Source organism: Cryptomeria japonica, chromosome 9 (assembly GCF_030272615.1).
Source record: "Cryptomeria japonica chromosome 9, Sugi_1.0, whole genome shotgun sequence".
NCBI classification, from domain to species: Eukaryota; Viridiplantae; Streptophyta; class Pinopsida; order Cupressales; family Cupressaceae; genus Cryptomeria; species Cryptomeria japonica.
Genome location: NC_081413.1, coordinates 720,982,222 through 721,126,400, shown reverse-complemented (window position 1 = coordinate 721,126,400; position 144,179 = coordinate 720,982,222). Strand labels below are relative to the sequence as shown.

Sequence of the window (144,179 nt, the reverse complement as noted above, 5' to 3'; positions counted from 1 at the left end):
CCTAAAAACTTAGAATCTTTGTCCGAGATAATGCTCAAGGGTAACCCATGAAGTCTAACAATTTCCTTGAAGAATAAACTTGAAATATTAGAAGCATCACATGTGATCTTGCATGGTAAAAAATGTGCCATCTTTGAAAACTGGTCTACCACAACATAGACACTGTCATAACCTGATTTAGTCCTAGGAAGGCCTAAGACAAAATCCATACTAACTGAATCCCAAGGTTTGGTAGGGATTGGTAAAGAAGTATAAAGGCCTACATTTGAACTTGTACCTTTTTCTTTTTGACACACCACACATTCTGAAACAAATTTCCTCACATTTGATTGCATTCTTGGCCAAAAATAAAACCTTCTAACCAACTTAAGTGTCTTATCAAGTCCAAAATGTCCTGACAAACTCCCACAATGCTTTTCTTTGACAATATTCTCCCTCATTGAGAAATTAGGAATACAGAGTTGACTACCCTTGAAAAGTAAACCTTATTGAAGTATATACTCAGAAAAATCAGTATGATACATTTCATTCATAGCTTGACAAACCTCATAAGCCTCCTTGAAATCTGTATCTTCTTGATACATGTCCTTCATAGCAGTGATTCCTATGCTTTCTAATTGAATCTCTTGGATTACCAAGTTCCTCCTGCTAAGGGTATCTGCAACTTTGTTGGCCACTCCCTTCTTATGCTTGATAGTGAATGTGAAAGCTTGAAGGTACTCCATCCATTTCATGTGTCGCTAATTGAGTTTCTCATGCCGGTTCAAAAAACTTAAAGCATGGTTGTCAGTGTAAACAACAAATTCCATCGGTAATAGATAATGCCTCCATTTCCTAAGAGATTGTACCAAGGCATACATCTCTAGATCATAAGTTGAATATTTCTATTTTTCTTCATTTAATTTCTCACTGAAAAAGGCCACAGGCCTACCCTCTTGACTCAAGACTCCTCCTATAGCTTTCTTACATGCATCACATTCAATAGTGAATACCTTATGAAAATTGGGAAGGAATAAGATGGGTTGCTCTGCAATCTTTGTTTTCAAATACTCAAAAGACTGGTTGGCTTCATCATCCAAGCAAATTGACACTTTCTTCCACCCTTGATGGTATCTATCATAGGATCACTAACCCCATTGAAATTTCTTGTAAACTTCCTATAAAAACTTGCTAAGCCATGATTTTTTTTACCTCACTTGCAGATCTAGGTGTGGGACAATTGAGGATTGCCTCCACCTTCGATGGATCCATTCTCAAATTACCTTTGGAAACCACAAATCCAAGAAACACCAATTCCTCCTGCAAGAAGACACACTTGTCCAAGTTGACCTTCAACTGCTCCTCATGCAACCTTTTCAATACCAAATCCAAGTGCATTAGATGTTCATTTTTATCCTTACTGAAAATCAATATATCATCCAAGTATACTACCACAAAATGATTGATAAAGGCTTTAAGAACCTCATTCATTAACCTCATAAAGGTACTAGGGGCATTAGAAATCCCAAATGACATTACCATCCATTCAAACAAACCTTCATTAGTTTTAAATGTTGTCTTCCATTGGTCTCCATCTCTGATCCTAATTTGGTGATAACCACTTTTCAAGTCTATTTTGGAGTAGTACTTGGCCCCTCCTAGACAATCCAACAAATCCTCTATTCTCGGCATTGGGAACCTATATCTGATTGTTGTTTTGTTGATAGCCCTAGAGTCAGTACACAACCTCCATGTCCCTTCTTTCTTAGGAGCTAACACTGTCAAGACTGCACATGGGCTTATACTCTTTCTAATGAACCCTTTCTCAAGTAACTCTTGGATCTGTCTTGCAACTTCTGCATTTTTTTCAGGGGTCAGTTTATAGGATGCCTTGTTAGGTAGGGTAGCACCTAGTATAAAGTCTATGCAATGACTGATTTCTCTTTGAGGCAGTAGAGTATATGTGGTACTTTTTGCTACAATTCCCTTGTACTTATCTAGTAGGTCTTGAACCTCCTTAGGCCCTACTTTCCATTTTGCCTCAAGCCTCTTAGACTACTTCTTAGGTTCATCCCTAGGCTTGACAATTATGGAAAAACAAGGATTATCGTTCTCCTTCAAATCCCTCATTAATTCTTTCTCATCTACCAACATAACACTAGTCACAATGTGTTTGTCCTTACTGTCATCCGGGAGAGGGGTCATGGTAAAATTCTCTGCACTTTTGGTGATGGTATAGACATTCTTTCTACCCTCATGCCTAACATCTACATCATATTGCCAAGGCCTACCAAGTAACAAATGACAAGCATCCATTTCTACCACATCACACAACACTCTATCCTTATATTCACCAATTGAAAAATCTACCCAAACTTGTTCACTAATCAGCACTTGCTATCCTTTATTCAACCAAGATACCTTATAGGGATAGGGATGAGGTATTCTTTGCAAGTTAATCTTAGTAAGCTATGTTATTTGTGGATCCAAAATATGAAATGACCTTACAAACTTTACCTTGTACCTTGCAACTGGTTCTGAGAAGAGACTTCCTTTGAGGTGGTTCTTTGCTGATTGGTCCCTTCAAGAGAGTCCTTTTTAACATCAAGAGCTCTCCTTGCTCCAGGTCTGCAAATTTTGAAGTTGATGTATGGTAGGAGGCCATACTCTGACTACCTTCCTCTTGAATCAAATGTGCTCTCCTTTCACCCCCTTGACCACCATTTCTTTGCTTCTTTGGACACCTAAAGGATTCATGTCCCACCTAGTTAGAAGAGAAACACCTACCAGTGAAAACACTAGGTACTCTTCCACCAAATCTTCCTCTTCCATTTTCTCTTCTCCCTCTAAAACTACCTCTATTCCCTAATTCTCCCTCATGTTCCTGACTACTTGTTTCTCCTTGGGTTTTAGGGTATGATCCTCTACCATTGAATCTACCTTTACCTCTAAAATTTATACCCCTTCCTATATTATGGTGTTCTCCTCGCCTTTTTTGCTTCTCCTCAATCCTAAGTGCCTTTTGATAACACTTATGCACTGATTCAGGATTAAACAAACTGAGTTCATCTTGAATGTTTCATGTACCTTTCTATCTTTTGTGTCTCACTCTTCGATATCTTTTCTTTGAGTGTCATTCTATGGAACTCCTCGGTGTAGGCACTAACATCCAGATCTTTTTTCCTCAAATTTTGTAGCTTCTTATGTAGGATTATCTCATAATCCTTAGGGAAAAACTATTTCTTAACTTCTTATACCATCCTCTTCCATGAAGTGATGGGGTTCTTACCTTCCACCATTCTTTCCCTTTGTAGGACATTCCACTAACTAAGGGTCAGGCCTTTCAATTTTGACTTCGCCACCTTTACTCTTTGGTTATCCTTCACCTCCTCATATTCAAAATAGTTTTATAAGGCCTCAATCTAGTCCATGCACTCCTCTGGATTCATCTTCCCTTGAAACATAGGTAATTTTGCCTTAGTGTCTCTTCCACCTACTTTCTTAAGGGCTTCAATGAATTGCCTTTGATCTACCAGTACAGCTGGTTCCTCTCCTCGTTCTTCTTCTTCTTCTTTCGAGTCTGAGTTGACTTCCTTCCCAGCCTAATCCTTCTTCAACTTTGCTAGTTCTGCTTCCATCCTTTTGTTATTGGCTACTTCCTCCCTCACTATCCTAGCCAATTCCACATTGGCGACTCTAGAGGGTATCTCTTCTTCACCTTGTCCCTCTGTTCTATCTCCCATGGTTCAAACTCTTCCCAAGTTCTTCTAGAGCTCTGATATCACCTGATGTCGAGGTCGGTAGCAGTAGGGTGATAATCCCACCCACACACCTCTGGTCTTCTTTTCCGGTTTTGTTTCACACCTCAACTGTGAAATCAACTTCTCACCACTAATCTAGCTGACACACTCCTGCCCACTTCCTAAGACCTATCAAGATCTTCCACAATGCTTATTTGAAGCACAAGACAAGTATTGGTTTTTTGAGGACTAGACAAGCCTACCGGTATAGGTGTATCAGTATAGGTTTCATAGTTTTACCGATACAGGTTTCACAGAATTACCAGCATAGGTCTACCGGTTAGTAGCCCTACTTCCCTGTCTTTTGGTACTTTTATCCAAATTTAGGTTTCAAATACCCTTTTGGGACCACTATCAGATTCGAAAGGATTGGATTTCCACCCTATTCCTGCAATCTTCAACACTTACTTGGTTACAGGCTTAATTGATCAGGTTAGACTAGTCTCACAAAAGAGGTATAGAGAATGGGATCATAGGAAGGTTCCAACTTTTCAGCAAGTTTCCCCTATGTTCAAATACCTAGTTTCAACACTTCAACTCATCATCTCATCATTGTTCATTGTCTACTTAAAGAAACTCATATAATCTAATCTAAACCCTCAACCGGTTTAGACTAGGGCTTGGTGGTACTGTACCAACCAACTCCTTTGACCTCGCCCCTCTGGAATCTCAAAATACATGTCCCTAAATAGCATTCTACCCATGGCCATTGGATCCCAATGAGTAGACTACAAGTTAGGGTCTTATTTGCATTGTAACCCTTGAAAATGGAGGGTTTCAACCTGCAGGAAATAAACATTTGTAACTTCTACTAAACTTTACTTCAAGAGGTCATATTAGATGCATTGGAAAGGTGTTTTAGAATTATTCCTAACCAGATCAAAAATTCATCAGTAATTCTCACACTATGTACGAATCGTACAGAAAAATCTATGTATGGTGAAATCAAATTTGTCTTATTTACTTTCTCCACCAAACTTTACAAAACCTTCAACACACCTTCCTACAGTTGTCCACATATATATAAACCTCTTCTGACGTCCATAACCAACTTTTGAATAGTTAGGACTGTTGGAGAAGTAGTTGTCATCCTACCGCCAACTTTGAAAAGTTGCTTGACAACAAATGCAACATTTTTCAATTTAGAACAACATTGGTTATTAACTACCTAGACCTAATGGAAACACATCCAAGGTCATTATTTACTCCAACACCTAAGACAACATCCTAAACATACTAACTTTGACAAAATCCAGATTCCAAGCCTTCATGGCCTAATAGACCTCTAGGTTTATATGCTCACCTAAGAGATTATTGACCATACAAAATAGGCATTCAGTTACATCAAGGTTGATCATTGATCCAACCCACAGTTACAACATAAATGAACCTGTAGACAACACCATGTGCTTGAAAATTAGTTGTGAAATGAAATGTGCTCTGCACCAGAATCCATGAATAAAAACATTTTAGATGTTATTAAGAAGCTAATTGAGAGAAACCCTAGGGATTGGCACAATCAATTGAGGTACTCCCTATGGGCTGATCTCACCAGAGTTAAAGCCTCCCTAGGGAATTCTCCATACTACCTTGTTTATGACCAAAACCCTTTTTTCCTGGTCAATTTACAGATACCTGTCCTCCAACTTATGAAATAACTTCAAATTGAGGACCAGGTAGAAGTTTGCCTCCTAAATCTATTGAAACTTGATGAGAAAAGGATGAATACCTTGCAACACTTCTCTAAGCATCAAGCAGTTGTTAAGTGATGGTTTGAGAAAAGAGCCAAGGTGAAAGCTTTTCAGATCTCTGGCTTTGTTCTGTTATGGGACAAGGCCAAGGAGAAGAAGGGTGATCATCATAATTTTGAGAGATTGTGGTTAGGTCCTTACCAGATTGCCAAAATTTTAGGAGAGAACACTTTTAGGTTGAGCTCTTTGACTCGAGAACTTGTACCATTTCCTGCCAATGGTCAATTCCTCAAGCATTATTTTGACTAAACCTCAAAGGAGCTGGATCTTTCATACTATAGTAGTTTAATTGTTTTATTTTCTTTGTTGTTTGTTTGGGTTTGTCAGTTGATTGTGTTGTTTTTCTTTTGCCGCATGTTTGTTTCCCTTTTGGTTTTGTTTGGTTCATTTGTCTTCTTCTATTCCTTTCATTTTTCTTTGTTGGGATACATGTTTATTCTCAAGGATTCTAAAGGATAGGTGTTCTTTGCATAATAGGTTGGAAAATTTTGGGAGACTTCGACTCTTCGGTCTTCACAACTTCATTATTTTTTGGTTGATTTTGAAATCTTTGTCTACACTTGTCCAAGGTGGTATATAATGGTTTAAAAATAATTTGAGTTCTTGATTCTCAATTGCAAAAGGTTAACTTCAATACTCAACACCACCATCACACTAAGTTACATCAAAATTTTTTGTAAGATATAAGATGAACTTGTTTCCAAGTGAAAAATTAGAAGTCAGGATGTTTTACATTGTCCACTGTGGCTCCCAACCCAATAATCGGAATTTGATGTTTGAAAGTTGCTTAAAGGTTATGAAAGAAATAATCGTTTTGTGCTCTATGATGTGAAAAATGATCTAAAAAAAAAAGAGAAAGAAAGAGAAAAGAAATGATCCACTTGTAGAAACTAAACTTGGTTGTTTCAAGTAATCTCCACCAGGGCTATGGATGCTTGGTTGGTAGTGGAGCACTGCTTTATGGGAGACAGAGGTATCTCTGTTAGGCCTATGGACGCCCGGCTAGCAGCAAAGCTATGCCCAGGATGACCTTGCACAAAACACATTCATTGACTTCACCTACATAGCTTGGGCCCAATTTCATTTGTTTATCTTCCTTGTTGAGAACGATGAAGTAATGAATCATGCGCACACACTTAAGAGTTAATTTTGTTTAGTTCTAGACTCAGTTGTTTGTTCATTAATTCACTCATCTTTTCACTCTTATACATTGGTTTGAATGAAATTGATGATTTTTGGATTGTGGGGTGCTAATTGAGTAGTTTATTAAGTTGTTATTGTATTGGTTTCATTGTTATTTTCTTGTTTCCCTGATCTATCTTTTGTAGTTTATTTTGAAAGATAATCTAAATCATAAAATACAAAAAGAAAGAAGGTTAAGTTATTGGAAGTTATTGTGATTTGCTTCAACCAGCAGGGCCCTTGACAAGTACAACTAAATCAACCATTGAGTTGCCCATCCCCGTCGAGACCCGACTATAGAGACCTTGGAGTAGTTAGTTTCTTGAAACTTATTTCTTTTTAGGAGAGGTGGTGAGTGTTCACATAAACTACCTGACTGTTGGTAAGTGTGTTAAAACACTCGTCAATGGGTATGTATGTTACAAATTGTAGATCCTTGCTATTACTATTGTTGGTGTTGTTGTTGTCGTAGTTTTTGATATGATTGTTTCTCCAAATCATAAGGACATAAGTGTATGGATGTGAGAGGTTTTGGTGTTGGTTGTGGCATTTGGTCTTGTGCTTCGAAAGTTGTTCTTTGGATGTAATGTTTAAGTTGTATGTTCAGCTATGTTGTGGTGAGCAGATTCTTGTGCTCTGGTTTCTTCTGGTTCCTTGATTTATGATAACATTCATTTGGTAGTTTGATTTTCACATGTGATGTTGAATTGGATCATGATTAGTGCGCCCTAGAATTTTTGGTCTTAGCTATGATCTGGTTGTTCCATTTTGTGCTCTCCTAATTGCGGCATTCTAGCAACATGTTTTTGGTGCTTCATGGATGTGTTCATTTCTGGTTTGGCCAATCCTATTGATATTTTTCTTTGGTGATTGTAGAGTGATCATTAAAATGTTCTTTTGTAAAATCTCAAAGGTCGACTTGATGTATATTTCTAAAATTGATATATATAAGATTTCCTTAGGAGATGTGTGTGTGTGAGGGAGAGAGCATGCATGTATGTGTAAGTATGAAAGTGGAATGAGTATGAGTGAAGGATAGAAGTGGAAAGCGACAAAGGTGAAGTATTGGATCAGTATGAGAAGATTGGTGTAGTGAGTTGGTGAAGTGTTTTGCAGAGGTTCTTAGTTGGATCTGCTACAAACAGTCAGTTTATTGTAAAAGTTGGTGAAAGTGTTTTGCAAAGGTTCTTAATTGGATCTACTGCAAGTAGTTAGTTGTTTCTTAGAGCTTTAACTAGAGATGATTTCATGCATGTGTAGATACAAATTTCACAGTTCACTCCTTTTGGTAGTAAGCCTTTCCGGTTGTAAGTCATTTGTATCTAAGTAGTAAGCTCTTTGGGCAGTGAGCCCTCTAGCAATGAGCCTATTTTTGTAATCACATATAACTAGTTATATTATCTTGAGAGTTGACCCTCTTTGTGGTTTATCCCTTATTGGTTTTTCCATGTATAAAATTATTTTGTGTCTCTTATGTAGTTGTGTTATGCAATTCATTTCTATGTTTTCAATGATAATTAAGATTAAGCTAAGATCAACATATTATCTATTTCAATTTTTAAATTGAGTAGAATATTGATTCATCCCCCCACTCAGTATTCTGATCTATTCAACAACACCAACGATGTAACTTAGGTCCTCTAGGAGGGAACAAACATGTAAAGCAAGCATGGGGGAGTACAATTATGCAGACACTCTAATGCTACAACATAAGAAGGGTATTATCCTAGAGGTTATCCCTTAGGAGATCATCGTCCTCCCAATCTAGATCATCTAAGGAAGGAGGGAGAGCCTAGAGAGGAACAACTACAAAGGAAACACTAGGCACCTCACTAACAACTAGAATGAGAGATGAGGCAACTTCAACATCCACATCCACTAGCTCAAAAGAGGCAAGAGTCAACAATTAGGTGAAGATCATAGACAACATTAGGATATATTCCAAAGAGTCAAACAAGCATTCCTCTATTGAGGAATCAGGTGACTCAGTCCGAGGAGACAATGTACAAGAGTCAAACTATTGGCCTTCGCAAGAGGGGCAATGACAAACTTGGGAGAAGGCAGGGCCCTCTGAACAATGAAAATAGAAATAGGTGAAGAAATAGATATTGAAGTAGGCATAGAGATAGGTGAGAAACATACTTGAGCAGATTTGTGCCAACAAAAATCTAAAACAGGGCCTTGCTCGAACTTGCATTTAGGCTATGCAAGAGGCATAGGCCACATGTCAACTGTAGTGGGTTCAAGAACCCCATGAAAGCTCAAATGCAGAAGTGACTATGAAATAGGAGGATCAATCAAAGTAGCACTAGAGACCACCTGTGCATATAACATATCCAATGGTTGAGGCAATAGAGGTGTCTCAGGCAATGATGTGATGAGAGGTGGCTTTGGGGATGGTACAATGAAGACCTACACCCTTTTGGGGGAGGTTCATCAAGATTTCTAGAAGTGGTTGGTAACAATACTGAAGATGATGCAGATGTTGGAATGTTTAAAGGAATAGGAACAAATGCCAAAGTTGCAGCTTCAGTGTGTAAGACAATGCCACGTTCCCCGGCCATTACCCGTGGATGACATTTACACTCACACGCACACTGATTACGATGAACATGGGGGCCAAGGGCTAAAGCCCAGAAAAGGTTAGGAGCATCATGCTCCATAAGAGAGGCCTCTAAGACCATGTCGAGGATAGGTGAAGGCCAAACTAATGGAAAAGGAGGTGCCCCTGAGATAGGCGTGCTATATTCATCACCATGGGTGCCCTTCCTTGCTTTAGTCAACAAGGCATTGGAGAAATAGGGGGTGCCCTCAGAGGCTATGAGGTAGGAGCCAACAATGAGGAATGAGCATAAGGGGAGTGCTTCCCCTTCTCATATTGAATAGGACAGGGGATATCTGCCAAGATCGGGAGCTCAAAGAGAGGGTGGGCCATAGACTTTGACAATGTGGGTGCCTTTCCTTTGTCCGTTGATGAAGAGGGAGTTGAATCTCTCTTATTTGTGGCTACCTTGTTTAAGTATCTCCAATAAGCTACACTAGAACCATCCAATTATTCTACACCTCACACCCTCCAAGGGTCTACAAGACTTACCCTCTCTGACCTTCCCAAGGTCCTTAGGATAGGATAAGCACTTTTTGTTTTGTGAGTTTCATTCTCCTTCTTAGGAGACCTTATTTTCAAACTCCCTTTCACACTCAACTTGAGAGTTCAACACCTCTACCATAGGATCTTCATTCCCCACACTACATACATAAGGATAGATGATTTTGTATGGGTTCCCAACCCTACTCCTTCCTCAATAACTTTGGTATTTACCGATCCCAAGCTTCACAAGCAAACTGCACTTTTAGGCCTAATAGGAGACCTAATTCTAGTAGCCCTACCAGCGGGGTATTATGTGATTATCTACAAATATTCCTTAACAAACCTATGAAATCTTTTACATTATAGACACCCTTTTTGGGTTTACATACAATATCTCAAAACCAGAGGTGGGTTTTGTCTTTAACATATCTAACCCTTATAGGGCTAACTAGGCCTAATTGCCCCTTCCTAGGCCTAGAAAGTAGGGATTTGCTTAAACACCTTCACTGGTCGTAATGCCTGAGTGAATTGATGTTAATTTTAGGTATTTACTTCCATGAGTATTTCTAATCCAACCATTCTTTGCCTCCATCCAACAGATTCACCCAATTAGGGCCTTTTATCCATGTTACCTAATGCTTGCCAACTCAATGTGCCAAGCCTAGGGTATGGCGGCAAATATTTGGTTTAGCTTCCTCTATCTCAAAACCAAAAAGAAAACATAGAATAAATTTCAACCTAAAATTCCACAAGATTTCAAAGTGGGTATCCACCATGGAATGTTAGGTTGGAGCCATTTTGCTCTCAAGACCCTAATTTTTAGGACTTTTGAACCCCCCTACAACAAAATGGAGATTATTTACAAACTAGAACACTTCAAGACTTCAAATAAAAAAAATGAAGGTAAGACATTAGTATAACAATCCATGTCCTTATTTTGGAAGTGTCAATCCATATAGGTCGTACAAACTTGCAAAGAATAGGTGGTAACTCGGAAGAACACACCAAATGGGAAACCAAACTTGCCTATTTGCTTCAGATCTTCAACAACCAATTCTCATCAGCCTTTCCAAGCCTTGTACTGGCCTTGGAGTAGTTACACATGCTCACAACCAATTGTGTCAACCAACTAGCCGTTGGTGTATGAAAATGTTGCAAAGTTGCTATGAGCAACTTTTGCAATTTGTTGCATTGGTGAGAAACTTTGCTCAACCCCAAACTTGGTCACTTTCAAGTGACTCATATGACCTCAAAAACCCCAAAATAACACCAACCAACCTATATTGATCCCAAAACAACTTATCCTAGTAAGTTCTCTTCTTGGCACCCTTAAGAGCACACATGCCAACATTGGTCAAACAGAGACTCTTAGGGCTCTTACAATCATTTGAGCACACACTCAATGGCCTCTTGGCCTTATTACAAAACTAAAGACATGATTCCAACATCCTAGAAACAAACTCAACAAAATATTGCTAAGTGCCCCTGCATCATCTGCACTAAGTGCATTTGCATAAACATAAGACATTGTCGAAGGCTATGTAGTCTTGAGCAGACGATGAGATCTACTTGGAGGAATAGGCTTAACCTCAATTCCTGACAAAGAAGGGGTAGAAGATACTACCCACTCCAACACAAGAATAGATGGAGCAAAAGTTGAAGTAGGAAAAGGCATCAAATTCCTAGGCTGAACTAATTTAGGAGCCAACTGCCCCATTTTATATTGATAATAAGATTTATACATCAAGTCACCACAAGGAAGCATAGGCCTAATCGGAGTAGGTATAAAATGATCTAGCAAAAAATCCCCATAGGCTACTATTGGTTGATATCCAATATTCTAGATGACACGTACTGAACCTTAATGAGAAAATTTTAAGCACTTGTGGATCACTTAAGGGACCGTATCCATAGCTACCAACCAAGGAATACCTAGTTTAGCACAAAAGAGGTCCACTTAAGGAATGATGACAAACTTAGTTGAAATGGCCTTGGGTCCCATGAGGACCATCAAGGTGATACTACCCAAAGGGGAAAGAGACAACCCATTATGTGTTCTCAAGGTAGCACGACACTCATCATATCTCAACCTATGCCATCCATTTACAAAGTTTCCTATGTGATGACATCAACTCTGCATGAATGATCAACCATTACACCTATAATAGTTTGACCATTGAGCTTCATAGGGATGTATAGAGGAGTATGCTCTCCACAATATGGGGCATCCAGAAGGGTGAATAATATATCAAATATTTTCATCTTTTGACTGGGAGGCAAGATTGGAGTGATAGTGACCATATTAAAATAAGGGCCCTCATTTGATGTTGGATCTATAGATGATGCAAAGATGAAGTTAGATGAGTGTGGCAGAAAAGGATCCGTCAAAGAAACAGACACTAAAGAAATCAAAGATATAGTTGAGGAACATACCTAATCTAATTTGCATTGATGAAACTCTGAAATGGGGCCTTTCTCAAAATTGTGCTTAGGCTATGAAGGAGGCATAAGCCTCCTATCAACCATAGTAGGTTGGAGGAGCCCAAGAAAGATTTGATGAATAAGTGACTACAAAAGAGGACCAACCAAAGCAACATTAGAAACCACCTGCATGTTCAACATATCTAATGGTTGAGATAGAGGATGTACCTTAGGCAATGAGGTGATGAGAGGTAACTCCAAGTATGGCATAATGAAGACCTACACCCTCTTGGGGGGAGGTTCATCAAGAGTCCCACAAGCAGCTAGTAACAACACCAAAGATGATACAGATGCTAGAATTGTTGAGGGAGTAGGAATAGTTGTCAAAGGTGCCTCATTAGTTTTAAAGGTAGCACCATGCTCCCAAGCCATCACCCATCGATGGCACTTACACTCATGTGCATGCTAACTATGATGAAGATAGGGACCAGGGGTTGAAGTCTAGGAAGAGTTAGGAACATCATTCTCCATAGGAAATGCTTCCAAGACCATGTTTGACATAGGATAAGGCCCCATTGATGAAGCAGGAGGTTCCCCTAAGATAGGCACTATGCTCATGGCCAAAGGCACCCTTCCTCGCTTTGCTCGAGGACCAATTGAAGGAACATGGGGTGCCCTCAAAGGTTGTGATCTAGGGGCCAATGGTGATGAACAAGCATGAGGGGAGTGCTTCCCCTCTTACTATCAAATAGGATGAGGGATATCTACCAAGATTGAGAGCTCAAAGGGAGGGTAGGTCACAGACTTTGATAACGCAGGTGCCTTTCCTTTGTCTGCACTAAGTGTGGTCATAGGAACGCAAGACACCATTGAAGGTTGTGTAGTTCTAGGTGGATGAGGAGTTCTACTTGGAGGAACATGTTTAACCTCAGTTTCCAATGAAGGAGCATAAGGTATTACCCATTGCAACACAAGAATGGGTGGAGCAAAAGTTCATGTAGGAAGGGGCAACGAATAGCCAGGCTAAATTGATTTAGGAGCTAACTCCCCCATTTTATATTGATAATAAGCTATATACATTAAGTCACCACAAGGAAGCATAGGCCCAATCAAAGTAAGGCGAAAATGATCTAGTGAAAAATTCCCCACGGGCCACAGGCTACCAGTGGTCAATATCCAAAATCCCGAATGACATGCACCCAACCCTCATGAAGAAATTTTAAGAATTTATGAATTACTAAAGGGATTGCATCCATAGCTACCAACTAGGAATTACCCAGTTTAGCATGAAAGAGGTCCAAATCAAGAATGATGACAAATGTAGTTGAAATGGCCTTAGGTCCCATGAGAACCCTCAAGGTGATACTCCCTAAAGGAGAAAGAGATAACCCATTATGCATTCTCAAAGTAGCCTGAAACTGATTGTATCTTAGCCTATGCCATCCATTTACAAACAAGTTTTCCTCTGTGATGACATCAACTCTACATGAAGAGTCAACCATTACACCCTAATAGTTTGACCATTGAGCTTTGCAAGGATGTACAAAGGAGCATGCTCTCCACAATATGGAGCATCTAGAAGGGTGAATGATGTGTCAGAAATTTTTGTCTTTCTAGCTAGGAGGTGAGATTGGAGTGATAGTAACCATGTTAATATAAGGGCCCTCATTTGATGTTGGATCCATAGATGATGCAAAGATGAAGTTAGATGAATGAGGTAGAAAAGGATCTATATAAATATGTAACTCACTATTTGTTTTATCAACATATTTATTAGACTTGTGTTTCTTTCACCGATCTTAATAGCTCCACTATCAATGTGGTCTTGGACTATGTGTCTAAGGTGATAACAATGTTCAGTATCATGTCCAAGAACACGGTGATATTTATAGAATTTTGAACCATTATACCAATGAGGGTACGGTCTATTGTCGGGCAGAGGTCTGATCTTCAGAAGGGTTATAAGGTTATCCTTTAATAGCTTTTGCATTATGCTTAGATAGGAGTCATCCAATTTTTTGAAGACCCTATTACATTGTGGTTCATGTGCAGTATCTATCAGTGGTGTAGCTATGATAGTAGCCACAAATTTTTTCTTTCTAGACCCTTCCATTAACATGCCCTCAAAAGCACTCGTACAAGAGATTGAAGCAGACTCTTCGAATTGAGTCATTGTATACTAGTAATCAGTGAGTGTAGAACACAAGTTAGCAAAGTTCTAGTATTGATTAAGGGAAAACTTCTCCCTTAATGTCAATTGTAGATTTTGATAAACATCTATTGCAAGTCACTATTTGGTAGGGTGGAGGGGATTTTGGTAGAGATAGATTGGTATTGTGAAATAAAATTAGTAACTTTCTCATTCGACTTTTGCTTACAATGAACAAGGTCTGTGAGAGTGACCTTGCTACCTATGTTGGCTTTGAATTTTTTGAGAAACAAGTCCTTAAGCTAGTCAAATGTATGGATGAAATGATTAGGTAATAGGTTGTACGATTCTAATCCAATTCCCTTAAGGGAATGCAAGAAAAGCTTAAGCAAGACAAAATTCAAACTATGGTAATCACTACACATGGTCATAAATGAGTTGATATACACATTAGGATCACTATCTCCATTGAATTGATCAAACTTCAATGCTTCAACCCCTTGGGAAAGGATACTATTAAGGATGGTCAAATCAAGTGGGCTCTTGCGATAATAAATAGGCAAAGAAGATTGCCCAGAGATGGATGCAAGATTTGTAAGTTGTTGTAATTGACCCATATTATGCAATATGGTATTCAAGACAAGATTTGAAGGTGGAGGAGGAGGTAGAGGAGCACCATGTGCACCATCACCTCCACCAGCACTAACATGACGACTATTACCACCACCAGGGATAGTATTAGCACCCATTTCAACATTGATAGAAGTGGTATGAGCCATAATGGAAGTGATAGTGGAGCTGCTAGACATGCCAGTATAACCCAGGGGAATGGTAGAAGCATGGATGCTAGGGATAGTGTGTCCCAAATGAACCATGTGCACTATCATCCCAGGTATGTCAAACCAATTTGAGAACTATAGGTGTCAAATTGATTGTCCTAGGGAGGAGAACCTGCTAGGGGCACATGACTCTTAATAATCAAAGACAATGCCCTCAACATATCCAAGCCCCTTTTGTCCAAATCAACATGTCTCGTAAATTATTCATGACATTTCCAACCCAAGGGAGGACATTTTCCTAGTTTAAGAAGCCTCTGAAATCTCTCAAGTTATCCTCTAACATAGGAATGCAGTCAAACTCAATAATGACAACAAAGTCATGATCAATAGCAAGAGGAGAAGACGGAGGAGAGTTTGTTGGGGTGTTATTCTGAAAATTAGATTATGAACTAGATGGAGAAAGATCCCCTATCAAAATGGTCCTAATAGGGTGAGAATGCATGAAGTCATTTGGATTGGGAAGCAGTCCATTAAACATTGGATGTGGTTGAGGAGGACTATAATGATTGAGAGGAATGCTCTTCCTAAAAGTCCTTACAACAACCCTTATGAAAGTTTGGATCATAAAGCTCATAGACAAGCTCTACTAAACCTCAACCACTTTATGAGGGCAGTATAATGGTCTTACAAAACTTGGTGATAAAAGAAACCTTGCTAAAATTTGTTTATATTATATTTTATTTTTATTTTAAGTTTTAAATTTTATAACTGTATGCACACACACAATGAGAAATTAAAAATTCAACGGGTTCATGACGTCGAGTTCACCAAAATGTAGAGGATGGGATTTGCTACTCTTGAAATGATGAACTTCAAGGAACAAACCAGCCTTTCTCTACCTCACTTTATTGGTGCTCTGGTAAACCAGTGGATACAAACTATAAGACTAAACAAACAAGACACATAGACCTTCGAAATGACCTATGCTAAGTCTCTATTCTCAAGACAAACATGCAAAATTGGGACACCAGCACGATGTGCCAATGTCCTATATGGACAAAGTACAAAAGTAGTACAACAAATGTGGATACAACAAAATTACTAAACTAAGGATGTTGTGTTAAACAAAAGAAATAATAAGAAATGACAAAAACTAAAAAGAGATAGGGAGAGATGAAGAAATCTTACAACCGGTCCATGATTGAAGCCTCTAGTAAAGTAATATCCTTCTCTCAATCACAGACTTGCACACAAACAAGAGGGAAAATATTGGGGATGTGTTAAGAGGTTTGCCTCAGTCAAACCCTCATTTTAGTGTTTCCACCTCCGCAGACAACCAAGATAATAGCCATGGATAAAAAGAAAATAATAAAGATAGAGTAGACAATCAAAATAATGGATATGCTAAATGGAAAACAATGAACATAATATTATGAAATGAAAATGAAGAGAGGTAGAGAACTCCCCTTCAACACCCAAGAAGCTATCACTAAGGGAGTGAAGTCGAGCACCCAAAACTTCCTAAAGTTGTGACAATGGTGAATGTTGAATGCTAGAAAACCTATGAAGGATGAAGAATAGAATGCCCAAAAGCTCTAGAATTTCTCCAAATGATCAAGAAGATCCAAAATAAGCTCCAATGAATGAGATATAGAGCCCAGGGAAGAATCTCGATGTTGGTGGCTGCGGATAGAGGTATTACGAACTCTTCCAAGTGGAGGCATAATGCTCAAACGACTACCCGTAGGCTAACATATTTGTGGGAGGCTTGCACAGCATGCTAGAGTCCATAAGTCAAATGGTTAGTGTGGTCTGAAAAAAGGCCAAATTCTAAGATGACAAGGCGATCCATGTGGACAAAAGGACAAGGAGGTGAAGAATGAGTCCAATTGGCCTAAATAAAAGGCACTTATGTGGTGTGAAATTAAATGGGGTGCAATTTATGATGTTAAAATTAGAGATCAAGTCTTCTCTTTACCAAAATACTTGGATCTCACAATGGAAACAAAAGCCATATGCAAATCTTGGACTTAGCCATATACTAATATTTTCTTAGGTCTAGATCCTCACTAGAGAAAAAAGGATAACAAAATTGGTGAAAACTTCATGAGGCACAAGGGACGTGAGAAGCCAACATGTGTCATAAGCTGACACCAACTTTGAGAACTCCTCAAATTAGAAAAATTTCCTCTTAGATGAATACATCACTTCAAATATCAAATGAAACTTCCTACAAAATTGGATTATTGATGCAGGAGCACAAGAGTAGTTCAAACCGACATTTGAATTTGATCTTGGTGAGACATCGATTCTCGTATTGGTATGTTCTTACCGGTTGGTTTTGCAGTGTATGGAGCGAAGATGAATCGGGTTGCGGGTGGTTCCTGTAACTTGCGGATCACTGCACGATGTTGTTTTGGACCTTGTCCGATGTTTTCGAAGGACCATGTGAAGTTTAATGCATTTGAAGATGTTCTTGGTGATTTGGGCCGACATGTTATCTTTTACACGTTTCATCATGAACCGGTTAGTCTTTGGCCAACTTGATTGAGTTATTATCACTTGTGGATGGTATAAAGGAAAAGTTTAGAGATTCATTTTGCAAGGACATAGATCAGAGAAAGAAGAGATCAAGCGAAGATGTAGTTTCTAGAGACTAGAGAGATTCTGGTGTGGGGGGACTTCAGTCCAAAGGGACAAAGGTCTGGATCAGTGTAGAATAGTGCAAACTATTACCAGAGGTCAATTTGTCGAGCAAAAGATCTCCGGATCTTAGATTTGTGTTGTATGGATTGTTTTCTAATCCTAGGCTGTGGTCCAGCATGTGTAGCTATTGAAGGCTTATGTAATTCTTTAAATGGTTCTAATGATTGATTTATCTGGCTACCAGTTATATCTTGTAATTTGTTACCAATTGCCAGTATCTTGTATGATGTTTTATGTTGTAGGTTGTAAGGCGGGGATGTCCTTCATTAGATATTCCTACCTTGACCATGCTAAGTGGTATTAGAGATGGTTTGTGAACTTGTTGATCGAAGAAGACCCAGTTATGTACCGATAGGTTGGAAAGGAAGTTGAGGCAGCTTGTAGACTTGTTCAAATCGTCGAACGTGAGGCAATACAAGGCTCGCAAGCAAACCGCCGAACCTAGAGCTTGAGCTTGAGGTAGTTAATGGGTGGAGACTTGAATATATCGTCGAACCGAGGCAGCTTGCAGGGTGGACTGGTAGATCACCGAGGAGAGGCAACCAAAATATTTAGTTAGACTGTCGAACCCCTGAGGTAGTTGCAAGTACCTACTAACAGATGGCCAAACAAGATCAAGTGATGGGACTCACTTTTCAATTAACCCTGAGAGTTTGATGCAAGAGAACTGGAGTAGTTCAAACCAACATTTGAATTTGATCTTGGTGAGACATCGATTCTAGTATTGGCCCGGTATTGGTATGTTCTTACCAATTGGTTTTGCAGTGTATGGAGCATAGATGAATCGGGTTGCGGGTGGTTCCCGTAACTTGTGGATGGCTGACTGCTATTGTTTTGGGCCTTTCCCGAAGTTTTCGGAGGACCATGTGAATTTTTATGCATTTGAAGATGTTCTTGGTGATTTGGGTTGACATGTTATCATTTGCACATATCATCATGAACCGGTTAGTCTTTGGGCGACTTGATTGAGTTGTTATCGCTTGTAGATGGTATAAAGGGAAAGTTTCAAGATTCACTTTACAAGGATAGATATCAGAAAAAGAAGAGATCAAGCAAAGATGTAGTTTCTGGAGAGATTCTGGTATGGGGAGATTGAAGTCCAGAGGGACTTAGGTCTAGATCAGTGCAAACTGTTACCAGAGGCCGATTTGTCGAGCAGAAGATCTGTGGTTCTTAGATTTGTGTTGTATGGATTATTTTATAATCTTGGGCTATGGTCCAACGTGTGTAGCTGTTGAAGGCTTATGTAATTCTTTAAATGGTTTTAATGATTGATTTATCTGGCTACAGGTTATATCTTGTGTTACCAATTATATCTTCTGTTGCTTCTACCAGTTAGGGTTTCTTACCGGTTATATCTTGTAATTTGTTACCGGTTGCCAATATCTTGCATGATGTTTTGTGTTATAGGCTACAAGGTAGTGATTTCCTTCATTGGATCTCCCTACCTTAACTGCATTAATTATGTAGACACCTAAAACTTGCACAACTAATTAAATAAATTTTATTCATTTAATTATCATTTATTCACCTATTAATTAGACTAAAGTTTAGTTAATATCCCTATTCTTCCAATCAGCCTATTAATCAAATAAAACATTTGATTAAAATCCTTTTCTTCTAGCCTAACCTATTAATTAAACTAAGGTTTGATTAAGTACCCTTTAGCCATTTAATTAAATAAATCTTATTTATTTAATTAAAACTTCCATTTCCCTATTAATTGAATTTACATTTGATTAAAATCCCTTTGTATTTAAATAAATCATTATTTATTTGTAAATAGTCCCCCCACTTGCAAAATCCTACAAATGCAAGTTGCACCCCTTTTTGACTAAAATAAATCTTTTATTTTATCTAAAAATGTCTATTTCCCTCCACTTGCATTCTCCTACACTTTCCATTAGCATGCTAATATTCTTGTATAACCCCTCTAACCCCTCATTAATTATCCTAAGTCCTCTAATCATGTCACATCCCTAAATTTGGGGGAGTCACTTCTCCAAGTTTGGGGAAAGTCTTCAAAATGTGTTGAAGACTTTACCTTCTTCAACAAGTTAACTTGTTGAGTCTTCCAAACTTGTAAGGTTATCTAACTTTCAACAAGTTAACCTCCTAAGTCTTCAAAGATCATTTAATGCCTCTTACAAGACATCATCTTAGCCCATGATGGTTGCCTCTAAGGCCATCCCTCAACTTTGCACAAGAGCTTACCTCTTGGACAATAACATGCTCCCTTGGATAATGGCATTATCCAATGATGTCATCCCTGAAGGATATCCCTAATGCTTACTTAGCATCTAATTCTTTCTTAGCATCCTCTCAAGCCATCTCAAGGTGACATTTGTCAACTTAGGATTGGATTGAATCCCCCTCATGGATTGATAACTTTCAATCCCAACCCTTTTCAAGATTTCTCAATCTTGGCCATCCATTTCTCTATTTTTTCTATAAATAGAGCCCATTTCTTCAATCTTAGGATCCATCATCTTTTGCATCCATATTATAGTTATTTTGTTGTGCAGGTTATCAAGGAGCTCCAATTGTTCACCCTCAACCATCTAGGCCATCCCAATTGCATCATAGTTTATATTATATCATGTTTTAGATTATCATTTAGCTTAATTTCATATCAATTCCATAGCATTCTCATATCTCATCTTCATATTAGCTTAATTACATCACTTAATCTTTCAATTTGGAAATACACCTCCATCTTGCATATCATCTATCGTAGTTCTTCATCCATATTATATCAATAGTTTTTCATATAATCACTAGGATCTTAGTTGCATCCATTTTGATCCTAGATCATTCTTCATCTCCCAGTCTTTAGGTTGACATCTAAAATATCAAGTGCTCTTCCAAGCTGAGAGCCACCTTGAATCTTGAAGATCCTTGAAGATAGGGGACCATGAGACGGTTTTGAGCAATTTTATTAGATGAACATGTTTTCTTCATTTAGATTTCTTGATATAATGTTCATGGGTGCATTTGATGTTTGCTTGTTGTCTTGCAAGCCTCCAACAAATCAGGTGCACATTTTTGGCACCCACTATGGGGCTTGACCCCTAAATTTATCAAAATTTTAACATTTTTGTGCAGGTCTGAACAAGAAATTTTCCAGAATCTTTTAGTGCATACGTGGTATGCTGCAACGCATTTGTTCTCTATTATAGCATGTTTGATCTCTATTATAGTGCATATGTTCACTGTTATAGCACATTTGTAGTACAACACAATGCATTCACTCTTTGTTTTAGCGCATTTACATCTTTTGTCTTTTTCTGATTCTGGACAATTTAACGCATTTGTAGAGTCTTATAGTGCATTTGCAGTATGTTGTAGCGCATACGTTCTCTGTTTTAGTGCATTTGCACTTTTTTTTAGCGTATTTGTCACAGAGGAAAAAATTTGTAATTTGGTTTAACAAATTACGCTTGTCTATCCCACCAAGTGATTAAGTTTTTCACTAATTTCTTTTTTTGCAGGTTTCTAACAATTTCTTGCAGGTTGGAGGAGTTAAAATTATGAGTTTTAATTTCTTTTTAGCTTTTTCAAATTTTGTTAAAAAGAATTCATGATTCCTTTTTGGTAAAAAGAACATCACAATTTTGTTTTGGTTCTCTAAAATAAATCAAACTTGTTTTTTGGCTTAAAAAGAATATCACTTGCAAAGCTAAAAAGAATTACAAATCAAAATTTGTTTTCTTGTAAGTTAGGAGCAAAAACACTTCAAATTTGGGCTTAAAAAGAACAACAAATCTTTCATTTTCTTGCAAAGGTAAAATTCACAATCAATTTTTATTTACAAGTTAAAAAGAACAATCAACTTGTCCTTTTTTGCAAAATTGATTTACTTTATAGCAACGTGCTTTCATTTTGTTGACCAGGATTTCACTTTCCTAGTTAGAAAACAATTGTTATTTGGGACTAAAATAAACACCATGTTTGATTGGAGCAACATGGGTGTGTGCACAAAGATGGTGGTCAGAAAAGTGGACACCACCCAAAAAAAACTTGGAAAAACAAGCAGCGCGTACACGGTTTTAAAATTTCAAATTCCCACGTACGCACTTAGGTTTGTTCTTCTCAAGCCTAGAAAAGGTAGCGCGTATGCGCTGCATTTAGGAAACTAAGCACGTACACGCTACGCCTAGGAAAATTAGCACGTAGGTGCTGCTTATAGGAAAATGAGCACGTACGTGCTAATAATCCTAGTAAAACCGCGTACGCGGTGCCTAATAAAAAAAGTTTTAAAAAAAAACCGAGTCCTCATTTACCCGAAAAGCGCATTTTTTACTTTGTTTTTTTCCCATTTTCTAACCTAAACCACGAACGGGGTGTTAAATTTGTCCTCCGGGCTATGGATCAAGGTTAGTTTTTGTTTATTTTTGTCTTTCTTTCTAGTTTATGCAATTTTTTTTACATTTTGAATTTAATTTCATTAATTTTGATTAGGTTTTTTCATTTTTTGTTTCAAAAACCAGATTCTTCTAATCCAGAACAAGAACAACCAAATGCACCTCCTGAAAACCCACAAGAACAACCCCCAATTCCTCCTTTTGACCGCACAACCGAAACACAAGAAGAATTAATTAATCAGTTAGGGCAAAATACATCCAAAATCAATAAACTGATTGTAAAATTGAAAACTTCTGAACTTGACCATCATCAATCCCTTGCCACTAGTCTAGAAACATTAGCTAGTGGTGCCATAGTTGTTTCCACATAAATTACCAAATGGGGAAGCTTTAGGGATAGGTGTCGTCAATTCTATTGCAATGGGCTATCATATGATGGAGTTAAAAACAAAAATATTTCTAAACAACAAATATGTGCCCTTTTTGTTGACCCCAAAACTGGTCAGTCATTACCTCCTAATGCAAAGAGGTTTCTCATACATTGGTGTACCAATGTGCAAATGAAGAATCTTTTTTGGTAGAGGTGGTGGATGGTCTTTGACGATCCACCTTGTAATAATTATGAGGTGCCATTATATTTTTTGAGAAAAATATATTGTGAGTTTGGGCTCAATGTGCGCCCAAATTATTTTGACATGAGAGAGTTTCATGGTAGAGGTGGTGGCTCTGCCCAAGATAGACCTGGAGCCCATAGGCGATTAGCCACGGAGAGTCGCCGCCCCCTAGCACCCAAACCCAAGGTACAACAGGCTGTCCCATTAGAGCTGAAAGAGTCGATGGAGCTACAGCCTCTTCAGGCAGCCACAACATTGACTAGTGCCATCATCCAGCATGGGACATCATTAGCACACCCTATTGTATTGGATGATGAGCTGTTAGAGGGCGACAGAGAGCCCGTCGAGCATATGTGTGTCAGTTGCTCGGGGATATGCTCGGGGATAGATGATGCAGCCGATGCAGATGGATACTCATATCATCTATGCATGATTTGTGGTTGTAGATGTTAGGCTCACACGGTTGAGGATGTCGCGCTGACAAATGAGTTGATGGACATGGTGTTTGCCCATGAGCCACAGACACAGGTGTGTTGATTTGAATTCATAACATTTTATTTATCAGTCACTTTAATTTTGTAATTACATAAATGAATTTTCATTTATACATCGATTTAAATTGAGACAAATAATATGCATTTCAGGATGCAGCGGCAGTATCCCATACACCTCCCCCAGTTAACACAGGTGCAACTTCGACACTTGAGGTATACATTTTGTAACATGTTAAAATAGAATAGTACACTTTGAATTCAAAAAAATACAAGATATACTAACTATCTTTAATGCTTGGTCCAATTTCTGGTTTGTAGGTGTTGACAGGGGATGAAATGTCCCAGATTGATGACATCACGCTCTCAGCGATCGATTTTGGCCTACAAGGCTATACGGTATGATATTTTGTACAACTCTTTTTATGTATTGTTTTGATGGAATATGCAACTCATTTCATTTTAGATTTTTAAAATTATGTTTAATTTATTATCTATACTAATATCTCATGTTAATTTTGTGTTTTTAGGGTACCCCCTCTGCGTCTAGGGCTCATCCTAAGAAAAAGAATTCCTTGAAGACGCCAAAACATGTGAAGAAGGTAATTGAACACATTTTTAGTTGTACAATTATTTGAAAATGTTGAAATCAAATATTACTTGGGGTTTGTAGATTGATTAGTGTTTTTTGTCTATTTTACATGTACAATGACCATTGAGCTTTGTGGATATGTTGAATGCACCTGATTCGCTTGCGGATCAAGAGAGGGCGGAGGTATGTATCTCTACTTTATTTTCTTGATTTCATGATTATATGCACACGTACATGTGAACTTGTGATATATTATAATCTTATAATTTTTTCATATAGGAAATATCCATACCTATTTCATCAATGGCGAACCCTCCTCCTTGCACTGGAGAAGCATCTCAGGACCCGGTACACTTTTGTTTGATATGTAAAATTAATTGTTTTCAACCTTCAATACTTATCATTATATTAATTGTATTTAATCTTTGTACATTTTTTGTATAGGTAATAGCGTCAGTTTCTACATCGATGGTGAGCCATCCTCAGTCCATTGGAGAAGCATCTCAGGCATAGGTACGTCATTGTTCTCTATATTATAGCTTTTAAGTGTTTTTGATATATTTATGTTAGTACATTGTATTAATTGTACATTTAATCTACAATAGGTTCCTTCGCGGTACGGCCATAATGTGGATCAATTTAAGTATGTCTTCAAGAAAACTCCTAAGAGTGACAAGGAGAGGAGAGCGAAGACATTAGCTCCTGGATCAGCCGATGAGGTAATCTACATTTCAATTGCAATGGAATTAAAGTTAAATGCATAGTTATGATGTTAATTGTGAACTATTTTCTACAAAAGAATTCTAACTTGGCTTTTGAGTTGTGGTTTTGCAGCCATCTACAGAGCCGCGTACTGCACCGAAGAGGCTTGATTTTGATGATCCACCAGAAGTTTAGGATAATATAGTGTTATTTTTGGTCATAGAATGACCAATACATGTAGATATATTCTACATTTTTATTGTATATCGATTTGGACATAGCATATGCCACATTTTTGTAATACTTGTATTGACTTGGCAGACATGCCTTTATATATATATATATAAATATCGATATTCGATCCAATAAATGTGTAATGAGTTCATTATTTTGTATTCATTGTATTTTGTGGTTGTCCTTTTATAAATTTAAATGAATATTTGCATATGTAATCAAATATGAATATAAACAACAAAAATATATGATATAAAGCATTGCAATCATGGAATATGATTTGATAAAATTTCTAAAATGTTGAATTAACCCTACAAAACTCCTTGTATTCAGTTCATTATTGTGTATTCGTTGTATTTGGTGGCTACCCTTTTATAAATTTAAATGAATATTTGCATATGTAATTAACAATATGAATATAAACAACAAAAATCGACAATCAATTTATCTGTAATACTATTCTTCAATTAGTACCATTAAATGGGTAACTAGTTGATTATTTATAACTGATAAAGAGAAATTACAATGACAAATTACAATGAACAGTAATTTGTCATATTCCATGAAAAAAATCTATATGACAAATTGCTATTCATTGTAATATATGCAATTTTATATTAAACTATATTAGATCTACTAATTTAATATAAATTATACCATAACCATAATTATGTGAGATAACAAATGTAGGTTTCTTCTTTCCACATTAATTTGGTTCAACACTCACCACCTAATTAATTTTACATCAATAATTAGGTTATGATAGAAATTAATATAGATTATCATAACACTCACCACCTAAAAAATGTTGGTTAATAATCCTATAAAAGAGATTTGACACTTTACCTAGTATTATTATAGAAGAACAGTAATATAAGGTAAAGGTGGCCAACCTCAACTATTAGTCTTTAATCTTATCTTAGTATAGTATTATTAACGCATTTGCATCCATATTTTATTCTTGACCTTTAAACATATTTGGTTATAGTTGAGGTTGGTAACTTATTCCTTGACCTTTATTTGAGCATCCATTCTAGAAATACTTGAATTATCCAGAAATAGCATCTTACTATTTGCAGGGTTGATACTTCTTAGGGAAATAGAATGATTAACTGAGGGCTATATATTAACTTTATTTACTTTGACATTCATTATAGAGTATTATAATGTTGAGTAATATATCATAGGAGAATATTAATGGTAATTATCGACAATCAATTCATCTGTAATAGGATATACTATATGAACATAATAGAGTTATTTAGTTCATGAATAATGAATGGCGGCCCATTAATTGATTAAGGATATTAATATTTTACATGTATATTAATGGTAATTTAATACATATCATGAGGTATTTTAAAACATATCACTAATGAGTTATGGATATATAATTAATAGTGTTTGGGGCAATTATTTAGACTATTATGACTAGCTAATATTATAAGAGATGAAAGTTAGACCTTTAATAACTATTGTATAAACATAATATCAATAAATTGGCGATATAATTACATAATATTCACTAATAATGAATGTATCGCTAATAATGTAGAACATGGTTTTTTACTATTAATTAAACATGGATTAGGACTGAATTCATAGTAAGGTAAGGTACTATAATGTTAAAATATAACAAATTAAATGCATCCTTAATAGTATGGTGAAGCCCATATCTTATCATAGCCATGTGATGAAAGCCCATTATTTTGGATAATATTGCCAATAATATTCAATTATTAAGAATATTATTAACTCGCTATCAAGTACTTAATGAAGATATATGAACATTAAGTACTTGATAGCGAGTTACTAGACATAATATGCCCATGAATAACTATAGGGTATAATGATCTTCTGGTTAATTTATTATATCTAGCAAGTATTTAACTATCAAGTGTTGATATAGTAATATTCATTAATAATTAGCTAGATCTTTAACACATGTTTAATTTGATAATATTCACTTCAGGTTTATATTATTAGTGTTAGGTATAAATGAAGTTATAGATATTTATATAACTTAGTGTATTATGTAATTAGATAAGTATTAATCACATGTCATTAAGCTTGTAGTTATTTTTAGTATTTTATCATTGTAATAAATATAATTAACTATTAAGCATAAATGTTAAGCCTAACCATAATTAAAACTTAACTCTAATTTTATTATTAGGAAAAAGGCTCATTAAAATAGGTAATAACAACTAAATATATGGTCCATTAATACTTAAGAACCAAAGTTAATACTCTTATGATATACAATTAGTTATTAATAACTAGACCATATATTAATAAGTTATCTTTTGCTTATTCGTTCACCTTAGCGATAAAGGATGTTATATTCTCATCTTCTCCCAACTCCAATCTCATATTTCCCTTTCAAACTCTACAACTTAGCAACTTTAACTTGTGCATCTCCTTCATAAAAGGTCTCTAACTTTTTCTAGATCTCATATGCAGTCTTCAAACTCATTACATTAGTCATTTTTGAATCAGTCAAGACACTTATCAATGGGTAAATAATAACTGTGATAAATATTTTGAATATATTTTAGTACCATGAAGTTATCTTTTGCTTATCCTTTTAAGCATACAATAATAACCTAATAATATAGATTATAAGTGTATTAAGTTATTATTCAAAATATCTTAATACACTTATAATACTTTAAATTTAGAGATTTGACACTTTACCTAGTGCTTAGAGACGCCTCAAATAACATCATTAATAAATATGTATTACCTATTAACATTATGTTCATTACTAAAAAAATAATGAGTTCCTCTAGGGGCTTACTCTACGAATTACCCTATAGTATTGTTTACCTAACATTTAATATTTTTAATTGGACAGGGAAATTCATTCTATGTTAAATGGTAGGCATAATTTTAAATACTAGTGTAAACAATACTATAGGGTAATTCGTAGAGTAAGCCCCTAAAGGAACTCAAAACAACAATGTGTTTGGTACGAGAGCACCCTCACGCTCGCAATGGTCAAATTTTGTTCCTTGTGTGCACAAACCGACATCACGAGCGCGTCCGAGTGGGCAGGTTTACACTAGGCATGCCCCTGTCATGCATCCCAAAGCACCAGAACATCAAGAGTCATACCCTACCGGTGCGATCTCTCAAGTGCCTTGAGTCCAAAAAATTGTCAAAATTTGGCGGACTGTTTCTTCCAATCCACGACACATACGGTAAATCTATTTGATCCCGTGGGGTTGTGTGAGGCTCCTCTACAATGGCCTATCTCGGTTTTCGATGACTCGAAGCTATTTTCAATTAGTAGCATTTTTTCGCCTACTCAAAAAACCGTTAGTTGTTTGCAAGGAAAAGTTGCAAGATTGGCTAGAATTGATTTTGTTCCTCGTGTGCACAAACCGATATTGCGAACGCATCCAAGTGGGCATGTTTATGCTAGGCATTGCCCTGTCATGCATCCCAAAGCACCAGAACGTTGAGAGTCATACCCTACCGATGAGATCTCTCAAGTGCCCTGAGTCCAAAAAATTGTCAAAATTTGACGAATTGTTTCTTCCAATCCACGACACATACGGTCAATCTATTTGATCCCATGGGGTCGAGTGAGGCTCCTCTACAATGGCCTATCTTGATTTTTGACGACTCGAAGCCATTTTCAATTAGTAACATTTTTTCGCCTGCTCAAAAAATCATCAGTTGCTTGCAAGGAAAAGTTGCAAGATTGGCTAGAATTGATTATGTTCCTCGTGTGCACAAACCAAAGTCGCGAGCGCGTCCGAGCAGGCATGTTTAGGCTAGGCATGCCCCTTTCGTGCATCCCAAAGCACCAGAACGTCGAGAGTCATACCCTACCGGTGAGATCTCTCAAGTGCCCTGAGTCCAAAAAATTGTCAAAATTTGATGAACTATTTCTTCCAATGCACGACACATACGGTTGATCTGTTTGATCCCGTGGGGTCGCGTGAGGCTCCTCTACAATGGCCTATCTCGATTTTCGATGACTCGGAGCCATTTTCAATTAGAAGCATTTTTTCACCTGCTCAAAAAACTGTTAGTTGCTTGCAAGGAAAAGTTGCAAGATTGGCTAGAATTGATTTTGTTCCTTGTGTGCATAAACTGACATTGCGAGCGCATCTAGGAATGAATGTTTACGCTAGGCATGCCCCTATCATGCATCCCAAAGCACCAGAACGTTGAGATTCATACCCTACCAGTGCGATCTCTCAAGTGCCCTAAAACCAAAAAATTGTCAAAATTTGACGAACTATTTCTTCCAATCTATGACACATACGGTCGATCTGTTTGATCCCGCGGGGTCATGTGAGGCTCCTCTACAATGGCCTATCTCGGTTTTCGACGAATCCAAGCCATTTTCAATTAGTAGCATTTTTTAGCCTACTCAAAAAACCGTCAGTTGCTTGCAAGGAAAAGTTGCAAGATTGGCTAGAATTGATTTTGTTTCTCGTGTGCACAAATCGATGTCGCGAGCATGTCCAGGTGGGCATGTTTATGCTAGGCATGCCCTTGTCATGCATCCCAAAGCACCAGAACATCGAGATTCATACCCTACTGATGCAATGTAGAAGTTGCTTGACAACTTTTTTGACAATTTTTGCTCAAATTGTATCTAGTCTCAATCTATCACCCCTATGACTCGATAATGACTCAAATAATTATCCATGATTATACAAGAATCAAGAATGCTCATGATTGACCAGGAACACATCACATATACTCAAAACATAGTCACAAAACATTGACACACAATATAGTCACAAAACATTGTCACATATTATTCAAAAATTTGCCTCTAAATATGGTCAAATCAGCTCTTGGCTATTTGATTATACAAAAAATTGTCTTACAAATAATCTCATGGGCTTTTATACAAAATTTGGCATTACAATATATGCGATTCAGCTCATCGCCATTTTAATATACAAATAATCTCATGGGCTTTTATACAAAATTTGGCATTACAATATGTGCGATTCAGCTCATCACCATTTTAATATACAAAATTTGGCATGTACATATGTACAAATTAGCTCATTGCCACTTAAATATACAAAATTATGCCCCTAAACATGTAAAAATCAGCTCATGGGCATTTATATATACAAAAAATGAATATAGAACAATTCATCGATGATTTATACAAAATTCTCAAAATCATTCTACTCTGAACTATAGAATCAATCAAGTGAGCCTTCAGGATCGACTCTAACTCGTATTGTGTCAAGTATTGCCTCATGGTCAGATTCATGAACTTTCCATAAAATCTTGTTATGAGGTCTACCATGATACTTCATCAAATGAATATTTGTTGCAACAACAAGGTTAGAGAAATGAAGAATATGTTTGTGTGTTTCGAAGTCCTCGAACAACCAAACATCAGAATTCTTGATAGGGTATCTCTGAAGCCATGTTCCTTTCATGACAACAGACCCTATTGGGTACTCAATACCCTCTCCGTCAATGATTTTGGTTGTCAATTTTCTTTTAGGCTCAACACAATGACACAAATAGTAATTTGTTCCTTCTTCATTGTTATCTTCTGCAACAACTGCATACACATGACCTGCATTTTATAAAGTGTTAATTAATACCAAAAATAAAGTATGATGTACAACAAAATGAACCAAAAAGAATACTTGCAAAAAATTTAACTCAAAAAATCACCTGAATCCACTAGGTCGGATACATGGTCAAAATCCACTGATGTCTCCATCTGGCTCAATTGTAGTGCTTTGGGAATTTGATATGAATCAATGGGAACCAACGGTCTACAAGACCATTTGTCAACCCACTCTTCTGATTCACATTCTTCCCACAAACAATACATGCATGAAGAGCAAAAACATACCATATGTCTCATATAAATTACTAGTGAACTTGAATTTGAACTCATAAATGAGTGCATGTCACTCGATCCTGCAACTGTACAACAATCTAGATAGTTTTCAATGTTAGATTCAGTAATCAACCAAAAATATCTACAAACCAATGACATACCTGGATTACCTGGACCCATCGTAGACTTACACCATCGCACAATTGTTTCTGCATCTACCAACTCAGCACCACCTTCATACTTCAATTCTTCTCTGGCTAGGGCTCTTTTCACACATGCTCCTGCACCATCGTGCTCTCCCTTACCATGTCCAGCCTCAGTGAAATTCCAAAAATGTTGTACACCGCTTGTCACATGCATCCTTGTCAGCCAATAAAACATCCTTGCATTCTTGAATTGTGCGGTGCAATTATCTGACCATATTAAGTGTCGGTTGTATCGTATGTTCCTTTCCCTTAAACTATCATAGAAAACTTTAAAGCATCCTTGTACAAACTTCGATGAATGAGTACGATCATCACTTATGTAGAAGTTATACTCTCTTACAACCTTTCTATCCTCTTATGTGCTATCATCTGCATGCATGAATGCTATGTGTACAAAAATAGAAACTTGTGTAGAGTGATAATACATGGATTGCACTTCATTTTGAGGTTGTAGTGTATAATTTTCAGCGAAATCAACTATAGAGACAATGGTGCCAAGAGGAAATGTGTTCTTACACAACTTGAATTGCTCATCTAACCATTGAGCTTTATAACTAGTTTCGTACCAATTTCATGTGTGATCTCCAAATGTATGCATCTTGGTAAACGTTGCAAACCACCACATATATCAGAAGAACCTTCCAAACAAGGCATCTTATAATAAATGCAACCATCATGTCTATTACATAACACACTTGAAATAAATTCTCTTGCCGACTTAGGAGGTGCTTGTATATTACATTCCTGCAAAACATCGTTAGTGTGCAAAGTAGAACAAATATGATGAAAAATATCATAATGCATGGAAAATTCAATATGTATCCTACAACAACACGTGGTGCGTACATGATTATTCTTAATATAAAAAGGTTTTGCCATTTCAAAAAATCTTTGAGAAATTTTTATTTGAGGAAACTTTTGAAAGAATCTTTCATAAAATTTAGTTTGAGTCATATCCAAATAGTCTTTCGCATGTGGCTCATGATTTTTAGACCCAATTCGCCTTCTAACAACATCTATTTGGTTGGGTGATACTCTTGTGTTGTCATGCCAAAAAATTTCAATTAATGTTTTTAGTGCATCTACAACAACCTTGTCTTTGCGTGGTAGTCTACCCAAGAATGCCCAAAGAGAATTATTGTTAGGTTCCTCTATTTGTTCTTGCCTCTTTAATGCTTTACTTAATGTTGTTCTACTAACGTTCAATGACTTACTTGTTTTGCTTATCAAACGATTTTTTTTAATTTTCTTGCTCATTATGGTTGATGTAATGACACATCGAGTAGCATTAGAATCTTTACTACGTGATTTTGAACCAATAGATTGATATGCATCAAATAGATTTCTGACAATAGTTCTTTCACTGTTACTTTCAGATGATCTTAGGCCTAGCTAGAATTTTCATTGTCTCTCTAAAATTCAAATTTTTAATCATTTGAACAATTAATTGACATCTTGCGGTTTGATTTAAGTTTTTAAAATAGTTTTGCCATATTCTTTTAACCATTCTCCTACAAGTTCGTTCATTCATTTTATTGGGCATTGACTTCAATATATTCTCATCAATGTCAATTAGATATTTTGGTTTCCTACGAATGATTCTAGGAGGTGTTAACATCGGTGCATTACGTACATTCAATTCATCAAGTAGAGAAGGTGTAATATGTTCATCATTTAATTGATTATTCAATGCGGTATCTTCTTCAATTGCATTAGGTTCAAATGGTAAATTATCAAATGTTTCTTCGTCAATTGCATTAGGTGCATTATATTTGTTTGGTAAATCGAATTGAGATGTTGAGGTTGACATACCTTCTTCTCCCATTGTTCTTATGTCACACAATTTCTTCATACACTGCCTTTGTCTTTCCTTTTGAGCCTCTCGTTGTTCCATCATTCCTCGCTTGTTCTTTCCCATGGTTGAGATCGGTTGACCTAAATAGAATCATATTACATATATATGTAAAGAAAAGTTCAAAAATAAATAAATAACCATAAGTATGCATCTTATCACTATTTTTTGGAATCAAACTATTAAACAATCACAATTTAATCATTTGAAACAATGCAAAAACAAAAAAACTAATAAAAACACCAATTCAATCATTTGAAATCATGCAAAAAATAAAAAATTCACTTACTTTTATGTATACAATAGTGATAGAAGTGCAGACACAGTTCCAGTGGGGCCTTCAACAACCTCAAAAACTTCTTTTGAGGTCGTTGAGGCTCTTGGGCAACTAAAACTATGTCTATAAACTGCGTACGTGCTGCTAGGCCATAAAATGTTGGCAAACCCAATGGTATTCTCGGCTTATGAGTAATAAGTACTACGTATGCGCTTATGAGTAAAAAGTACCGTGTACGCGCTAATAAGCCTTAAAAAAGTTATGGAAGGGGTATGGAGGAAGGGAGAGGGAGAGAGGGAGAGAAGAGGGGGGGAAGGGAGAGAGAAGGAGAGGAGAGGGGAGAGGGAGAGAGAGGGAGAGAGGGAGAGGAGAGGGGAGAGGGAGAGAGGGAGAGGGAGAGGGAGAGAGAGAGAGAGAGAGAGAGAGAGAGAGGGAAGGAGAGAGAGAGAGAGAGAGAGAGGAGAGGGGAGAGGGAGAGAGAGAGAGGGAAGGAGGGAGAGGGAGGGAGAGAGAGGGAGAGAGGGAGAAGAGAGGGGAGAGGGGGAGAGAGAGAGAGAGGGGGAAGGAGGGGGAGAGAGAGAGAGGGAGAGAGAGAGGGAAGGAGGGAGGGAGAGAGAGAGAGAGGGAGGGAGAGAGAGAGGAGGGGGGAGGGGAGGGAGAGAGGGAAGGAGGGAGAGGGAGAGGGAGAGGGAGAGAGAGAGGGAGGGAGAGAGAGAGAGAGGAGGGGGGAGGGAAGGTAGAGAGAGAGAGAGAGGGAGAGGGAGAGAGAGGAGAGGGGAGGGGGGAGAGAGAGGAGAGAGAGAGAGAGAGAGAGAGAGAGAGAGAGAGAGAGAGAGAGAGAGAGAGGAGGGAATGTAGAGAGAGGGAGAGAGGGAAGGAGGGAGAGAGAGAGAGGGAGAAGAGGGGGGTGGGAGAGGGAGAAAGAGGGAGGGGAGAGGGGAGAGGGGAGGGGAGAGAGAGGGAGAGAGGGAGAGAACATGGGGGGAATGGAGAGGTAGAGGGAGGGAGAGAATACATGATAAAAGTCAAAGAGGAAGTTGCAGATAAGAAATAAATTCACTTACTTCTATAGAAGTGCAGACACAGTTGCAGTGGGGTATGGAGGGAGAGAAGAAGAGAAAGAGGGATGGGGTATGGAGAGAGAGAGAGAGAGAGAGAGAGAGAGAGAGAGAGAGAGAGAGAGCGCTTGTATACGTTTGAGAGGGAGAGACGATACACTTACATGTGTATATATATGTTTAATATATTATATGTATATAAACATATTATATATACAATGTCATATTATACATAGAATATCATATTGTACAGAATGAAACAACACGTACATAGAATATCATATTTATAGTAAAGATAGCGCGTACACGCTATTTAAAGGGAAACAAGCATGTACGTGCTTCTTACAATATAAATACCCTGTACGCACTTTTTAAACCATAAGTACCCCGTACACACTTTTGACTTTTTAGGCTTGGAAATAGGCCTGGATGACAAAGCTACGGATTGGAAGTTTGATTTCCCTCCATTTCTCTCATTTTTGACGTGTTTTATTTTATCAACTTGGTTTATCGACTTTGTCATCGTCAGGTTTCCACTTCATAAAGTGGGTATTTCTAAAATTGCCACCATATTTTCACCCATCTTCTGAGCTTTCTAACCATATAATTTTTTTTCAATTTGAACAACAATAACATATTATTGTTGAATTTCTTTTACTAGTGTCTCCATAGTTCTCACAGACATAGGTGCACCATTTTTTGAATAACTTTTGATATGTGTATCCAAATTTAAAAAACTATATATATTATTGTAGTGCACTTGATTCTTTACAATTTAAAAAAAAATAATTGTATTTTCGATTTGTTTAGTGCAACTTATGCTTCACACACAAACAAGTATCGAATTTTTAGGATGTACTCGATTGGAAAAATCATAAAATAAAAATACTCAACAAAAAATTACAAAAAATACACATCTTCTAGTGCTCACTCTTAACTATCTTTTTGCCAAAGGATTTGTCAAAATAGTAAATCTAACTATGACTTTTTTGATGTGCACGTCAGACACTATGTTATGTTTTTAAAAAAAAAACAGGGTCAGTTTTTCGTGCGCGAAGGATTTGACCCCCTTAATCTTATCCAATTTTGAAAAAGTTTAGTAGTTTGGAAACTAGATTCAAAGTACTACAATATTTGTTCTTTGATTATCTTCATATATTGAGTGGATGACTTTCAAATTTTGCCTCTAAGTTCAGGTTCACCTGATTTCAGAAAAAAAGTGTCCACTTATACCCCCTTTTTGACCACCATTTTTGTGCACTTACCCACATCTCCAGTTAGGACTTAGAAAATAATTGCTTTGAAAAGATAAAAAGAACATTGTATGCTTTGTCTTGAGTGGTAAGTATATGATCTCCCCTTAATTGGATGACCAAAAAGCCAAACCCATTCTTTTTCATTCTTTATTTACTTTCAAGCATTTAAAACCTTTAGAGGGCTTGCCTTCCTGAAGCCTTGAGGGGGCTAGTGAGAGGGGTATGACCCAAGTGGGCAACAACTAAAGCCAAGTTTACCAACACACTATAATCAAATGTGGAGGCTAATGAAAATCCCCTCCAACAACAGTGTGTATTTGATAGCCTTCCCCTATAATCTGTGTGATGTGAAAAGTCTTTGTTCTAAAGGTTGGGAAGCCTCTTAATTGAGTTTATCATTTGTCGCGGCGAACGAAACCTTTATTACGAACCATAGAAGTAGAAACCTTGAGCCGAGTCAGTTGCCATACATTGGCAATATCATAGTGTAGGGGTGGGGAAGAATGCGCCCCCAAGATCACTCACCATACATCTCCCAAGATAAGTACTCAATCGAGGAGTAATCCTCTTTGGGTTAATTTCTAGAAAAAGGCAAAAAAATGAGCGCCCTCTAGGGGGTGACATGATTGTTTGAGCTGAAGGAGTATCGAGTTGTGGGCTATGATATTGTCAGTGACCCTTGAATAAAGAGTCTACTTGGTGTGTCTTATTTGTATCCAAACTAGTGAAAACATCGGGGATTTGAACACATCCTCAAAAGAACATACACTAAATGTTTAGCATTAGGATGACCATTGTCTTCATGTGTGCTATGTATTCTTGTCACAAATGTTAATACATCTTGCAAAATGTAAATCAATCAACTAAAAAATCAGTTCAAACAAAGAGAAATCATAAGTGGAAGAGATTTTCAAATCCAACAAAGCACCTTTGGAGGTGGTTATCAACTTTTCAAACTATCTTTAGGCAAGACTTTCCAACAAGATTAGAGGAGTATCAAACCAAGTGATCACAAGTTATCATCCAAACTATCTCAACAACAATACCTAGTTAGGTATTCAAGTTTGTCAAATTTGGTTTCCGTATCGAGAAACTTGATCAATATCATTTGACGTACTTTGTCATAGGGGCCTATCGAACAAACCCTCTATTTAGACTAGTAAGATTGAGTATCAAAACGAAGTATCCATATTAACCAACATCAACATTTTGATCATTTGTGTAGACACCTAAAAATGTCTCATTAATTCTACACTAATTATTCGTCTATTTAATTAAGTAATTCTTTAATTATTTGATTAAAGTAATTATTTCTTCTAATCACCACCTTTGACTATTACTAATCATTCAACATTTCTAATTATTCACATTTCTATCATTTCATCATTTTATTCAATTAACCATATCTCAATTATTAATTAAATATCAATTATTTAATTAATTATGATTTATTCCTTAATCAAATAATCTCTATTATTTAATTAATTCTATTTCCTAAGTTTAAATAATTTCATTTAAATTAATTAATTAAATTCCTCCAAATCCCCAAATTATAATTCCACTTAATTCCATCTATTTTCATTTCATATTTCCCCAAATTTGAATTTCACTTCATTTCATCTAATTTCACATTTTCAAATTCACATTTCACCAAATCTGAATTTCAGTTAATTTCATGTGTATTTCAGCATTTGAATGACCAAATTCAAATCTAAATTGAAAATGAAAATCAAATTCAATTTCAAATTCCTACAACACATGCTAAATCAGAACTGATTGATCAAATCAGAACTGATTGATCAAATCAGTTAACTCATCAATCAACTTTTTATGACTAATCGATCAATTCAGTCATCTCCCTAGTCTATTCAATGATCAATCAAATGAGTTTACTAGCCAATCTATTGAGTTCACTATCCAATCAATCCTGTTAACAGATCAATCTATTTAGTTAACAAATCAATCATGACTAGTTCACTGATCAATCAATTTTAGTTATCTATCAATCAACACTTGAGTTCTATTTCTCACCCCCTTTGTGTTGAAAATCTATAAATTCAACATCATTTTCTCAATTCAAGCGAGAATCACAAAATCACAGTCTTCAAAGTAATTGTATGTAGGAAATTGGTGCAATACCTGAGAGCTACCAACCACTCGAATTGGAAAAGCACAATGGAAGCAAAGATGCAGAATGACGAAGTTCTTATTTGAATTCATTTCTTATTTCGTATTGATTTTCATTGATTATGTTTGCTTGTTTGTTAATTAGTTGAGAATTGGTGATTCATTCTTATTTGCTAATTAGCTTAATAATAACAAAATGACATTCAGGTGTAGAAACAATGGTGAACCTGACGTGAATCATGCTAACCTAAATTTTCTGTTTTAAATGACTTTGTAGATCCGTGCATGGTGAACATGATCCAGATTTTGCAATTGATCAATCAAAAATTCACAATTGCTATTACAATACACTGCAATTGACCAGACACTGCAATTGCTAGAGTGTCTCGCAATTGCCATAAAGGGTTGCAAAATCAAATTGTCTTGTGTTGTTTCTTCATTATCTAGTCTTGCACGTCTAACCAGAAATTTCATCAAATTATGCAAATTTCAATTTCTGCACATAAGATGTATTTAATACAATGGCAGGAAAGGTGACTTTCAGAATTTCAGGTGCAAAGAAGGCAAAACAACATAGGAGACAACAAAGGACATATCAAAGACTCTTAAAGGCAGAAAGGGAGCTTCGTGAAATCGAGGAAAAAGAGTAGATTGCCCAATATCATAGAAACATCCATCGTTTCTTAACTGAGTACAAATTTTACAATGAGATTGATGTGATGGCTTGCATGGTGTGGGACAATATCATTGCAGAATAACCCTTCTATCTTCTGTCTTTTTCTATTGTTTTAAAAAATTCAAAAATTCAAAAATTCAATTTTTTTTTTTTTACTGTGAGCAATTGATATTATATCAATTCACAATTGAGAAGTCATCACATTGCAATTACTTAAACAATGATTCACAATTGATGATATATCAATTCGCAATTGACTTGACATCAACTCACATTCGCTCTATAGGTAATTCATAATTGTTAGATTAAGTTTTTCTGTTTCTGTCCTGTTTCAAGTCTAGTTTTTATCAAAATATCTTTTTGTATGTAAAAAGACAGAACTCTGTAATTGGAAAATTAGGCTAGATAGCCCACCGTGTGCTTACTAACATAATTTTCTGCAGGGGTAGCTTAGAAACACTTCAATTTGGTGCAAGTTAAATAAACCACAAACAAACTTGTCTTCTATTTCACAATTGTGATGAAGGTTAAAATTGAACCCCATACTTTTTTGGAGCAACATCTCCAAATAGATTAGAAAATCATTGCGATGAAAAGTTAAAAAGAACCCTTGTTTTTTCGTGCCTTTGAAGGGATAGGTATTATGCTCTCCCCTTCAATGGGTGATCAAAAAACCATACTCTCTTTTTTCATGCTTTCATTTATTTCTTGCAATTAAATCCTTTAGAAGGCCTACCCTCTTGAGTTGCCCTTAGGGTGCCATTAAGGTCGGTGAGAGGGGAATGACCTAAGTGGCAACAACTAAAGCCAAGTAATCCAAGCCACTATAAATAAATGCGTATGTGATGAAAATCATATGCGACGAGTGTTACATGTTGTCACAATGACGTTATACCTCCCTCAGTGCCTATACGATGCGTTAAAATCTGTAGAGCGGAACCTCTACAGACTAAGAGACCTCCCTCAACCAAAATGCTGCTGATTGTGACCACTCGAACATAACCCTTTCTAAACACCTTAGGAATTAGAAGCTCAATTGAGTCAGTAACCAAAAAACTTATTTTATCACGGTGCAAGGGTGGGGAAGAATCCGCCCCCAAGACACTCACCATATATCTCTCAAGATAACGGACCAATTGAGGAGCAATCTTCTTTAGTCTAGTTTCTGGAAAAAGGCAAAAAAACGGACGCATCCTAGGGTGTGACAGGGCTATTTGAGCTGATGGAGTATCAAGATGTGGATTGTGGTCATACTTGTGACCTTTTGACCTTAGAAGAGTTTCTCTGATGTGATATCAAATTGCCCCCATATATCGAGAACAAAATGAGATTTTGAGAAAGATCTCAACATTCATGGAAATTTGAAAAAAATTCTTTAGACAAATATTATTTTCATGGTTTTATTCTTTTGATGTGATTGTTGTGTCCTTTGCTACACTTCGACAAATTCAAAACATTATAGGAAGCAAATCACAACCTCAACAAAGTCAAAGTTTCAGTTTTCGACAAGATCAAACAAACCCTCAACAAAGTTAAGTGTCAACATTGACACCAACGTCAGATCCAAGCCTTTTGCACAAATTCAAAGATGATATACTTGTTACTTTCAAGTGATCTTAGGTCCTAGGCATTCAATTCATGCATAAGTACCATTAGATTCATCACACAAAGTCCCAACACAAGTCACTTCACCAAATTGTCATTCACTCACTTAAGATTTAGTGTTGCATTAGAGTATAGGAATCATACCTAAGTCCATGGGTATTAGAGGAGATAGAGAATTTCCATTCAAACAACCCAATCTTGAGCCAAACAATGACCAATTACAAATAATTGATGGTTTAGATAACCTCGCTTAGGAAGTAAGAGTCAATCATGTCCAATATGACATAGTTGAGGCCGTCATAGATGATGAAATTTGGAAGTCCATTCGTCTTGATGAGAAACTAAGGAAAAAGATACAAAGAGTAGCTTAGAAAGAAGCCATTAGACAATTGGTAGAAAAGACTATAGCAACATTTCTCAAACCATGTTAAAAAAGCAAAGTGTCAATCATTTTTAGGGTTTGCATTGTCTGCATAGTAGTCTTCAACGTATGGGTCTAAAAGGAAACGATAAATTCCCATTCAAACAACCCAATCTTGGGCCAAACAATGTTCAATTAGAAATAAATGACGGTTTGAATATCCTTATTGAGGAATTAATAGTTGATCAAGACCAATATGACATAGTCTAAGCTGTCATAGATGATGAAGTTCGGAAGTCAGTACAAATAGACATAGACCTCGAAAATCGAATCAAAGAAGAGGCAAAATTTGAAGCGTTTCGGCAATACGCTGAAAATATTGTGTTCGAATTTTGGAATCCTCGATAGCAAGTCATCATTCATAGATTGCATTATATGCACTTTAATCTTTAGGAAGTCATAGAAACATATTTAGCTACATTTAATCGAGTCTTGCATACACATCTTAGAGAGTCAAGATCACTTTGGAACAATATTCATGCTTTTCTTAATCTTGGGAACCTCCTTGTGTAGAATGACAGTGAAGGCTATTGATGTGGTTGGATTAAAGACTATAAAATTGTATGAAGGTTTTGTATAAGAGAAAACATGGGGGATTTATGCAAGTTGAAGGACAATTGAGAGTATCCAATACACAAACCACAACATCAAACACATGACACTGAAAATGAGAGTGACAATGAACATGCGACTGTCACAAATAAGCTTAATGAAGAGGAGCAGTTTCATTGATAGACCATTATAGAGGGATTGTCACAAACAAGACAAACCGGTGATAGTACTTGCAAAAAGTGCCTTATGCAAGAGTTAAGTGATAGACATAAGACATGAAGAAGGTTTTATTTGGTTCCATTTATTCCTCTATCTCTTTATGTACAGGTTTTGCAACTAAAGGCAAAATGAAAACAACAGGGCAAAAGTTGGTATAGCAAGGATGAAGACAATCAATACACAAGTCTTCATAGAGCGGACCACAAAAAAGTATAACAAATTGAACATGGATATATATTTGTTACGAAGAAAAGAGGTGTTGAGAAGGTGTAATATTGTCGACAAAGAATGGAGTGGGAAAACCAAAGTCAAAAGCAAAGAAGTTTTTTGTCAAGATCTATCATGACGGTGTGATCACAGTGACATAAAGAAGACTATAATGTAATGAAGGGGACAGTGAGCAAGGTTATTGCAGAACGGAGGAACAATCAAGAGCTCGCTTGCTTGAAGGAGGTCTAAAGGAAAAATAATAATTCTAACACCAAACAAACCTCAGGGCAGTCTATATCATAGTGGAAGCCAATGCAAAGGAACAGTGATAAAGAGAAAGTGATAGTTCTGAAGGAAAACAGAGCATACTCCATTGAGGATAGTCATATCATACAAGTAGTGAGTCTTTGCATGATAAAGAAGAAAATATGATCGAGAAAAGAAGACACCATTGATATGAAGTAGAAATCCAAGCACAAGAAAAAGGTAGTCCATGCACAAAGGCAAAACACAGTCCGATGAATAATGCCAGTGTACAGTGGGTTAAGGGTAAAATCTTATGACAGTCATGAGTTTAGTTTAGCTAGAATGGCAAATACTCGAGGACCTGAGTTTTATTCCAAGACATACTCAAAATACACATGACAAAAGGAACATGATAGGGAAAAGAGCCAAGCAAAATGAATAGTACATAATCCAAGAGCCATGTGTGAGGAGAATAGTGCTATGGCAGCTCCATCTTGATAAATCAAAAAGAATAATGGGGCATACTTGATAAATGAAGGGCATTTCATAAAAAACTGCCACATAATAACAAAGATTGACATGAAGAAAAGCCACATAAATCAAAATAGCATGACAGTCCATAGTAGAATGGTGTATGATAGGCAATCCTGTCATGATAATGCAGAAAGAAGACATATCAAGCATGAGACACAGTCATAGGGACAAAGTACATAGCTATGAAAAATTTGGAACTATGATGACAATAGTGACTAGAATGCATTGAGAAAAGACAGTATTAAGAGGAAAAGACAGTCCAAGTTCAAGAGCAAGAAAGATGACAATCATCCCAAGCAATGTAAGTCAAAGCTTGGTTGACTAAAAAGTGAAGGATGCCTCCAAATGATGCAATATAACTGCAGAGATTTCATAATGTTTTCTAAGTGAATATCGATGTGAGAGTATGTTTATGTTTTCACTCAGAATTTTCAGGCTTCTATCAGCATTATTGCAAAGCAACAACTATGGTCATGTAGGGCAATCGATAAACATCAAATGCTCTCAGAGTGATTAAAGATGATCACTAAATGAACTCAAATATACTCAGAAAAAGAGCAGTTTATGACTCTTAAAATACCTTTTTAGCTACATAAAGACATCCCAAGGATAGGGGCACATGTGGGCAGCAGTTTGCAGCCTTTATGACTCAGTTTGGGGCAATTAGGGCCTTTATATTGCTTTTCTGTTTCGCTGCTTTACAAGGCAGGTGCAACAACTTGATGAAATGCCAAAAGATAATATGAAACAAGATTCAGTTACTTTCCAAGAGATTGAGGAGTGTTGATGATGATCAACTATGGATTCTTCAAGAAGTTCACATTATGCCCTTGTCTACAATAAAAATATCCATGCCTGTTAATCATATTTTCTTTGCTAAAAATTATTAATTTTTACATAGCAATTATATTAATATTTTTGAGGTTCTGCCCAAAGAGGTTGGTACAAATAGTAGGGAAGAAGGAATTTTACGGTAACAATCTTGAGGTTTCTAGAGATAGGGATCAGACTTTTGATAATCTGTGCACGTCCATGTGTCACCATGGGGGCACTTCAAGATAAAACGTGAACATAACTTACAGACCCAAACCCAAAATATTGCCAGCTGATGTCTCGATCTCTATGCCACCTCTGCTCATACCTGAGCCTCTTCGATAAATAAGCAATCACACAAATATAGAGCAAATAACACTGCATTACATTTTAAGCAGCTAAGATTGATGTATCAGCATGGCATCTTTGACAGGGCTTCCAGTGGTAAGTACTGGAAACTGGGTTCATGTCAGGAATTCTGTTTCACATCTTTCAGAAATGGGTGCTGAACCTTCTTTCTTGTCAACAATCTCCTTCTCATCTATAAATTTAGCAAACAATTGCAGTCTATGTAAAATTCGTGACATTAAGGAACTTGAGGTAAGAAGAGGACCATCTCTGGCATTTGTATGCCTGAAGTGCTGAATGAATTGAAAGATCTTGCAACCCAAAAAGACAACAAAGGCAGTAAATGATACCACTCCAGTGATCAAGAAAAGGCCCCAAAAGCTTTTCAGTTGAAGCTGAGAAGCATCAATTTGTGTTTCTTGTGAACCGCACCGATTTCTACTTAACCATTTATCATGAATTCTCTGAAGCTCACCGCTTTCTGAAAGTGTCAGGATAGCTGTTGACATGTCAATTGCTAATGGAGACTCCTTTGGGAAAGCCTGTTCAAAACCAAGAAACAAAAAATGATGTTTGGTGAATTTAAGCAGTAGCTAATAAGCTGAAAGATCCATGAACTTATCGAGAGAAAAAATATTATTTATAAGATCCACTAAGATAGAAAATTAAAACTAATTGCTTACAAATCCCCATCCTCCTTTGGTGAATTCCAGGCCAACAGTTCTAAAACTGCATTCAGTTGAGAGAAAGAGTTGGATAACTGGTAATTCATCGATGATTGCTCCTACGCCTCCATTTTTCGGTCCTTGGGACAATGCTTTGGCATAACTTGCTGCAGAATCAAGAGGAACAAGTCTGGATTTATCTATATTGAGCACCTCTGATAAATAGTTTCCAACATAGGCCCCTGCTTGATATCCAATTGGTTCATTACTTTGAGTCAAACTTTCAATTCCACTAATTGTTGGTGAAAGCTGTCGTACTGTGAGAGTTGAAGTCAGGCTTGCAGTATAACTGGAATTGATTATTAAAACAACAAATAGCCATATTAGAAGCACTGCTCGTCCAAGGGCACTCACAATATTTTCTCCTGCATCAGCCAAAATTGACTTGCATTAACTTTCTCTTCACTAGGTATTAAGATAGAAATGCAATGATTGAAACTCCTTTATAATGATCATAATTGTGAGCTCCTTCTCAGTCATCACTGTAGTTGTTTCTGCAAAATCGGAAAGACATTAAAGCAGTACAGTATAATGATATGAAACCCCAGAAACACAAATTGAATTTAGAAAGAATGGTTCTGGAAAACTTGTGATTGAATATTTTGAATCAACATTCTGGTCATACTGTGGGATCCATCATCAATATTCATCTGATGATAGATCATATAATATACTCTTGGACGTTGAAGTAAACTTTTCTATCACAGGTCTTCGAGAAACATTTTTTCTATTTGTAATGGACTGTGGAAGCTTAAAACAATGAAAAACTCTTACAAATTATATAAAATTGCTTTTAGTATTTGTCTCCTCTGACAAATAATAATAGTAAGCTTGGGGAAAAAAATAAATATAAACATTTAGATTACTCACTATGGACAAAAAACATTGTTGAGAAGCTGAACCTGCACAAAAACATAAAGCAAAGAGTAATTTGTTTCATCTTTTGTTGTAAAAATGGCACCACTCTATACTACTGAATCATCCTACCAATTATTGGGGTGAAATACTATGACTTTAGTCCTTACAAACATTATTTGCCTAAAGCTATCCCTACTTAAATGTGAAAACAATCTTCACCAAAATATACATTAGCGAATCCATTCAATTATACTGCATTAACTACTGATATGAGAGGTCCATTGGGCTGGGTTGACTGCTAGAGACAGACATTGACAGGAAGAAGACCAAGGTTCAAACTCTCGCTGGCTGAAAGTTCCAAAATGTAATTGTAGATCTCAAAAGGAAGTATATATAAGTGATATAGCTATCAAATAAAACTATTGATACCAAACTAATGCATTCAACAATAGGAGGCCAAATCGATTCTTGGGCATATCATGATAGACAATGAATGCCCTGAGAGGGGAAGCATTTTGAGGATGCCAAGCAGCCATTGCTTGAACTGGTTGCTGTTGGATAATTGCTTGTGCTACTACTTGAACAAGTCCTTGCTGATTGCTTGCACGAGTGGCTCCTTGTACTGGTCGTTGAGGTGGTGGAGTCTAGAATAAGCGGGCAAGATCTCCTATGCTCAGTGAACCTTGACTTGTTGAAGCCTCCTTCTTGTCATGCCTTGGTTTTGGAGCAAACTTTAACTCTTGCAGTTCTTTTGTCCCTGGAGTGGATCTCAGAATTCTTTGGTGTCTCTCGGGTGAGAATGAGTTGATACGATCCAACGTGTATTGCTTAGATTCAGTTCTTCAAGTTCAAACTATTGAGGATGTGGAGGGAGTGGAAACCTCTAGTTGAGAAGTGCTCTTTCAATTGCTACTGCGATTTCTATGGCTTTCTCTTCTTCTTCTCACAAAACGAAGCAAACATGCATGTACTCAGGTGCACTCCTCTTCAATTTTCAGGCAAGATTGTTCAGTCTTGAGATGATGTCTTCTTGGTCGTTGTTGAATCCCAAATTTGGCTGCAGGATAGGGGGCGTACCTCTAGGCGGAAACACAATCTTGGTTCATCTGGATAATTCTCTTTGAAAAATTGATCTCTTCTTCAGTGAAAGTTTTGCTAGGGCCTTCCTTCTAGCACCAATTTTGTTGACAAGTGTTTTATGACCACACCAACATAGAATAAAGTTTCCAATGGTCACTCTATCCTCTCTTGATCAAAATCCCATGTATGCTAAGATTGCAGGAAGATCATACAATGATTTCAAGGTTCCAACTGCATACTTGTGACTTCACGATGGATATAGACTCGTTTGGTTTGATGTTGTTGGTAATCCAAGGGGACTTACGTATAGTGAAGAAGACTTAAACAAATTTGAAGCTTCAAGGAGATTTGGCAAATGATTTAACAATAAATAACTCTTTTTTGGGACTTTTCGATAAGATAATGCAGAAAGTAAATAGGAAAGGGGTTTAGAAAGGCTAATCTAAATCTAAGAATTCAACAAACAACAAAGCTTAGGCGAGATTGACCACACTTTGCTTTGCCACTTTTAGACAACTACACAAAAGGGGTGCAATCTTCAAAGGTTGTGCTTGTAAGAGTTTGAATCATCTATGAACACCATCGGAGAACAATACTCATTCGATAATCCAAGTTAAGAACACACAAATAAAAGCTCAGTCCAACCTTACACTGTGGATAGAAATCATCTATCTACAAAAGGTATGAGCAAGTGATCTCACCATAAAGCAATGCAATCTATTTCACTCATCTAAATACTTGAAGCAAATCTAATCTAAGGGAGGAAGATGAAACCATGCAAGTTTTAAAATAACACAAGTGAACACCAAAAGCCAATGTATCACTCTTATTATCTTAGAAACTTATAGCAACAATTCTCCTCCCTTCTACAAATGAAGGGGTGAACCCTTTTTATAGGCCTCCAAAAGGAAATGGACGACCTAGATTACAATCAAATCAATGGCTAATATTCACCATGCAAAACCCTAATTAGGGTTTGACCAAAGATTCCCAAAATAAGATGCCAAGTAGTGGAGCAACCATCAATGAGGAATATCACCCACTAACTATTAATTACCCTCTGCTCCTAAGAAGGGCCTCCATAATGCATTAAATGACCTCCAGTTCTCAAATTGCCCACTATGCATTAATGACCCACTAACTCCTTAATCATGGCAACCGTCATGCGATGAATGAGCCACCACTTGGTCAAAACATCCACCAACAATTAATGACCTATCATGTCATCATGCACTCAATAGATTTTTGTCCAAAATAGGACAACCATTATCTCTTTCATTGATGGTGAATGCAACGAATTCGGTCACAAGGATCTCCAACTCTCCTATGGAGACACTTGGCACAGTCTCTGGTTTGAATTCTAGCATAGAAGTGTCCTTTTCACCTTTCCAAGAGAGCCCACACACATCTCCAACGAATGTGGGATAAATAAAACACTTCCCTTTTAATATTCAAGTGAAAGGGAACTTTTAATTTTAAAATAACTTTTCCCTTTACTTAAGTTCCCACATTAATAAAGTTAAATATTTAATTTTTTATAACTTTATTTTATTAATAATCGCGAACGATTTTTAAAACTCTAGTAAAAAACAACAAATATCATCATCAAGATATTATTAACGGGTTCACTGTTGATCGAGATCTAGCCCAACTAACTTACTATAAATAATAAGTATCTCAAAAACACATCAAAACACATCAGAATCACTCGCAACTGAAACTACCTAGGCCAAATATCCTCAAGAACCCTTAAATGTCCTATTTAGCCTACGAGACCATGGAGAAATAGGTTAACGTCAACATCATAAAATGTGTACTATAAAGGGGACATTATAGTATCTTTAAGATAATTCTACTTGGGGTGAGATTTGTGTAACAATCACCCTTGGTTGCTACTATTTTTTTATTTTAATTCACAAGTACCAACTTAATCAACCAAGCATCTTTTCTTATCTTAAAAGTGTCAACGTCATAATTTCTTCAATCATCGTGATGGTAACAATTCTACACCACCACTTATGCTTACACGCAAAGGTGTAAGCTCCTAATGTTAGGGTCGTCCCTAGACCCAAACCTATGCCTGGAGGGTTCATTCCTAATGAACCTTTATATGTATCCTCTCACATAAAATTAGAGGCTTCCCTTGGATGTTAGAGGGAGTTTAGTCTCTCTTGTATGAGATCTCATATCTCTCTTTAATCCATTACTATTTATTAAACTTAATCCATTCATAATAAACAATATCTATTTGCCATCGTGTAGTGTACAAACATGCACAATTACCTAGGGGTCATTTCATTCCATAATTCCCCCAATAAGCCAAGTGAGGGTGCACTTTCCAACACGCATCAACATGAAAATGGATCGGCAACCATGTGCATCAACACAAACAAGAAACATCATTTCCCAAAGCTAAATTTGACAAGTCAAGATGCCACTCTCAACTAACTCTTATATGATGTGTCATAAATGTTCTTACATTTTCAGTGCTATCATGTGTAACCCCTATATTGCAAGAGGTGGCATGACACATCATTAACTTGCATACAAGTGGCAAGAGGTAATCTCCAAGAATTCCATCAAGTGAGCTGCCTCTAATTACATTATGGCTATAATAAAAGTCTATGTTAAGATTTGAGACACTCCCGTATCCCAAACAAAACATTATGGCTATAATAAAAGTCTATGTTATGACTACTCAACATAGATTCTAACTCATTTTGATTTGTTTTGAGGATTTGTGACATGCAATTTTGATAATCTGAGAACAGATGCTATAAAACTAGGTTATAATAAATCATCTAGACTGAATAAATTCAAACATTATCAAACTTTTTACCATGATATACATGAAATGTGGTCAAATATACTTTTCATGGTCCTCCATTTTGTTTTCTTATAGCTACCATCTCAAACCTCATACCAATAAAACATGTTTGATACTCTTTGGACAGTACTTTTAAATTTTCTCATAAGGTGTTGGCCACAAATATCATATGATGTAGTGTCTTTCAATATTTTAATGAAATTGTCTGAAATTAATATAGATCTGCAGAAAGTAGGAAGACAGATTCACTGTTTGTCCAGCTAAACAATATTCGAATAAGATTTTAGCCAGCTCACTGTTGGTGCATAACTTTATAATAACCAGTAAGGGGAATATTATATTCTCTAAAACCCGTTAATGGTTTGAATTTGAAAATTATGGGTTAGTTCATAGGCACAATTTTCATCCCAGGGCAAATTATCTATGCATAATAATCCTGAGCTTCATCCTGTGGATATACCAAATACTCCCATAACCAATGTTTGCCAAAGTGCATGCCTCTGTGGCTGCTGATCCCAATATTAATGCATTATCCTTAAGACAATTACTCCAACTAGTACATGCTTGAATATAATATGATTTGACAGATAGCCTTGAAATCGTAGTTACCAAAGCTAATGCTTGAAACATGTCAGGTAGAATGACATCAAAGAACATCAGGATGAACAAAAAAACATGACGTTAATTTTAAATCACTTTGACGAACAACCTAATTTAAATGACACTAATGAACTCTGAATCAAGAGTTTAATGGGATTTTCAAATCATGAAAAACGGACGATTGAAAACATTTCAAGTACAAGAAAAGAGAATATCCCGGCTATATGAAAAACTTTTGTATCAGATAAATTAAGGAGTTTCTTATTAAGTGAGAAAACATTCTGAGAAGTCTCACATACCAGAGAATGGTCATGGCCTGCTTCTTTGGGTTTCCTCGAAAATCGGGGTTTGATTTATGCTCCAAACTCCATACAACAGCTCCCATGATAAGAAAGAATGCAAAAGTTGCACACCACATTTCTAATGTGAATGGCTGCAGGAAAGCCCAAGTGCCACTGGGATTGGCCTCGTGGAGAGAAGTCACTATTGCCAAGCCTGAATCTATATAAGGTTGTGTGAAATCCACGATCTTTGCCCGATTTGTCACAATTGTAATGTCCCCGACTACTGCATCAAAGTTCTACAGAACTCCATCCATTAATAAATGTTCTTAGTAACCATATGCAGGTATTTTGATGCACCAACCAATGCAATGCAAGAATCATAAAAGAGCTGTAACTTGTAAGGTTATAATTTTAAAGCATATCATCATATATTGGTTGGTAGTGGCACATTCACCAACCTTTGAGGCAAGCTGTTGCATAAGCTCGTCATAATTTGGGCTTGATTTTCCATTTCCAAAAGATACAAATGTGTATGGAACAGGATAAGGTAGCAAGTTCACTGCAGCAACAAATACATCAATACAGAATCCTTTCATCATGTTGGTTCCTTCCACTGCTCTCACAAACTCTTGAAATCCAACCTTTCTGGGCACACCGACTAGAAGATGCTTACCATTATTAGGAAATACCCACCCGCGTGGTACCAGTTTGCTTTCACCTGGCCATATAATATCACGCATTTTCTGGTCCACGATATGTTGGGCATGTGACTTGGCAACTCTATTTTGTGGAGGAATAGCAGATAGCCCTGAGTGATTTGTCCAGTAACTCACCTTGCGAAATCCTGTTCCAATTATATTGATGATCTCAAAGCTAGAAGCAAGCAAGTCCCCATTCTTACCAAATTTCACAGGACCAGTTAAGCCTGTAAAATTAGATTGCAACAGTATCTTCTGCAGTTCTGGACCTCCTGTGAAGACCTTTAGTTTTGCTAGCTGTGTTTGGCTTCCACTTGCATTTGATAACTGAGGATAATTCTTAAAAGAATTGTTTCCTCCTTTGCTGAAAAAATTGTCAATTGAGTAGGCAATTGCCCAAGTTGCATCATACGCATATAGTCCAAAAGCATTCAAGTGGACATCGACACTTCTAGCCTTGAACAGATTGTTCCATCCTACTGTAAAAGCATGCTCCCGAACTGAAATTGGCACATATGGACGTAAAGCAATAACTCCTTGGAGTGAATTCATGGTTTCATAATCAGGTAAATTAGAATCCAAAAGGGAAGAAAGCCAATCTGTGGCTATCCAAACATAGCTACTGCTCAGCATTCCAAGGTTCAGTGCTTCAGAGAAAAGATTCATACCTGCATCAGGATTCATATGCACAACAAATACTCGTGATTCCATCAAAGCTAACTGTACTAACACACTTCCAATTTCATTATTACTGACTCCAGGAGCAAATGCTACTTTATTAACAATTTTGGCTCTTACAGTTTCAAGTGCATCACTCAATGCAGCTATTCCATTCCTTCCATAATCATCATCTATATACATGACCACAATATGTCTCCAGCCATAGAAGCCAATCACAGCAGCAACTGCTTCCATTTCATAGATATCACTGTGAGTCATGCGAAGAAAATAAGGATACTGGTATGAGGATAGAGTTGGGTCTGTTGCTCCAAATGACATAATTGGTACTTGAAGTTCACTGGCTATATTAGAAACGACATGAGCAATAACAGAAGACTGAGGTCCTAGTATTGCCATGTTTTTTTTTTTCATCAACTCCAGAGCTGAAACCATGGAGCATAGCATTGAAACGTCAGTCATGACTTTCTATGTTCTCTGTTAAAAAAGAAAAAAGAAAAGAAAAGGATCCTATAATGCCCCAGGATAGATCAAAAGACATAAAATATGGTAAAATGAAAACTACATAATGGCAAAGAATTTATGGTAGTAAGAGCATGCATCTATTTTCAAGTTCTATTGACCAGATAAATGAGCGTCTAATATAAAATAAGAAGAAACATACATAAATAGATATGTTATACAACCACATGACCTTATATAGATGATATCTTCAATATATCTGAAATCCAAATAACAAAACAGCAATGAGCTCATTTGTTTTAGGTATAGATGTCAAAATTAATGAATGTGATTTTCTTGTCTCTAAATGATTGTAAGGGAATATTGCATGGTAATATTCGAGGAAACCTTTTGATTAGCTCGTCTTCTCATCCCTTGTAGGGGAAAATTGCATAGCAATCAATATCCTTGTCTTTTTGGAATTGGGTTGTTTGTAGAAAGATGTATGGTTATTACCCTTAAACTCTAGTTTTAAGATTTTCATGTTGATATACTGTGGGTACAAATTTCCAACCAATCGTTCTCACTTATCATTTGTAGGTCATTCCCTAGAAACAAATCATGAAGAAATCTTGGAATACATTGCAATATCTTGTTTCTCGCCCTCTTGCCCCATTTCTTTGCTCAAAATCACACAATATTAGGGCCAAAAAATCCAATGACCACTAATTATTATTTTTAGCTGCCATTTCTCTGAAATTTCGATATTTTTTTATTTTTCGTGATATTTCATTTTTCATTTAGATTTTTTTAATGTGGTTTGCAGTTTTGACTAGTTTTTAAAATTTTTTTTGCACACTTCGCAATTTCTACCTGGTTTTTCGGTGCAGGTTTTCTGTTCACGATTTTCAACATCCTTAGAAACCTTCCACGAATTATCCTGTAACAAGCATGTGAACTATTTGAACAGTAACTGAATTTTCCATCGTATTTCTGATTGTGATGTCTGTGTAAGGGCCTTTCCCCTGCTCTCACAAAGTCTACTCCAGGTGGGTCCATTATTTCTTTCCTTTTTTAATAAAATAATGTATTGGTTTTAAATTTTAATATTAAATAAAAAACAATTAATGTTTTTTTTCCCTTACATTTTTCACATTCTTTGGATTTCTTATTTTTTTATATTATCCTAAGAAATTGAAAATATTTTCCAAAATCCTTTTGATTTGAATGAATGAATGAAGGAATTTTAATGACATCCACCAATCTAGCAGTCTAAGGGATCAAGAACCAAAATTAACCCATGATCAAGTTCCTTTCCATGTTGTTTCTTCTTTTATGAATCTTGAGTATTAAACCCATTGTTATGTGAAGCCTTGTCTCTTCAAAAAGTTCACTCAAACTATCCACCTTTAACTCCTCAAATTGATTGGAAAGATCCTCGTATGTTGCACACTCCTTAATGAAATGCCATTTTGTTTCCACCTCTCTCTTGTTGCAAAAAGTGCACGTCCTCTCTTCCCACTCTTCTTTGGGCACCTTCCACCTTTCAGTCTCACATTTCAAATGATGAGAGCCAGTCATCAATTGAGCAAATAAAATTTGGCCTTTTCGTTGATCGTAGATCTCAAATAAGCTTTTTTCATCATGTTTCCAAGTATGGTTAAATTTTTTGATATAAAATGTTTTTTTTTCCGAGCCAACTGTTTTGTCCACATGGCATTCCTGAATTTCTCTAGTACCCACTTTTTAATATCCTCTTTAGTGCTAGGACATTCAGGCAGATTTATGTCCCACTTGTTCATCCACTTGATGTTCTGTTTCTTCCACGTCTTCTTCCTATGACATAGTTCTTCTTCAACAATCATTTGGGGCCAGCAGTGCTTATCCATATTTTCAATCTTTTTTAAGTAGGATAATAACTAAATTATCACTGAGGCTTGAATTGGGAACATACCCGTGTCTACTAAAAGAACCTCACAAGGTATCGTTGATTTGACTTTGAGATTGCTAGTGATTAGATGCTTTTGAATTCTTTCTATTTGCCTCCATTTGTGGTTTTACATGCTATTCCCCCCAAACTTCGCACTCGTAAATGATAATTGACACTACTAACAAGCTGAAAAGAGTTTTCTTAGCCTTCCAATCTCACAACGCAACTTTCCAACATCTGTTTTGAAGAAGGTATAAGGCTTTCCATCCTCCTTGAATCCTCTTTGATCTTCAAGTCTCCCAACTGAGCCTGTTGTGAAAATCAATTCCTAGGTATTTGTATTCCATTACCACCTCCAAGGGGCTGCCCTCAAAAATAAAATCAACTTGTTGTTTCTTCCTTTTCAAAGAAAAGATCATGACTTTGGTTTTGTTGGTATTCACTTGCATCCCAACGTCCTGACAAAAGAGCTCGAGAATTCCCCAGAAAGATATTTGCTGTATAGGTTATATTGATTTGTGAGCTAAATATTTTGGGATTTGGAGATGGAAACCCTCCATTCCATTGAAGCAATTTCATAGAAAAGTTGCCTTTGGGTTCCAGGTAGGGTTCACAATTGTGCTAAACGTGTAAGTGATCCGTTTGAAGTGGCATTTCTTCAGGTTTCTATTCATATATATTGAAATTTTGTTCGCAAAATTACATTTGTAAGAAGAGGATATTTGTTAGGGGAGAGGATTGAGTAGAACATGTTGCAATTGTTGTGAAAATAATTGTTGATTTAGCACCCATACTTGTTAATTTAATGTCCATTTTTTTTGACAACATTGTACTGATAGTTGTGACTTTAAAGTTGTTATTGCTATGATGACTACCTATAATTGCATAAAATTACACTTAGTTGTAAAAATCCATCAATCATGATGTACAATTATGAGGGCCTCTTGCACGACTATTGGTCTCACATTTTTTTTGGTTGTTTAGGACACCTTGACAAAAAACATTCTGGTGTGGCATCATATTTGATGATTTGACCCTAAAACCTGAGTTATAAGCTGGAGAGTTGTCAAATAAGTTGCTATAAAAAATTGAAAGTGATTTGAAAATTTTCACGTAAGATTTTGAGAAGTGCAAAATTAGAACGCACAACTATTTTGAAAAGTGTGAAATTAGAATGCCCTAGTGAATCCTCTCCCCTATTCAAATTGATAATTATATTTCATATTTCAAAGCTTGGTTGGACTGACCGTCTCTTTTTCATGAGATTAATACTAGTCGCCTAATATCAGTGCTTGGACTTGAAAAGCAATAAATTTAGCAGTGATTAATAGGTAGGCCAACTTGAGTGTTTATATCTTCAAAGTCGCCAAAAACAATAAGGAAATCGCACGGATTGTTGGCCGTCCAACCTACAACAATGTCATGACTGAGATAGCGATAGCCGTCCAACCTGCAACTATGCCTTAAATTGAGATGAAATTGTTCTCCAGAGATAGCGTGAGCATTCAGGATGAAAAATTTAAGGCATAGTTTCAATTATGTGCCAGTCGCGCCTACTATCGTACAAGACAATGTCGCCCTCATTGAAGCCTTGGAACTGACCGACCAGCATTAAAATTGGCCTGGAGGTTTACTAGCAATCACAGGGAGCTTCCTTGGATTGTTTAAACTCAGCAATCGGCCAATAGAGAGGTCAGGAGGCCATTTCTCGCGACAATCAAAATTGCAGTCGCGGCACTTAAAATGCCTTGTTAAACAAACGTGGGTTCATGGAAAAGGGGGACAAGCCCATACAAATAATGTGACAGCATAAATTCGTGGATAATGCTATGAAGTCGTGAGATATCATCATTAGTTGTTGTCGTCCATGGTACTGCTGTATACACTCAGCCGCTACTCTTGGTGTACTGCAACAGGGAAATCGACCAATACAAAGGAAATATAAGGAGGCCGCACCAGCATTTAAGGCAATAGTTAGCGACAAGTCTGATCATTGTGCATGTTTGCAGCTGTATTTGTATTGCATTTAGCGCTGTAGCAGTCTGTGATAAGAAATCGGGACCTGAGGTGCTAAGCAGGGAACGCCATTCACCAATTTGAGGGGTATTTGTGTATACAACAGGTATGGGGAGTTCAATGCCAGCAATTCTGTTAAAAAATAACCAATCAAATGTATGTGCCTTTGTATATGGGGAAGCCATTCTGGTTGGAGTAATACTTACTACAATTTCAGTTATTCTATGCAAGAAGTCTGTCATCTGATTAATTTGCATGCTTGTCAATTTCTGGTGAATGAATATTTAAATGCTGTCCCATGCAATTCCGAGGTTAGTTCTGCCCTGTTTATTTATATGCTTGTCAATTTCTGTTGAATGAATATTTAAATGCTGCCCCATGCAATTCCGAGGTTAGTTCTGCCCTGTTTATTTATCCAGACCTGCATCAGGGAATACTCTGTATCAGCAATTAAAGTGTGATGAAAACTTTATATTTGTATTAAATTATTTGCTGTTAATTATCAGATGTTGAAGTCATTAATGAGAACAGTTGTTATTGGACTGTCATAAATATGTTTTAATAGTCCGTGCAATATTGTTAATTTCTTATGCATTATTCCTATGAGAAATGAAATCAAACAAGCAAGCGAACCATTTGAAAAAGTTAAAAAAAAAATAGTTGGGGGTTTTAGAATAAAAACAATAACCTCCAAACTCGGGTGTATAGAGAAACAACTATGTTGATATTTATTAACAAAAAACAGGGAAAACAAAGAAAACCCGGAATCTTCTACACACAGAGAACAATGTTGGCAATACGGAGAGCAGAATCACATTAGTCTGAAAAATTGCATGCTAAATGTTTTGAAAAGAGATGGAAAATAACAAGGAAATGTATAAAGCATCTTCCACAACAATACTATATTCACAGTCTAGCATACAATACATAATAAACAGAATTGCAGAACATAAGATCAATGGGAAGATGGCACTCATTAGCTCTAAGTTGGTGTCGTGACAGCTTGTGGCACATCGACTTGGCATCAGCATTGAATGTCAGTGCTAGGTGGGCAGATGCTGTAGAAATTTTGCCCACAGTGCTGAGGTCAATGTTCTTGTTGTATTTAAAATTTTTCACCCTCAACCCTGCAATGGCAAGAAAGGAAATAATATATGCTCTTCTTGGACTGGCACTTGCTTAACAACTATGGCATATAGAACCTAATGTGTAGAGCTGCAACATGGATCAATCTTATTTGCACAAAAACTGGTAAGTCATTCATCTTAATAGGTGCCTAATGCCTCGTCTGCTTTTCTATGTTTCCACTTTTGTGCACCCAGTGACTTTGTTTGCAAATCTCCATGCTTCTTTTTGTACCATACCAAATGCTAAAGCAAGATATTTAAACAGTGCATGGTTCCTTTAACAGGCTACTAAGTCAAGTCAGGGGTCAGGCTGGGCTATTTAAAATGTGCAAATTAGGTAATCAAGTGTCTCCTGGTAAAAGGATTACTTTTATGGCTGAACTCTGGATGCCTCTAATAAGACTAGAATCAAACTGAGAAGATTTTGATTCTGTAAATATGTGGGGGAACGGACTTCCCTAGTGGCCCCAAGGCTTAAAGTGGCAGTCTCAATATGAAAGATACTTGAATCCAAGACATGCTATTCTTGCAGAAATATGGATAGAAAGGGCAGTCATTGGAGATATGCCCTGGAAAATTCTACTCCAATGCAGAAGTTTAATTGCACAATGCATTCAAAGAATGAGAGGCCTTTCAACATATGTGCACTTGAAAGTCAAGAATCAAAATCTTACTGGAGAAAATGGCAGGGGAGTGATGTAAAATCTTTCTATAACTAGATAGTGTATTTCTACGAATGAATGAGGTTCAAATTCACTATTTCTCCACACTTAAACAAAAGATTGGAGAGTATGAGACCATGAAGAAAGATGACAAAAGAGATGTCAAACTCTTATGAAATCAAAAGCATCTGTCAAGCACAAATATTTGGTGTCTTTAGTGACTCACCAATGGCGTTCAACAATCTTTCTGTGGGACAGGAATCAAAAGGGCACAACCTATAGAAATATCCTTCACTTACAATGTTTTATGGCTTCATGAACAATTCAATTACCTTTTTATCAATCTTATGAAGCCCTTTTCTAGGGGGCACATCATGGATGATCAAAGAGAGTTGAAAAGAGATATGGCATGGAAGAATGCCATCTGCTATAGATTTTCTTGACAAAAAATATTGTAAGCAACCTTTTATGAGGATAGCTCTTTGTTTCCGAGAGTTGCATATTCTTAAAAAGAGTGTAGATATGGACATTAAAGTTAAAATTTATTTCTTCCAAAGGATGTAGATCCTTGACTCTAGAGCGAATTGGAATGCTTTAAGTTTGAGAGAATTTGATGGCACACACTCTCTATGTGCTCACTTTCTCTTGTACATCATGGTGGTAATACCGTTTCAACAAGGTTTTGTTCTTGTTTGAATAATGTTGCAATCCTTCTTTATCATTTGCTTCTACATTTTTTATTGTCAAAACTCTTAGTAACTACCACTATCCTTTATCCAACATTATACAAACACTAGTTTATCAATCCTTGTAACCCTAGGATTTATATTCATACCTTTATTTCAACGGTGTTCTTAGTCCTAGATGCACTTAGGCAATGATCCAATGGAATCCTACTGGGAAAGGTATCATTAGCTTTATTTCAACAGTGTTCTTAGTCCTAGATGCACTTAGGCAATGATCCAATGGAATCCTACTAGGCAAGGTATCACCATCAAATCGAACAATTTGACACAAGCACAGTGCAATCATCTAAGGTATAATTCAAAGATGTTCAAACCATTACCATCAAACATTGATTACCATTCAGGTTAATGCATAAACAATGGACGTATAACAATTGAAGTTAAATTCGTATAGAAATTCCAGTTGACCACGCAAGACACACTTACAATCAGCAAGAGGCTAGTGGTATGGACTAGTGGATTCTACACAAATGCATTCAACAAATTCTCTCATTCAATCTAACAAATACTTGAAAGAAAATTCTAATTTAACTTGGAGGCAATGAGAAACTCAAATGCACACAACACTTAAAACAAAAATCACCATCAAGTCGAACAATGATTTATATTCAAATTTGCAGCATATAGTGACAATTCTAAAAAAACTCTCTTACAAATGAGAGGCAATGGGGTATATATAGTCTCAAACAAAACGAATGGCCAAGATCTAATCAAAATCAAGGGCCAAGATCATGCCAACAAAACCCTAGAGTTGCCCTAATTAAGGTTTACATAAAAAATGGAGCTGCCAACATATGGCCCAATAAAATAATGCCTAATCATCAAGTAAGGAATCTTCTTGAAGATTTCGTCTTGCATCTCTCTATCTCTGAGCATACTCCAAGAATCTAGCCAATACATAATCTAACTCCATGGAAATGTTGGGCAAGACATCTTGCTGCAAATCAATCATGTCCAATGCATCCAAGTAAGCATCTAAAGTGTTCTCCCAATCTGGCATAAGCTTCTGCAAATTGTGGACATGAATCAGCAAGGAAACTAAATCTTCCATCTACTCTTGGAAGGGATGCATTTATTAGATAAAAGGTCAGCACGGGCTCGCTTGCTACTCGGGTGATTCATGATAACTCGACGAATCGCACGGCCTTTGTGCCGACGACGCTTCATTCAAATTTCGTGTAAACCAGTAGCATCATTGAAATCCACTACCAATAACTCTTTAATAGATGTAAGGATCTTTGACTGTATCTCTCGAATTGATCCTTCCATCTCCGCACAATCTTTGCATGCGTGCTCATAAATGGATTTCTTCACGGCCAATGAACAATACCAGCCATGGAAATCATATCTGTCCCCATCATGCACAACTCTCTCCTTGATCAACGTGGACATAGGAATCCTCTTCAAAACTCTAAGGCGGGGAATAGTCTTCTCCTAAATAGGCTGGAATTCATCCCAAACTCTCTCCAAATACTATATCCTGAATATAAGCATTGTTGTTCTATCAAATGCCTGGACAAACTGAGTAAGGAAATCATTCGCTCGTCTCTTCACATCTTCAATCCATTTTTCCAATTCTGAGAGTGTAGCTCTCACTGCCTCGTAATCAATATGAAGTCCATGATCAACTGCAATAGGGGAAACAAAGGCAGGATTCTCACGCCTTATCCCTGCAATGTACTCCCCGAGTCTGATATTCTCTTCTTTATATTTCTCTTTTTCTTCAATCTCCCTATCCACCCTTGCATTGATCACCTGAACTGTATCATTGAGTTCTTGGAACTCTTACTCTTTTATAGTTCGTCCAAGGGCAACCGAAGTGATTCGAAAATCCATGGGAGTAGTTGCATCCATAGTCACATCACCAATAGGGACGACCACCTGTGCAATCGGCATTCCAGTCCCATCTCTAGCTATGTGTGAAAGTATCTCAGCCCTCCTAGGCTCTTTCTCTTGATTGCTCCTAGCTAGGTAGTCATCAATATCATCAATGGATCATGCCTTCATCTTCTTACTTTTCTTCATGCTCTTCATTAGCCAATTGGGAATAGCAGTCATCTCCATCCCGTCATCAAGACACATCTCTCGATCAAGTTCCTTCAATGTCGAGATAACATCATCATCATCATCATTGTCCTTGGTCAAATCATACACATTCTTTCCCAAGATAACCTCCAAAACGATAGTGGGAGATCCCGATTGTTCATCATCTTCATTTAGTGGTGCGGATGTGGCAGTGGCATGCAACTCCTGGGTATTTTCTAGTAATATCACTGTGTTTGAGCATTGCTCAAAATCCCTATTTGGTTCTGGCATATCAATCTCCTTGATTGATGAGACACTGAGGGGAGATAAAGGCTTTTGCTTCTCCTTTACTTCTTTAATCTTCTTCCCTCTAGCCTTTGTTTCTCCTAGTGTATTCTTCCTTTGCTTTGGAGCTTGACTCTCCTCATCTGCATGAATCCTTATGTCACTAATTGTCCTTTGATCATCCTTGAAAGAGGATTCCTCCTGTTTCATCTTATCATACATGAAGATGACACCCATATCTACTAATCTGTTCATCTGTTTGTCTACCCATTTTCTAAAGAAATTCAAGACTTCTCTCATCAATTCACTCAAATCTGTCGCTTCTTGTTCTGACCAATTAGGCAATAGGATGGCCTTCTTCATTTCATTTTCATATTGTGGATGTGTATGATCCTTATCATCCAACACCTGATCAGGAATGAGAAAGAGTTCACATTTTCTCATGAAATCCATGGACATTCTGGACCACATTCTTCTCTTTACTACTTGCTCGTCCATCAGGTTGGCCCAATAATCTTCAATGCCCACCTTGTGTATGAATCTATCTCCTTTGATACTTCCAACTTTCTTGTGTGGATCAAATCTTTCTCTCTCTTCTTGTACTTTCAAAGTCGATAAAATGCAATCTCTTCAATCACCGTACTAGCTGCAGCAGCGGATTGGCACACCTCCAATGTTTTTCCTAGGAAAATAGGAAATGTCATCCTCGTTCTATGCTTCTCCTTCTGGATGAAATCAAATTCTAGAAACTATCTCACCACTTCCAATAGGATCATCATGTCTGTAGGATACCTAGGAAGCTTGTATGGTTCGGACTGAAATCCTTGAATCCTTGGGTATGTGAAAGTGAGAAACTGTATGTACCATGATCCATATTGCTCAATTAATTCCATTGCCTCTTTGGACAACCTCCTATGGATTCCGCCTTGCAACATCCTCGTAATGTACATGGTGAATGCATCATTTACCCTCCTATAATCTTCAATTCTTTTCATATTCAACTGTGGATAGCATTCATTGTTGATTTTAAGCAATCAGATGTTAATTTAACCAATTAGATTATAATCAAACTGTGAATAAACAGTAACAGCAATAAACACAAGACACAAGACACCAATACCCTGGGAAAACCTCCCTCTTGGAGGTGAAAAACCCAACCTTTAAATGTGATATGTATTATCTCAAATATAGACAGTTTACAAGGCAATGGCTTATCTCAAATTGCTGTTCAAGATATCAGTGATGAATGCAGCTCTTTATTAACAACAAATGATAAGGAGGAGCAGCAGATGTCCAGATCAGATTCGCTCAAGAGACCTTATGAAGAACCTTGACAACTTCACCACATTCAACCTTGAAGAGTTTTGCACAATCACCTTATACAAGTTTGCATGAGAAGGAATCACTACTAGGAGAGCAGATAGCATTTGATAAAATGATTGTGTAAATGACTTCATCTTGAAGTGGTTTATATATCACCCTTTTGGCGCTAATCATCCTCAAGTCGGCTTGCATGATAATTAATTAATGTTCTATTGTCATTATACATTTCCCACGTTAGGTATTTGGGTCCAACCCAATAGTCATTGAATTGCCTTTCCACGTTACATTTGGGCCCAACCCAATAACATAATTAATTGCTTCCCACGTTACATTTGGGTCCAGCCCAATAACAAATTAATTGAGATAATACATATGAATTTTAATTGTCATTTGACAACATTAAAATTCGATAATCAGGTATCCGAACTAGCTAACATTTTCAACATTCATAACTCCTGAACTGTCTCTATCCATTCCCGACTTCACCTCTGCATACCAATCCTTTGTATGTGACAAATCTCGCAAGTATATACACAAGGTAGGAAGTCATGGCAAATGACTTGAACCTCTCCACATTTCTCAATTGGAAATCCAGATTGTCATGGATGATTTTTGACCAATTGATCATTGTTCCTCTCAGACAATCCTAGATAAAATAAAACATCCATCCATCATATAATGTACCTTGTGGCATCCCCATCACTCGGTTCAATAGGAATACCAAGTCGCCATATTCCTCCTTCAAATCTGTGCACATGAGTGTCTTGGGTGCTTTGGAATGATGAGGCGTTGGCTCAATCATCCACTCTTTGTTAACTATAGTTTTGCATTCATCCGCCTTAGCTTTGTACTTCGCCTCATACTCATCCTTTGTCCTATCCTTCATGTCTGCACTGCAGGGAATTCCAAACACTTTGGCAATGGTGTCCTCAGCACAGTAGGCAATGGTCACACCCTTGGGAGTCTTGATCATTCGGGAGAGAGGATCGTAGTGCCTTGCGCACTCCAAGATCAACTCGCTGCATTGTATAGATTGCGGAAATCCAGCGGCATGATAGATACCACTCCTCATGATGTTTGCATAGGTAGGAGAGGGGATTTGGTCTCTTGTTTCGAACATGCTTTGCTGCATCTGCTCCATGTTCAAGAAATGCATATTCGTATCTGTGATCTCCTTCAATTTGGATGACAATTTGGATTTTGGATAGAATCCCTTTTGAACTATTCTTTGTTGCTCCTTCCGAACTCCAATTTTGGATTTCGACATTGTACTTGTAGGAAGCTGGAAGTCAATAACTTCGGAAACAATCATCTTGATAACTATCTTCAGAATTAAAAGTGTTCTGATTCCTAATGATTTAGACAATTTTAGGGATGGAAATAAGAAGTTATATCTAGATTTCTAACAAATTCTGAAAATAGAACTTAAATGTAACATGGAGGAAATGCACCCAAAATGGAGAAATTTGACCTCCAAACAAATATCACCCTTCTTCAACAATGGCGCCACCTCCAAAATCGCCTGTCTGAGAAAAATGTTCTCCAAACTTGCCCCAATGGCCCTCAAAAAATATCACCTAGGTTTGATTGGGCAGAAAATAAACTTCAAAGAACACTTTAGCTCCAATGGTGTCAAGTTGACACTTCACAAAAAATCACCCAATTGGAGAAATTCGCCCAAATCAGCCACTTAGCAATCACACTCAACAAGTATATTATTATTTTAATGCTGGTCTCTCCCTTCAAAACTTGCTGTTGCCTTGAGTTTTCACCACACAATCAATGTGGGATAAATCTTTGCCTTTATACTTGCCTGGAAAAAAAATCGACTTGCTTCTAGAAGATTATTTTTTAATTAATTATTATTGCAAGTCATTAATTAATTGTTTCTGATTTTTTAAATAATCTTTAATCATCACAAAAAACAATTAAATTTGGGATCATTCATTTTAAATTTTTTCAAAATTTGATCAATTTTGACTCGTGGAGGAAAATCGCCCCACATTATGAAAATCATTAAAATATAAAAAATTATGCTTTTGGGGGAAAATCGACCCACCTTGGGATAAAAATCCCAATGAAATTTCATCACATTTGCACAAAAAAGTCTCTAGGGGAAAATCGCCATCCATTGGAATTAAAATTCCAACTTAATTTTGTCATTGAGCTCAAATTTCACCTTAGGGGAAAATTGACCCCTATCTCGATAATTATCTAGACAAAATTTCATAAAAAATGCAATTGGGGAAATTCGCCCTCCATCAGGAATCATCATCCGCACAAAAATCCGTAAAATTTTATCATTAACTGCTTTGGTGGAAAATCGATCTGCATCAGGAACATGAATATCATCCGCGTTAAAGTCATTTGCACTCCCAGGGGAATGTGGGTCATCAGGAGGATTTCCCAACACTTAGTCAAATTTTTTGCCCTTCTAGTGGAAAATCGCCTTGCATCAGGAATCTGAATGGGGGAAAAAAGAGGTCAATCGGAAATCCAGTGGAAATTCTTCTCCCATCAAGATTTTGAGTGGGGGAAAATCACGGGTCATCGGAAATGTGGGGGGAAAAGCACCTCCCATCAGGAATTTTGACATTTAGACCCTTAAAACATGGATTTTCATCAAGATTTTAATAATTTAACCATTCAAAATCATCTAGACACTAACATTTTCAATAAAACACATCGAGACAGGCAAATTTACCAAAATTTGAGCGAAACAAAAGGAAACCTATCGGGATAAAGTGCAAATTCAACTTGAATAACCTCCTAGGAGTGAGAAAACAACCCCTAAAGGTCCTTAAAACACTAAGGCACTTAAATATCACCGACGAGGACATTCAAAACCATAGTTGGACTACTCGCAACTCGACTCGACTTGCCAAGCCCCTGGGAAAAAAACTCGGCAAAAAATCGAAAAAACTCGACAACTTAAAAACACACTTAAATTTAATAAAAAATGCATTTATTTTGCAAAATTTGATGAGAAGATGCATCCAACGAGTCAATAAATGATAACACAAAAGAAACAAGCTGATTCTAGATATATTTAAATGCAAAGAGTCTACAAAATCGCATCCTCATGAGGAATGCTGATGGCTGGAAGCCTGGAAGCAAAATAGTAAATAGCTTTTGTAAAACCAAAAGTAAATACATCATTACAAATTACAATTGCAACTTCCTCTTCCCAGCTCTAGCAAAAACTAGGGGAGAGATAAAACTAGAGGGTCTAGTCCTAGAAGTCTACAGTGGGCGTGACTGTGCCTCCTCGCTCGGTATGGCTGACTCATCCTCCATCCTGGATGAAGCTATGTCTCCACTTGCTTGTGGCACTGGCAATGACTATCATCCTCATCCTCTTCCTCCTCAATATCATCCAGTGTGAAACCAAATCCACACCCCTCCTCCTCCATAGCCCGCCTCTCCAAATCAGTGATGTCATCCTCGGAAAACAATGGAGACTGCTCCTGTGATGTCCAATCATTGTAAGGATCTATATCATCCAAGTCAAGTGGACCACCTGCTACTTCCTCTACCTTCCTTACGCGCAATCGAAGATTATATTGCACAATGACAAGGTCATTGAGGCGTTTTTTAGCTAACTTGCTTCTCTTCTTTGTGTCGATGGCTTCAAACAAGCTCTAATTGCGCTCACAACTGGATGAACTACAAGGTTGACATAAGATTCTGAGGGCAAATTTTTTTAGATTTGGGGTATTTCCACCCCAACTTTGCCACCAAGCATCTGCAAATTAAAATTAGGTTGAGAGTAGCACCCCTCGCTAGGGTCTAAGGGTGAGAAAAAGAGGGTTAGAGAGATAGGTCTAGATCTTGGGGGAGAGAGGAGAGAGTGAGATGGAGTGTGGTAGAGAGGGGAATAGAGGAAGAGTGATAGGGAGATAGATAGGTCTAAAATTCGAGGCACATAAAGTGAGTGAGATAGAGAGAGCGAGAGAATGTTGATAGGAGCATAATGATTACTGAAATTTGACTGTCTGAAAAATTAAAAGATCTTCTAAAACGTAGAATTTGCATTATAACTCCTAGAGATCTGAAACCACTCTCAAACATACTGCCAATATATACATGAAATATAACTTAAAGTATAAGTATACTTAAATGTTATATTTCATGTATATATCCTGATGAAGAGAATGAAACTGATCTGAAAAAACAAAAATAGATAATTTTTTGACATGTTTGGACCTCTTTTTTTAGTCTAGCCGAGTTTTTATAGAAACTTGCCGAGTTTTTGCTGCAAGTTAAAGTGGTAAAAACTCACAGAGCTCAAAAACTTGGCGAGTTTTTGAAACTCGCCGAGTGTTCCATCTATGTTCAAAACACGTTTACGCTCAAAAGGCTCACACTTAGAAAAAATTCTAGGATCACAATCATTCAACATTTACACATTTGATCCTATACAAAACTTCAAAACCCTAATGACAATTAGGCATGATCAAAGTTTCGAGACTCTGGCACTGGAACTCAAAATTGCCTACCATGCTGCCAAAACCCTAAACTAACCAACACGGAAAGCAGGAAGAGGGGGTCCCCATTTGCAATGGGGCGATGTCTGAAAAGGTCACAACAAGTGGCTATGATAGGCTTTCTATCAAACCAATATGGGCAGAAATTGCAGAGGTAATTATGTGTTACTTTACCCTAGATGGAAGGTTCACTACAATTTATGGTTTTCACTACATTCTTATGAAGCATTTCCACCATAAACAACTTGTGTCTTTTCCTTATTATCTTCTTGCTTCCCTTGAGTTTGGCTTGAAAGAACATAGGAAAAATGCAAAACTTGCTATTTTGCATGAAGTTCTCATTCTTCTAATTTTGGAATATATGAAAACCCTTACCAATTCTGTTGAGACCAAGAAAATTCCCGAGACCTATAAAAAATATGCCCCTTTTGTTACCCATAACTCTGATATGGTTATGGATTCTAAAGAAAGCCAAGAAAAAGAAATCTACGAAGATGAGAGTAAGAGCTCATATTTCTTGGATGAGTGGCTCCTATAGTGGTGATGCCAACACGGGAAAATTTGAAATCAACTACTGAGAGGGGGAAGAGGACTAAGCCTGAGGAAGGTATGGAGAAAGGTAAAACTAAAGGGAAAGAAAAAATGGATGATTCTAGAAAAAACCTTGATTCAAAGCTTGAAATAGGCAAAGAAGAACAAGGTCCTTCTTATCATGACCTTTCAGAGGATTTTACTTACCTCCATGTGAACAAAGAGGAAATCTTTGATGTTCTTGGGATTTTTTAGGGAGGGGGTAGTTGGCCAATTCAAGCTCTCAAAGTGGTTCTTTTTGGAAATCAATAAAATCAATGTTGAATTGTGTTCCCTACAAAATAAGATTGATTCCAATGGTGGAAATGAGGGGGCTTCCAAGAACAAAGCAAGGGATTAGAAGATTATCTCTATTCTGGAAAATGTGGCTAAAGATGTCAATGTGATGGAAAATGACTAATGAGATTTGCATAAAGGGGCTAAAAGACAAAATGCAACATGTCCATCTAAACTCGGAAAGAGTAGTCATAATAAGTCAAACCACAATCCAAAATAGTTCTGAAGGGATCTGCATCTTGACTAAGCTGAAGGACCTCAAAAAAGAGAACATTGTGGGTGCTTCCAATTCCGGGGGGAAGATTGTTGGTGAGAAAATGATTAAAAGTAAGCAGGTTTATCCTTTGGCTGAGAAGGGACCGAGTTCTCAAACTCGTGGTTGTATGAAAAAATCATTTGAAGATGAAGAGAAAGAGCTGCTGTGTCTGATCAATCTTCACAAGAGCTGGAAGCAGACAAAACTCTCGAGAAGTTGTAGTAGGATTTTCTTTTACTCTCTCTTTAGCTGTTATGTTTTTGCTTGTTTTCTGTTGGTAGTTTGTGTTTATCTTGTAATTTGGTGAACCCTTGCTGGTTCGATTCTTCAACCTGCTGTAATTTATTATTCTTTTGTGTTTTTTTAATTATTAGAGATGGTCTTTCTGAAACAGACAAAAGTTGCAGAAAGGGTTTCTTTAATTTTCAACACATATTGAAAGAATACATGAAATTAATCAGCTGAAACAATAAATTGGAGAATTTAGAAGCATACCCGTAGATACTTAGCCAATCTATTGAAAATAAAGATTCAATCAGCGACTTACAAAGTTCTGATTTTTTTATTCAGGAAACAATTCAGAATTGCTCTTATTAAGAACTAGAGGCCCAAACAACATGAAAGATGGCGCCAAAATGAGCAAATTGTGAGTCTTGGGAAAGAAACACCCAACTCACAAAGAAACAGCAACAACAAGAATTAATTCCTACCACCAATCTGCCTAAAGAAGTCAGATCTGTCTGCAATAATCACCAATTTGACTTCTGAATGAAGCCAACCACAGCTGCAACAATTCAACTGATCTTTCATAGTCTCACCATTACCACGCACTGAAGAATAGACGTTCTCTGTTGATGTAGATTAGATTTCTTAGTAGATAGAATTAGAGGTAACTTTTACTTTTTATGTTTCACAAATGATTCTCTTACTAACCTATGAATCTTGCAGGTTGTTGCAAGTGTAAGGAGGAAATAATAAATGCACACAGTAAGTTAATTCGCCAAGTATGATTCTATTGCTGAGTGTGAAGAATGGACCGATCTTCAAAGGCATGTACTTATCGATTGCTGTAACATCTTTCACCAATCTATTCGTGGATTATATATATGGGTGAGAAGACACATCGATGGATAGACATGTCTCCACATGTGTGGAGACATGTCTCTCCATAGATATGTCTATTAATTAATTATTACAAACATCATACCGATTCATAATCGGTAGTTTATAATCCATTAACACAAAACCGATTCATTTACAAAACCGATTCATTATCGATTATGGTAAATCGATGAAAGTAGTCAATACACACTATCGATAGGGTTTAGAATCATGCACGATATTCAATGCAGATTGGTGAACACAGATTTATACTTGGAAGATGATGATCGATGTATGATCAGCCGTTTGATCATTCAGTCGAATTTAGTTTATTCATGACATGATTATTAATGTATGTATATTAATATATATAATAATAATAAACTCAAATATTATTATTATGTATATTGGTATACATATATAAATCACTCCAATGATGTAAGTCTCATTCATGGTCATATTTATCTGACTGAAGCTATCATCATTAACACTCCCTCTTGGCTAGGGAGGATAAAATCTATCCAATAGCATAACACAATAGATCCATTAATCGTGTAGGAAGAGAGATACCTTATTGAGATATCAGGAGATATGGTATAACCAAGAATATCAAGTCACATGATATTCACCATATCTCATAAATATCCATCTTTATGGTATGTGCACTTGACATCATGTCTCATGATGCCTACCTGTTGTGATGTATTCACACATCGCCCCATTGCAAATGTTGACTCCCTGCCTTTTTCTTTCTAGGGTTAGTTTTCTTGGCTTAGTCGTTTTGGTCTTAGCTATTAATCTTTGCATTAGGGAGTTGCCAGAGAGATCATTAGGATAGCAGGGTCTGCTTGAATTGAAGTGGGTCAGTAGGTGGTCCAGGACAGGGTCTCTGTTGAAACCTTTCCCTTGGTTAGGCTTGGGTCTTGTTTCTAGGGTTGAGTCTTGATTGAGTTTGAGGAGGTCTTTGTATCATGCTAGAAGTCTAGCCTTGCCTTTTGAGACCTATGCCATTGAGTCAAGTCAAGGATGTGAATGAAGATGTGAGTCGTTTGAGTCAGAGTGTTGTCAAGACTTCCCCTCTTGCCTTTCAATCAAGCTAAACTCCTGCTTCAAAGCATCAACTTAAGAGAAATGAACTTAGACCTGACCTTGGGCAAATTTCGACCATAAATCATGGGGAATTTGAGTAGAACACCAAATTCGCTCCTGACCCTTCCAAAGGTATAGGAGCGAATTTCTCATAAACATGTACTTTCCTCCCAATTTTAAAGCAAATTGCCCTCAAGGTCTTTTCCTAAGATGGTTTGAAGCAAAAATAGCATGAACAAGCAAAGCTAAGAGGAAACTTTATCAATGCCTAAGCTATTTACCAATTTCACTCCTGACCCTTTCAAAGGGTCCAGAGCGAAATTCTTAGGACTCCCTATTTTGCCTAATGCACTAAAAGACCTTGTTTTAAGCTAAATCGATGGCGAGTTGACTTGATCATGATAAGAGGAGGTTTGATAAGTTAAAGGCAAAATAATGATGAATGGAAGATGAATGGTGTCAAAGGAAGAATTTCGCTTCTGACCCTTCCAAAGGGTCTCGAGCGAAATTTCCTAAACCTCTATTTGCTTCTTGTTTGGGGTCGAAATCTTGGTTCCTAAGGCATGGTTGAGAGAAGATTGATGTATACTTGCCTTGAGAAGTGATGTGAAGCAAAGGAAATGATGAATTTGAGACTAAAGACAAAAATTGCTCCTGACCCTCTCAAAGGGTCCAAAGCGAATTTTCCTAAGACCCTCCCTTTTGCTTCAAAATGGACTAATTTCATGCCTTGGAACCTCAACTAGGACGTTATCATGCCTTGGAAACAATTGAAGTAAAGAAAATGATGAGAAAGTGAAGGATTTGAGTCTAAAGGAGCAAATTTCGCTCCTGACCCTCTCAAAGGGTCCATAGCGAATTTCACTTAAGCTCCTGACCCTTCCAAAGGGTCCAGAGCGAAATTTTCTTAGAGGTCTTGTACCTTGCTCAAACCTTGGAGCTAACCTATTCCTAAGCATTTTTGAGGGCAAAAGACTTTTTTTTGATGAGAGAAAAATGGTAAATGAAGTTCTATGAAGGAAAATTGAGCAAAATGCCAAATTTCGCTCTTGACCCTTCCAAAGGGTCCAGAGCGAATTCCTCTTGAGGATATGTACCTTCCAAAGGTATCCAAGCAAGATCTCTTCTAGGCCTTCCTGGGGGTCAAATAAATGATGTCTTCATGAGAGAGGGATTGAAAGATGAAGATCAATGCAAATTGAAGTAAGAAGAAGGAAGAATTCAACCTAAAGGAAGAAATTCGCTCCTGACCCTTCCAAAGGTCCTGAGCAAACTTGTAATGTCCCCCTTCTGGGATTTACAATAACTCAGTCCCGAGACAACAATTTCAACTTAAATTGAGAGTTGTAATATATTTCTGAATATAATTCTGTCAAACTAGAAACATTTTATTATAATATTTAACTCAAAATTCAAAAAATAGCTCGGAAGACAGACTTATCTTGGTTCACTTAATAACTTCCCCGAGATTGTTGTGCCCAAGGTCTGTTTTATCTCTGCATGGAATCCTTCTTCACCGGTCTGATAATATATTCATAATGATGCTCAGAGTCTAAATAAATCTGCTAAATCCTGAACATTCAGAACTTTTCATATGTATCTGATATAAATTCTTTTCTAAGCATATACTTTCTCCTTCTAAATTATTTTCTTCAGCAATTACATATCACACTTGGTGTATTCCTTCGATTTGTCTTTCTTTTTAAATTCCACACACAACACCCTTATGTCTAAATTAATTTCCTTTCTCCGTGTGAGACCTCTGATATATCTGCTTTAAATGTATGCACACCACACGTACCACATTCTTCACATTATTATTCATACCACATCTGCATACTACACACTCTAAAATATATACATATATATTTATATATATAGTTTTTACTTCTATACACCACACATATTTCTCACATTGCGTCAGTCAGATATTTTCTGTCTGAATTATATTTTCAGAATTACTCCCCCCTTGATGGAATGAGTTCGATCTTCATTATGTATGATGAGAAATGATTGTCTCCTAATAGTTGTGTCTCTTCATAATTGTGTCTTTCCATTCACGTCCTCTCATAGCAATCAGTTTGTTTATCTTAATCACCATTCAACATTAACTATTCTAAATCGTTGTCCTATTAATAATGATTTATGTTCTAAATAAATGGTTCGGTGGTTAATAAGAAAGTCTGATAACTTATTAATGAATTCGATTGCCAATTAAGGAAGTCTCCAATTAAAGACGGCACTTCTCTCTACCTCCTTACAATCGTGGCTCTACATATATGTCTCAGGTGAATTGTCTCTGCCAAGTAATCTCAATGAATTATTAATATTAATACAGATGTTATGTCTCGTGGCCATAAGTAGATGATACGTGCCATAGGCACTGCTTCAGATGAGGCATCCAAATTTCCTAAAAGAGAGTTATTCCCCCCCTTAATTTTTTCACTCCAAGAATTATACAGATTGGTCTATTGTGAGGGGACAATCTCTGACACCAGTAGTATCTTTAATTTAATAATTAACTTTATTTATTGCTTTCTATTATATATTGTTTTTATTGAATAGTTGTTTTTCTGAATTTTTTTATTATTATATCCGTTTTCTGATTACTTTGTTATTTTGTCAGTAATATAATATTGTAAAATTTATATTATTATTTGATAAATATGAAATTAATATTAATATTTATTATTTAATAAATATAAATTATATATTAAATCTTGTTTATTATTATTAAGATTTTATTTAGTTCATTCTATTCATTTATTTGGTTATATATATATAGTTTTATATTTTAATTGCATTATTATTTACTATTAAATCCTATTTTAGAGCAGCATTATCAGGTTTAGATGGGGACACCACAAAACTTCTTCAATGGACCTTGTACCTTGCCTTAGCACTTGAATGACCCCGTTCCTAAGCAATTTTTGCGAGCAAATGACTTGTCTACACCTAGAAGGAGCGCAATTATGAAGTCTAATTCCTTGAAGAATGAGTTATGATTAAGGAATTAAGTGAAATTGCTAAATTTGCTCTTGTACCTCTCAGAGGGTCTAGAGCGAATTTCATTATAGGGCTTGTCCTTCCAGAGGGTCCAGAGCGAATTTCATTATAGGGCCTGTCCTTCCAGAGGGTCCAGAGTGAATTTTATTATAGGGCCTGTCCTTGGAGACGGCCCAAAGCGAAATTGATCCTAATGCCTTCTTGTTGATGATTTAAGGTAAGAAATGCTATGTTAGAATGAATATATTATGTATACTTAGTCATCTTTTGTTTGTTTTGCAGATTAATAAAATCAAGCTGGAGAGAGATCAGGCTAGGACAAGGGCGACCTCTTCAAGTTTCATCATCATCAAGGACACTTCAAATGCGTGAGAGGACTCAAAGTGCTTCCAAGTTGAAGGACTTCAAGTGTTCAAGGAGTTGCAAGCAATGGAGCTAACCATCCTCAAAGACCTCATTCTACCACATGGAGAAATCACAAAATATCAGAAGAAGGATCTTACAAACATTTCAAGGCGATATGAGCTACTAGAGGAGGAGTGACTTGACTGTGAAGAGGCCTCATCGAGCATAGGAGAGCCAAGGAAAGGTACACCATTCATCAAGTACATCAAGGAAGGAGGAGTATCAACCAAGGTCAGTGCAAGGGAACGTTGAAGAAGCAGATAGTTTCAGAAGAGTTAATCAAAGTTAGCTTCTCATCATCACCACATTAAGTATCAAAGGAGATACGACGTTCCTTGATTAAGCAAGTGCCAGACAAGGTGGCATCCCAGTCACTATTCCTCCAGTCAGATGGCTCCACATTAGCATGTCCAGATTCAGTGAACCACGCTTATACATGAAGGCACAAACTCTGATGTACCTACCCCGGTTTCCTATTGGTTCACAAACATTGAATGTAATTTTCTCATTGGCTAAGGGAAGTTTGTTGTAACAAACCCTAATTAAGGTTTTCATCTTGAAATCCTAGCCATTGGTTGTAAATCAATCGGAGCCATTGAAATGTAAAGAGCTCTCTATATAAAGCTTTGACTTTTCATTTGTAAAGGTTAATAGTGGGTTAATAGTGAATAGTTAGTAAAAAAAGGTTAGAATAGCTAGTGATCAATAGAGAATAAATAGCAATTAGAGTAGATTAGGAAGAGAAGGCAAGAAATTGTTGTCTTGATTGTAAATGAACTCCATTTTCATTGAAGTTATGGTGAAGTGTGTTGTTTCTTTGCAATATGCATGGTATCTTGTTGAATCTTCATGTTAGATGGTAAATGATTAGATTAAATGAAGGAAGTTACTGAATGCACTCGCGTGGAATCCGCCTAGTCCAAACCACTGGCCTCTTACTGATTGTAAGGGCGCCTTGTGTGGTCAACTGACGTTGAATGAACTTAATCTCGAATTGTTATGTCTATTGTTCATGCATTAACTTGAATGGTGATCAATGTCTGATGGTGTAACGATTTGAACATATTCGAAGAAATCCCTTAGAAGATTGCACTGAGCTGGTGTCAGATTGTTCGGTCTTGTAATGTCCCCTACTAGGGTTTGGTCTATTTTAATCATAATTAATCTATTTCAAAGTACTTATGACTTAAACTAACTTGATTAAGAGTCAAGTCTATCTTAACATGAAACAAATCTGTGATATCCTGTCTTTCTTTAGTCTATCAAATACTTGCTAATTTACCATACTAGATAATTAATCTTATTCTGATTCATTTATAAGTCATTTACATATTTAATTATATGAATTATTATTTGTTACTGCAGAACAGTTTCTAAAAGATATTATATTAATTATAATCATTATAGTAATATCATAACAATATCTATATTTATAACCCTTATATTATTCCTTATTCTGATTGGAATATATATATATATAAATAAATAAATGAATTAAATAATATTACCAATAATTTATGTACTTTCTCTATAAATTATTGATACTACCACTGGTTAAAAATATTGGTTATTAATAGATAGTGTGGCTGGAGAAAGGCAGACAGATTTGACGCATAACAGATCTGGTCTGCCATTGTTATGATTTTAAATATTAGTATTATACATATTGCAATCTATGTTAGTATTATTATTATATTCTGCATACAGACATTATCGGGCTGCATATATTAAGCCTACTTTAAAATTCATTCTCTATACATACCCCTCAGGACAAGTATGTTACTGCATGTAACTTAATAACAATTCTAGTCTGATTTAATTGATGGTGATCAACAGGGATGTAATCTGACCTCCTTTTATGAGCACATACTAGATATGATAATTCCCAATCTATTCCATCGTTGCCCATATTCCTTCCCCAATATGTTCTCCCTACGATCTTCAAATGTTATTTATATCTTGGTGTCTATGTAGAAAGACGCATCCTTTTATAAGAGACGCACCTTACCCAAGTGAATTGATTACTACTAAGGAATCAGCCTTGATTATATTGATTTGTTAATGCTAAACAAATTCGTGAATTCCCACCCTCTAGGGAATGACTTGGTCCTCTCCAAAATATCCGTTGACTAATCTTTCCATATTATAAATACGATGTTCATGATCTGCTACTTATTTTCCCGTATAGAGAAGAACCACTACTTTTGACATATCGCTTGTGTATTATGGCCATTTATTCATATAGTCGACTGTCATTTAATTTGCTGTTGTGAATAACTTTGTGAACTGCGTATTAATTATTTACTATGTAGCTGTCACATAGAACCATATATCTATGTCTGGGTTACCACAAGCATCAGTGTGTAATGCTTGGACTGTATTTATATATACATCGCAGATTATATTCATATACTGTGTGCTCAGAATATGTATCTGCGTCTTCAACAAAGTGTATGAGTATTCTGTACGCAGAATACAAAGTGTATATGTGTTGTAGAATATATCTTCATCAAGATGTGTATGTATTATATACTCAGATATATATATATATATGACCTGTATATACTGTAGGCTGAGTCTTCTATATATTACAAGCAGATATAGTAATCTACTTCAAATTTGCTGCTATAAGTAGATGTCAATTCTTTGACATCAATGAGCTTTTGGTTCTTATTAACTGCAGCTTTAATTAATAGCTAATATTAATAGCTATGCCTGATTATTACTATCGAGTAATTTGAATGTGCAAAAGGCAGATTATTAATAAATAAATAATATTATCAATTTATAATAATATTATATTAATTTAAGATTATTAATAAATAATAAATTATGTTTCATGTAAGTAATAAATAATTTGCTGGTAATTATTATATTAATTAATAATTATTATTTTATTAGGATATATATATATAAGGACCAAGGAGGGACATGACAGGTCTGATGGTGAGACCTAGCCCAGTAGGACCTGTTGTGACGTATTCACACATCGCCCCATTGCAAATGGAGACCCTTGCTTTTTGCTTTCTAGGGTTTGTTTTCTAGGTCTTTTAGGGTTTTGTCTATTAGCCTTTGCAGGATGAGTGCTGTCGAGGGGATCATTGGATTGCAGGCTTTGCTTGAGCCAGGGTGAGTCCACAGGGCCCCAGAATTAGGGTTTCTTTGAGAGTCTTCCTTAGGGCCTGGTTTTGCTCTCGTTGCTAATTGTGTCTTGCTTTGTGAGTGGGTATCATTTTTGAAGGTCCGAGCTAGGTCGAGTTGGTGAGTGATGAAGTTTGAAATGTCATCCTGATCTTCAAATGCCTTGAAATTTGGCTAAGTCTGGAATGTCCCGATCCTGAAATTTGGCTGTTTGGAATGTCCTAATCCTGAAATTTGACTAAGTTTGGAAAATTGAAGAATCCTCCAAAAACTAGATTTTGCAATATAACTCCTGGAGGTCCGAAACCACTCTCAAACATCCTGAAAGTATATATGGGATATAACTTAAAGTATAAGTCCTCCTTCTTTCTTATACTTAAATGTTATATTCCATAAAATGATCCTGACGGAGAGACCAAAATGTCAAATTTCGCTCCTGACCCTTCCAAAGGGTCCAGAGCGAAATTCTCCATAAGACATTCTACTTTGACCAAAACCTAGAAATAACGCATTCCCAGGCTTGAATGAAGGTAAAAAACGCTTGTTTGAATGAAGAAATGTGAAAATGAAGTCAAGGATCCAACCCAAAAAGTGATTTTCGCTCCTGACCCTTCCAATGGGTCCAGAGCGAAAATCTTTGTAGCTCTCATTTCCTTTCAAATTTTGACTAAGTGTTGGTTTCTAGGGCATGTTGGTGAATGAATTGGTATGTTTTTGCCTTGAGATGGAGTTGGATGATTTTGAAGAGCAAGATTTTAGCCTAAAAGAGAATTTCGCTCCTGACCCTTCCAAAGGTTCCAGAGCGAAATTCACTATAAACCTCTTTTGCTACTTTGTTTGGGATCCAATCCTTGTTCCTTAGGTGGAGAATGATCTAAGTTTGCTTCTTGAGGTGGTTTGGAGTTGGAGAAATGGAGAATCAAGCTCAAATCATGATTTTCGCTCCTGACCCTTCCAAAGGGTCCAGAGCAAAAATCTTCATGGACCTCATTGTCTTCCTTGTTAGGCCAAGTTCTTAGTGTCCAAGGCATGTTGGAGGAAGGATAAACATATTCTTGCCTTGAGGAATGAAGGAAAGCAACAAAAGATGAAATTTCAACCCTAGAGAGGGAATTTCGCTCCTGACCCTTCCAAAGGATCCAGAGCGAAATTCCTTGTAAACCTTGTTTTTTGACCTTGGTTAGGCTTCAATCCTTGTTCCTTGGATGAAAAATGATGCAATGTATCTTGTAAGGAAGAGTGGGATTGAAAAAATGAAGGATTTTAGCCAAGAAGGTGAGTTTTGCTCCTGACCTTTCTAAAGGGTCCAGAGCGAAATTCCTAAAATCCCTTATTTTCCTAGCAAAGTCAAGTCAAACTTGGGTTTTTGTAGCTTGGATGGGTGAGGATAAGTGTTGTCTTGCCTTTTAAGGTGGATTCAAGTTGAAATGATGGAGGAATAAGCCTAAAACAAGATTTTCGCTCCTGACCCTTCCAAAGGGTCTAGAGCGAAAATCCTAAAACCCATCATTTTCTCCAAAATTTGTACCAAGCCATGCCTAGACCAAGGTGAGGGATGCCCTTGAGATTGTCCTTGAATTGATTGTTGTCTCAAAAAATTTATGATTTTGGGCTAGAAAGGGAAATTCGCTCCTGACCCTTCTAGAGGGTCCAGGGCAAAATTGTGCAAAACTTATCTTTTCCCTTAGTTTCATGCCAAATCTAGTGTGGATCATGATTAAAGAAGGCCTTAGGAATGACTCCAAATTGTCAATTATTATCAAACTTGAAGGAATTGAGCCAAAAAGTGATTTTCGCTCCTGACCCTTCCAAAGGGTCCAGAGCGAAAATCTTGAAACCACCTATTTTCCTTGCAAGTCTAGTCAAACGTTAGGTTTTCATGGCTTGGATGGGTGCAAGGAGACATGTTCTTGCCTTTTGAAGTTAATTGGTGTTGAAAATGATGGAAATTAGCCCAAACCAAGAAATTCGCTCCTGACCCTTCCAAAGGGTCTAGAGCGAAATTCTAGATAGGTCCTGTCCCTGGCTAGTTTCTTGAGCGAATTCTCCTTTTTGGGCCTTGTGAAGATCGAACCAATGTTGCCAAGTTGAGAAGTGGGTTCAATATGGGGGATTCCAGATGAAGTGAAGTGAAGAAAGTGAAATTTAGTGTGAATAGGCAAGCAAAAAGTGAATTTCGCTCTTGACCCTTCCAAAGGGTCCAGAGCGAAATTCATCAAAGTCACTATTTCCTCTTTATGTCAAGACAAGATTTTGATTCCTAAGGCATGAAAAGACTAGAGAGAGGTTGTTTAAGCCTTGCAAGATGAGTTGAAGTGAAGGAAAACAAGCAAAGAGAGAAATTCACTCCTGACCCTTCCAAAGGGTCCAGGGCAAAATTCTCCAAATCAACCATTTTTCCCTTGAGTGAAGCTAAAATGTTGATACCTATGGCATGGTTGAGGTTGGGGTGAGATATTCTTGCCTTGTAGGGTGAATTGAAGTAAAGGAAGTGTAAAATAAAGCCTAAAGAAGGAATTTCGCTCCTGACCCTTCCAAAGGGTCCAGAGCGAAATTCTCATTATCACCTAATTTGCCCATGTGAGAAGCTAAAAGGATGGATCCCTAGACTTTTTTGGACTAAAACAAGCATATGCTCACCTTCCGGAGGATTTTGGAGTGAAAAAATGGGGTAATTGAGGCCTAATCAAGAAAATCGCTCCTGACCCTTCCAAAGGGTTCAAGGCGAAATCCTTTGAAACTGCTATTTTTCACCTTGTTGGGGCCAAGCGAGGAGCTCATTGTGAGGTAACGTTGAAAGGAGGTCTAAATGAGCCAGGAATGCAAAATTCGCTCCTGAGCCCTCCAGAGGGTCCAAGGCGAAATTCTTATTCCCTGGAAAGAGTCTTGAACTAACTTCATTTTATTATCTTTTGTTGATGATTTAAGGTGTGAAATATTATGTTGAAATGAATTTATTATGCGTCCTTAATCATCTTTTGATTTGTTTTGCAGATGAAAGAAGATCAAGCCAAGATAAGGACGACCTTCTCCAGTTCAGCATCATCAAGGACGACCTCCTCCAGTCCGGCATCAACAAGGATGACCTTCTCCAGCCCAGCATCATCAAGGACGGCCTTCTCCGGTCCAGCATCATCAGGGATGACCTCTTCCAGTTCAGCATTCGAAGGAAAGGTACACCATCCATCCTGCATGTCGAAGACAAAGGAAGTTAAAGCAAGGGTTCGTTGAAGAAGCAGACAGTTTCAGAAGAGTTAATTAAAGCTAGCTTCTCAACAACATCAAATTGAATATCTACCAAGTTACAAGTGTCAGACAAGGTGGCATCCCAGTCATCACTCCTCCAGTCGGGTTGGTCCACTTCAGCATGTTCAGATTCAATGTACCTGACTCGTGGGAGATGGCACAAACTTCGATGTACCTACCCCGGTTCTCCATTGGTCGAATATTCTAGAGAAGACATGTGTCCAAATAATGCAATTATTTCATTGGCTAGAATTGAGTTTGTTGTAACAAACCTTAATTAGGGTTTCATTGTAAATCTTGGCCATTGATCTCAAATTGATCTAAGCCATTGAATTGTATTGTGGGCACTATATAAGCCCTGGCTCCTCATTTGTAAAGGCTAATAGTTAGTCAATGGTTAGCTAATAGAGAATAGTTAGTTAGGAGTTAGAAGGTGAATAGTTAGAAATAGTGAATAAGTCAGTTAATAGTATAGCAATTAGAGTAGAATAGAAAGATAAGGCAAGGATTGTTGCCAAGATGTTGTTGTAAAAGACTTGTAAACTTCATTGAAGAAATGGTGAAATCTATGGGTCGATTCAACAATTTGCATGGTCTTTATACTTCTCAGATTTGATTTCATGGTATTAGATGAGTGGAAGAAATGTGTTTGATTGATGGTGAAATTTGTATATCTATACTACTAGCAGTTTGTTGATTGCAGACTTGCCTTGTGTAGTCAACTGGAATCATTCAGCGTAAGCCTAACTTCAATTGTCGCTTCTTCACTGATATGCATCAACCTGATGGTGTCTATGCCTGTAGCGATGATCTGAACATCATAAAGCTTTCCTCTGAAGATCGCACTAACCTTGTGGAGATGGTCCTAGGATGTCAAAACAAGACTTAGTTAGAATTTCATCAAAGATCATTCATTGCTCCTACATTCTTAGTTTCAAAATTAGATCATTTCCTCGCCCTCATCCTTTTTTCCTTTTTTCAAAAAATCTAGGCTAGTGAAATCCTGTGTTCCAGCAATATTCAAAGCAAATCAGACGTTTAGGTCATCAAGTGTAAGTCCCCTTGTGATTCCAGCAAAATCACATCATACCACAGAGAGCTTATCCACGAGTAGAGATCCTACAAAGCAGAACCTTGGAGTTGCCTCGACAGATCCTTCGGTGATATCTTCAGCAGTCGGGAACTTTGTTCAAGAGAGGATAAGGTACCTTTTAGGTATTTTATTCTGTGTTCGCATGTGCATGAAAAACACATCAACAGGACCCCACCTAGTCCTTCATCTACCTTCTTACATTCTAGATCTTAGAATAGATTCTCTAAACCCTATGCTTTCGATATTTCTTTATCTCCTAGTGAGTAGATAGGACTTGAGTTCCAACAGATTAAATGTTCAGGCAATCAAATGTAAGTCCCCTTGTGATTCCAGCATAATCACATTAAACCACAAGATCTTATCCACATGTAGAGACCCTACATACAAGAACGTTGGTGTCTTCTCGAATGATCCTTAAGCAAATCTTCAGCATCCGAGAGATTTTGTTCAAGAGAGGATAAGATACCTTGGTATTTTATTCTGTGTTCACATGCGCATGAAAAACATATCAACACTACCATAATGGATATCAGATCATGGCATATCCATGGATATTAAGACTCATAATATCCACCATGATGATCTCTTGCAAAGTTATAATGGACTATTTATTGACATCAAGTCTCATGATATCTACCATAATGTCTAAGAGATATTAACTATCATGATATGTCCATAGATATCAAGTCACATGATATCGATCATGATAGTAAAATTGATCATTGTAAAGTCGTCACCTCACAATATCAATTAGATACAAGTGTTCATTATTGAAAAGTCGTCACCTTTCAACAATGTCCACAGGGGCCCATGAAGTCACACACATGACAATAAAGAGTTTACACATTAAACATCTTTAAATATTAGTACAAATAAAATAATTAGAGACTCAATCTCAAATTGAATTTACATTTTCAACCATACCAAGTTTATCCTGAAAGTGTTCAACTTTTATCTTGGAGAGTGGCTTGGTGAGGATGTCTGCTGTTTGATCACTTGTACTAATATACTCCAACTGGATCACATTCCTTTCTACCATGTTTCTAACATAGTGATAAGGAATCTCAATGTGTTTTGATCTATCATGAAACACTGGATTCACTGAGAGCTTGATGCAACTCTGGTTGTCACAATGGATGAGAGTAGGATTCAAGGGCTGACCAAATAGTCCTACAAGCAGTTTCCTAATCCACACTGCTTCTCTTGCTCCCATGGAGGTTGCAATGTACTCAACTTCTGTAGAGCTCTGTGCAATTGAGGATTGTTTTCTACTGATCCATGAGATCATTGCTGATCCTAAACTGAAGCAACATCTTGATGTGCTTTTGCGGTCAACCACCCTTCCAGCCCAATTTGAGTCAATGTATCCATGTAGATCTAGGTCTACATGTTTGTATCTAAGACCATATCCAATTGAGCCTCAAAAGTATCTCAGAATGTGTTTTGCTGTAACAAGATGTATCTCCTTTGGTTCACACATAAATTGGCTAAGTGCATTCACTACATAACAAATATCAGGTCTAGTGTTGACCAAATACATCAAGGATCCAATTATCTGTCTGTAGAGAGTGGGATCTGCAAATTCTGAGTCTATTGCTGCTTCCTTCAATTTGTGCAGATTTGTTTCCATAGGTGTAGACATGGGTCTGCACTCCATCATTCCAAACCTCTTCAAAATGTCAATAGTATACTTTCCCTGATTCAGAGTGATGCCATTTGTTTGCTGCCAAACTTCTAATCCAAGGAAGTAATGTAGGATACCCAAATCCTTCATATCAAATTGTGAAGCAAAGTCCTTTTTACATTGGGTGATTAGGTGATATTCTCATGTGATTAACAGGTCATCAACATATAAAATAAGAATTAACATATCACCATCAATTACCTTAAAGTAGAAGTTTGGATCTGCATCATTCTTGGAAAAACCTAACCCCAAGAGGTAGTGATCAATTCTTTCATACCAGGCTCTAGGGGCCTATTTGAGTCCATACAAAGCTTTCTTCAATCTGCAGACATGTGATTCAACCTTATGTATAACAAATCCTTCAGGTTGTTCTAGATAGACTTCCTCCTCAATTGTGCCATTCAGGAATGCAGTTTTCACATCCATCTGATTGATCTTCCATCCCTTTGATGCCGCAATAGCAATTACGGCTCTAACTGAAGTGTAATGGGCAATGGGGGCAAAGGTCTCTTCATAATCAATTCCCTCTTTCTAAGAGAAACCCCTGGCAACAAACTGGGCTTTGTGTTTTTCAATGCTACCATCTGCAACATGTTTGATCTTGAAGAGCCATTTTGATGATACCGTAGATTTTTATTTAGGTCTTGGTACGATGTCCTAGACATCATTTTTTATAATGGACTGATACTCTTCTGACATAGCATCTTTCCACACTTGATGATTGAGAGCCTCTTTAACACAGGATGGTTCTGAATTTATGATCTCACTCATCAAGGCAACATAACTAGAGAATCTATGAGGTCTCTTTCTTTCCCTGAAGGTTCCCTTTGGTGCTATATAATTCTTGGCTTCTTGAATCATCTTCCTAGTTCAAAGAGGTCTCTTTCGGTTTTCATTATTGGGTTCATTTAAGGGAGCAATTTGATCTTCATTATCAATTTCTTCAGGAGTCTCCCTCTAAATCTTAGGAGCACAATTCTCTTCCATATTGTTAGGAGGATCTTGATCAGATCTCTTGAAAGCAATGTCTTCCTAAAAAATGACATCTCTGCTAAGTTCAATTAATCTTTGACCAGGTATGTATATCCGATAGGCTTTAGATGTTTCACTATAGCCTACAAACACTCCTTTTCTGCCCGAGGGTTCAAACTTAGACCTCTTTTCTTTAGGTATATGTAAGTACATAGGACAACCAAAGATTCTTAGATGACTTATATCAGGTTTGATGCCACTGAATGCTTCTTCAGGTGTTTTGTTGTCTATAAGTGAATGAGGACATCTATTTTGGATGTAGACAACTGTTCTAGAGGCTTTGACCCAAAATGAAGTTTCTATATTTTGATCATACATCATACCTCTAGCAACTTCTACTATAGTCCTATTCTTTCTTTCCCCCACCCCATTTTGTTGGGGATTATAAGGTATAGTAAACTCCCTCCTAATTCCAGCATTTACACAGAACTCCTTAAAAATGTCTGAAGTATATTCCCCCCCATTGTCTGTTCCTAATGTTTTGATTTTCTTCCCTGATATGTTTTCTACAGGAGCTTTGAATTCCTTGAACCTCATAAGGATTTCTTCAGACTCTTTACATTTAAGAAAATATATCCAAGTTTTCCTAGAGAAGTCATCTATAAATATTGCATAGTACAAGAATCCTCCTATGGAGGTTACAGATATGGGTCCACATAATTTAGAATGAATTAGTTCTAATACATTTTAAGATTTGCTATTACTAGTGTGGAAAGTTCCTTTTGTATTCTTTCCTAAGGCACAACCCTTGCATGTTCCTTCATGATTTTGGTTTAGCTTAGGCAAACCAATCACCATTTTCTCTATGGAGAGTAGAGCATGAAAAATGGAGATGCCCTAATCTTTCGTGTCAAATCTCGTTTGAATTTGAAGTTCATGGATTAGGGCTTGAGTGGGAGTAGTGCATAGTTTGTAAAGGCATTCGTGTCCGACTCCTATAGTATGAGCCTTCTTGATTATGAAGTTCTTTGGCCATGCTAGAACTTTGCCTTCCATAAAGGTTATCCTTTACCCTTTGTCTTCAAGTGTAGAAATGGATACTGTATTTCTCTTTATCCCTGGCACAAATAATACTCCTGTGAGCTGAAGAGATATGCTTGATTTCAGATTTATGTTACAGGTTCCAATCCCTTTGACTGGGTAGTTAGAATCGTCCCCAATGGTTACTTCCTCATCAGAATTCTCTACCATAGTGTCTAGGTGTTCTCTGAATCCGGTGATGTGACACGAGGCTCCACTATCAATCACCTAGGTGTTGAGGCTAGTTGAGACTTGGCTTGTGTCATGTCCCCTTTCTAGAGTGGACATCAGAGACGGAGGAGTTGGCCTATCATTGGAGTCTTGTAGGTTAGCAGAGGTTGATTGGGACTCATTCAGTGCATAGAGTGATTGGATTTTGGCTTTACAGGCAATTTGGAGCCAGGTTGGAGCAGTTCCTAGATTTTAGGGGGTATCCCTAAATTTTAGGAGGTCGTGACAGTTGCTAGCCATGAGGTTATTCATGACCTTTTTGATGGTTTTAGTTTCAGGAGATTTGGGTGTGTTTCCTAGTTTCTAGGAGCATCCCTAGATTTTAGGGATGAGAGTGCCAGTTGATCCATGATTTCCGACTTCAGTCACAGACAGGTGGCAGGTTTTGTTTCAGGCTTTTGGAGTCATTTGAGCCTTCTACAGCTATTTGGGATATATTTTTAATATATTTAAATATTTCCTAAGTTAGCGTTTAATTATTTAAATAAGGCTATGTTTATAGCCATTTTGGAGTAATAAGGGGTTTTTGGCCTCATTTGGATGCGTATCCCTTGGTGCAATAGCTCGTTGGAAAGGTCTTGGACTTTTCTAAATATTTCTCTTTTGACTCAGATCCTTTTGGTGAACGAATTTCTTTATATTTGAAAAAAGGTCATTTTCTATGCACTTGGCAACTTAAAATGAGAAATATAACATTTTAACCCTAAATGCCCCATTGAGTCACTTTTAGGGTTCGAGCTAAGTGGGAAGGTGTTATAAGGAAGTTGAGACCTAATTCTTATTATCTTTTATACATTTTACATCTTGGATTTGAGATTTGGCTCTCGAAGAGCTTTTCAGCATCTGGGACGCCAACCCCAATGCCTTGCCTGTTTGGGACGTAGCCCCCAATACAGTGGTTTGGATTTGCTTGCAGCTATTAGCATCTTAGAGATTGTACGACATTCTTTCTGGAGGTTCAGCGATTTTGACAAAGTTCAGCATGGGGTTTGGGGTTTCTAACCAGTTGGGTGTACTTGGCAGCCGTACGGCTGTACTTGGCAGCCACTTTCCTTCCCACGTGCAGCACTTGGAGGGCTGGAATCTTGCCGCAGCTTCATTCCTAGTTATGTTACTCTTTTAGCATTCAGGTTAGGATTATTCCTGATTGTAATCTTCCTGAATTATTGGAAATCTTCATCTGGTCAAATATTTGATTTTATATCCAGAAATCTGCCCTGAATCGAATTTGTTTTGGCTGTATATGAACTTCATTTTCAGTACTTTGTTCATGTACCTGTACTTCATTATTTACTTGTTGAAAAATTATCAAAATACAAAAAGAATCCAACCCTTCTGCAACTTTTGTCTATTTCTGAAAGAAAATATTAATAAGCAGGAAAAATCAATTTAAAATAATAAAAATTACAGCAGATTAGTAAAAGAGATCCATCAGGGATCTTTCAGCTTGATAAGGCTAAATAGAAGACAAACTTCTCAGGTTCATTCTCCATGCTAGCTTTTTCAATTTCAACAATGGAGGCTTGTTGTTTTGGCCTATCCGGACACTTCAGGGCATAATGTCCATACTTATCACATCTGAAACACTGCACTTGGGATATGTCCATCCTCCTTTTCGAAGAGCCTTTTCTATTGGTGCCCTTGTCCTTCTTCCTCTTGAAGTTCCTCTTTTTCCCTTTCTTGTGAGAGTGAGTTCAACACATGAATATCTTCATTGGTGATATTTTGGTCAATCCCTTTGGTGATCAATTTGGATTCTTCTTGAATGCAATCCTCTTCAACCGATCAAACTTGGGGAGCTTTAAACGTGCACTTATTCCTTGAATAAATGATTCCCATGAAGTTGGGAGTCCATTTAGAGCCATCAACGTTAATTCCTTGTCGTCAATTAGATGACCGATTGTAGAAAGTTGGTCCCTTAATTCAGTGATCCTCATAAAATATAATGTGATAGTTTCTCCCTTATTCATCTTCACATGATGGAGTTGTCTTTTCAATGTGAGAGCTCTGCTAGTATTGTTTATTTCATACATGTCTTCAAGTGATTTGAACATGTGGTATGCTATGTCATACTTTGAAATAACTGGAACTATATGTTCTCTAACTGCACCCACGATCATTTTCATGGCTTTTCCATTGTTCTTGTTCCATTGAATTTTCTCAACATCATCGTTTGGTTCAGGTATGTTTCCCTTTATAAATGAATCTAGTTCATTTTCTTTTAAGGTAAGCATGATCCTAAACTTCCATGATACAAAGTTAGACGCTCCTTCAAGACGATCTTCGAATCTAACTCCGCTTGCCATTATAAAGAAAGGAATGTGATTTTTCTTAAGAGCAAAATGATAGTCTAGATAATCTACTATCTCAAATCTAATCAGATCTTCCTTGACCTTGTTCTGATACCATGTTTATGTAGATCAGATTTCTTAGTAGATAGAATTAGAGGTATCTTTTACTTTTTATGTTTCACAAATGATGCTCTTACTAACCTATGAATCTTGCAGGTTGCTGCAAGTGTAAGGAGGAAATAATAAATGCACACAGTAATTTTATTCGCCAAGTATGATTCTATTGTTGAGTGTGAAGAATGGACCGATCTTCAAAGGCATGTACTTATCGATTGCTGTAACACCTTTCACCAATCTATTCGTGGATTATATAAATGGGTGAGAAGACACATCCATGGATAGACATGTCTCCACACGTGTGGAGACATGTCTCTCCACCGATATGTCTATTCATTAATTATTACAAACATCATTCTGATTCATAATCGGTAGTTTATAATCCATTAACACAACCAATTCATTTACAAAACCGATTCATTATCGATAGTTAACAATTCATTTAACATAACCGATTCACAATCGGTATGTTAAAATGAAGAATCATTAATCGATATACATTATCGATTATGGTAAATCGATACACATTATCGATTATGGTAAATCAATGAAAGTAGTCGATACACACTATCGACAGGGTTTAGATAATGCACGATATTCAATGCAGATTGGTGAACACAGATTTATACGTGGAAGATGATGATCGATGTATGATCAGCCATTTAATCATTCAGTCGAATTTAGTTTATTCATGACATGGTTATTAATGTATGTATATTAATAAATATAATAATAATAAACTCAATTATTATTATTATTATTATGTATATTGGTATACATATATAAATCATTCCAATGATGTAAGTCTCATTCATGATCATACTTATCTGACTAAAGCTATCATCTTTAACATTCTCAAATGAAGAATCCAATCTGAAACCCTCAAGCTCCAAAACCCAGAGAGGAATCAGATATCAAGTAATCAACAATAACGAATTTGATTTCTCAAAAGGGGTGGCTTTATGCAAAATCCACGATTTGCCATTTAGGGTTGCTTTTAGGGTTGTAAAAAATTAACAAAATGGGCGCCCAACTATAGAGAAAATTAAAAAGTCACTTAAATAAATTTAAGTGAAATATTTTATTAAAAAGTCAATGTGACTTTATAATAAACGTCATTAATTAAATATAACCTCTAATCCACTGAAAAATTAATATCTCTCTCAATGTGACTCCAAAAGATGAACTGTCAGAAGCTGGAGATAAAGCTCACAAAACCCATGTGACCAAGGGCCTGTCTAAAAATAGCCAACTTCCCATCTAAAAATAGCCAAAATGCTATAAATAGCAAATCCCTCAATCGGAGTCAGAAACTGCTCAAACGAAGCCTGAACTGAACCCAACATTGAACTGAAGAACATCATCCTCCATCCACTGTCTCCATGACCCTCTATCCATACCCTGTTAGCCTATGAGGGTCCAATAAATAAGCTAACTCATCAACTCTAAAGTCCTCACTAAGATTGGGACATCACATGTAAGTAGTGTTTTGTAAAAAGGGTTTTGGGTCCCTTCAAATTTTGTTTTACTTTGAATAAAAAATATTCTCATTCAATACCAACTATCAACCTGCTTGTCACCCTCAATGTCATGATCATTTTTGTTATCATCATTATCTTCCTCTAATTGTGACATTATGCTCCCATGACAATAACCTCCTCATTTCAAGACTACCAATTTGTTTCTGTGGTGTTCTGGCCAACCAAGCCCCTCATCTACAAAATGCCATTGTGCATGTTCATGTTCATATACACTGTTCCATCTAGCTGAGAGTCCAAGTTGAGGTCATCAAGGCTATCAGCACTATCCCTAAAATCCATCTGCTAAGGCAGAAGTTGCCAGCGCATTTCCATGAAACTGCTGATTCCCACAGGCCTAGGTGTTCAACTTGCAGAAAAATAAAATAAAATTTCCAGATTTGGACAGAAAAATAAGCAATTAGACTGATGTAATAGAAATTTCACAATTGTTTTGCAAAATATTGAGCTATTGGATTTATTTTATAGATTTAATCTGAAAATTTTCTTATATTGTACATAATCACTACTAATCCATACTAATCATTGTCCATCCACAACTCATCATTTCACTGCCCACCTATACCATGTACTGTTCATCTATATATGTACTGTCCGCTCACACATGTTAATGTTCCTCCAAACATGTTAGTCTATTTGGACAGCAATGTCTGCTTATTCCTTGGACAATGATTTGTGGTAACTCTCAGCTTCTTAAGGAAATTCTTCGCCTTCCAAATGGATTGGATCAGTGTACCCTCCTCTCCTAGGGCATGCTCACTCAAATACAGTCTTCTCTCTCCAAAGGCTTCCTCACTCTGAATTAGTATACCCTTCATAGTATGTACTTTTCCTAGTGCGTCCTTGCTTTGAAACTAAATGTTGAAAGAATGAATACACAGAATTTGAGAGTTGGATGGCCAATGTCACACACTTCAATTAGTCTGGCTTGTATCTAATATTGAATGAAGAAGTTACATGGTAGTTGTAACTTACATTGTAAGTTACCTTTTAGTCATAACTAAACAATGTTTTGTCAGTTACATAAATAGTCTAATATTAAATTATATCTAATAAAACAAAGTCTCAAACTTTAGCCATTCAGGTATTTATTGTACAATATTTTCCATGTATCTATGTTGTTGAGATGTCTAAACTTTTGTATTCTTTTCTTAATATAAGATGCATTTTTTTCCAAAGAAAAGAATTAGGCAATGACTATGTTGTATTTTTATGACCTCATGCAACACAAAATAAAATACTAAGTATTATATCCTCTCTTGAACAAAGACCTCTCAAATGCTAAGCTATGTGATCAAATGAGCTGACTCCATGGTTCCTATAATTAGGTCTTGACTGTACAGTGTATATGTGGATAGACTCAGTGTGTTGATTGATTTTGCTCAAATTGCAAGGGGACTTACGTTTTGCTTGAAATCTAGTTAGAACTCCTTCAATGTGACTGGAACTTGATCATCTAATATTGCAATCTTGTGATGCTTTCTCCTAAACTTACTTGAATTGAAAATAGGATAAAAAGAGAAAGGGTTTAGAGAATCTATGTTAACTCCCAATGACAATAATGAACGATGATTTGATAGACAAATCCTTCATGAAACTACTTTCTACTTAACCAGAGATAGCTCACAACGCCATAGAAAGAGTGCGATTTCCTAAGGTAGTGAAAGATCTTCATATTGTAAGTAATTTCTCCTTGTTGGAATCATTTTAAGCACCAAGTCACCACCTCTATGTCTTTTGCCCAATATGGTGGTCATACTAAAATCATGGATTCCTTGGGGTGAAGAAAATTAAGCACTTGAGGACTAGTCACACTCTACTCTCCAAGTCTTGGATTTTCACATTTGATCATGAAGTCATGGAAAAACTTGCTTATCAGCTTTCATACATCTTGATAGTGCAACATTCATTCGACCTAGCTCTTAAAGATTTCCAAGTTGTGGATTCCTTGAGGTCAAAGAATTTGAGCATTTAAGTTGGGGATTCCTTAGGGTCAAGGAATTTGAGAAGTCAAGGTGGGGATTCCTTGACGTCAAGGAATTTAACTTTCATCAACACTCGTAAATTTTTTGATATCCATTTTTCATCCAAGTCTTGATCGATTCCTCTCTTCCTCATCCAATCCTTGAAGCGCTTCCATTTGCTTGAGAGTTGTTCATCATTCATTAAACCTATCTCATGACTTAACCTATGGGTTGCATTGTGAATCCTTTCTCAATGAAGCTCTTGACTCCTATCCAATATGTAAGCATTTTTGACAAAAAGAAGCTGAAGGTTGTTTGCTCATCTTCTCACAAGAAAAAGGTTAATGACTAAAGAAACTACTGCCAAGAGAAGCACACTAAGCAAAAGAACTAACCTACGAGCAAAAAGGTGGGGATCCCCATTTGCAATGGGGCGATGTGTGAAAACGTCACAACAAACTAAAGAAATGTCTCCTTAAAGAAGAAATCCAATTTTCTAATCAAGAAGAATATGAAAACCAAGTCTGTGTATATATAGTGTCACCTCTTTGCCTTGCCAATCAGCTTTTCTTCCTTGTAAAATGCCATACACCATTTTTAAATGCACGTCATTGCCTAGTTAATTACAGATAGATCCTACATCCATGACAAGGCAGGTATCTATCACAAAATCTACTACAACATACATCATGCATCCATCCAAAGCTTGAGATTTTAGTCTACAAACTCAGCTAGAATGTTCCCATAGAACACATAATGTTGCTCATGAAAGGTTTGCAAGAGAATTCAACAAAGACAGTTGTGCACTAATTTCATTTATAACTAATAAGGAAGGTCTTAGATTACTCTTTAGATTCATTTGTGATGCACTTTCTTGCAAGGTGTTATATAGCTATGTTAATGTGTCCAAGTAACATCTTTTGTGGGAATAGAATAACTTGTTTCTTGATTAATTGATTTGGGAGGCCAAGGGACAAAGTTGCCAAATGTTTTTCACTAACCATCCTGGTCTACACTATTTCAGCAGCACTCAGCTTGGGAATGCACCAAGAAAAAAACTTGAGAAGTTGTACCTGATGTAGTAGCAATCTTGCTGCCCTTTGATGTTTTGTGAACAGTATCATAATTGTATTCTTTCTTTCACAATTTAAAGGGTTGTTATGTCCCCACTTTTAGGTTCTCTTGTAGTGCAGCAGGTGTTGACTTTTTGGGTTCGTGTTAACAAGATAAGAGAAGGAGTATTTCGATGTTGCCAATGTGTTCAAATGTATTAATGGAGATGATTGACATTTTCTGGAGTGATTTCGCACAACTTGTCCAAGAATTACTTTTCGATTTCGCCAATGTGTTCAAATGGATTAATGGAGATGAACGACACCTCTTGGAGTGATTTCGGACAACTTGTTCGGGCATTACTATTTTTAGTAAGTCTCAGTTCAAACACTAATTGGTCAGTTGGGAGTTTAGGCTGAATTACTATTTATAGCAGTTACTATTTATAGTAAACTCTATTTTTGGCAGTTGGTCATAGCTTCGATCTCCTCTCAGCTGCAGCATGCAGTGTCTTCAATTTCAAGGTTTGGATAGTTTTGGCTATTTTTAGCATGTTACTATTTATAGTAAATGTTATTTTGGGTTAACTGGTCTCAATCTCAGCCTTTCCTCAATTTCAGAGTGCAAGGTTTTCACTTTCGGGACTTGGTGAATTTCTTAAGGCTGGGAAATATTATACTGTTTTTTCAGTTAAATATTTTAATAAAGCGATTTATCACTTAAGTGAAATAAAGTGAATGTCAAAGTTAAGGATAGAAAGTAATATTTTAATATCATTTTATGTGGCCTTTTAAAGTGAAAAGAAATTAAAAGATCTAAATGATATTTTAAAGAGCAAAAAAATCCACATTTCCAAACAAGTAGCCAAAAAAAGATATTTTTGAAAAATAGCAGAAAAAACAAAAAAAAAGTGTTTTATCGAAAAATAGCCAAAAATAAAAATTGTTTTATCGAAAAATAGCCAAAAACAAAAAGTGTTTTATTAAAAAATAGCCAAAAACAATTTTTTTTTTTTTAAAAAAGCAATGAAAAAGGAAAAAGTGTTTTTTTTGAAAATACAACTAAAAAAAAAAAAATGTTCTTTCTTATAATAGCTCTCAAAAGTTATTAAAGGAGGTCTCATTTGAAAATATGTTGAAGATGATTATTTCTGATATTTCTTTTTATGGGAAGTAGTGTTCCACAGAGACGCGTCCCCCCAAAAAACCATGCATCCTCCATAGGGAGACATTTTTGAGACTTAGGGACTTGGGGGAAACATCCCCACACAGCACCACCACTTCCGGCACCTCTTCCACCTCTACCAGGGATGCCACCAGATTGCTTGCTAAATGCTATTACATATTGATTAAAATGTTTAACTTCGTGAAAACTAGTTGGCATTTCATGGGGCATTCAAAGAGATGTTATACTGCAGATTTTGCCTTGAAGATTTCAATTCAACTCTATTTTTATATCAACACCGCACACCCCCACCCCACTGCACTGCTGCCGTCCCCCCACCATCCCCAAATTTAAGCCCTTGGTCCCGTGGTCCTCAAAACCCGTCCCCGCATCCCCCCGTTAGGAAACTGTGTAACATTGATGGCAAGAAAACCCTGCATGTGGTTCCCGTTCAACTCAGCCTTCCGGAGGACGAAATCCCTTCTGAAGAAGATTGGCTACAGTAATGGAAGATCTACTCTGGTTGATTGTTGGAAATATCATACTGTATTTCACAATGCATTCAAAATTTCAAAGGTTTGTAGTTTTTTGTGTGTGGTTTCTTTCACAAATAGGTTGCAGGAGAGTTTGGCTTGGATTTGTTTAGGGGATTTAGAGGCACATACTCCACCATATTCCAAGTGCAGGTTTAATCGATTTCTTGGTGTGGGATTTAATTCCGTATTCTTGGTATGGGTGTATTTCTCCATTCTTGGTGCTGGTTTATACTTAATATTTGGTGTGGGATTATTACATCTTTCACGTGGATTTATTCTTAATCCTTGGCCTGGTTATCATTTAGTTGAATTCCTGATTGTGGGTTTGTTGCTGGGTGAAAATTTGTCTTACCAGTAGCTGCAATTCAGACTTTTCATCATTATTGGCTGCTCAGCTTAATCTGCATGTCTCTACTATAAATAGTTTGAAAGGTGGTATGCTGGGCTTTCAATGGAAGTGCTCATTTACAGTTTGCAACATTTTCTAAGACTGATTTAAAGGTCAGAGAATTACCTTTCCTGCTCATTGTGTTCTGCTGTAGTTTATAGCAGATTGTTGAAATTTCAGTTTGTAATGAAATTGTATTTGAAAACATTTTGCCAATATATGAACGAATGAAAGTTTATATCCATAACATTACAGAGCAGATTCAGAAGTTTATCAACCGTACTTGTATTGCAAGTCTTTGCCATAAGGTTAAGAAAAGGAGAGCTCTTTATTCCATTTATGTATGCCAATTGTTTGTTAAAATGTCATGGTAAAGAAAGTATTCAGTTAGGGTGCCAATTGTTTGACAAAATACTTTCATAGCTGAGTGGGTGAATGAAGTTCAAATTTTTAAGTGCAAATAGGGTGGGACATTACAAGGATATTTTCTCTAACCTAATTTATAGAAGTAAATGAGAGAAAGTCTTAACTATTACCCAAACTGTCTGATGACTCTGGGTGCGAAACCCAGGTGACTGTGGCAAAATCATTGTGTTGATTCAGACTTGGAAGATCTCTTTCGAGTTCGGGCTCAGACTTGGACTAGGGAAATAGGGTTGGAAATGAAAAACTATCTCTGTCAATGGTCGCTAGAACAGTTGGTAGTTCTCTCAGCCTTTGCAATTAGATCGGGGTTTAAATCTTGCTAGTGACATACATGCCACTGCCCATTCTTCAATGTAAGTGGATTCTGGTGCAGGTTAAAACCAGGAACTAAATACCAATTATCAAAAAAACAACAATCTAACTAATTACCAACTATAAGATCAAAAACCAAAAACTGATCAGGGAGTCTCAACACTACGTGCAAAAAGGTCCACGCACATCGGGGTATGCTTCTTGATGCTTCCGAGGGAAAGATTATATTGGAATCGCTAGTCTATGTAAATTTGTCAATTGTCAGTCAAAACAGAAAAACTAATCTGGCATGCTGAATGACAAGTTCGGTTTTGACCAAAAGAAACCAATAAAATGCTCGGGCATGCTGAATGAAACGTTGGGTTGGACCAAAAGAATCTACATAGTTTCAACATCTCCATAATTTCAATAAGATAAAAGAAGAAATTAATTACAATTTCACTTCTCAAAGCTAATACGGTCCGTGCCAAAAATAGTATACCTGCTGAAGTACCTATGAAAGCACTGCAGTTGGAGTCCATCATAGTGAGCACAAGTCGGGTTCCGTTGAGCAGAGTCTCGTCATTATTGATATCCTCCAATGCCAACTCAATGGCCTTCTTAGCTACTCTCCCAATAGTGGTATTGTAGGCTACAAGAGCACCCACATTTACAGTTGCAGGTCTCGTTCCATTTTGTGCTAAGCAGAGGAATATACAGTCAGAAAAAATCACTATGGAGACAAAACCCAGTACCAGCACCAGTACCCTATTAATGACCATTCTGACAAACAGTAATTAAAAAACGCAACCCAGATCTGATTTATGCATCCAGCTTAAGATGGTATCAGTGAATTAGCATAACAAATAAGCTGATTGATGTGGCATTCAAATTTTGGGTATATTTGTAGAAATCTGAGAAGCAAAAACCGTTAGACCTATATTTCTTGACCATGCTTCCTTCACCTTGTCGTGAGTGGCCAAAATGGAAGGTGCATAATGCACTGGAGGATGAGGAGGCAAATTAGGAGGTCCATACAAAATTTAGCTTTGAAATATGTAAATGTAGGGACACTATCTGGGGTATACGTTGAAAACGAACTTGAATTCTGTTTTTTCAGAAACTAGTTTACGAGATAGGAACGTTCTACGGGTTTTCTCTTCGTTTAACATCAACTGGTACCAATTTTTGAGTCGCAAGAACGCTCATCATTTTATTAATATTCAAATAGTAGATACAGTTTGCAATTTTTGGATTAAATTGTGTGAGAACAATTTTATCATTCTCATTGATATAGTTTTTGCAGGTTTTTTTTAGATTAAATTGTGTGAACATCATCAAAATGATAAACAAGACAAGAAAAGCAGTTTTTAGATTAAACTGTGTGAACAATTTTTACTTTCAATGGATCATACTACATGATCCTTCATCAAAATGATAAACAAGAAAGGAAAACGATTAGTAGTTTTAAGATTAAATTGTGTACAAGATTCATCATTAAAATAACAAATAATAAAGGAGAATGATAGAATTGTTCAGAGTTTAATCCAAAAACTGCAAATCGTATCGTTATAAATTATGAAAATCTCATCTTTAATTAGTAAATAGTAAAGTTATTTTTATTTAAAAAAAATATTTATTAAAAATATTAAATTTTAAAAAAAGCAGCATTATTTTTTAATGATCATTTTATCTAAGGACGTTTAAAATGTCTTCTATAAGGTGATGGATCACTTTCCAAAATCATTAATATATTTTATGCATTTGAATATGATAATACCTGTAAAGGATTAGAAAAATTTATTTTAGTACAATCTTTTTTTCAAATTATTTAAAAATGTGTCTATAATGGAGTCTAATATTTTTGACAATTTGAATGAAATTAAATTCAGAGTTATTCAAAATGTGACAAAGTTTTAGTTTCTTTATAATATATATTCTAAGCCTAGACATTATGCATCCATTATCAAACATTCCTTGTGGTTTATTAAAAGTTAAAACTTTTGTGGCAACATAACTGTCCATATACCATTATCCTTATGCAAATAAGGGATACAACAATGGGAGTGATCTTTCTACTATCATGATGGCTAATTGATTGATAATGTTTATGCTTGCTCACCTTCATCTCTCCTCTTTTGTGACTATAAATTAAAAAAAAAAAAAAAACCCTTTCTTACAATTTCAAAAAAATTGTCTTTCTCTTCAAGTTAGATACACTTAAAAATGTGTCTCGAAATTGCTTATTTGATTAAAAAAATATGATATGACATCATATAAGCTGAAGATCTTGTAGCATCCTAATAACTAAGCTCAATAGTCATCCTTGCATTCAAATTCTTGGTATTTTTCTACCCTTTGCACTTTTCATTTCCCATGAGCAAATTAACTTCTACTCCAATAAACCTTGGGAACATGTCTATATTATGGTTGCTTTATTCATATAGCTTATATAGTTTATAGATGTTCAAATTAGAATAAGGGTCTTACACAAATGATCATTGGACACTTTCTTTAAAAGAACTCCCATACCTATTTATATATTATCTCAAAATTTCTTCAAGGTTGAAAAATCCCCTTTGTGCCAACTAGTTGCCTTGTAGCTAGTGTGTCACTCTGAGAATTATAGGGCCTTAAGATACATAGATCTTAATCCTCAAATTATTTGTTTTAAAGGAATCCACATCCTAGTCCACTTGATGATTTAATTGATAGTTTAGAAAGTAATCATAATAAAATATTGGTTGTAGACTTAGCATGTATCAAAAGCTACTAAGAAAAGGCTAAAAGGAATGTATTGGTCCCTTTGGACTCCTCCACCAAGTTCAACCTTGTCTTAGAGAGCTTCAACTTCCTCTCCTACATCCACCATTTTTCCTCAAGCTAATCAAGGATCTAATTGTCTCATTCAATGGACCAAAATAATATTAGTCAACAAAGAGCTAAGCCCTTTATTGCTTTGGATTTTGGAAGTCCATTAAATATCACACAATTGGACGATATTCCCATTATGGATTCTAAAGAATTTCCCTGTATAATGGATATTTTGTCTGTACCCCCATGGATTGTATCCATGATGTAGTTACCCATCTATTCATATCATATAACTAAATAAATTGTGGCCCTAGAACTACTACTACTACATCTTTTAGATGTAAACCCTTAGATTTATTCAACTCTTTGTCTTTTGGGGTAATAAATGATTGGGATTCCCTAAGCACATTGATATATAATCAATTTAAAGAAAAAGGAGACTATATGTCCTCAATTGACAACAATTGTAATAAAACTAGTGGATTCCACATTAGACTTTGATAGGTCGCTTCTAGGAGTGAAATTTTAGGAACTATTGGCATGATGAGACATTTTGTTGCCCACTCTACTTGATCATGCCTAATCAGTTGCCTCGTGCTCGAGTGACACCACTCTAGGTCCTCCATCTAAAAGTACCACTTTCTTACCTTGATGCTTGAACCTTATTTCTAATTTTTGCAAGTTGAAAGAGAACTCTACAAGTGACAACATCTATGTCATGCCAAGAATAGCATTATTGTTCCCCATGTCCACCACATAGAATTCATTTAGCTCATAATCACCCAACTATGCTCAGAATGGTAATCTTAAGAGTATAAGAAAACATGTGTCCACTAGTTACCATCACTTTGAATCCATCATGTTCTTCCATTTGTAATCCCCTCTTAGTTACAAACCTTTCATCAATGAAATTATGTGTAGCTCACGTATCTATTAAAGCAACTACTCATTACCCTTGTATTACACCTCATACTTTGAAAGTGATTCCTTTTGGGCACTAGTAAGTTGTGCAACAGTCCTATCATCCTTAAGCTCGTTTTTAGATGTATTTTCCTCCTCACTACTCTTTAAATCAAATTGTTGATCTAATTTTTTTGATGCAAATTCCTCAGCAAAAAATTACTCCAACTACTTAGTTGTTTCCTTCATATTGCATTTTTGTGAGGGGTCCCATGGCTCCCTTTAATGGAAATATAATTTCCTCCTTTTGAGGTCATTTAGTTGCTCACTATCCAACCCATTTGAATCATTCTTGGGCTGATGTGTTTCCCTTTAGAATTCTTGCTTGTCCATGTCCTCTTTATTTTGGAATCTCTTAGACTAAAATTTTCTTCTAAAGGTAGAAGCCTCCATATCTATAGTCTTTTTTATGGCCTTGTGTAAGTTAGTTGGATTGAGAGCTTCCATCCATCCTCTCAAAGGATTTGTCAACCCCTCTACGAAAAGCACCATAAGTCTTCTCTTTGACATATTAGTGGCTAACATTGCAAGCCTTTGAAAATCTACAACACATGTGTCAACTAATCCCTATTGTTTCAATTATGCCAACTCTTTGAAATGCAACTCTGGATCCTTATCGAATCTTTCTATCAAGTTGTCTGTAAAATATGCATAAGAAGTAATCCTATCGTGCCCCATGGTGATCATCCCACGATACCACCACTCATGTGCAATGTCATCAAGATGTATAACCATGTATTTAATGGCCTCTTCCTCTAACATAGGATTAAGCTAAAAATAGGTATCTATCATTTGGACCCAAGATCTAGTTGTAGTCTTCCTTGAACCATCATAATAAGAGTTGATTTCCCCACCTTCTTCCATAAATCAAAGTTTTGTGTTCTATAACTAGTGCAGGGTCTATGTTTCATTCTGACATCAATGTAGTCACTTAATGATATAGCAACTTGGAACTCAATGCCTCCACTCTCCCAATTATATCTAAATTGATCCTACAAATTTGTTATTTGAGATTCATTATCAACTAGTGTTGGTACTCTAGGTGGAAAGGTAGGCATAAGAGGTCTCAAATAGATGGTTCTAGTTTTCTAATTTGGAACTCCACCATGTATTGAGTTCTCACCTTAGCCATTATTGCCTCCATTAGTGTTTGCACCAATATTTATACCCATTTGACGAGCCATCATTTTTGTTAATAACTCCAAACACTAATTTTGTTGTTGTGCCCTTTGTTTTATAGTGTGTTGCCCTCTAACCAATGCATCTAGCAAATTTAGAAACCTCTCTTCTCCTTGATCTTTAGTATTCCTGTCAACCATATTTTTTGTAGCTTGTACTTTTATTGCTCTGTGATCTTCTATTGCCCTCTATTCTTCTGCAACCAAATTTGTGTTTGACCTATTTCTATGTGTGTTATAATGGTATGTAAAAGGTAGTTGATCAAACCCTGACATATCGCTATTTTTTTCATTGTGTACTCTCCAAGATGGCAAGATATATTGCTCTAGTACCACTATGTATGGTATGCAGCCATGTTTGTGGTTTTTTTTTTGGTTTTGGAATGTGTTTTGATTGTTTTTGTAATATTCTCAAATGACAATTATAGTGTAGATAAATAGGAAATATTGCAACAACTTTCAAACTCATAAAATAGATAAAATTTAGAAATTACATAGTTGAAAATTCTAGATTTTATTTCTAATCTATAAATACAAGTTTATTCAAAAATAATAGCAGCCTAGTTCATAAATATGCAATACATATTTAATTCTAAATTACCCATAAAATGTAATGCTTGTCTAGCTTGAGCTACACCCAAAATACACCAAAATGGCACTTTAAAATGGATGTTCACATTCAATATTTGCTCCAAATGCTACACTAAAGATAGGAAGGAATGTGCAAGTCCAAATGCTCCCATATAGCAAGTTATCACTCTTCAAAACTCCTAGATGCCTAACAAAGATTGTACAACTAGGTCTAGGAGGTGTACAACTAGCTTAGGAGAGGTATGACCAACCAATGCAAGGAAAATCCAACTGAAAACTCCCTCAAATTCACAATTTGTAACTAAATGATATTCCCTCTATTATCTATAGCTCTAGATTGATTTTTTGCATCGATGAACCCTTCATGAAGCTCCAATGTGTTTCCTAAATGAAAACATTGAGAAATTTTGTAGATAGTGTCTTTTAACTACGTAGAGGATGTCTCCAAGGGTTTTTGTCGTTACAAACCAATAAAACAATTTTCTCTAGAAGAAATAACAATATTCAATGAACCACACTACCTCTGCCTGCATCTTAGTTGATATTGACATCTCCTCGCCTCTCCCGGGAGATGTGGTTCTCATGGTTGGGGATCGGCCTTGGACACAACCAATGGAGTTTGAGAGCTCTCCTTTCGCTGTCGGAAATGTTTTTCTATGGACCATCTTGCTTCAGACTGCTCCATTTCACGCCACAAAGGTGTTGCTACTTGGTGGAAGGATGCTACTACTAGTCATTTGAATATCCATGTTGTTGATCTTGGTTCAGATAGCTTCTCCAGGGAGGTTGAAGTGCCTCTTAATGTTGTTGATGTTGTGGTCAATTCCACTGTTTTGGCTCCTCCCACTGCCCTTGACTTGCAGCTCTTTTCTACACCTATTGGTTCTGCTCCAATGCTGCTCCTCTGCAATAGCCTGTTGTTTTGCAACAGTCTCCTTCTGTTCTACAACAGTTGACTGTTGTCCCCCATCAGCCTTTTGTTGGCTCTAGTGATGGTTTCCAAGCGATATCCTTGGTGCTTGGTCATTCCCTTGATGGTCCCAATGAGAGTATTGCTTGGACTATTGTTTGTTGCAAGGGTAAGGGGAAGTCCTCCCCACCCCCCAAGGCTTGGGTGTCCATACCCCTCCCTGAGTTGGTTCTGAGTTGTTGAAGGTTGGACAGGTCTTTTTCTTTTGTCCAACCTTGCTCACTCTAATGTGTTGTATTTTTACTACCTGCGGGCTTTTGTTTTTGATAGTCTCTGACTATGTAAAGGGTCAATGCCCTAGTCAATGCTACTTTTTAATCAAAAACAATATTAAATATCCAAACTCAGCATGTTTAAATGACTCCTCAAAATGCTTTTTATATTTTCCTCAAGAGGTTTAAGCCTCTTCACCAAGCCAGCTTCATTAAGGAAAAGTCTCGTTTCTTTTAATTCTCTCACGTCTCATTAAATATAAGGGGTCATATATTAAAAATAAGTTATTTTCACTTTATTATTGGCCCCCTTATAGTCCTTTATTAAATAAACCATAATAACAATAAAGACAAATTAGTGAGATATTCATCAAAATTGAACCCACCAACAATCCTAAAATAAGTAACCCTACCAACTCATCCAAGTTCTCAAAATTGACTTACTAAAAATAGTAAATATTGGATGTCTAATCCAAAATCACTCTAAAAATAGGTATTTTGTTCATAATTCTGATGGAAACTCAACTAACCATCAAATATTGTCAAACTACTAGATAAACTACCTCCAAGGTTCCCTAACCTTAACTCGATAGCCTAGGGAACCAACTGAATAGGCTAAAGGTCCACCAACTCAACTAGTTAAGAAGAGGACATTACATGAGGTCTCACTAACCTTACCAAGAAGTATTCCATGCGATACTCAATAGAATTATTCTAGTATCAATGTGTTATGTCTTTAGAAAATTAAGATTGCTTCTTTCATGCTTTCTACACCATGTTGGGTTATTTGGCCAGCTAGAGTGTTTTCGCCTCCAATCATAAGGTTGGTCATGGAGGGGTTATTACCCTTTTTGTGTCATGGTGGCCTTCTTATGTGATTGATCATGGATGAGATCCTACTGAGCAACTTGTTTGGATCCTCATGTCAATTTGGGATCATTAATGTTTATGCTTACAATGATGCTATTGAAAGATCTACCCTTTGGCGATAGATTGCAAATTCAATGCCTCCCGCCACTTGGGTTTTGTGTGGAGATTTTAATATGGTTGAGGTGGCATCTCACAAAGAAGGTTCCTTGCATTTTGTTGGATAACTGATGAATGAGAGGCATGGTTTTACATGCACAATAAATTGGGTCTTTATGATCCCAATCCATACCACCACCACCCTCAAGTAGTTTGGCACATGTGGAGCAATTTATGGGCAGGAAATGATAGTCCTTAAACATTTTGATTGTCCCATCATTATGACACATTTTTTCTCTCTTTTGTCTCCTATCAAGATCTTTTGTTAATACCTCTCCTCAAGGTTACCTTGTCAGATCATTTTCCCATTAAGTTTAGCATTAATTGGCGAGTGGGCCAAGAATGACCTCCCAAATACAACTTTTTTTAAACACTTCCTTGCTTAATTCAAAAGACCACATTGACCAATGTGTAAAGGGTTTTGGAACCTTGAGTGTCATCCTACTAAGCAATCTGGGTGGATCGCTTAGTGGAACTATGGTATCCCATGAATATCATGGTTCCTTCGCATTTATGGTCACCAACTTGCTATTTTTCATACCTAAACCTAGTGATCTAGAGAATATTTGTAATCAATGATCGGTCACGCTACTTAATGTCATCTAAAAGATTATAGCTAAGGCCTTGGCTCTGAATATCTATCATTTGCTTCCTTAGATTGTTCATCCTGAGAAAATTAATTTTATTAAATCCAAGTTTATTTTGGATAATATCATTTCCATTTGGGAAGGCATGAAATGGGTCCGACACTCTAAGCAACAAGCCCTCTTTCTAAAAAATGACTTTTTTAATGCTTATGATTGCATTGAATGGCCTTTCATTTTTGTTACGTTAGGTGCTCTCGACTTTGGTCTGTGCTTTATTTAATTTATGCAAATGCTCTTTGGGGATGCCTCTACATGCATCACCATCAGTGCTGACTAGTTTGTAGCTTTTGGGCTTCAACATTCTATTTGTCAAGGGTGTCATCTTGCTTTGTCTTTTTATGTTCTTGTTGAGCACTAAAAGAGTTGGGTATTTGTTGGCAAACTCTATCTCTTCTGGGAGAGTTAGAGGAATTGCCCTACCTAACTGACCTAACCAATTAATTAATGGGAATTTTGCAAGTGACTATTCTCACACTCATTGAAGAGGAGTAAAATATCAAATAGCATGTTTGATGCCTCGACAATTTATGTCTAGATTCTGGTTCTGCCATCCAGTGGCATAAAACTCAATGCTATCAACAATTATTTATTCTCATGCCTTACTAGATTTTAGGGTATGGGTGGATGTGGATTGGACATGAGGAAAATTTTCATTTTCTAGGTATTCTCTTTGCCTTTCAAGCCTCCTTGGATTACCAAGAATTGAAAAGAAAATCTCTTATTGGATTACCAAGCCACTTTCGATGGTTGGTAAATTTCAGGTTTTCTCTAAAAAATTTATGGCCACCCATGTATATTATTCTTCTTGTTGGGCCCCCTCTAATGCCTCTTATATAAAGTTGGAAAAGCTCCTTCATGATTTTTTATGTGCCTCTTCTGAAGACCACAAGGGTTTCCACCATGTTGCTTGAGATTTTTGTTGCCTCCCATGCGAGTTCGGTGGTCATGGTCTTCTTTCCACCTAGAGACAAGGGTCGACTCTTTGTGCCAATTGGATTGTGTGTGTTATTTATGGTAATGAGGCTTGCAAGATTCTTCTTAGACATTGCATTTCTTCAAGTTTTCTGGCCCATAAGCCTCCCTAGAAGGGTTTGGTTTCAAAGCCTTCTTGTTATGAAAGAGGGTGTTCATATCGAGGGCACTTTTCTTGCCAAAATTATCTAGTGTGCCTGGGATTTGATAAGCCCTAGCTTTGATGGGTTGGCTCTAGCTTTCGAGACGAGTTATCTTTCAACTAGCATAACCTCTGGTGGTCTCCTCTAATTCAAATTCAAGGACTTCTCCTAGCTCGTGTGCATTGGGTTCGTGCATTGCAGTTTGATAAAAAAGTCATTCATACACCCTGTGATTTGTTCTCCAAAGCTACTATGAATCTCCATTCTTGGGAATATTTGAAAGACCATTATCATCTTTTACAGTTAGATCGAGAGATATATGACACATTTTTGTTAGCTCTATCACTTAATATGGTACACAAACTTGGCATTCACTCTATTAGACCTTGGTGAAAGAATTGGCATTAGCATCCTAACACCGCTTTCTACAATTATAAGTCATGTTTGGGTTACCATTGGATCTATCTACATCTTCCCATAGTGCTTGCTTTAAATTTATGATGGCATTTGCAGTCACCTCTGTCTGTTTGGCAGCAATATTTTCACAACATCTGATCAACTGTCATTGAGCCTAAACTTGCCCATTTTTCCTAGTGCATTCTTTTCCAAGGCTTTCTTGCAGGCGCTCGCCTTAGGCATATGGCGATTCTGGAACCTCATTGCCCATTCTACAACCAAGCAGTCTTTCAAACACCTTTTCTAGTTTTGCCACTATGCTCAACATTTATGGAGTTGGATTCATGACTTCTTTTGCCCCTTTCGACCACAACCTTTTTCTTGGCAGGTGGTTCTTTTGGGGGATCAACCTTGCATTCCCTTCAAGTATACCTAGATTGAACATGCTTATAGAGTGAAAATTATTTTATCCTTGTGGAAAGATAGGAATGTTGTTATTTTTGCTCACAACTCTATGGATACTTTTGTTTCAATTTTTACTAAAGCCTCTATTTGTAAAAATGTTATGCTTTAGATTCAAATTCAAGCAAAAAAATTGGTGTTGGATGTGGCCCGTCTTTAGGAGTTACTTGATCACTAGAGTAATGCCCCTTGTACTATGGCCAGGGTCCCCCTAGATAGTTCTAGTTCCTACAACAACTCTCTACCTCACAGTCATAGACATGGTTGAAGCTTTTTGACTTAGCGTTCTTAGTCCATCAAATCCTTCATTACCACTCTGATGGTAGGAGTGGCTTGGCTTAGTGGCGCTCTACCTCTCCCTTGCATAGAGGGTCTACCTTTGAGTGAGGTGGGGCCATCTAGTAGTGGTGGTTGTGAATGGCCTTTGGCTAGTGGTGGTGGTGATTGGCCAAACTCTTCAAAGTGGCTACCTCAATTGGCTCTAACAATTTCACCTAAGACAAATGAAGATAAAGAGGAGAGAGAGACTAATGCTGACGAGGGGTGATCCCTTCCTAATGTCACCCTACATGCCACTAATGTATGGGGTAAATAGGATGACCAAAATCCTCCTCCACCTCCCACTATTGTTGCTCTCATTGCTTAGGCGACTTTATTGTTATTTCTACTATCTTTGTTTTCGGGCATTGCCCATGTGACTTTGAGAAGTGACCTCGTGTCCTCTTATATGTTTGTGTGGATATGTGTATATTTAAAAATTAATACAAACTAATATACAAATTCATCAAAAACATCTAGAACAACTAAACCTATTTTTTTAAATTTCTTACTAGAATTCATTATTTTTAAAATTAATTTAATACTAATTATTAAAGTATTACTTTTTTTCTTACGAGTTAACTAGCACTTCACTACATTGAAAATAAATTAATACTAATTATTTAAATATAAATAGTTTTTTTATTTGATAAAAAGTGGGATTGGAGCCCACACTCAATAAATGAACAAATAAAATAATAACAACTGATTCAAACCAACAAATAGGGAGCACAAAAAATAATAAATGACTAGAGGATCCTAAAAAAGCTTAGAAAGCACTAGAAAAGCACAAGAAATAGAGAGCACTAGGCAAAACAAATCATCACAATCATAAAGGCTATATAAACAACCACCCACTAGGAACAACTTACTTAGTATTCTTAGGTAGGAATCCCATGAGGGGGGCTTAAGCTCTATTTTTAAGTAAATGACAAAAATAGTTTTGGAGGGAAATAAATTATTTTTACTTATTTTTATTATGCAAATACAAAGATATTATATTCATTAGACCACCAGCTTCCTTAAATTTGGGAGCTTAAATTTTTAAGCTCAACTACACTACAAAATTCATGGGATCACCAGTTTAAATTTTTTTCTAAAATATCTCAGCAGTTCCAACTCTATTTCTAAGGAAGCCCCCTCCATGAAGGCAAAGTCTATCCAGCACCCAGAATTTACGATGCTTCTCTACTTCAGATTTGTGACCCTTCCTAAAAATGACACTTGCAGTTTGGCATATATCAGATTTTTCTAACTGGAACAACCACATCATCAAGATCCAAAAATCAAAGTAATCCTTATCTATTCCATCCATGAAAGGAAAAGAACCATCAAAGTCGGACTCAATACCAGCCACCTTAATAAGTTGAACATAACTTGGATGGGCTGCAATCAACAGTGAAGGAGGAGGCTCCTTGGGGGCTACTCAAGTTGAAGAGGAAGTTTGTGCCATAGTGGGGGAGGCCACAGTCAGCGCCTCAACTGAAGGAGTAGTCGCAGAAAAGTCTTGGGTAGCAAAACACTTACCTTGATTGCGCCAAATGAAATCGGTATCAGGGGAACCCGACTTAGAACAATCAACAGCCTTATGCCCAACCGTGTTACATTGATAGCATCTGAAGGGGAGACCTTCATTATTGAGGTATTGGGCCCAAGTGCCATGAGCAAAATGAAGTAAATTAGAATGGTGCACCAATTTGGAGATGTCGGTAATGGCACAAACCCTAGTATAGTGACTGTAAGGGGCAACAAAATCTAATTTCACAAAGGAGCCAATTTTCTCAATCATGTCTTAGTGGAGCTCAAACACACGCATGATTGGCAAAAGGTTATACAATCTAATCCAGATATGAACCAAGGTAATCTTAGCAGCAGTTGGATCAAAGAACATAGATCACTCAGTGAAGGAAAGGCCCGAAAGGCCAAAAAAACCATGGACCATTATGCTTAACAAACAATCAATCCTCCACTGAGACAAATCTAAGTAGGAATAAACCAAAATCAAGGATATCGATAACAGGAGCAGAAAGATTGCTCAAAGTTGTCTTCATCCACTCGACAAACTGGTCAATTGGAGGCATCTTGCTCAAATAGCGAACAAGGAGATATCTGGAACCAATCTCATTCGAAACCTCAACCATACAAGAACCAAACAAATGAAAAACCATTGGTCCATTCACCAGACACAGTTTGGAGTCCCCTAGAGAGCATATTTGCCAACCAACTCAAGAAGCATCAGGAGAGAAAGAGTCTGACAAAAGCAGATCTAGCAGAGGCTTAGGGTTATCCAAAGTACCCTGAGATTTATAGAAATTCGAGCTGACGTGAAATGGATTCTGTCTATTCTTGCACCCATTGATGAGGAGAGGAGCCAGAGTACAAAGGATCTGGGGACGAAGGAGAGTGAGGAAGACAATCTACCTTAACCACCTTTGAAACCCTAGGGGATTGGACTTCTTTGCACCCTTTGAAGCCTTGGCTGGTCTATTCTTATCTTTGTCCTTTTGAGCATCCTTGTCTCCCACCACAGCCAAATGCCCATGCATCTCCACTGGAACTTGTGTTGGCTCCTGTCCTTACCTCCTTATGAGCTGCAAAAATCTTCGCACATCGTACATCCTTGATTATTATACAAATTATTTTACATATAGAAACTTATTTAAAAATAAGCATTATATAAATCTATCTAAAACTAATCACATTTGAAAATTGATTTAATACTGATTACTTGTAAGTTTTGTTAATATCTCATATGGGTTTAGTTTTATTTAGATTAATTGTTCATCAGTTTATTTATTAGGTTTTTCTGTTCCGGCAGTTTTGTATAACAGTTTACAACTGTTTTTGCCTCCTCTTTATATCTGCTTGTTTATTTTATTTTGAATGTACATTTTTTTTATGTGAATACAAATTATATTCAGATTGCCATTCTTTCCATTCTTTTTTCTATCTGTTGCTAACAGAGATTCAAGATTGTTATTTTTTCCCTGGGCTAACAATGGTATCAGAGCTTTGGAGTTTGGACAAGAATTTTATATTTTGTTATATTTGGTAAAGTTTGGCAAGAGATTTTGAGCAATCCTATAAATTTGCAAACTATGCAAATTCTATATACATTTATTTTCAATTTACAATGTAGTCTATTGTTTCATTGGTTGGGGAAATATTAACTGGAAAATATACTTGGTTGGAATGACATAGAAAAGTGGAAAATACATTAATTTTTAATGATTTATGGTATAAAATATGTGATGAAGATACCCAACCTACAGAACCAACAGATGTTAAAGAAAAAGGAATTTGGAATTATAAAAATTCAAAAGCCTTGGCTTTGATAAGAGCTTCAGTTAATGGAGATGTATATCGTCATATACAAGGATGCAAATTTGCTTGGGAAGCCCTTGACAATTTAAAGAATTTATTTGATTCTCATTCAAAATTAGAATTTATTTAGTTACAATTAAAATTGTTCAATCTTGAATTAAAAAATGGCGATGTTATGAGTTTGGCTTCTAAAATTAGAGCCATAAAACAAGATGTTAATGCTAGTGGTAGGAAAGTTGATATTTATCTCATTGCTTTTATTAAGGCACTCCTTCCAACACATTCTACTTATCTAGAGTCCCTTCAAGCAAGTAACCAATTGAAAACCATTACTTTTGATTTATTGGTTGAAAAGTTGGCTGAACGTGAAAAAGCTTTTGGAAGAAAAATAGATAATACTAATGAAAATGTTTGTTTTGCTCACCAAGAAAAACCTCTAAATAAGAGCTCTTCAAGAGGAGGTTATAATGATAGAGGCAAAGGTAGAGGTCAAAGGAGGAAAAATGATAATCAAAATGATAGGCAACATTTATATTGTAAAAGATGTGGTAGAAAAGGAAGTCATGAAGCACATGAATGCAAGTTGTGATGGGATAAGATAGAAAGTTTTAAAGAAAATACTTTTAAGCAAAAAGATAAAACAAAAGTTTATAATGATGATAAACATTCAGATGATAAAATTCCAGGAGCAACCCAATTTGCTTGTGATAGTGATGGTGATCAATATGTGCTTTCTGTTTTTGACTTTGCATCTAATTCCTCATGGTATGATTCTTGGATCTTAGATACTGGAGCCACACAACATATGACATTCCGACGTGATTACTTTGAGAAATTTCATGAAAGTGCATGTGGTCCAATTTATTTAGCTGATAAATCAAGTCTCAAACCTATTGGAAAAGGAACTGTTCAATTTAAGTTGCCTAATCTTCCAGACTTTGTGTTTCATGATGTATTGTTTATTCCTCAATTGCAACGTAATTTGTTATCACTAGTATTGATTTGACAACAAGGTTACTTTATTCTGTTAAAAGATGGGCAAGTTGTTGTTAGAAAACAATCAAATAATCAAGTTGTATTCACTGGATGTGAGGATGGGAGATTATTAAAACTAAATGGCACTTCTTTTTCTAAAATTTTTGCATATCTTACTGAAGAAGGTAGTCTATCTCCTATTCTTTTATGGCATGTAAGACTTGGGCATATTGGTTATGATAACATTCATATCTTGCAAAAGAATGGTGTTGATGGCTTACCTGTTTTGTCTAAAACAATTGAAAAATGTGAAGCATGTATTCTTGCCAAGCAACATAGAAATTCTTTTCCTCGCTCCACTTGGAGAGCACAAAGAAAATTGCAGCTTATTCATTCTGATTTATGTGGGCCTTTACCAGTAAATTCTATGGGAGGATCTAAGTATTTCATGTTGTTTATTGATGATTATAGTTGCATGACTTGGATTTATTTCTTGCAACAAAAATCAGAAACTTTTGAAATTTTTAAAAGGTTTTGTGTTATGATTGAAAAACAAGCTCAATCTCAAATTGGTACTCTTCGAACAAATAATGGTGGAGAATTTACTTCTCTAGTTTTTGAGGACTATCTACGTCAAAATGGGATCCAACATCATCTTACTGTTCCAAGTATTCCTCAACAAAATGGTGTTGTTGAATGAATGAATAGAACTATCATGAATATGGTTCGTGCAATGTTATATTTTAAAAGAATCAAATTACATTTTCGGGTTGAAGTAGCAAGAACTGTAGTTTATCTCCGTAATAGATCTCCATCATCTGCATTACACCAATCTATTCCATATGAAGTGTGGTTTGGATATCCTCCTTCTGTTCGACATCTTCGCATTTTTGGTTCCACTTGCTATGCTTTAATGCCCAAGGACAAAAGAAGTAAGTTACAACATCACAGTATTAAGTGTATTTTTCTTGGTTATTTAGAATCTTCCAAAGCATATCGGTTGTATGATGAATTCAACACAACTTTTTTTATTACATGTGATGTTGTATTTGTTGAAACCTCCAACATTGCTGAAAATGATGAATGTAAATTCAAACACCTTGATAACATTACAAATTTTTCTCCTTTGATAGAAAACTCTTGTGAGATTCCACATATAGAATCCATATCTCCAAGTGATCTAATTCATGTTGCTCCATCAATAAATGACCAAGAAGAAACCAATCATGATGAGCTTGAACTCTTTGAACTATTAACCACTAATACAACATCTAGTAATGAAATGGTCACATCTTTTGTGCAACCAAAGCCTTCTCATAAGTGGACAAAACAAGTCCAACAAACATTGAAAGATTTAAGACCCGATGAAATAGGTAAAATAGGTACAAGAAGCTCTTACAAAGCAAGGCTCCAAGCTGAAACCAATAGTGCAGATAACTTGGAGACTATTGGTGAACTCAATCTCATAATTGACTCTGAACCGTCATCCTATAATGAAGCCAAAAATACTATAGTATGGAGGAAAGCTATGCAAGATGAGTATGATGCTCTTTTGAAAAAATGGCACATGGCAGTTGGTTGATCCTCCACTTGGTTGTAAACCTATTGGCTGCAAGTGGATTTTCAAGAATAAATATAAAGCAGATGGTACACTTGACAAACACAAAGCCTGACTTGTTGCCAAAGGTTATGCTCAAAAGGAGGGCATAGATTATGACGAAACCTTTGCACCTACAACAAAATGGACCACCATTCGTGCTTTGTTGGCCCTTGCAGCTCAATGTGGGTGGAAAATTCACCAAATGGATGTTAAAACAACATTCTTAAATGGTGATCTCAAAGAATCAATTTATATGACTCAACTAGATGGGTATGCAGACAATGGAAAAGAACATCAGGTATGCAAGCTTGTCAAATCATTATATGGTTTGAAACAAGCTCCTCGAGCCTAGTATGAAAAATTTACCGAGTATCTCTTAAAGTTGAATTTCTAGCATTTTGAATTTGATGATGCCACACTTTTTGTTAAAAAACTTGATAAGATTATTGTCTATCTTGTTGTTTATGTGGATGATTTATTTATCATTGGTCCTGATGAGAATAATATTCAAAATGTGAAAGAACAACTAAAGCAAGGTTTTGATATGACTGATTTGGGCCATCTTCATTACTATTTGGGTATTGAGGTAACTCAAACACCTCATTTTATTTTTATCACCCAACAAAAATATATTGGTGAACTTTTGCATAAGTTTGGCATGGCTGATTGTAAACCCCTTAGTACTCCTATGGAGCAAAATCTTAAGCTCTCTTTAGATGACCCTTTAGCATTGGTTGATGCAACTATCTATAGGAAAGTTGTTGGTAGTTTGATTTATGCTACAACTACCCATCCGGATATTTCTTTTGTTGTTGGAGTTATTTCAAGGTTTATGCAACAACCTAGAGAAACTCATTGGTTAGCTGCCAAACGCATTCTTCGCTATTTGCAAGGTAATCAACACTATGGGCTCAAATACTCCAAGACAAACCAATTTTCTTTGGTTGGCTATTCCGATTCTGATTATGCGGGTGATTCCACAGATGGAAAATCTACATTTGGGTATTTAATGTATCTTGGATCTGTTGTCATCTCTTGGAGATCTAAAAAGCAATCTGTTCCAGCTGCCTCTTCTTCCGAAGCTGAATATATGGCCGCCTTTGAAGCAATTCGGGAAATCTTATAGTTTCAAAGAATTCTTGAAGACTTGCAAACACCACAGATTTCATCAACTCCACTCTTCATTAACAATCAATCTACTATCAAACTGGCTAAAAATCCAGTATTTCATGATCGCACCAAGCACATCAATATAAAGTTTCATTTGATTCGACATTATGTGAAAGATGGCATCATATACCTTAAATATTGCCCCACTGCAGATCAACCAGCAGATATTCTTACCAAGGCTTTGGGCAGAGAAAAGTTTGAGAAGTTCAGAGAAATGCTCGGCTTAACCCCTTCAGATTAAGGGGGGGATGTTAATATCTCATCATGGGTTTAGTTTTATCTAGATTAATTTTTCATTAGTTTATTTATTAGGTTTTTCGGTTCCGGTAGTTTTGTATAACAGTTTACAACTGTTTTTGCCTCCTCTTTATATCTGCTTGTTTATTTTATTTTGAATGTACAGTTTTTCTATGTGAATACAAATTATATTTAGATTGTCATTCTTTCCATTCTTTTTTCCATCTGCTACTAACAGAGATTCCGAATTGTTGTTTTCTGCCTTGCCTAACAAGTTTAACTATCAATACTTATTATTTAGAAAATAATTACAAATTACTATTTTTTAAAACTATTACTAATTGCTTTTCAAAATATGAAACTACTAATAATCACTAATTACTTTTGCAAAATTATTTTTCTATATAAATAATACTTCTAATAAATTATGGGGTTGACCTCGCAGTGCAACGAGAGTGGTAAGAGTAGTTTTGATATTGCTTCCTTGATTTGAATCCCTTCTGGACCAATGCTTGGTGGAGTAGAGATGGAGATGGTTGACATAGGAGTAGAGAAGGGCAGGATATCATAGTAGAGATGGTGACAGGTGATAGATAAATGGGGGAGGCGACAATAATGATGGTGTATGTGGTAGTGTTAATACTACCTTGCAATGTCGGTCCCCCACATTGGTCAATTAGAGAATTGATGCAACATTAATGCCTTGGGGATAAGGCCCCCCAATTGTGACCTCACTGGTTCATAACTCTAGTCAAAATTGTTTACCAATAAAAAATACTTCTAATAAAATACACATTTTACTATTTTTAAACAAACATAAAAACTAAATTTAATTATATATCCAAAATAATAATGCATTTTAATATATATATATATATATTAGTGATAAAATATATTTAATATTAATTTTATATATGTGTTGATTTAGAATTTTTTGAATAATAAATTAATTAATTATTTAAAAATCAAAATCAAATTTGAAACTTCAATTTTAAAATATCATTTGAAACTAACATAAATTAAAATTATATTTTATTCTTTTCTAATATCTATTAAAAATCAATTTGATTTCATTTCTTGAAATTTTATAAAATCTATTATAATTGTTTAAACTAGTATACCTATCTTTAGAGAATATGGGTAAAGTACGCCAAAAGATTCAAATCTGTTCATTATTTCACTTAAAAAATAATTATATTATATATTGTAATTAATATTAAGTTATTATTATATTATGATATAAAAATCTATTAAGACTAATTATTATTATTATATTATGTAGGAGGCTCGCAGCTAACCGTTGTGTTGTGGGGTCATCCCCATATTGAAAGTTAACTATTAGTATGATAGAGATAGATATAATTGATTAATAGTTAAACTTAGAGTGAGTGATAGTTGAATGGAGAAAATAAATAAATTATTTATTTTTACTTTTCATGCATCTAAGTGTCACAAACACATCAAATTTAATGCTTCTAGTTTTTATTAACACATATTTGTGCATCCATTATGTGAGTGCAATACGCCTTTTGCATAATAAAAACTTTATAATTTAAAAAAATAGAAACAAAATAAATTTTATAGTTTGAAATTCTCTCATTCATTTGGAGGAAGATTCACTTACTTTTCTTCTTGTCTCTTACAAAATTCTTGAATTTCTTCAATTCTCGAATGATATTTAAATCTAAGAAGAAGAAACTTCAAAACAAATCATTTGTTAAAGTGTGTCAAATGCATACACGATTCTCCCAAATTATAGATTTTGAGGTTGTAAACCTTTTTTTACCATTGGTAAGAGTAACTCCCAAATTAGAGAGATTTCTCAAAAAAATTAAGGATGCCAAATGCATACAACATCCTTTCAATTTATAGATTTTGAAGTTGTAGAATTATTTTTATCACTAATAAGAGTAACTCCTGAATTATAGATTCCCCAATAAATTTTTAATTAATAGCTCTAGAGAATATGTCAAACATAAAATGTGTGACGTCCATGATACCATTATATTTATTCTTCCATTTTATCAAAAATAAATTTTATAACTTCCATGTCATAAATTTACCATGAATAGAAATATTACCATCATATAATATGTTTTGTAACCTCCCCCTCCCCCGCTATTCTATTATGTAAGCATCATTTTCCATTTTCTACAACACCATGTGCTTAAATTTTAAAATAATATTTTCATAAAAAAATTAAATTTATTCTCTCAATTCTCTTTTCATTTTATTTCTAAATAGCTAACTTTGCAAATATATAAGTTAATGAAATTTGTGGCCTATCAATGGGACTTATTGAGTTGATCCGAAGATTCAGGGCACTATTAAAGTGGATTGGAGAAAATCAAAACAAGGTCGGGTTAAAGTCAATGTTGATGGGGCATCAAAAGGTAATTTGGGGCCCTCAGGAGCAAGATATGTGGCTTGTGATTGGAAAGGTGATATTTTGGTTGTTGGTGCAAGAAGGGTACCAATAGGGACGAATAATGAAGTTCAAGTTCAAGTTGCATTATAGGAAGTGAGGATGGCAAAATGATTAGCAATCTCAAATTTGCACCTAGAAGGGGAGTCTCTAATTATAGTAAATGCTTTAATTTAAGAGGAGGCTATTGAATGGAGATTAAGTAAATTCATAAAAATTATTTTTAATCAGACAAATAATTTTAAAATTTTAAAATCATCCACACCCTTCGTGAGGTCAATATAATGTTGCGGACACTGTCCAAAGCATTGATATCATTAAATGATATGCAAGGCAAAAAGATTTGGTAGTATTTCTAAGGGGTTGAGTTGGTGTATGAAGACAAATGTATGTTGACATGTGGGAAGGAATGATGGTTTGAAATAACTGTGATGTGAGGAGGGTGATTTAAGGATAATTATTTTGGCAGAGTTCATTTCAAAGCAAGATTGGTAGAAAGTGATTGGATGAATTAAGGGGTTATGAGAGTTGGTTCAGTGTGGAGAAAATGAAGGCCAATTTCTCACTTCACCAAAAAAACAAATGGCCTTCCATGGAAAAATCACTAAAAAGAGGTTGTGTAGCATTTTTAAGCATGAGGATCTTGTCTTCCTCCAAATCCGTGAAATACTGCTCGGGGAGAATTACATGCACTTAGATTTTAGGTTTTATACTGTTATACACCTAAAATCATCACCATTAAACAAAAAATCAATAGGTAACCACCCAACCTATCTAATTGTTGGCAAGAGACACTGCACCATTTGCATTTCATGATTTGTTCATATCGGAAGTGTGACTGAGTTTTGTTTAGGTCTGGTGAGATAGAACAAGACATTTGGCAAAATGTAGTATTTTGGCTAGCAGTTCATTTCTTATAAATATCTTGTGTTGTAGAGCTAGAGGAAGACAATTGGGTGTCTAGAGTACCTTATTCCAGGTTTGTGGTCTCCGGTGTTGATTTTGGAGTGAGTTAGAAGTTCCAGTGTACAGTTTTTTGGATAGAACAGTGTTCATCAGTAGTCTCATGTGGATAATCATTGTGTAGATTATGTGGATTGATTTTGGTGGTTGTTTTTGTGTTTGAGGATGGTCAACTGACATATGGAAGTGTGTGGACAATTCTTTTTGGTTCGCATATGCATTGAAGCTTGGATTGAGTTGACAGTTCTTACACATTTCATTTGTGTGTTATGTAATTTTGGGCCAACATGAAGAAGACCTTATCTCATGTTGCAGATATATAGGAGCGATTGATATTGTCATTTTTGATATCGGTGGTTGTGTGGAAAGTATTTGTGAGCAATTGTACAGAGTTTCACTTGCACAAGTAAAGGATTTGTGCTCTGAAATATTCTAGAACATCAGAACAGAGCAGTATAGCAGAGCAGTGTAAGATTATGTACTTTGTGCTTAACTAAAACTGTATTTTGGCATTTTCAGATGTTCTTTATCAGTTTAGACATTCCAATTATCTTTTGTAATCATTTTTGTAAGGCAGTGAGCCTTTTGGGGCTGTAACCCTTATTGTATTTTTAGCAGTGAGCTCTAGGCAGTGTGCCTGAATGCATGTGCATTCCCCTTATGTAATATTTCTATACCATGGTTTTTTTCTTGACCGGTTTTTTCAAGTATAAATCTGGTATTATGGTGTTGTGGATATTTGCTTTATGTGTTTTTATCTTTCTTTTGTTGATTTGCATTGGATGGTTAAAGAATCAGATTAATAATGTTAAAGAATGCATAACACTGATTCACGCCCTTTTGAGTGTTCATTGATTCTAACAATTGGTATCAGAGCCTACTTCCTTGGAAGAAGCCTAACAAATTGAGGAGGATCTAGGAAAGTAAATAAATGGATTCTCGTAATCTTCATCATCATCTTATTATGGCACTTAAGGATCTTGATTAATCCCAAGTCGAGGTTTGGAAGATGAAAGAAAATCTTAGAGATGCTGAAAACTTCATCCAGACATTGAAAGATCAGTTGAACAAGTCAAGAGAGAAGAGAAAGGAACTTGTTGATTAGCTAAAGGAGAAAGAAAACCAAAGCATTGATGGCCATGCCCTGAAGGAGAAGACAGAGGAATGTGAGAAGCTTGCAAGAGAGAATGCAACCCTGAAGCATGAGATGGAATCTATAGTGATGAAATTGACCAAGGAGATTGAGGAAAGAAAGAAGAGTAAAGAGAATCTTTTTCAATCCTTAAAAGACAAATATGATGAATTTTGCAGACTTGATTATGAGAATGGCCAATTCAAGCTCTTGACTTGCAAGAATCCAGAGAACATGAGGAAGACCTTGGAAAACCGATTTTTATTTTTAAATATGATCTTTGAAGCTACAAATGAGTATAAGGAAAAGTTCAAAATTAGTTCAGCCAAACTTGATGAGACACTTGAAAGTCAAAAGAATGCAAATGACACAAGAGGTCTTGGATTTGAGAAAGGTGAAAGCTTTGGATCTGGTCAAGACAATACCAAATCAACACATCAGAAGAAAAATTCTAGAAGGCCTCTAATAAGGCAACCTAATGCTCATAAGTTCAATGGTAACTATTTTGTTTGCAATAAATTTGGTCATACGGATAGTCAATGCAAAAATATGATGAATAATAATGTTCCATCCTTCTCCGGTCAATGTTTTAAATACAACAAGTATGGACATAAGTCAAATGAATGCAGAAGTGTGATGAACAATTTTCAAAATAGAAGGAATGTTAAATGCTATGCATATGGTAGGATTGGACATGTTGTTAATCAATGTAGATCAAGAGAAAATTAGATGAACTTCAGGCCTATGCAAGGAAATGTTGCTTACTATGCTTGCAACAAATTCGGTCACATTGCAAAAGCAAAAATATGAATAGGAATGGTCTAGCAGATAAGAACAAGAATGTGAAGGAAGATGAGAAAGGCAAAGAGAAAGTCGAAGAGATCAAAGATTAGATGAAGAACATGGGTTAAGAAGAGTGATTTAGAAGTAGGAAGTGGGTCTTCACCTAATTATGATATTGGAACTACATCTGGTAACTAAGCTAAGGCATCTAACCTTGGGGGAAGTTTTCATGAAAATCTTATAAACCCCCTGTTTGAGATTTGTGCCCGATTCTGGTAGGTTGTGAAAGTTGTATTTGATGATTATTGATCTTGAGAGGATTTTTTGAAGTGTGAAAGATCTGCAAAAGATTTCTTAAAGATGCAAGGTATCCAAAAGTATTAGTGTAAAGTGTAATTATTAATACCTAAAAGTTAGGTATGCAGAAGATAAAAGGTGACCTAATCACTTCATTTCTCACTTTTCATTAAAAGCGACAGTGTTTAAGCAAGCTTTGAGAGAAGATTTCAGCAAGTTCAAAGCAAGAAGGTGATTCAGAAAAGAACCCTAATCTGGTTGTGAAGGTATTTATTGGTGAAACCTTTCAAGTTTGAAGTTTGAATTTCTAAAATGGTTGCTTCTGGTATGGTGACCCCATTAGTAGTGGATATCACCGAGAGAGCTCAAATAGATATCAAGAAACATCCATTTATCTCCATGAAAGATGATTCGAAGAGCGCATTCTCCTTCGTACCAAACGATGTTTTGCATATTGAGGATGTTAGAGTTATCACACATTGCAATATTGAGGAGCTTGGAAGTGCACAAATGTTGAATCTATACACCAAGCAGATGGCTAATGGGAATTCCATGCTAAAACCTAAATTTCAAGTACTGGAGGAAAAGGGTTTTGCACAATATGTTAGATTTTCAATGTTTGATGAACTTGAATAGGTCTGGTACATGCTAAGTAGAATGCATGATCAATTCATGTGGTTGAACAAGCCTTTCACATTCACGAAGAACGCCATTAGGGTTGTAACAAGGTTGTGTTCATTTGGTAAACTGCCCTCGTTGAAGGCTGTGAAAAACCAAATTGTCAAGGATGCAACTGGATCTAAATTTGACCAAAAAGCAATGACAATCAATGCCATTTTGGAGTATGATGTTAAGTTTTTCTCAATGGTAATTGGATATAAGGTATACTATTATAGCAGGGAAAACTTTATATTCGAGATAATAATTTATGCCACATATGAGATGATAAGGGAAAAAAAGAAGTATGATCTGTGTGAATTGCTCCGGAGTGAGCTGATAAAGAATTTGAAGAAGATCAAGGAAAATAAGAAACACCCATTCAAATACCTAACCTTGATCCTATGCTTATTTTTCTACTTCATGAATGAAGTTTTGGGAGTTGGACAGGTACAATGGGCTTTTGACAGACCTGCGAGAGTGCAATTGAGAGATTATCTATATAACACTGATTATTATAAGGGGTGAAATGCTAATCTATGGGGTCACTTCAAGAATTTTCAAAAGGAAATGTATGAAAGGGAAATGATCCCTAAGACAATAGTGGAGAAGTATCAAAACACAAATTGCTTCATGGTGGACACAAACCAGTGCTTAATGTAAGTTGTTGATCCCCAAACTGTATGGATCATACCCATGGGGTATGAGGTTGATGAAAAGATATTGTAACTTTATGTGCAACACTTGTTATGCAAGTCAGTAGATCCATCTGAAGAGAGATTTGGAACTTATGCTAATAAGAGCTTGAAGCTGCACCAACAATTCAAAAAACTGGAAATTCAAAGGAAAGTCAAGAAGGAAGTAGAAGCTTATGCAGAGAGCATCGGGGTTTCTAAGGAGGCAGTTCGAGAGGCAAGAAAGAGGAAAATCCTCTCTTAAGAACAAACTATTAAGGTGAAGAGAGTTGAACCAGAAGTATATGCTCTGAAGCCCAAGAAGACTAAAAGCACTACTCCCTCCTCCAGTCCTGCAAAATCATCAGTTAGTGAGTTGTCTGATGGTGAATAGAAGAAGTCAGTAAGATTTGTGACTGTGGATGATGAGGAGACAAAGTCTAATGAATCTATGAAGGAGGTTGAGCAAAATGCATCTAAGGCCTCTAAAGTTGCCAAGGAGAAGCCTTCCGGTAAGAAATCAAAAACATCCAAAATAGACGAGGCAATAAAGCAACTAAGATTTACTGTTAAACCCCCTATGTCACTAAATGAGATTGTGAATGAGGTTGTGAAGAATGGAAATTTAAAGCCATTATCTGAATGGTATGACAATTTTAATGAAAATGGTAAAAGGACTTTAGAAGAAGCTACATTAGAATATTTGAATGTATATAGAAAAGCTCTAATAGAAATAATGTCAGAAATACTTAAGAGCTTGTATGATTGTGTAGGGGAAAAAGCGAGACTAGGTTAATATGCCCTAATCCTACCTTTTGACACACATTACGGAGTACGAAAGAGCCTAGAGATATCGCACAATTAGCTACTTCTTTTTGTGAAAGAGAGAGCCACGGGATATCTATTAGGATTTCTATTCCCTTGTTGAAATTGTAAGATCAAATGATGTAAGTTCAAACCCTAATCCCAAAATGCAAGTATGAACTAATAACAAGATTGCAGAATTGAGATTAAACAATGAACAGCTGTAAATACAAGGATGAAATAAGAATGCAGATGTGAACCCGGAGTCAAAATCAGACTGAAAATGTTTGGGACGGGGGTGCGGGCGCCACTGTCCTGATTCTGTCCTGAAAACTACACCGGAAACTGTCGTTATGCACTTTGGAACACTGTCGGAAATTGTCAGAAAAGTTGTCTGTCCGGAGGACTAGGGCGCCCAGCGCCTCTGTCCCAGGGACCAGGGCGCCCAGTGCCCCTGTCCTGGCAGGACCAGGGCACCCAGCGCCCCTGTCCCAGTCTTCTCCTCTGCAATTTGATACAAAGTGCTGTCTCAACCTGTTCTCTCCGGATCTGTATCCTGTGGCGTCGTCTGAGTCCTGAACCTGCACTGATATCTAAAAAAGGGTGTATGGACGGCTATATAGGGTTTTGCCTTAGTCAAACCACCATTTCAGTGATTTCCACCTCCACGAATAGCCAAGTTGTTTTGTAAAATGTATTGTGTGTGCAGACGTAGTGTGTGTGCAAGGTCCTAAAATGCAAGAAAGCAAACTAGAGCAACCTAGAAAGTAAACCCTAATTGCTTGTAAATGATAATGTAAATGCTCTAAATCAAGATGCAAAGTGATCTAAAGCATGAATAAATGATATATTGAAGCTTATGCAAAGATATGAAAACAACATGAAATCATACCCAACCCTCAAGGGAGGAGTACAAGCCAATCTTCAGTCGGTAATCTCCTATTGTTCTTCAATGTCTTCCAAGCCCTAAGTGGATGAATGAATTTGATAAATGCTTGATAGAAGGATGTTGAATGTTGTTGAAGTCTTCAAAGATCTGCTCTTTCGCTGCATATGAGGTTCCTGAAAACAAAAATCGGATCCCTTTCAAATGAAGAAAGAGAGCTCTTATGTAGGAAACCCTAGATCGTAAATTCATCTTTTGGCCGACCTAGAGATTGAATATCCCACCAATTTCTTGGGGTTAAGCTTTATTTTATGATTGGATTGTGCTCCCAAAATTTTGGGAAAAATGTCCGGGACCATGTGCACTCCGGGCGCTACGGTCCCGACAACTTTTCACCAAATTTTCAGGGCCGTCGGATATGATGATTTTAGAGAGAATCCCAAAGTTACAGGTGATTTCGAGATGTTTTGACCCTGAAACCAAGCCCCCAAGTTCAAAATAGGACTTAATTAGGGTTTTTGATTGAGTGATGTATTAGAGGAATAAAATGCAAAGGGCATGCTTTAGCGAAAGGTCCCAACTTTATGATGCAAAGGATGATGAAATAGGACCTTAGACCTAATTAATTTGATTAATTAAGTGCTAAAGGAGAAATGCAATGCAAAATGCAAAATGCACTAAGGCGGGTGCTAAACTAGGTGTGAAATTGTACCACCCTAGCAAGTGCGTACAATTTACGATGCTACATTTAGCCCCCACTTTAGCGGTCATATGAGTACTACGTGCATATGCAAGATAAAGTACAAAAAAGTAAACATTATTTGAAAAAGGATATATCCATAAGTTGTCGGACGAAGCCCCCAGCGGTATGTGCAGTACACAGTTAGGAACCGCACCCTACAAAACACACGTTAGATCACAAAATTACCTAATGCTTACTAAGGAAAGTGATGAAATCTGTGAGTAGCTATATGCCCCCCCTGTTTCGACTTGCTTATTAGAGAGGTGAAACAGGGTAGCATGTTTACTTACGACAAATTGTGTAAGAGAGTATTGATGAGGGGTGTTCACTAAATAGGCTTCATCAGAGCACTTTTTGGAACATCCCGAGAGTAGGGGAAGGAAAATACGATTCCAACACAACAAACAGTTCGAAAATCGCATCTCCCAAACCCAAGTTATGATAAAATGAATGATAGAGGAAAATTAGGGTTTCAAAAGTAGAGATAAACAAATGAAAGTATATACCTTGAAAGTGACACTTGCATTTGTCACTTTGTTGATTTCAGAATACTATTCATTGCAGCGGAGCCCACATAGCCATCATCATGCCTTCACGACGACCGGAACTTCCCACGAGGATTGAGATCCTGCGCCAGGCCATGATCGACGACGAGCCACTGGACGAGGTGTTTGACTGAACGTTTGACTTTTGATTTTTTCGCATTTTGACTTTTCTATGATCATATGCGGGCCTTGAATGCTGACCCGGGGCCCACCCAGGGCGCCATGGTCCCTGTGGGGCGCCCTGGTCCCCCCAGGGCTCCGGGGCGCCATGGTCCCTTTAGGGCGCCATGGTCCCTTTAGGGCACCATGGTCCCTGACAGGGGCGCCATGGTCCCTTTAGGGCGCCATGGTCCCTGACAAGGCGCCATGGTCCCAATCAGGGCGCCATGGTCCCAATCAGGGCTTGGCGAGGGGTTTCAGGGTTGGCATATGATGTTCGACAGTTTGCATGAGCGATTTTGATGATCGAGTACTGATTACGGTTGTGTTTTTGTGTTGCAGGGTCTCCCATACATGAGAGAGCATACAGCGGGACATATTCTTCGCAGTTTGCGAGATCAGATTCCATGGCTGACTCAGGCAGAGAGAGACACATTGTCGATTGTGGGATTATGGTATGTGATCCTCATGCCAGCCATTCGGTTCCATCCTACGATGCTGATGGCATTGATGGAGTGATGGGATCCTGACACATGCACTTTTCACCTTCCAGTAGGGGAGCTGACGGTTACTTCTGAATATTTGTCACTTTTCACTGTATACTTCGTCTTCCTATCAGAGGAGCGACTGTTACATACGCGACTGATCGATCAACGGAGGATCATTAGAGAGAGCAAGTGTATTGCATAGGGAGAGTCATGCCAAGCGAGACAAGAGGTCGCATTATGGTCAGCTGGCTCTTACATCCTACAGGGGAGGTACCCCTTCTGAGACGCCTTATGATCGCCATCATAGCACTAGCTGTCTGCCCTAATGGGTGAGGGACGCACATGCATGGGGGTCTCACATGGTGTATCAGAGCGATGGAGAGACACAGGAGAGTGTATGCCTAGGGTCGGAGTATGCTTGCACATCTCTATCACGACCTTGAGGAGTATGTATTTGGATAGGGTTGCAGTTTGATGACATGCACACTTCTGCAGGTGTGGATTTTAGAGCACTTCACATGCACCAGGCCTGTCGGCTTTCCGCTGAGTACAACTAGCAAGCGACCTAGGGTGTTTGCTTATCCACTTACCAGCGAGTGGAGATTTGGAGATTTGTTATATTGGAGAGTGATTTTTGATAGACTGACAGCCGAGGTGACAGTGTGGAGACCCTACCTACGGATGCACAGATGGGATGGGATGGAGAGACAGTTAGCATGTCTACAGAGGAACCACCTACTACAGGGACAATATTCACACATCATAGTCCCATTCTACTTCAACTGAGTACGGAGGTAGTTTGGGCTAGAGCAGTGCGTTCCAGCCGATGTGCCCATCTATACTCGACACTCACGGGTCCTTCCCAGACCTAGAGCAGTAGCGAGACCGACGATAGATGACATCGAGACTATAGATATAGAGGGATCTGATCAGGATGTAGTCACTGATTACTCTGCAGAGCCTGGAGCATAGCACAGGTACGTCTCATGGTTTATGAGATCATATCCAGGTCCTATCTTTCCACCAGATCATCCGACAGGCCATCCAGGCCCATGGAGACATGGAGACCAAGACGAGGACCAGGAATCTAGGTCAGAGGAGCTAGAGGAGGGAGAGGGTCATGAGGAGGCAGGAGATCCTAATCCACCTACAGGCAATCAGCCCAGGGCCGAGGAGGAGGAGGAGGATACAGATAGAGATGAGGATGAGGAGGATGCAGGTGAGGATGCAGATGAGGACGAGGATGAGGATGACGAGGAGGACGACGAGGAGGAGGATAGAGATGATGAGGAGGAGTCGGATGTAGCTCCCCACCATTCAGGAGATGATACCATAGCTCTGGATCCTCCTCTTATTCCCCAACAGGGGGAACATGAGGCGATACGGAGACCCGTTCCTAGTACCATCCAGCCTACACCCATCGTGCACAGATTAGTCGAGTGAGGGGAGCCTAGTAGATCTCAGTCACAGATGCTACCGTATCATGATCCCTACTGGCGTGAGGGAGACCCAGGTATAGTAAGTTTATATTGATTGATTAATGTTTTGATGATATAGAATGGTAATAACAAAAATCTGTTCTACTGCCACAGCTAATGTGCAGGAGTGGCGTTCCCTGATTCAGCAGGCAGTGACAGACATTTCCATGATAGCACAGATCCCCAGTTCCTCACAGATTGCTTATAGGCCTCAAGGGAACGCGGGTCGGCATGAGGACTTGTTTTCCCCATTCCGAGTACAGGTAGACATATGGAGGGAGAGAGAGAGAGTCCTATCAGAGGACCTTCAGCGGGCGTGGCGAGATCTAGCAGCAGCTCAGGCCGAGGCTACCACCTATCGCGCGATCCTTATGGATAGGGATCATAGGAGTTCCTCTCGGAGTCACTCACGGTTTGTATCGCGCTACACACCCATGGGTCCGCCTTCACAGCCAGATCAGGAGGGAGTGTCCAGTCGACACTCTCCAGCCACTAGCGCTAGGGATAGGAGATGATTTTATGATGTAAGAGAGGTCACATTTTGGATGTACAGTGACCTATATTTGTATATGATCCACACATATATATATGTATATATACATGCTTCTCTTTTGCCTCAAATGTGTTGTCTTTAATTCTTAAAACAATGTATATTTTGTTTTGATTAAATCTAATACATTTGGTAAATGTACATGTATGTTCAGAATTTAATTTCCATGCGATTGATTTCTCAATGCTCCATGATTAAATTGATACATGTGTGACTTAATTAAAATATTTAATCAAGTACTACATTGATGATAAGAAAGAAATATGCATTAAGTCTAAGAATCATATAACTAATGTGATTTAATTTTGAACTTAAACACAACATGATACGATTCTACTTAACACATAAAGACACTATATAATATGCTAGCATAATGGAAATGTAAATCTTTTACAACTTACATAAATGAATTCAAGACAAACTATAAAGTAAAGAGACGCGCTTGTCAAGAACGAAGCAATAGAGAGTAAACACCATAACATTTAATTCCATTTTGCTCTAATTAGGAGATACTAACATATTATCCAATGTTGAAGAATTGAAAAGAAGATAGATGAGGAATGAAGAATTAAGCATAATATCTACGCAAGTGCATAGCATTGATAGGTTCTTTAAGAGGCGTACCATCTACATCTGCTATTTTGTAAGCACCTGATCCATAATCCTCAATAACGATATATGGTCCAAGCCAATTAGGACTAAATTTTCCCTTTTCTGCAGGTAAGGCATTCACATTGCGCTGATTCTCATAAAGGACCAAGTCACCTACTGAGAAGGAACGTTGAATAACCTTATCATTATAGCTTCGTTGTAGAGTTTTGTGATACGCTTGAATATGCTCAAGAGTGTTTATATGTTGTTCATCAAGCATCTCAAGCTATTGAAGTCGTTGTTCTCTATAAGAGTCATCATCTACTATACCTTTGAGAGAAACCCTAAGTGATGGAATCTCTAATTCTAAGGGCATAATAGCGTCAGCACCATAAACAAGATTATAAGGAGTAGTCCCCGTAGCAATTCATACACTCGTTCGGTAGGCCCAAAGAGCATAGATTAGCTGGTTACTCCAATCCTTACCATGCTTATTCACGGTTTTGCGAAGAATTTGTTCAATTATCTTATTGGATGATTCGGCTTGACCATTTGACTGAGGATAGTATGGTGTAGAAAATCGATGTTTGATATGATACTTCTTGAGGAATTTCTTCACGTCCTTGTTCTTAAACGATGTCCCATTATCTGAGATTATAGTGGAAGGTATCCCGAATCGAGAAATGATGTTTTCTAGAAGAAATTGACAAATCACTTCAGCAGTAGTAGAACGAAGGGGAATAGCTTCTACCCACTTCGTAAAGTAATCTGTTGCGGTTATAATGAAGGTGTGTCCCTGAGATGATGGAGGAGAGATTTTACCAATAAGATCCAAACCCCATGCGGAGAAAGTCCAAGAGGCTACTTAAGAACGAAGTTCTTGGGTAGGAGCATGAATCAGATTATTGTGTTGTTGACATTGATGACATTTCTTAACAAATGAAAAAGAATCCTTCTGCATAGTTTGCCAATAATATCCCATACGAAGCAGTCTATGAACCAAGGATTTGCCCCCAAAATGCCCCCCACAGGCACCTGAATGTGCCTCTTCAAGAGCAACGGGGATTTCCGATTTGTTAAGACAACGAAGGAGAAGGCCATCATAACCCCTTCGGTAAAGGACATTAGAAAGAATGATATATCTAGCAGACAACTTGCGGATTCTAGCCCTAGTGTTCCTATTAGCGGAATCAGGAAAGGTACCATCAGTCAAATATCTTACGATATGCGAGAACCATTCATCTGAATCTACAAAGTCACAACATGTTATCAGACTAGAATCGTCTACAATAGCTGGAGAAATAAGGTTGTGAATAACAAATTTAAGATCAACCACAGGGTCCTCTAAAGATACAAGAGAAGCCACACATGCCATTGCGTCCGCATGTCGATTATCTTTTCGAGGAACAGGTTCCATGGTATAAGAATCGAATTTTTGTAATAAAGAGATGGCAAGGTCTTTATATTGTGATAATTTGTCTTGTTTTGCTTGATACATTCCTGTTACTTGTCTTATAATCAATTGCGAATCTCCATAGATATGTATGTGTTTTATGTTCAGAGCCAAGGCTGCTTTTATTCCCGCTATAAGAGCCTCATACTCAGCAATGTTATTGGTACACAGGAAATTTAGATGATAGGATAAGGGAATAGATTTCCTTGTACGAGAAATCAGAACAACACCTGCCCCCGATCCCGTACGACACTTAGAGCCATCAAAGTATAACTCCCAAGTTTCATCTTTCTCTATAGAAAGAATAAAGTCATCGGGAAATGACTCAGGGTTAGGGAAGGAGAAAGGTGAAGGGGCCTCAATTAAGTGATCTATCAACGCTTGTCCTTTAATTTGCTCTTTGTGAAACAAATTTAAGGTCAAATTCAGTTAACATCATAACCCACTTAGCTAGGCGTCCTGATAAATCAGTTTTAGAGAAAAGATGCTTCAAAGGATCAAACTTTACCATGACGTGGACTTCTGAATTTAAAAGATAATGTCTCAATTTTTGAGTCGCAAACACCAAGGCCAAGCATTGTCTTTCTATCGCAGAATATCGGGTCTCATAATCGAGTAAGGTACGACTTATGTAATAAACTGGACATTCCTTACCATCTTTATCATGTTGTGCCAACAATGCTGCGAGAGCATGAGAGGAGGTAGCTGTATACAGAAGGAAAGGTTTAGAAGGTTCGACAGGTTGAAGAATAGGAGGACTAGCCAAATACACTTTTAAATCTTCAAATGCTTGTTGACAATCCTCATTCCATTGAAAAGTGATATCCTTTTTAAGAAGTTGAGTAAAAGGAAAGGTATGATCCGCAAGCTGAGACACGAACCTACGAATGGCTTGAATCTTTCCTTGTAAGCTTTTAAGTTGAGACACATTTCTAGGAGGTGGCATGTTGACAATAGCATCTATTTTCTTAGTGTCCACCTCAATCCCACGATGTGAAACTATGAATCCTAATAGTTTTCCACTATCCACACCAAAAACACATTTTCGGGGATTCAAGGGCATGTGATATTTATGAATTCTTTCAAAGATTTGACGAAGGATTTTAACATGATCCATGCGAAGAAAGGATTTGGCTAAAATATCATCAACATAATCCTCTAAAATCTTATGCATATAATCATGAAAGATAAGGGTCATCGCTCGTTGATAAGTTGCACCAGCGTTTTTAAGTCCAAAAGGCATCATTATCCAACAAAACGTACCCCAAGGAGTGGTGAAAGCGGTTTTGAATTGATCGTGAGGGTTAATGAAAATTTGATTGTATCCTGAAAAACCATCCATGAAGGATAACAAGGCATGTCCTGTCGTAGAATCAACTATCATGTCAATGTTTGGAAGAGGGAAATCATCTTTTAAAGAAGCCTTATTTAGATCCTGAAAGTCGATACACATTCTTATTTTGTTGTCTGGTTTAGCCACAGTGACAATGTTTGAAATCCATGGGGAATAGTCAATAGGGCGGATAAATCCAGCCTCCAATAATTTTTCAATCTCAGCCTTAACAAGCAGAGCCACCTTGGGATTCATTTTTCGAATCTTTTGTTTCACGGGCTTAGCATCAGGAACTAAGACAATATTATGAGTAACAATCTTAGGATCTATACCAGGCATGTCAGAGTATGTCCAAGCAAAGATCTCGGGGAATTCGTGCAATAAATCTTCATATTGTTTTTGTTCCTCTTCATCCAAATTTTTCCCAATTTTAATAACTTTCTCTTTATTGCAAGGGTCCATCTTAACATCAATGGTTTCACTTATGAGAAGATTACTTTGTTGAGGAGTATCCTTTAACTGAGGGAATTCTTTCACAATCTCATCATTATCAATCTCTTTTCCAAAATAGGCTTCAGTGTTCAAACAATAAGGGAGTCCCCTATTGTGATGATAACGAGGAAGAGTGTCATAGGCTCCCAAGAACTCAACTAAAGCATCGTCGGTAGGGAAGATATCCAAAGCACAGTCACCCGAAGGATCCCCATCAATATACTCAGGATGTTGTATTGATAGAGATGTAGAGATAGCATTAACACTAATACATGGTCTTTTAGAAGCTTTAGTACGTTTGCAGGGATTATAGCCAAGTCCAAAGGCATAATTGTGAAAATTAGTCTCTAGAGGAACTCTTATCCCTTGTTCATGAGCACCACAACCTTTTCCATGATACCCATGCTTAGCAAAAATGCGAAAACCACGACCGTAACGATCAGCCATTTCAGGAAGAGAAGGTGGTTTTTCATAAGACAAAGAATCAAACTCTTCATAATTAGAGGTGTGAGGAGAAGAAGTTTGAGAAGCGGCCACAAAATTATTACTCATAGATTCAGGTAAGGTTGATTGATTTTTAGCTTCTTCCTTCTTTTCAACTTTAAGCTCTCTAGAAGGAACCTTATATTCACCCACAAAAGTGGGATTGAAATCAAGGGATCCCCAATCATCTTCTTCGAGGATCTTCTCAGGATCAAAATCCTTCTTAGGTGTAGTTTCAAGTCGAGAAGAATCTTCTTCAGGAGATCCAGACTCATCCAAAGAATTTTGATCATCGGAGAGCGAGGATTCATCGATAGGTTTCTTGTTTAAAGAGTCATCACTAGACGAGGATGGCTTAGAAGAACCTCCTTTGGAAGTAGATGTTTGTAGACAAGCTTGAAAATTAGTATCACCTATCAAAGTATATGTCTTATTGTTATAGACGAATTTAACTTGTCTATGCAATGTAGAGGGGACAGCTTGCATGCTGTGAATCCAAGGCCTCCCTAATAACAAGTTATATGTTAAATTTCCCGACATAACATGGATAGGAGTAGGCAAAGTAACAGGTCCTACTGTGAGAGGTAAGGTGATGATACCTAATGAAGTCTTAGCCACATTGTCAAAGCCACGAATGGGACAAGAATCAGGCTCAATAAGGGATGTATCCACATTCATCTTATGCAATAGATTAATGCTACACACATTAAGGCCAGAGCCATTATCTACCAGTGTTCGTCTTATAGCAGTGTCATTTATGATAACCACAATCATCAAGGGATCATATTGATGTTGAATTTCACTAGTAGGCAATTCATCTTGAGTAAACACAATTTGAGCTTTAGGATTCATCACAGAGTTAACCAAAGACACTATATTACTAGATGTATTCAGTGGAGGAACATTCAAATCTTTCAAGGCATCTTGTAACATTCCATGATGAGCGGAAGAAGTTTGAATGAAATCCCAAAGGGATATCTTAGCAGGGGTAGCTTTAAGTTGTTCTATGAGATCATATTCCTTACCCATAACTTGCGAAATACGGGGAGCTTGAGGAAGAATTGGTTGAGGATTAGGAAGAGAGACTGGAATAATAGGAGGAGGATTAGGTTGCCTATTATTTCTAGTGTGATAAGTGTGGGCAACCGCATGATAACTCTCTCTAGTTATTTGCTTGGCATAACTATAAGGACTTATAGATTTTCTTCCTTATATGGTGATAATTGGTTTATTCGGGGTACGAAAGGAATCATGATCATACCCTCCTTGAACAGTAAGGAGAGGTGACTTAAGAACTTGAAAGGTGGGAGAAGGATAAACACCTTGGACTTCAAAAAGAGGCTTGTTATGTTCATTCAAGTTTATCATGTTAACCAATTTAGAGGTCTTGTTCTTGTTTAAAGATTTCGATAAAGCCACAAAGTCATCAAGAGCATCATCCAACAAAGCATGATCATATCGGTTAAAAGGCTTATCTTTTGATTCAAAAGGAGACATCTCCTCATAGAGGGGATTATTGAAAACAACCATGTTACTAGATTCAGGGGAAGAGTTGATAGGAATGTATCCTTGAGAGGAATCATTCGACTTATCTTTCTCATCACACCTAAATGGCATAGTAACAAGGTTTATGAGTTTTTGGTAAAATGAAGGTTTGGCATCCTTAGGGTTTAAAAACTCATCTAAAGCTTCATCTAATTCGTCTTGGCTATACTCATAATAATCATCAAAAGCATGAACATTTTGCAAATAAAAATCTGACATTTTGAAAAGATTGCATAAAATTTAAACACACAATGCAAAGAAACACACTCTTTTTTTTTTTTTTTTTTTTTCTTTTTAATGAAAATGAAATGAAAACACACTAAATCTAGATCTAGATCTAACAAATGCAATGCAAGAGGAAGCAATGATAGATTCACGTCGGGTTCACCAAAATGTGTAGGGGAAAAAGCGAGACTAGGTTAACATGCCCTAATCCTACCTTTTGACACACATTACGGAATACAAAAGAGCCTAGAGATATCGCACAATTGGCTACTTCTTTTTGTGAAAGAGAGAGCCACGGGATATCTATTAGGATTTCTATTCCCTTGTTGAAATTGTAAGATCAAATGATGTAAGTTCAAACCCTAATCCCAAAATGCAAGTATGAACTAATAACAAGATTGCAGAATTGAGATTAAACAATGAACAACTGTAAATACAAGGATGAAATAAGAATGTAGATGTGTACCCGGAGTCAAAATCGGACTGAAAATGTTCGGGACGGGGGCGCGGGCGCCACTGTCCTGATTCTGTCCTGAAAACTGCACCGGAAACTGTCGTTATGCACTTTGGAACACTGCCAAAAACTGTCGGAAAAGCTATCTGTCCGGAGGACCAGGGTGCCCAGCGCCTCTGTCCTGGCAGGACCAGGGCACCCAGCGCCCTTGTCCCAGTCTTCTGGTCTGCAATTTGATACAGAGTGCTGTCTCGACCTGTTCTCTCTGGATCTGTATCCTGCGGCGTCGTCTGAGTCCTAAACCTGCACTGATATCTGAAAAAGGGTGTATGGGCGGCTATATAGGGTTTTGCCTTAGTCAAACCCCTGTTTCAGTGATTTCCACCTCCACGAATAGCCAAGTTGTTATGTAAAATGTATTGTGTGTGCAGACCTAGTGTGTGTGCAAGGTCCTAAAATGCAAGAAAGCAAACTAGAGCAACCTAGAAAGTAAACCCTAATTGCTTGTAAATGATAATGTAAATGCTCTAAATCAAGATGCAAAGTGATCTAAAGCATGAATAAATGATATATTGAAGCTTATGCAAAGACATGAAAACAACATGAAATCATACCCAACCCTCAAGGGAGGAGTACAAGCCAATCTTCAGTTGGTAATCTCCTATTGTTCTTCAATGTCTTCCAAGCCCTAAGTGGATGAATGAATTTGATAAGTGCTTGATAGAAGGATGTTGAATGTTGTTGAAGTCTTCAAAGATCTTCTCTTTCGCTGCATATGAGGTTCCTGAAAACAAAAATCGGATCCCTTTCAAATGAAGAAAGAGAGCTCTTATGTAGGAAACCCTAGATCATAAATTCATCTTTTGGCCGACCTAGAGATTGAATATCTCACCAATTTCTTGGGGTTAAGCTTTATTTTATGATTGGATTGTGCTCCCAAAATTTCGAGAAAAATGTCCGGGACCATGTGCACTCCGGGCGCCACGGTCCCGACAACTTTTCACCAAATTTTCAGGGCTGTCGGATATGATGATTTTAGAGAGAATCTCGAAGTTACAGGTGATTTTGAGATGTTTTGACCCCGAAACCAAGCCCCCAAGTTCAAAATAGGACTTAATTAGGGTTTTTGATTAAGTGATGTATTGGAAGAATAAAATGCAAAGGGCACGCTTTAGCGAAAGGGCCCAACTTTATGATGCAAAGGACGATGAAATAAGACCTTAGACCTAATTAATTTGATTAATTAAGTGCTAAAGGAGAAATGCAATGCAAAATGCAAAATGCACTAAGGCGGGTGCTAAACTAGGTGTGAAATTGTACCACCCTAGCAAGTGCGTACAATTTACGACGCTACAATGATGTTTTGGATATGAGAAAGGTAACTGCAAGGGTAGAAGAAGATAGATTAAGAGAATATTGTTAGAGTAAAGTAATTAATTAACTTTACTCTCTTCTTAAGATTTCCCTTTATGCACATATTAGTCATTTAATAATTAATATTTAATTGTTAAATGCACACACCTTAGGGCTAGGTTTTCCTTTCGGTGTTGATCTCCTTTATAAAGATCGATCTCTTGTATTATTTATTCTTCTTGATTCATTTTTTCTCTGATAATAAATCTTTTCACTTTGTCAAAGCCAAAACCCTTGTTTTCGTTCTCTCTCTTTCTCTGTGACAGGTTTCTTGCATGCAGGTTTCTTTGGGTTCTGTGGATTTGTATTTCTCAAATCCTACATGGTATCAGAGCCATATCTATTGTAGCTTGTTTAGATTTTTGAAAGATTTTGAGATCTAGGTTTTGGTTGCATCAGATCTGTGTTTTTGTCTTCTGTTTTTATTTTGGAATAGGGGTACTTTTTTTGGAGCACTTTGAGCCCAAACGAACCTCACCGTTGAGCTTGCAGCGCCCAAAAACCCCTATTTTCATAGAAAATTTGTCCGATTTGGACACAGTTGCTTCAGAAGGCAAAAATTTTTTTGCCCCAAGGCTGTACAGCCCTAGGGCACGCAGCACGAGGCAGAAAAATAAAAAAAACATCAAATTTTTTTTAAAAAAAATGCAATTTTTTTGAAAAAAAGGGCACCGCCAATTTACAGCCCCGCACCGCCGGTGTGTAGCCCAGCGGCCACCACCGCCGGCGGTCCCCACCGGCCGCGGCCAGGCAGCCACCGTCGCGCCACCGGCGAAGCTTGCCTCCCCTGAGCCGCCCGAGCACCTCCCACCCTCCGCTAGCACTAGTAGCACCACCCATGCTCCGTCCCCGCGCCACCAGCCCTGCGCCAACCCTTTGTCGCCCAGCTAACCAGGGCCTATTTTTTTAAGCCCCTGAGGGCTAGAAGGGCCATTTGGATTTTTTGGAGCTGTTTTACAAAATTGGGCATAACTCCGACGTCCGATCTCTTTTTTTCGAAAACAAATAGGCGTTGGAAAGATGACTCCAAGCCTGTTCTAATGGTGCAGGAATTTTTTCATATTTTTCCAATTTGATTATATTTTTTTGCAGTTAAAGTCCGATGAGCCTTTTTGCACTCCGAAGGGCATAACTTGCTCATTTTTGCTCCATTTTTTGAAAGCGAATAGGCGTTGAAAAGGTGGTTCTGTGGTCTTTCCAGATCTATAGTCTATTTCATTAGTAAATTCTTCAAGTGCTCATAATTTTGTCTCAACCCGTTACTACTTTCTATCATTTTCAGGCTTTCAGTTTGTACTGGGGATTAGTTTTTTGAATTGTGGGGGGGTGTTTTTTTCTTGCTTTCTATTCTTTACATTAAAAAACTAGAATATAAAAATACCAAAACAAAACATTCAAACCCCTTCTACATCTTCTATCTAGTTCTGAAAGACCACTTAATAATAATTAAAAAATACAGAGCAGTTGAGGCACAGTTCATAGTATGGTCGATAGACCTATTGACTCTCTCACACTGCATAATTACCACACTTGGAAGGGTTGCATGATGACTCTTCTCCAGTCTCGAGGGTTATGGTCCTGTTTGGATGAGGTTCAACCTCAGTTGACATGTCCCTTTGAGGTTATGCAACACAGGAACAATATGGATTAGGCTATGGGATTGATGGCTTTACACATTTCCAACAGTCTCCAGTTTCATCTTGAGGGTTGTCTCACTCCTCGAGCCATTTGGACCAAGTTTGATGGACTTTTTGGTACTGTCAATGAGTTCAGAGCTTTGCAGCTTGAGGTCGAGTTAACTTCCTTGGTACCTGATTCATTTCCCTCTATTGAGGACTTTCTGATGAAGTTCAAACAACAAAGATCTATCTTGCAGGGTTGTGGTAAGACTAAGACCGATACAGAGTGCATTTTCCTGATTCTCTCCAAGCTTCGGGGTCCATTTTAGATCTTCTCTTCGACTTTCTATTCCACCATGGATGCCTTGGGTGCTCGTCATGTCATGCCTTCTTTTGAGGTCTTTTGTGATCGTCTGACTTGTGAGCAAGCTAAGCTTAAGCAGTTGGATTCACTTTTAGGTTCACAGAACCGAGCATTGGTAGCCTAGTCCTCCAAAGGTAAACATAAGCAAAAACTGAAGCCTAAGAAAGATTCAGAGGCTAGCGAGAATCCCTCCAAGCCACCACCTAAGTCTGATTCAAAACCACAGTTCAATTCTAAAAAGGGCAAATCTTCAAAGTCTGGTGAGTCTTCCTCCAAGACTAAGAAGAACTCCGGTGATCCTTGCAGTTTTAGTGGCAAGGAAGGACATCCCATTTCCAGGTGTTGGAAATGTTTAGAGGCTTTGGAGGAAGCCATGCAGCAGCATAATATCAGTGCACCTCAGCCTCCTTCACAACCCACTGGGAAAGGTCATGCTCTTTCTGCACAAGCATTGTCCTCAGCACCCACTTGGATTCTAGATTCTGGTGCCTCTCACCATATGACACACACAGCGGATTTGCTCACCGTTCTTGCCCCTACAGGCACTAGACATATTGCAGTTGGTGACTCAGCACAACTTTCCGTTCAGGGGTTTGGAACTGTTTCATTGGATGGTGGTTGTTTACAGGATGTGCTTTTGGTTCCTGACATTTCGACAAACCTTCTATCCGTTTATCAGATTTGCCACTCTGGCTCTGGTAAGACAGTTGAGTTCTCACCTCATGATGTGGTTATTCGAGATCTTCATGATCCTGACTTGGTTGTGGCTACTGGGAGTGTGGATTCTTCATCTCACTTATATAGCTTTGATGGCTTTGAGAGTTCTGACACTGTTGGTTCCTCTCTTATAGCACATGCAGATTCAGTGAGCAGGCTTTGGCATGAGCGTTTTGGCCATGTCAATTATAGATATCTACAGTAGATGAGTACACAGGCACTTTTGATTGGGCTTCCACAGATTTCTTGTACTGATGGTGTATGTCGTGGTTGTGTTCTTGGCAAACATCATCAAGATCCTTTTCCTAAGGGTCAAGCCTCACGTGCTAGGGCAGTCCTAGAGTTGGTACGCAGTGATCTTATCACTTTTATTGCTGACTTCTCCAGATGTACATGGGTGTACTTTATTAAGTACATGTCTGATGTCTTTGACTCATTCCGGATTTTTAAGACATTTGTGGAGAAGCAATCTGGACTTTCTATCAGGAGGATACGCACAGATAATGGGGGGGAGTATGTTAATCAGGCTTTCAGAGATTTTTTCACTGAGCATGGTTTACAGCATCAGTTTACAGTTCCTTACACCCTCAGCAGAATGGTGTTGCTGAGAGAAAGAACAGAACCTTATGGGAGATGGCAAATTGTATGATACAGTCTCGAGCTATGAGTTCTTCATTTTGGGCTGAGGCGGTCAATTGTGCCAACTATATTTAGAATCGGATGCCGCATAAGGCATTGCGACATATGACTCCTGAGGAGGCTTGGACCCATGTCAAGCCTGATGTTTCTTCATTCCGAGTTTTTGGTAGTGAGGCTTGGGCATTTATTCTTGATGCTCAGCGGAAAGCCATGGAGAGGAAGAGCCAACCACTCATATTTGTTGGCTACTGTGAGGATGTTAAGGCATATAGGTTGTTTGATCCTGATTCCAGAGAGGTCTTGTTTCGACGGGATGTCCAGTTTTATGAGTGCTATCCTCAGATGGATTCTCCATCACTAGCTTCTCCCTCATTGCCTACTCCTTCCTCTTCATCTCTTGAGGATTACTTATCTCTTGAGGATGATGTAGATGATGATCCACCATCTCCACCACCACCAGTTGCTCCATCTTTACCGAGGTGGGCCTATGACATTGTTGATGCAGCTGGTTCTTTGGCAGGTGATCCTTCAGATACTCGTCGCACTCGTGCTCAGACATCTGGTTCTAGTCTTTTGAGTCATGCAATTTCAGCTGATCCTCAAAAGTTTTTAGAGGTGATAGGACACCTTGAGTGGGATAGGGCCATGGATGAGGAGTATTCTTCTTTGATGAAGAATCATACCTGGGATCTTTGTCCTCTTCCTAAGGGAAGAAAGTTGGTTCGGTGCAAGTGGGTGTATCGTACCAAGTATGCTACAGATGGTTCTATTGATAAGTATAAGGCATGTCTTGTTGCAAAGGGGTTTTCTCAGGTAGAGGGTATTGACTACTCTGAGACCTTTGCTCCTGTCACCAAGATGAATTCTATACGCCTGGTACTTTCACTTGCAACTTCATAGGGATGGACAGTGTTTCAGATGGATGTGAAGAGTGCCTTCTTGCATGGAGACCTACATGAGGATATCTATATGGAACAACCTTAGGGTTTTGTGTAGGACACTTCTTTGGTTTGCAGACTTCGACGTTCATTGTATGGTCTCAAACAAGCCCCCAGGGCTTGGTATGAGAAGATGGACTCCTTCTTGCTTTCCTCTCACTTCACACGCTGTCATTCTAATCACACAGTCTATATTCAGCGTCAGGAGGGTGATCTTTTGATTCTAATGCTATATGTAGATGATCTCATCATTACAGGTAGCTCATCCTCCATGATTCAGAGTGTTCAGAGAGCTTTGATGGAGCAGTTTGAGATGACAGATCTTGGTCTCTTGCACTTCTTTCTGGGTCTATAGCTTATTCAGTCTTCGGATGGGATTTCCATATTTCAGGAGAAGTATGCTCTTGATATGCTTCAGTGATTTGGCATGCTTGATTGCAAGTCTGCCCCCACTCCATTTCAGTTAGGTGTTGTTTTGTCTTCCACTTGCTCTACTCCTTCAGTAGACCCCACTTTATACAGGTAGTTGGTTGGGAGTTTGTTGTACCTGACACATTTTCATCCTGATCTTTCCTTTGCGGTTGGCCTTGTCTCTCGGTTCTCCCATGATCCTCATGAGAGCCATAGGCAAGCAGTCAAACGTATTTTGAGGCACATTCAGGGCACCACTCATTATGGCATTCACTACACTTCAAGATCCCCTCACATCATTGGCTTCACTGACTCCGATTGGGCTGGTGATGTCAATGATCGGAAGTCTACTTCTGGTTTCATTTTTTGCCTTGGTTCTGGTCCTATCACATGGTCTTGCAAGAAGCAATCTGCTATTGCATTATCATCCATAGAGGCTGAGTACCGTGCAGCAGTGTTAGCCAGTCAGGAGGTTTTATGGCTTCGGTAGTTGATGACAGAGTTTGGGTTTCCTCCAGATTGTCCCACTCTTCTTTGGTGTGACAATCAGAGTGCCATTCACATTTCTCGCAACCCAGTGGAGCATCAGCGGACAAAGCACATTGAAATCCACATGCACTTCATCAGACAGTTGATTCAGGATGGTTCTCTCATCTTGGAGTACATTCCTATAGAGGAGCAGGTTGCAGACATCTTCACTAAACCTTTGGCATCTCCGCGCTATCTTCAGTTGCGCTCCATGCTTGGGGTGAAGGAAGTTGTCCTTGGGGGGTCTCAGTGAGGCCTTCCTTCCTTCATGTTTTCTTTTCAGCATGATTCTTTATCTCTTTTTGGAGAGGAGTTTTTTCCCACTGGGTTTTCTCCTTTACTCCGCTTTATAGAGATTTTCTTGTATTCGGGTACCTGATCAGGCCTTGTTGCCGGGACCCTCTTTTGCATTGTAGTTCCTTTGCTTTCTTCTGCATTGTAGCTCATCTTAAGGGGGGGTGTTAGAGTAAAGTAATTAATTAACTTTACTCTCCTCTTAAGATTTCCCTTTATGCACATATTAGTCATTTAATAATTAATATTTAATTATTAAATGCACACACCTTAGGGTTAGGTTTTCCTTTTGGTGTTGATCTCCTTTATAAGGATCGATCTCTTGTATTATTTACTCTTCTTGATTCATTTTTTCTCTGATAATAAATCTTTTCACTTTGTCAGAGCCAAAACCCTTGTTTTCGTTCTCTCTCTTTCTCTATAACAGGTTTCTTGCATGTAGGTTTCTTTGGGTTCTGTGGATTTGTATTTCTCAAATCCTACAAATATGTGCTAGTCAATTTATGCTTCATAATATCTAAGGAAGAAATTGCAAGAATTCTTAAGTTAGCAAAGAATGAGTTATGAAGTAAAACAAGAGTAAATAAGATAATGATTGGAAAAATTGATGAAGTTATAAAAGACATTGAGACAATTTTGAGGAAGATATTACTTCAAAATTAATATGTGGTTATCCTTGAGAAAACTGGGGATGATCCGAAAACTGAGTAGACAAAGGTTGATACTCCCTCTATTCTGGAAGTGCAGACAGATGATCAGGAAGAAGTAAATGTTCTGAAAGATGCCAAAGATGAGGATGCACCAGATAAGGGTGAAGGAGAAGCAAGTAAAGCAAATGAGGTTGAGGATGCTTAGAATCCTCTAGTTGACACTGTTGATCCTATTGAGACAATTGAGAAGAATGCAGTCCCAGCTAAGGCTGATGCAAATAAGGTAGCAGACAAGGAGAAGGTTGATGTTAAGGTTGAAGTTGATACTGAAGTAAGGGAAACTGTAGAGGCAGTGAAGGGAAAATAGATTTTAGATGACCCAAAATTTGTACAAGGGCCAATTAACCTCGCCTCTCTATCTCCTATTCAAAAGATTCAATTAGCTTCATTTGCTCAAGCCAAGGCAAGTGAAGATCTCCTAAAATCTCACATTGAAGATAGTAAACTACTTACTCTAGCATCCAGTATTCTTGAGAAAATAATGCCTTCCTATGTAAAGATTAAGTCAGATACTCCATCCGAACAACTGAAGAGTTTGATCAACTCTGTAGATACTCATTTTGAGTCGTTGGAAAAGTTAGTTGAGGTGAAGGTTCAGAGTGAATTCAATGCTAAGAGGCTCAGGACATTGAAAATAATGATTGTTGATGACAAAGCTACATTGGATACATGTGTCAAGAGAATGCAAGATGGCTTATCTGAAGGTGGTAACATCTATAAATCATGTCTATCGCTGTCCAAATTTACCGAGGATATTGAAAAGAAGGCCAAGTAAATTGAAACTTAGTTAGCCCAGATATCTTAGCCAGTTGATCCACTGTCAGTTTCTATGAGTGGTCATGAAGATTAGGTAGGATCTTTACTTGACAAGATTAGGAGTTTGAGCCATCATAGGGAAAGAATAATTGGCAGAGTGAGTGAACTTCAGAGTCATATTACTCCTAAGTTGGACACTATGCTTAGTGCCTTGACAGATGCTCAAAATGCTTAGGCTACCAGTGAACCAACAGATCTCAAGGTAGTAGAGACGCAAGCCTATCTATTTAGTGGGATCATAACCATCTTGGAGATTCTCAAGAAGGGCTGGGATAATCACTTGAATTCATTGAAGAACTCTTTTGCAAATATTTTCAAGTTTTTGTAAGTAAGGGCTATGTGTATATATGTATATAGAATTTTGGCTTGAATTTTAACATTCGAAACCCCATCTTTGGCATTGATGTCAAAGGGGGAGTATAGGTCAGTAAAAAATGTTGATCTTAGGGGGATTTTTTAACTTTTGGAGTTTGGTTGTTAGATTTTTGGTTGTAGTGTATAATGTTTTGGTTTTGGTTCTGACACTTAGTCATTTTGCACTAAGTATTGCCATCAATGCCAAATGGGGAGATTGTTGGCAAGAGACACTACACAAGTAGTCATATGTTGTAATTGATGGCACCTAATGCTAATGCACCCATCCACAATTCATTATTTATTCATACCCAAAGAGTAATTGAGTTTTGGTTAGGTCTGGTGAGATAGAACATGACATCTGACATAATGCATTATTTTGGTTGGCAATTTATTTTTGGTAAATATCTTGTGTTTCAGAGCTAGAGGAAGATAGATGGATGTCTGGAGTACCTTATTCCAGGTTTGTGGCCTTTGGTGTTGATTCTAGATTGAGTTAGAAGATCCGGTATACAAGTTTTTAGATAGAACAGTGTTCATTAGTAGTCTCGTGTGGATAATCATTGTGTAGATTATGTGGATTGATTTTGGTGGTTGTTTTTGTGTTCGAGGATTGTTAGTCGACATATGGGAAGAGTGTGGACAATTATTTTTGGTTCACATATGCATTCAATCTCGGATTGAGCTGACAGTTCTTACACATTTCATTTGTGTGTTATGCGTTTTTGGGCCAACATGAAGAAGACCTAATCTCGTGTTGAAGATATATAAGAGTGATTGATATTGTCTATTTTGATATCGATGGTTGTGTGGAAGATATTTTTGAGCGATTGTGCGTAGTCTCACATGCACAAGTAAAGGATTTGTGCTTTGGAATATAGAAAATAGTAGAACAGAGTAGTATAGCAGAGCAATGTAAGATTATGTACTTTGTGCTTAACCAAAACTATATTTTGGTATTTGCAGATGTTGTTTATCAGTTTAGACATTTCAATTATCTTTTGTAATCATTTTTGTAAGGCAGTGAGCCTTCTGGGGTTGTAGCCCTTATTGTATTTTGAGCAGTGAGATCTAGGTATTGTGTTTGAATGCATGTGAATTCCCCTTATGTAATATTTCTATACTTCTGATAGAGTATATTAATATTGTGGGTCTCAATCCCACTGTAGTTTTTCCCTTAATCGAGTTTTATGTGTATAAATTTGGTGTTACGGTGTTGTAGATATTTGATTTATGTGTTTGCATCTTTCTTTTGTTGATTTGCATTAGATGGTTAAAGAATCAAATTAATAAGATTAAAGATTGCAGAACACTGATTCACCCCCTCCCTCTCAGTGTTCATTGAATCCAACACTAATTAATAGACTTAAAAATACAAACAATAAAAGAAATGTTGTAATCAACAATGAATTATTAATCAAATTAAACACAATCCATTGTTGATCGTGAGAATTGAGTCTCCTATTACTCTTCTCCTCCTTGTGGAATATTGGCTCTCAGAGTCGCACATGAAAACTTGCAGAATGTTAGCACAAGAATTCAAAGATGGTGGTTGTTAAAAATGGGAGATTGATGTTGAATTTATAGAATTTGGAAGGAAATTCCAACAATTGAGATTGATATGCAAACTGGTTTAATCAACGGTTGAGATTGACTAAGATAGAATTGATTGGAGGAGATTACGATGAGAACTAATTGCATGACAAGACTAATTGAGAGATGAGTGACTTGATTGATCAGTTGAATAGGGTTGATTGATGAAATAACTGAATGGATGGAACTATTTGAAAAATCTGATTAGGAGTTACAAAAGGTGATTGGAGAGTTAACTAATTTAACTAATTAACTAATTAAATTTATTAATTAATCAAAAATTTGATTGGGAGTTGAACTCAAAGTCAGTGATAGTTAGGATTTTAACACGTGTTATAGGAATTTGGTATGAATTTACATTTGGTTTCCAAAAAAGGCACATGAAATTAATTAGTTTAGAATTAGAATTTGGGAATTTTAAATTTTTTTCCAACCTAGGGTGTGAGATGGACCAATAGTTAGTTAGATGGTGGGATGATAAAGGCTGTGATTTGGCTTGGGTAGATTAATGTTTGAAATGTGGTTCTTGTGTCGTTGCCTTGTTTGTCAGGAGGTGATAGGCATTTCTAAATTTCTCCATATTGAGTTTTACCTCTTCATCACTTCTAAGTTCGCCACCATCTTGCTTTCCATTATTGCAAGCTCTCATTTATTGGTAAGATGAAAGGTGGCACATTTTTTAGGCATGAATTGAGCTACGAAAGGATTTCGTATCTGAGTTTAGTGGATTTTTTAGTTCTATTAATTGATGCATGTCCTTTATTTTTCAAGTTAAGGAAGGGTTGTTTTAGATGGTGTGGTGTGGTGTAGAAGATTGGTTGAAAGAGGGTAGTATCTTAAAAGCACATGATGCAAAGATAGAAGCAAATTTCACTCTACATTCCATCAAACAACAGTTGGCCTTCTTGAGTTGAGTTACAGATAAATGACTAGGTAGTATTTTACCTTTTGAGGACTTTCTGGAAATAATTGAGAGATTATTGGGTGGTAATAAGTTTTTGGTGTTCTAATTCATGTACATGACTAACATGGACATAATTTTGATGTTGTTGGCCGAGGAAATTACCTTTGGATTGAAGTTAGAAGTAGAATGGGTGGTCAAAGCGTGCATTCCTGAACATTCTCAGTGTGGCTTGGTTTCTATGTTGCATAGAGTAGTTCCTAGGAAGGGTATGCAATGTCCTTTTGGAGAAGGTGTGATGCCAAAATGCATTAATGTGGAATACCATTTGGTTTTTCCCTGGAGGGATGGGGCAAATAGAGTTTCAAGGTCTAGGGAAGCCTATGAGGTGTGGGAAGACCTAAAGGTCTTCATTCACACTGCTGAAGTACAGATGAGAATGGCTCAATAGGCAAAATTGAAGCAACAAGGTAAGGGAAAGAAGATCAAGTTTGAAGTTGATGAATACCATGCTAATGGTCTCGGGTTGAAAAAGAATCCAAGTAGGCTTTTTTTGTATTTAGGGCTAACTGTTTTGGTAGTGGCTCCTTTGGTTTGAACTTTTTAATGTTTAGCTGGGTATGGTTGTTTGAATACATACCTTTTTCTGATTATAGTCTTTTAAATTTCACACTGTTTTAGACTTCTACGAGGGTTAATCCCCACTTTTTGATCATGGTGGACAATGTTTGTATCTTAACTTTTAATATTAATATATAGAAATATACATTTATATATATATATATATATATAAAATTATAGTTCAATTTCTATAATCATAACTATAAAAATACAATTTTTATAATTATAATTTTATAAATATAATTTCTATAATTTTTATAATCTATGATACAAATTATATTTAAAATAATTTAAATTTAAAATAAATATTTATAATTATTTATTAAATAATAATTATTATATATAATAAAAATACTCTAATAATATTCTAAATAAAAATTATAATTTCAAATGTGAACTTTTTATACCATTTATTGTTCAAATGTTTGATTGTTCAATTTATAAGTGCGTTAAAAGAATGTGTGCAATATGAAGAGAATTGTGCATATCAATTGCAAATATAATATATACACCCATTTTGACATGTATACAAATGAATATATTATTCCTAACACATTCAAATCAATTAAATGTAATTGTTTTAAGCCTATATTTTGAATGGAAAGCACAATTTAAAAATAAGAAGATCCACATATTACTACAAATATACATCATAAATCAATACAAAATGAATTATATATTTTAGGAACAATGAATGTATTTCTCAAATGTTTAGGTTTAAAAAATAATATACATAAATATTCACAATTGTAAGGATGTGGGATTGATTTGGAAAGCTTTATATTATGATTTTAACGATCATCAATTTTAACAGATGTGCAAAATAACATAGCCACAAAAGGTGGCATGAATGACACAATTTAGTAAAAGAAGCTCCAAAAAAAAATTCTTCATGTTTTAAATATAAAAAAAATTGTATATAAGACCCAAATGAATTTAGCCAATGATATGATCAATTTTTTTTTTAATAAATTATAAACTCAAAAATATTATATTTAAACTATAAAAAATATGAAATTTATATTAAAAAAAATAATACTAAATTGTAATCGATTCAGAGAGTTTGTTTGAATCACTAGTTAACACAACAAATTATAAAATCATTGTAGTAGTACTAGCCTAATGACAAGTACTAATAAGAACAAAAGCAATGTTAAAATATAATACAACAATATATTTTAATAATAAAATATTTATAATATAATATTATAATGATATGATATACTATATACTATATAATATAATAACATATAATAATACTACAATTACTATATAATATTTT

General features: G+C 36.9%; 1 protein-coding gene across 7 annotated transcripts; it reads right to left on the bottom strand.

The window, feature by feature from the left end:
- Positions 1-42,768: 42,768 nt before the first annotated feature.
- On the bottom strand, positions 42,769-95,042 carry LOC131073794 (glutamate receptor 3.3). Of its 7 annotated transcripts, none has more exons than XM_058010303.2 (7): positions 94,328-95,036; positions 50,142-51,269; positions 49,927-50,027; positions 49,484-49,764; positions 44,690-44,721; positions 43,778-44,184; positions 42,769-43,636 (listed from the first exon to the last, which is right to left on the bottom strand). In XM_058010303.2, the coding sequence occupies exons 1-7, from the start codon at positions 94,605-94,607 to the stop codon at positions 43,211-43,213; spliced, it is 2,655 nt and encodes an 884-aa protein (XP_057866286.2). In that variant the 5' UTR covers positions 94,608-95,036; the 3' UTR covers positions 42,769-43,210. The 7 variants fall into 7 exon arrangements, 6 of the variants coding, with proteins under 6 accessions (XP_057866286.2, XP_057866289.2, XP_057866287.2 ...); XM_058010306.2 differs by adding an exon at positions 55,438-55,652 and having other exon boundaries at positions 49,927-51,269; positions 94,328-94,462; XR_009112992.2 differs by having other exon boundaries at positions 43,498-43,636; positions 43,778-43,926; positions 44,078-44,184; positions 49,927-51,269; positions 94,328-95,042.
- Between the last annotated feature and the right edge of the window lie 49,137 nt (positions 95,043-144,179).

What these genes read in the sequence shown, in the direction of transcription:
- LOC131073794 (XM_058010302.2), bottom strand. Translation starts at nt 94,607, where the DNA reads ATGGTCATTAATAGGGTACTGGTGCTGGTACTGGGTTTTGTCTCCATA. An exon ending in TGCAACAGCTTGCCTCAAAG is followed by an intron (nt 49,765 to 49,926) that starts GTTGGTGAATGT and finishes GGAGTTCTGTAG; the next exon opens with AACTTTGATGCAGTAGTCGG. An exon ending in AACAATGTTTTTTGTCCATA is followed by an intron (nt 44,185 to 44,689) that starts GTGAGTAATCTA and finishes TGGCTGATGCAG; the next exon opens with GAGAAAATATTGTGAGTGCC.